Below are 144,179 nucleotides of genomic sequence, written 5' to 3'. Positions count from 1 at the left end.
CAAATATCTTAAATTTTTTTTTTTACTCCTTTTGAATGATTTTCTCTCATTCATTCTTAAAACTCTTATTTTCCTTGGCTTTTTAGAAAGTACTTTTCATTTCTTCTCTGTCTCTCTCCCCCCCCCCAATGACTTCTTTAGCTATTCTTGGACCTTAACTGTTATCTAGGTCTCTGAAGCAATCCCTTTTGGGAATTTTGCATGTCTAGTATCCTTCAAGTGTTACCTTTATTCAGATAAATCTCAGGTGTCTATACAATACATAAATGCAGACCTTTAAGAAATACCCACTGTTAACGAGGCTCTTTTTTAGGAGATACAATGGTGAATAGGATATAGTTTCTGCTTTCAAAGACCATCCATTCTAGAAGAAGATATAAGGCATTCAAGTTCACTTGCAATGGACTAATACGGGTTCTGTACAAAGAAGACACACAGGAGAGGCTTATTGATTCTACTTTATGAGGGAAGATAAAAAAAGTTTACATAGATAAGATCATTTTTTTAGTTCAGTTTTGAAATAGGGGTAGTTGTTCAGCAGTTAGAAGGGGTAGAAACTATGAATAGGGGAGATTTGGAGAGAAAGGTATTCCAAGAAGAGAGAGTTATCCAATCAAAGATACTGATGTAAACTGGATAGAAATATTTAGATAATTCCATACATTTCCATTGCTTGGAGCTCTAGAAAATAAGAATAAAATTGTGAGGGTCTCAAACTCTATATAGACTATAAGAATAGTAATTAAAGAATTATAAGTACAGGAGTAATATGATGGTCTAATTTGCATTTTAGAAGACAATTCTATTAATTTTATGAAGGAAGGCTAAAATGGAATCCAGGAAACCAGTTAGGAGACTGTTACCATAAACCAGGCATGAGATGACAGGGGTCTAAACCAAGATGGCAATAATAAGAATGAACAGATAGAAAGGAGGAAAAACCAACTAGGATTTGGTCACTGACTAGCGGAGTCAATGAGGTAAAAGAAGGAGATGAAGATGAATCCCATGTTTGTGACTTCAGTGACAATAAATATTTGTCCAGTGAATTAACAGCATGGATAATGGTACTAATGCAGGTAGAGAATTAATATAATTAATTCAGTTTTGGCCAATTTAAATTGGAGGTGCCAGTCTCAGATGAGTGGTTGGATGCCGAGAACCAATTCCAGGATGTAATAATTACAAGAGTTCCGTCAAAAGGTTGATGGGATTTTGGAGGCTCAACAAGAGTGAGCCACACATATAGTTTACCTGTTGGAAACGGCTACACGGCACTTCCCCCAAACCTGAATAGGATTGTTTGCTGCCAGACAGCTCAGGGCATTTTATTGCCTCCTGTTGGCCAAACACCTGAACAGCTGTAGGTTATTCCCCAAACTGACAATGTTTCTATATATCCTTTGATACTGTACCCTTTGAAGTGTGTATTTCCACCTTGCCTTGGGACAAATTGTGTATAATAAAAGCACGGGTCCTTGGTCAAGGGAAGTCTTCTAGTTCCTTCAGCTGAAGCTCCTCTGACCCCCAATGCCCTTCAAAACTATCTTTCGTCTGTGGACTGCTTCTTAATCATCTACACGCAGCCCCTTTCTCCAGAATGCTGAACCCTTTGTAATGCTGGGAAAAGAACCCCGGCAGTTGGATATATGATGAAACTAGATGTCTGGGGAGAGCTCTAGGCAGCAACTGTAGAACTGTGCTGCCAGCTCCCAGTTGTTCCTCCATTTGGTCGATTTGCATATTACCCTTTTATTATATAGGATTACCAAACTTGCTTATTACTAAGTCCTGCAATTTCTTCAAAATTTTTCTAGAAACCTAGGTTTTAGACCTGATTCTGCTACTAACTGGAAAGATGATTGACTTGTACAAGCCATACAATCTTCCAAAGTCTCAGTTTTCACATCTGAACAAAGGAGGGCTTTGAATTAGATAGCCAGTGAATTCTCTTTCAGGTATTTAGTCCTGTATATTTTCTCTCTGATTCTGATACTACCATTTAGATTATAAGTGACTGGTGATTGGTGTCATAGCTTTTGTGTCATTCCCATTCAATCCCATGCATATAATTGTCACTTGAAGCTTCCTTAAACACTAATCTTCCATGTTATATCCTTGTTCAGAACTAGCCTAATGGCTCCCTGTTGCCTATTGCATTAAGTCTGACTTCTTTGTCAAGTTATCAAGATTCTACAAAATGATTTCTACTTAGTCAAGCTTATCTTTCATTACCTTATAACATCACCCCTTATCTCCCATCAGTTTAGACTTCTGACTGATTTCGTTAAAGAATTTGATCATGATCCTTTCCCCACTTGAAAATCCAGTACCTTTCCCTCTGAATCCTACACTATCTTTTTACTTTATTTCATTTTCCCCATTAATGTTTATCCTCTCCATGCACTCTTTCACCCTGCCCCTCCCTCTGCAATCACCACACTGTTGTCCATGGCCATCAGTTCTCTTTCTTTTTTGCTAATTTTTTTACACTACCTTTTAAAAATCAACTCAAATCCTCTGCTCCCGGGAGATTATACTTAACTATTTCATTCCTTAGTGTTCTCCTTTCCTTAGATTTCCAAGGGCATTTGTATTCTGTATCACAATTTAGCTATCTATAGACTTGATTTTCAACTGATCTTGTGTGGGGTCCATCTTCTACCACAGCCTAACCGAGTACAAAGCCTAACACACCATAAATACATGTTGGTATTTTAGCTTTCAGTAGCATACACATTTCTCAAGGTAAGGAATAGACTATAACCTCGATGTTTGACATAGCCAAACAAAATAACCAAGGTAGAGCTCTGTTGGAAGTAAAACCTGTTAGATGATTTAAAAAAATCATACACCAGCATGGACATGGGTAATTGAAGAACCTAAATAGTCTATTAAATAAAAAATTAACTCTTGAATTATTTTTGGTATTTACATGCAATACTAATTTGGGCATTATGGGTTTAGGTATCATCATTTAAAATTGTGCAATTAGGAATTGAATTATCTACGTTATCATAAAAACATTTTGGTTTTAAGGATACCACTTTTAATTCCTGGAGAAATTTAGTGCAATTTCAAGTTATATATTGTTTTAAAAGTTCAGAGTTAAAATAGATTAAATGAATTTTGTAAAGAAAGCAGCCACATAATAAGCCATCAAGTACTTGGTTATGTCTTGGTAATATTTAGCTGAGTTTTAGAATTTATATGCTTCTTTGGGATCCATAATTTATTTCTATTACATTAGGTTTTAAAATAAAAGAGAACTTATCTGTGACACTTCATCTTTTCTTCATATCTGTCATCAAACACCCAGTTTTGCAATTATTATTTAGTACTTTCATATATTGCAAGGCACCTTGAAGTAATTTTAATTATTATGACAAGTGTGTTCTAGAAATACTGTGTGATTCTATAGTAATTTCCATACGACTTTTCCTGATCTCTCTGGGTTTTTTACTATCTCCTGTATATAAGAAAGTTTTGCCACGCCACTGCCTTCAAAAAAGTTTCAAGTCTCCCAGATTAACAATGTACCACAGGGCAAACACAGGCGAACCTGCAGTTAGAATTTAAATGTAAACCCTCATGGGCCTAACACAGGACACTAAAGAGAATCATGATTCATATTCTATGTTTTCTAAGATTGCACAAGTGTCTAGACTCCTGAGAGCTGGATGTCAGCAGACTTTAACACAGTGATTCTCAGTGTAGCAAAAGTGGTTGAAAACCATATCAAGGATTGAAAAGTGGAAGGGCCAAAGCTGTCTCCTAAAACACAGGAGACCCAGAGAATATGAAGTATGGCAGAGACCTTGTGGTTTCCATCCATCCAAGAACAAGTTGGGTAAACATTTCAGTTGGTTTTTATTCCCTGCCCTCATCCTGCTGGTGTTTGGTTACTTTTCACTGCATGTGTATTATGTATATATTTTTAACCGAGTGCAGTCTGCTTTTCTGTGATTTGAATCTGATTGTACAGCTACTTGTCATATAAAGTAGCCACTCTCACCCACCCCCCTGCCCCCATATCCACAGAGTTTATGTTACAAGACCCCCTAATGGATGCTTGAAACTGCAGATAATTCTAAACTCTAATATATATATACTGGTTTTTTTTTAACCAGGCATTCATACCTATGCTAAAGTTTAGTTTGTAAGTTAGGCACAGTAAGAGAATAACAACAATAACTAATAATAAAATTGAACCATTATAAATACATACTGTAATAAAGGTTATCTTTCTCAAAATATCTTATTGTACTGAGATGGAATTTTTGGATTTGAACCTGGATTCTTTGTCCACCAGAATTGAAGAATGAATCCAGGGATAGAAAGTGGTATTGTTATAGAGAACCAGAATAAATCAAGCAATGCTCGGAGAGTTTGGAGTTACATTTATTACATGCGGGTCCAGAGGAAAATGTCTCTCAAATTCTGGGCCCCAACATGGAGGAATTTTCCCTATTTATATGTTTTTACCTTCTTTGTCTCCCAAATATGGGGTGTTTCTGGCACTCTTGCAAGTTCTTAAAGAGCCCCTATATGCTGGGGCTTTGAGACCTCAACCAAAGGCTTGGCCTAGTGTCTGCACTGATAATTTTGTCTGGGGAAGGTTTAATGGCCTCTCTGAAGTGGGAGTAGTCTTATTTTTCTTACTATTTAAGCAAGCAAGAAAGCATTTACAGAAGCCAAATAGCAGGGTTAAAATTTCAAACAGCAGTTTTTATATAAGATGGATGCTTCAGTATAGCAAAGGTGGAGATTTATTGAAGAATAAGTACAGATTCCCACGTGGGGAGAGGGAAAGAGTCCCACAGAATGGACTCCCAAGTAGGGAAGGGGGAAAAGGGTCCCACTGAGTTCTTTTTCCCTATGGCTTATAAAGGCTGCAGATCCTGGTGCCTAGATATCCCCTCTGATTGGTCACTCTTCCCTTAGCCTGGTCACTATAGTAACTCCTGGGCTCAAAGGTTGAACTTCACATGGGCCATGTGAGGTTCTCCCCCCTCCTTCCTTATTGTTTTTCTATTCCCTTTGGGCTTTCTTTGTCTCCTCTGGATGAAGGGCTTCCTTCTCTTTATTTTGTAAATATGGACCTTTTGCTGTTTCCAGCTTCCCCTATTCTATGGAAATATACCTTCTGTTGCTCTGCAGCCCTGTGCTTCCTCCATGGTCCCCTTAATTTCTAAAATTTCCTAAACCTGTCCTATTTTACCCCTAAAATTCCTGTTTCAGTACTATAGTCACCTTACTTCTTGTGATGATGTTAGATGATACAATGCGTATGTGATGAGATAAAGTGAATACTATGATGGGCAATTTAAAATGTACGAATAGTTAATTTATAGAATTTTCCTTTTAATATTTTGATGTTGTGGTTGACTATGGGTAACTAAAACTGTGGAAAGTGAAATCAAGGATAATGGGGGAACTACTGTAATGGTACCATATTTTCTGGCATATAAGACGACTTTTTAACCCAGGAAAATCTTCTCAAAAGTTGGGGGTCTTATACACCGGAAAATATGGTAACCCACCCATCATTTGGCAATAACTCACTTTAATTCTAAATTGTAAATACCGTATTTTCTGGCGTATAAGACCCCCGACTTTTGAGAAGATTTTCCTGGGTTAAAAAGTCATCTTATACGCCGGAAAATACGGTAATGACACCATCAAATGATTTATGTTTTAGAGTTTGCAAAACACTTTCATAGACATTGTTACATGCAATCCTTATGACAAGCCTGTGATGTAGGTAGGGCAGGAGTTATTTTACTCATGAATAATTTGAAACTCAGAGCAGTTAATTGATTTTTTAATGGTTTAAATGGTAAGTTTTATGTTATGTATATTTTACAATTAATAAAAATAAAGGAATTGGTACTGAGACATGCTATCACATAGATAAACCTTGAAAACGTTATCTACATGAAAGAAGCCAGATACAAATACCATATATTATGATTCTGCTCATATGAAAATGTTCTGAAATTGTGATGATAGTTATAAATCTCTGTAAATATACTAAAGCTATTAAAATATATGCTTTAAATGGGTGAATTGTGTGGCATGTGAATTATCCTATCTAATAAAAGAGCAATATGCAAATTAACCATCACTCCCCTACACCCACAAGCCACGCCCACCAGCCAATCAGGAGCGACTATGCAAATTAACCCAACCAAGATGGTTGCGGCCACCGAGAGAGCAGGAGGGAGGCTTGGGTTTCCCCGGAGATGGTGGAAGCCAAGCTTTCCGCACACCCTGGCTGGCCCAGGCCTCTGCTTAAGGCTACAAAGTTTCAATTATAGATGATAAATAAATCCCAACAAAAATGGCAGCAGCCATGGAGCTGGAGAGAGCAGGAGGCTAGGGTTGCCCCCAGTGATGGAGGAAGCCAAGTTTCTACAGCCCTGGCCTGCTTTGGCCTCTGCTTAAGGCTACAAAGTTTCAATTATAGAAGATAAATAAATCCCAGATACCAGGGCCTCCGCTTGGGTCACTGGGGGGCGTGGCTGGCCTGCAAACCACCACAGGTCCCTTGCCCAGGCTGCCCCATGCCCCAAGGGAACCCCCACCCTGATCCAGGACACCCTTCAGGGCAAACCAGCTGGCCCCCACCCATGTACCAGGCCTCTATCCTATCTAATAAAAGAGTAATATGCAGATTGACCATCACTCCAACACACAAGATGGCTGCCCCCATATGGTCAAAGATCCTGCCCCCATGTGGATACAAGATGGCCAGCAGGGGAGGGCAGTTGGGAGGGACCAGGCCTGCAAGGGAGGGCAGTTGTGGGTGATCAAGCCTGCAGGGGAGGGCAGTTAGGGGTGACCAGGCCAGCAGAGGAGGGAAGTTGGGTGCAAACAGGCTGGCAGGGGAGCAGTTAGGCATCAATCAGGCTGGCAAGGGAGTGGTTAGGGGGTGATCAGGCTGGCAGGCAGAAGCGGTTAGGGGCAATCAGGAAGGCTGGTAGGTGAGCAGTTGGGAGCCAGCAGTCCTGGATTGTGAGAGGGATGTCCGACTGCCTCCCGGGATCGGGCCTAAACGGGCAGTCGGACATCCCTCGAGGGGTCCCAGATTGGAGAGGGTGCAGGCTGGGCTGAGGGACACCCCCTCCCATGCACAAATTTTGTGCACCCAGCCTCTAGTATCTCAATAAAGCTGTTAAATTTTTTAGTTAGTTTTAAATCTAGGATCACATTTATTTGAACTTATGAAGACTTTAAATGGTACCCAGTAAATCCTGGAACCAGATTATGGTGACACATTGGAAAAGTAAGAACAGGTAAATGAAAAGACTGAGATGTAGAACACTGGCAGGGCCGTTCAGGAAGGTCTGTGACTGGGTGTGGCAGCTCTCCAGTCATGGTGGTGAGAACAAAGGAAGATTATTAAGCACACTAGCTTGACATCCATTACACCTTTTCTGGTCCTTCTCATTCATTAAGCATCATACACAACTCATTTTCTTTGTCTCTACCTCCAGGCTGGAAATGGAATTGTGGGATTTGATAATCAATATAGCAATGAACAGATGCAATCCTTTTGGTTTTTTTTTTGTTATTATGGGATCTTTGAGAAAAACACATCTTGTTTTTAAATAGTTTCAGAGAGAGGGGCTCTAGTCCTTATCTATATGACCCTTTCTGATATCTTAACTTCCCTCATCACAGAATATTTCTTTCTAACCTAAATCCTGACTGCTGTCATTTAGCCTAAATCCTTTTGTTCAGTAGGTGCTAGTGTAAAATTTTTATTTATAGTTTTGAAAGGGTGCAGTAAATATATTTGAATGATTTTGACTGCTGACAAGCCCTAATAACTGATAGTCCCAGGCATCGAACTGAATGTCCTTTAGCAAAGAATGGCTATTTTGAGGGGACAATACAGAAACTGGAAAAAACTTTTTTTCATGCAGGTGTGATTTTATGATGGAAATCTATGATTGAAACCAATCAAGTGTCCTATATATGGTTTATGATGTTATCGGCTTCTAGGCTGAAATTTCTTTCTCATTATTCATGTTTATTTGGCTTAAAGGAAATTAAAAATCAGACAAGAATATTGTGATGTAATTTTAATTTTGCAGATGTAATCTAATACCTGAGCAACTTCAGAGAAGCCGCCTTTTATTTGTGCTATTTACAGTATTGTTCTGAAAAATGCTTCTGCTTTTTCAGAGGTAGATATTGTGCTTATCTGTATGGCTTGTGCAATTTGGAGCACTCTAGCAGCACTTGATATTAATGGCAAACAAGAAAAGCTCTGCGCATTAGAGTTATTTTCTAACTTCTTAGATTTTAAAGATGGGATTTTAAAACTTTGTCCACTCTGAAGAAGAAATTGTACTGGGAGTTCTTCGACCATGGTACCTATTGTTGTATTTTTTTTTTTTTCAGAGAGAGATAGCTCATCTGAAAGTGTCTTTATGGAGAAGGTAGCAGCTAAACTAGGCCTTGACCTATTAGTATTGGGTATGTTGCTGTAAGGCTGTGGGGTGTGGGCTGAGGTGAGTGTGCTTGTGCAAGACAGCACCAGGTGTTAGACCAGTGGAGTCAGACCTGACCTTGGTTCAGCAACCTCTATACTTGAGTTACAGCTAAGAAAGAATTTAGAGCCAAGACTCAAACTATAAGAGAAAGTTTATTTAAAAGTCACAGAGGTAGAAGTGAGCCATAGAAGAAATGGGCTTAATAAACAAGTTACAGAGGCAAAAGAAGGGCCCTTGAAGCTGAGGAGAAAGAGAGAGGCAAGGAAAACACACCTTGAGAAAGGAGGTGGGGAAAGGTGAGAGAGTGTTTCCTAGAGAGAGCTGAACTCGATGTATATTTTTAAAAAATATTTTTTCTTCAATTTGTACAGTAAATGGGGTAAAGTTCATGAAAGAAGTTTGTGTTATTCCCTTCTGAAGTCCCAATTTGTTATCATGCATGTTAAGTGCCAGAAACAGGTGTCCCTTTTAGAGAGATGTTAGAGCACCTGTCACCTGCACAGCTTTCTTGCGAGCAGTCACCTTTCCACAGCAATATGTGGACCTGGCTCTGATCCAGTTTGATTGGCCCAGTTGTGAGCATTAGAACAAAACAGCATTTATATGCTGGCCAGTTTATCCCTTTTATATGTTGACCTCCCAAATCCCCTGGCCTTATGCTTTATAATCAGCATGCTCACACACATGTGTTCCCCTCTGCCCATTTTCTTTCTTTTTCTACATCTCCAGGCCTTCCTTATTATCTGTTTATACCACCATTCCATCTACTTACTACCCAGTACCTGATTTTCTACCTTTCTTTGCACGTTTAGTTCCTACTGTATGTCTCCAGCCTCTTCTTTTCTTAAGCTCCTTCTTTCTCCATTACAAACATACTCAAGTTTCAAATAAATAATTAGCAATCAGTATCTATGAATGGTATATCAAATTTTAATATTGTAAATGTATAGCAGTTGTGAATGGATAACATCTCTGCTTGGCATATATGATAAGACTCCAACTTGAGTCATGGACATACGAAAAATGAATTCAAATTCAAATTCCTTCCCTACCTTCCCAAATTCATATGTTGAAGCTCTGACCCCCAATGTGATCATATTTGGAGAGAGGAACTTTAAAAAGGTCGTAGGGTGGGGCCCTAATCCAATATGATTGGTGGTGTCCTTATAAGGAGAGGAAGAGACACCAAGCATATTTGCTCACAGAGAAACCGTCTTGTGAGGACACACCGAGAAGGCAAAGACACTGCAAGCCAAGGAGAGAGAATTCAACAGAAACCAACCCTGCTAGCATCTTGCTTTTGGACTACTAGCTTTCCGAACTGAGGAAATAAATTTCTGTTGTTTAAGCCATCCAGTCTGTGGTACTTTGTTATGGCAGACCTAACAGACTAATGCACTTATATATGGTAGAGTTTCAAGATGTAATTTTAGTGGATTTAGATTTGAACAACTCAAAATGATATGCTTAATTCTAGTCAGCATCAGTGTCAATACCTGACTTATTCAACTCTGTAATCATGACACCTGGAGACCACATAATCAACATTAGTTTTAGTGGAGGTATGACCAGACCTCAATGGCCTGTGTTTCTCAGTTATGCAATATAAATAGTTTCTAGAGATCTGCTGAATAACATTGCGCCTATAGATAACAACACTGTACTGCACAATTAAAAATCTGTTAAGAGGGTAGATCTCGTGTTAAGTGTACAAAACAAAACAATCCTTTCTCCCACTTATTCATCCTCCTTCCCCTGTGACAACTTGTTTGAAATCTCATGTAGGACACACATTGATGTCTGCATTTGTCTTGAGTGCTCTGTGTCCTGAGATCTAGAACATTTAAACCTCTGACTTAGGACTAATATTGATCAGAAACTATAAATATTCATGACCTAGTACCCTTAAGAGGATATATGGTATAACATGACCTATTTAGCTTGGGGTTTCAAGATGTTTGTTGATGATCACTTCATTGGTAATTTGTTTTTTGAAACTTGAATTTGTATATATCATTAATTTAGCTGATACATCGAGAGTTCATGTTGAAAATCAGTCTCAGTTTTCAAAATTATACTTTTAAAAAATGAATTGTAAATTACATCTATCACAACACAAATCAGAGGCTCAGACAGATAGTGTAGGTTTATGTTTGATTATGGTACCTGGTAACGGGTTATCACTTATGACTGTGCATGATGCACATGTGCACAGCCTTTTGTTGTGTAGGACGTGGCCTCTGCAGGGAATTGTATCAGTCCAGGCTTAGTCAGGAAGCAGTACCACGAGTATTTTGGGCATGGGAGATTTCTTATAGGAAATGTGTGAGGAACTGGGGAAGAAATGTAGTGAAGAGGAGTTGGAGGATCTGAAAAGGAGTAACTAACTAGTATTCCTGAAGTACTGGCCAAGATGGACAAGTCAGAGCTTGCAAGAGAAGTCTGTATTCCTGATCTGAGAAGCCAAGCTCTTCCAGTTCCAAACTGGGACCATGGAAAAGTCTTTGGGAAGGTGTTGTTTCTGTGTGGCTGCTACCTCTTCACAGGGCTCTGTAGGACAGTAGAGTTATTGTTTGCGGTTTAGAACCAGCACCATATTAGGACTACTATTTGAGGATTGTTGAAAGGCGTACCTGCTGAGAAATATCCACCAATCTGTCTTCAGTGGTGCCCAGAGTTCTCACCATTTATCTCTCTTTGCATTACAGTATTATGTCTATAAAAATTCCCAGTTAAAATGCATAATCTTACTGGGAGAGTTAATACCTTAAATTTTGTTAGTTCATCATTTATATCAACCATACTTTATTACTTTGTTAGCCTGACATCTAAAAAGGTTTGGGTAGAGAAGATGGAGAAAGCTCCAGTGTTACCCTAGAGGGTAAGGATGAGTTGAGTATTTGGGAGGAAACACCTAAAGATATAGGAGGTATATAACTGGAGAAGAAAGTGTGCAAAAGTGGAATTGGCCTACTTAACTGTATTTCCTAGTAATAATTCTACCTCTCCACTATACTGCTGAAGAAAAAAAAAACTATAAATGGTACATGTGAGATGTTAATATTCATGTTCATAAAGTTAACAGAATCATCTTCAGTTTAACTGTGCAATGATTTGTTCTTTAGTACCTGAAAAATCAACTGATTTTCAGCTTGCCTGGTCTTTACACATACTATTTTAATTTAGCATTGGCTAATTCCATTATAAATCTTGGGATGGAACTTTTAGACCAGGGTATTTATTAAGCTTCTCCCCTCCCCTCCCTTCTCTTCCCCTCCCCTTTTTTCTTTTCTGATATAGGTCTTTAAACAAAATGCACTGGCAATTTCTGTCTCTGACCTCTGGCAAACTGATCTTCTACAAATTGGCTTGGGTGCTTTCCTTTCAATGGTCAAGATTGCAGGCAGAGACAGGAGTACCTGGAGGCAGCTACTCATCATGTTCTAGTTACTTAGAGATGTTACGTGCAAGAGCAAAACGTGATAGGTTGACATCGAGGACATTTGACGTGGGCAAGTTGTTCTAGTTTATACAGGAGACAGCAAGATAAATTAATGAGAGAAATTGACAGTCATTTATACCGCTGGTATCAGCAGGCCTCTCAGCTAGGCTGCTGACAAAAGGTTACAGCTCACTGCCATGGAGACAGCCAACAGTGAGGCTAAAGATGATTCATTCTCAAACATTGTTTAGATACTTTATGCTCCGTGGTGACAGAGGAGTATTCTTTTCTGCTCCCTCCCCTCTCCCACCCCTTGCCCCTTTAGCTCACTTGTGAGCATGCATGTGCTTTCTCTCTCTAAAAACATGCAGAAGCAATAAATCAGCCAGTTTAAGAAGACCCAGCCAGCCCAACACTGATCGATTTCAGAGGGAAGTCGATGGGCTGCTAATAGAATTACAACTACCTGTCAAAACAGGGAAAACATATCTGTGACAGTGACAAAGGGCAAATCAATTTAAGAAAAAGGTTTTTTTTTTTTTCCTCCAGAGACATAGATGTGGAGTACATGGGTGCCTCTGAGAGTCTTTAATTGTGAACAGAAATCATATACTTGGACTGTTAAAGCTAATGCTATGTCAATGATTCTGGGAGAGCATGCTCTTCCCTTCAAGGTGCCTTGAATTGCCAAGGACATCTGCCTGGCAAATCTTTATTTTCTAACTCAACTTGATCATTTTCAGCGGCCTCATAGAACTGTTGGCAATGTGACTTTTACTAACAGCAAATTCCATGTTCTGACTTAGTTTCTTGCAAAGGGAATCTTAATCATGAGCACAATTCTCAGCCTAATACCATTGTGTATTAACATAAGGCTCTTTTAGGTCAAGGATTTGATTATTAAACACAATTTAATATGCATTAACTTAACCCAGCACTACAGATTTTCTGCAAAACAAATAAAGAAACTGTAACATAATATTTATTTGGTCTCTTCCCCCATTTCCTGGCCTATAGCTCCTAAAACTCTGGGGATCTCTGAAGTACCTTAAAGAAACTTATAAAAAGGCGCTATGGTGCGTCTATGTGGATAAAAACGAAAATGCAAGTTTCCCTTATTATTGATAGGAAAATGTCTGATTCATCTCAAATTATAATTAGGATAATTATGTGATGAACCATATTTACATAATTTACATATCATTACCCTGGAATGGCATCTTTCTCATAATAGTGGAACTATTTCATTCTCTTAGGGGTGAGGAGGACAATGGCCTGTGGGCTCAGTGTGGGATATTTTAAGTCTGATGGAGCTGGAGGAGGAGGAGTGCTGAGTGACTGAAGATCTCTGTGTTAGTCCTGGGTTGAAGTTTTTTTGTGTGTAAGTCTACACTCTCTGCCTTAAATTCCTCTTGTGTGTTTTTTGTTGGGGGGTAGTGGTGGTGACTAATGAGGAGAGGAGACCTAAAAATGCTGCTTGAGAAGGTTGCCAAGATCTTTGTGTTGGAGAAACTATCTGCTAATCTCATTGCCTGAAACCAGAGTCAAGGAAGGTGTTCTGAAATGAAGGCTCAGAAGAACAAACATTTCCAGGCTGCTGTCCAGCAAAGTGTTTGGCTCTCTCCCTGGTTACTGAGGAGATGAGGTGGGCGAGAAAGCTCTTGTGGCTCAGAGCCAGGCGATAGGCGTTCACCTCCCACCTCTGTGTCCCAGTAGTCTGTGTGATGTTTGCTGTGTAACTTAAACCAGATCTGCCTTACATTTGCAATACATGGAGTGGAGCTAAGCAGTTTCTCTGTTGCAAAGATAGAAAGTATTTTTTTAAATTTAATAAATGTATGGTATGATTATTACTTTTTAGATCCATAGGCAAGAAGCCTATGAGGCATCATTGTTGTACAGCCAGTGTGGTCATTGCCTCCTCAGCAGGTTCCCTCCCCTCGTCCGTCCTCCACCCCAGGGACCTGTTGTGGCTATCTCCTCTAGTGCAGAGTTAAGGCTGTCTGGGGAATACTAGTTAATTGCTGAGCAGCTAATCAGAATTGTAAAGGTCAGTGATAACAGGCAAGGACTTACTCCCATTCACAAACAGCAGGATGTGACAAAAGCAACTTATCTTGATAAATGCACTTCAGAAATCTATTGAGCTTATTTTGTCTCCCTCAATCTCTGTCTGTCCCTCTTCATCTGTGTCTTTCAGTTTCTGCTTCTGTCTCCTCTGGGTTTTGTTTCTTGGTATTCTATGTCATTGTATGTTCCACTTTTAAGGGGTTCTGCACCCAAAACCAATAAATGGGAGTTCCGCCACACCACCAGCAATTGTCTGACACCAGCTGGGTATCCTGCCATTCAACTCAATTCTGACGCTGTCTCTACCCAGAGATAGCATCAGATTCCACAGGTTAAGGGCTCAGTCCCCCAAAGACGACCCTCCCATTCAGGTGCCCATTTCAAACCCAGGTTGTTTCCTGTGCTTTATTACTTAGGCATGGTTGATTAAATTATTGGCTATGGGTGACTGATTCAACCTCCTGCTGTTCTCTGTTCTCCAGAAATCAGGGGGTGGGATTGAAAGTTCCAATCTTCCATGCATGGTGAGTCCCTCTGGCAACCAGCTCTCTGTCAGGTTACCTATGGACTTTTCAAATGTCAACTCATTGACAACAAAAGGTACCTTTATTGTTCTCATCCCTTAAAAAAATTCCAAGAGTGTTAGGATCTCTGTGCTAGGAATGGGAATAAATATATTTATTGATTTCAGAGAGGAAGGGAGAGTGAGATAGAAACTTCAATGATGAGAGAGAATCATTGATCAGCTGCTTCCTGCATGCCCCCTACTGGGGATTGAGCCTGTGCCTTGACCTGGAATCGATCCATGATCTCCTGGTTCATAGGTTGATGCTCAACCACGGAGCACCACTGGCTGGGCCTAATATATACTTCTTATTGTGAATCACAATATCACACCTTTGGTACTCTCCCTTCTTAGTAACACTCAAGCAAAGAGGAGCACGGTATTCCTCTCCTTTGTGTCTCTCTAATCCTTTTCCCTTTCTCTTATCTTTTTTCTTTGCTTCTCTTTTTTCATCCTCTTTTTCTGTCCCTTAATCCCAACGTTTATTTGTCTTTTCTTATTAATAGAACTGAAGTGCTGTGGCACTGTGAACCAGTTTCATGCCTTGCATTTCACCTGCTTCCATAAGACCCTTTGCTCCCCCCTAGTATGATTATTGTTCGTGTGGACCTAGCCAATTAGCTCTGTAAACACCTGATTTGGAGAGGGCAGGTAGTGCCTCACGTGAGAGGATGTCCAGCACCAGGTGCTCCTTGAGCTGAGCCTCCCTTGAGCTCCACTGCTTTCTTCTGAAGTCTTGTGGGGCAGAATGCCACCACCATTTCGTCCCTGCCATTAGTGGCCACATTGACCCCTGTGCCGGTAAAATTTTGTGGGAGGTGAGGTGTGATTGTTTAATATCCATCTCCTCCACGTTATGCTTGTTTTTTTTTGTATACTGGTGCTTCTCTTAACCTAGAACGTAATACACTAAGAACCCACTGTATGCCAGGTGCTTTATGTTGTGTGGGTTACTTCAATCTTTAGGCTTCTCATGCTCTGTGAGCCCTCGCTATGCCTGAGTAATGATGCTCTGTCCCAGTGTTTGCCTCCAAGTTGTGTCCTACTCAGAAGTAGGGAGGATGTCCCACACTCAACTGGGCCACACATTTCACACTAGGGCTGAGGCAGCTGTCTTAGTGGTTTGTTCCAAAAGGAAAGAGATGTGTAATCAGAAGGGGTTTTGAGGAGAGTTTGAAGGAGAGACTCTTTTCAAAGATGTTGTTAGTTCATGAAATACTTTGAAACAGGAATTTTTAGGGGTGAAAAAGACAGGTTTAGGAACTTTCAGACATTTTAGAAATTAAGGGGACCATGGAGGAAGCACAGGGCTGCAGAGCAGCAGAAGGTATATTTCCATAGAATAGGGAAGCTGAAAGCTGCAACAGGTACATTTCCATAGAACGAGGGAACTGGAAACAACAAAAGGTCTATATTTACAAAATAAAGGGAAGAAGGGGAGGAAACCTCACATGTCCCATGTGAGGTTCTACCTTTGAGCTCAGGAATTACTATAGTAACCAGTCTAAGGGAATAGTGACCTATCAGAAGGGATACCAAGTCACAAAGATCTGCAGCCTTTATAAACTGTGAAAACAGGGACTCTGCGGAACCCTTTCCTCCTCCCCACATGGGAGTCTGTGCTGTGAAATTCTTTCCTCTTCCCCACATTGGAGTCTGTACTTGTTCTTCAATAAGTTTCCACATTTACGATACCACCTCCATCCGTGGATTCATTCTTTGACTCCGAAGAACAAAGAATCCAGGGAACCTTCCTGCCCAGGGGAACACCGCACGTTCCAGTCCAAAAATCCCGCTTCAACTTTTTGCTGCTTTATTAATAACGAGAGGCCCAGTGCACAAATTCGTGCACTGGTGGGGTCTGGCTGGCCCACCCAGATTGGGGCCAATCGGGCCGGGGACATGGGAGATTGACCGGCTGGCCTGCCCCCAATCGGGGTGGGAGGGGGAGATCTGGTGTGGGACTGGCTGGGGGGAGGGGCCACAGGCAGTTGGTGGGCCCTGCCCCCTGGTCGAACTCTGGTCAAACTCCCGGTTGAGAGGACAATTTGCATATTAGCCTTTTATTATCTCTCTCTCTCTATATATATAAAGAGGTAATATCGATGCAAATTGTCTGGGATGCTGTAACGTCACAACCGCTCAGGAGGAGGCTGCATGTGCAGGTGGGCAGGAGGGGACTGCGTGCGCAGTGAGGCAAGCCATGGATGGCGCAGGGCCTGCCAGCCGCTGCGGCTGCGAGGAGGCCTGGAGAGAAGAGGGCTTGCCAGCCGCGGTGTGCCGGCAGTCCCGCCTCTGTGCGTGAGCTGCAGAGGAAACACCTTTTCTGACCGCTCATTGGCTAAGCTCCTGGTATGCCACTCACAGTGTTCTTGGTAACTTGGGTAATAAGAATCCAAGAAGGTGATCTAGAGTTTTTCCACCTCACTCCTGGAGGAAAAAATGAAGGTCCGCTGCTGGAGGAGCTAAGAAATACCATATCCTGCCCTAGCTGGTTTGGCTCAGTGGATAGAGCCTTGGCCTGCGGACCACAGGGTCTGGGTTTGTCAAGGGCATACTCCTAGGTTGCAGGCTCCTCCCTGGCCAGAGCCCAGGTCACACTGATGTTTCTCTCTGTCTTTCCCTCTCTCTTCCACGCTCTCTAAAAATCAATGGAAAAATATCCTCAGGTGAGGATAAAAAAGAAAGAAAGAAAGAAAGAAAGAAAGAAAGAAAGAAAGAAAGAAAGAAAGGTCATATCCTACGAAAGAGACATCTTGAAAATGCCTAAAGAAAGTTGTCATTTTTTTGTGGTGAAGGGACTGGAGTCCATGTTGATGAAAACACCTTGGCAGCTGTGGCAGCTGGAAGTGGCAGCAGCAGCAGGGTGATGGGGGCGGAGCCTTCCCCTAATCAGTCTGGTTGCCTCCTGCAGAGGAAGGCCAGACAGCAGCTTAGGCCCGCTCCCTGAGGGGAGCGGGCCTAAGCTGTCAGTAGGACATCCTCTGAGGGCTCCTGGGCTGTGAGAGGGGGCAGGCTGGGCTGAGGGACCCCCGTCCCCCCAGTGCACCAATTTTTGTGCACTAGGCCTCTAGTATAGGATAATTACATAAAACAATAATCACTAACTTTTATATGTTGGGTATGAGATCACTGAAGAGCATTTAAGGCTTCCTTTTGGGTCTTAGAATCAAATCTCAAATCTTTTATATGTCCTATGAGGCCTCCTTACCACGCCTACCTATCCAGCCCGATCTTCAGACTCTTCCAACCCCCAAACTCTGCTTTCCTCTTGTTTTGCAAAGTGGGCCCAATTGTTTTCCTTCTCAAGGCCTTTGCACATGTTGATCTTTACCTGGGACACACTTTTCTCTCTCTTTCCTTTCTTCACATGGTTAACTCATTTCTCAGGTTGCAATGTAATTTCCATAGAGCATTGCTATGCACTCTCATAACACCATCTATATTTTCTTCATAGAACTGTTACCAGTGAGATGAGGAGACCTCAGTTCTTATCTTCTTGAAGGAAAGATTTCCATCAAGAGACATAGTGTAGCAAAGTAAGAATTTATTGGCCACAGCAAAAATATGCGTAGTGAAATAAGGAAGGGTATAAAAGAAGCAACAGGAGAGCCTAGGTTTTGGCTCACTGAGAATTCAGAGAAAAGGGGGCCTTGAAGACAGGTTCAGGGGGTTAGCCTGGGATGATCTGCTGCTGCCAATTGTTGCCCTGGTTGCAAGTCTCGTGAGTCCCTTAGAGGGAAGAAGGGAAGGGAATGGCTTAGGTGTGCTCCCCTGGGGGAGAGCTTATGCAGTGTCCTTTGTGTTGAGGATATTCATCTATTTTTTATCTTAGGGGAGATCAGGGGGTTGTTCCAGCTGGTCCTGAGGCAGCCACAGCATCACTTGTCTGGTTTTGCTATCTTTTTGGGCCTGGGGCTGAAATATAACTGATGCTTAGATGTTATCTTTAGGGAGGAAAAGGTCAGGGGGCTAAACCACATGACCAGGATATGCTAGGGGAGGAAAGGTTGCCCTGAGGGTAAGGTTCTTATTTTCCCAGTTTTTTCCCTTGGTAGGCATCTGGGGCTTTCTGTCCTGGTGAGTTTCTGTACCTGGCCCATCACCTTTGCTCTGCTCGTACATTTTCCCTAATGCCTATAACAGGACCATGGTAAATAAAATAAGGCAATAGAAGTGGTTTTCATGGACCTGTGATGACCGTGATCAATTCCACTCTTAGTAGTAAAGTTTGGTGGGAGATGGGATGTGATTGTTTAATATCCTTCTCCTCCACTTTATGCTTATTTTTTGTATACTGATGCTTCTCTTGACCTAGAACATAGAACCCACTGTATGCCAGGTATTTTATGTTGTGTGGGTTACTTCAGTCTTCATTACAAACTATGATCCATGGGTCAAATCCACCCTATTAATTATTATTTTTTAAAATTTATTTTATTTTTTTATATGTATATTTTATTGATTTTTTACAGAGAGGAAGGGAGAGGGATAGAGAATTAGAAACATTGATGGGAGAGAAACATCGATCAGCTGCCTCCTGCACACCTCCTCCTGGGGATGTGCTCGCAACCAAGGTACATGCCCTTGACTGGAATCGAACCTGGGACCTTTCAGTCCGCAGGCCGATGCTCTATCCACTGAGCCAAACCAGTTAGGGCCCATTAATTATTTTTATCAAGATTTTATTAGAACACAGCCATACCAATCTGTTTATGTATTATCTATTGCAACTTTGTGTTATAAAGGCAGAACAGAGAATAGTTACAAGAGAGACCCTTGTGCCTGCAAAGCCAACTATCTGGACCTTTACAGAAAGTCTGCCAACCTTTGTTATAAGTTAATGCAGAATCTCCACTTCACAGAGGAGGAAACTGAAAATCAACAAGTTTCAACAACTTCCTCATATTTAGATTGGAAGTAGCAAAAATGAAATTCAAAATCATCACACCTCCTTCTATCAACTTTTCCCACAAACAGATCTCCTTGGTGACATGCTTTGAGGAGTGGAGCAAATTTCCATAGTGGAGGTGACATTTGGTCTAAGTCTTAAAGGAAAAGTTGGGCAAGAGAGGACAGAACATTCTAGACTGAGGCACAGAGGTATGAGAGAGTGTGGAGTGTTTAGGACAGTGATGGCGAACCTATGACACGCGTGTCAGCACTGACACGCGTAGCCATTTCTGATGACACGCGGCCGCATGCCGAGGATGAAACATTTGCTGCTCCTGAGGATGAAACATTTGCGAAATAATGTTTTTTCCTCAAAGTGACACACTACCCGATTTATGCTCAGTTTTTTGGCGAAGTTTGACACACCAAGCTCAAAAGGTTGCCCATCACTGGTTTAGGAGATAGCTTGTCAGACTGACCAAAACATGGTGTCTGTGGTCATGGGGGCAGTGGAGGGAAACTGACAGGAAAGGAGGGTGCTAGAATGAAAGGAACCTGTGCCAAACCAGGAGGCCTGAACTTGAACTTCCAAGCCCGTGGTCTGTGCTTTGCTTGTACATCTTTCTCAGTAAAATAATTTGAGCATTGATCCCAAATATATTTATTTCTCATAACTTACCTACACGTAACATTATATTAGTACTATATTGAATCCTATATAATGAAACCTAGGTGGCGTCACGCGACGCCCTCGTGTGACGTTGTCACAAGATGGACGCGATGTCATCACAAGATGGTGCCACAAGATGGCTGCATGCACAGCAGAGGCTGGGCCTGGAGGCCACTCTGCGCAGTGAAGCCTGGGGGTCCCGTGGCTCCGCACGGTGAGGAGGAGGCCAGTCCCGGCATCTCCACCACCTCGCGTGGAGGAGGCGGGTCGTGGCAGGGGAGGGCAGTTGTGGGTGATTGGGCCAGCAGGGGAGGGCAATTGGAGGCGATCAGGCCGGCAGAGGAGGGCAGTTGGGGCAATCAGGCTGGCAGGCAGAAGCAGTTAGGGGCAATCAGGCAGGCAGACAGGTGAGCAGTTAGGAGCCAGTGGTCCTGAGGGGCCCAGATTGGAGAGGGTGCAGGCCGGGTTGAGGGACACCCCTCCTCCCCGTGCACGAATTTTGTGCACCGGGCCTCTAGTATATTATAAAAGGTATAATTATAGAAATTTGAAACAGATAAACTGAAGGTAAAATGCATATTTAAAATAATTTTTATTTTAGTTATTATTGGTTCATAGCACCTTTTGGCTGCCTTCTAATAATGATGATATTTAATGAGAGTAATGTTAATTCATGTGCTTTTTATTTTTGAAAACTTAGGCTTAACACTGATATATGGCTATTTGAAGGTATTATTCTAAAATTCATTCTCTTTGATATGCATTTTTAATGGTATCACAGTGGAAAATAACTCACTAAGATACATGGATTCAAGTAAAAGAAGTACGTTGTTGGTTTCACTTACAATTTATTATTATTTTTCAAAACTACCAATTATGACAAGTTTTTAATTTATCTGGTATATTTACATTTTCCCTAATATCAATTGCTTGCCAATATGCAAATGAATTGAAAGTGCTTTGTTATTGTATTTTACACAATTCATTGTTCACAATGTGTTCCAGCCACTAAAACTGTTCACTTGGAAATTTTTAAACAGGTAAGGAAATTGTAAGTTTGAGTATCTGGATTTGGTTCTTAAATGATACATACAGTTAGTTTCCAGCAACAAAAATCATATAAGAGGGAAAATGTTTCTAAACACTCGTTTTTTAAACACTCTCTTCAAAAATAGGCTTTTCCTGAAAAGAAGTTATTTCCTCTTTCTCTCTAACACTGTCACCTTTACCTAGAAGGAACGGATTTTGTGCTTACTTATTTTTTTTAAGTAAATGCATCTCATTGAGAAGTCTGATTATCTCATTGTTGCGTTCACCTCCTCCAAGTTCAAACTGGGAAGGCAGGAATGTTTGTCCTGCTATTTTCTTCTTATTTATAGGCATCATTAGTATTTTCTTTAATCCACAGCCTCTTTGAAAGATCTCTTTAAGCCACTTGTCCATTTTGTGATGATTGGTCTAGTGAAAAGTATCCCGCATAACCTGTAAATCTGTTTCACCGTGAGCATATAAACTGCACTGTGTTGTAATATGCTTAAGAAAGAATGAAGGACTGAGGGCTCCACTGTCAAATCCTTGAAGTCAATGCCTATTTTAAATATTAGAAATCCTTAACTACTTTCCTATATTTTAGATATCTAAAAAGAGAAGTTGTATCTCTTTACTCCCACACTCCAGTGGCTTATCTTGTTCATCCCTTGGGTGCACATACCTCATTTCAGAGACCCCAGCTCTGAATACTGGAAAGCAAATCATAAGTTATTAAATGGGAGGCAGGTGACATGATCAGATTCAATTTGTCTTCGGGATTATATTTTGTGGCTTTGTGTCTAGACACGTGAAGTGTTCCCCTAAGGTTTTAAATAAATAAGTTGGCTGGTTTTAAATAATACTATCTAAACATCTCCAAAACAGGCAGCCACTGTGAGGATGGCGAAGGCTTGTCTATCTCATTAGTATCTTGAAACCCTCTGAAGTTCTCTGGTAACTCCAGGGCTTTGCCCTTTTGGTTGGAGAATAATGTGCTTTGGGTACAAGGAGATGACTTAAGCACCTCAGTGTGGAAAGAAGAATAGTTGTGTTCTGCAAGAGTCAGGGCAAAGGTTTTTTTGTGACCCTTTTAAAACTGAGGATTTAAGAGAAAGAATTATTAGCTCTGACTGCATATTTTTAAAAAGGAAGAAGAATTTAAAAAATGAGAAATGACTTTAGGTTAAAAGTTGCTTGAGGAGTTATGCTCTTTTTATGCCTTAATGAAAAATTCTTGTTTTTTTTTTTAATATAAGCATATGAAGATTAAGAACCAACCACTGACCTTGAAACAGAAAGAGAAAAAAATTGATCCCTGAGAAATAGAAGTTGTCAAAACAATACCCATGTAGGTGAAATTTAATAGCCATTTTGGATAAAAGTGCTGTGCTAGTCTATTTTGCAGCCTCTGTACCCAGTACATGAGGGACTTCATCCCTTGTTAAGCCTGCAGGTTTACTTTGAAGACACAAATTTTCATTATCTCTTTCAAAATAATTATGTAAAAGTTTATTGCCTCATTTCATAATTTTTTCCCAATTACTGTAGTGTGTGAGTTTAGAAGACAAAATAAATTAAAAAATCTAAAGACAACTATGTATATAACTGCAAATGGCTTACAGTAAATGACGTTCACATAGAACCACTACTTCCAAATTTTTGACTGGTTATAAACTGCAAATTATGTCTTGGGAAAATGTTAAATTCGAATCTTAACCAAGGTACCAAGACATGATCGATATCAGACACCAGAATGAGTTGTGAGACAGAGCATCTGTTTGGAATTTCAAAGTAGGTGCTAATCCTTGACTCACTTTGAATATAGAAACAGGTGGGGAGGGTGAATATTTGTGGACAGGGAATTTCTGTCAAGGATTTCTTTGGAGAAAGGTGCTGGATACCTCGTAAATTTTACCTCCTCTACAAGGAAGATCTGGAGGGTGCCTGCCCTTTTTCTTCTGGCCTTCAACAAGACTACTTGGAGGTCTTGAGATGTGCCCCTTCTGCCCGGGCGACCTAGCATATGAAGGATGGGCTGTCCAGCTGCCTTGTTACTGGAGGAATGGATTGTTTCTGATACATTGGGATTAATCTGTAGTCTCTTAATTTGTTCAGATAAGAATTTGTGGTTATTTCCCATGGCAGATGTGAGTCAGGCATGAGAGAGTTGATGTGGTGGTTGTCTTTGATCCTGTTTAGCAGCACTGATTAAAGGGGTGATGGCACCGCAGCAGAAAGGGAGAGATTTAGGTTGCTGATGGAGTCCCAGCAGCTCACAAGGAATTGGGTGACCAGTCAGACTGGAGATGTGTTGCCTGAGTCTAAGAAGTGGCAACAGAGGATCTCGGTACTTGAGAATCTCCAAGGAGCTCTCAGTGTGCCTCAAAAATAAGGGCTTTAAATACTTGACAGGCCCAGTGAGCATGAAGCTGTCTGCAATGCCAATCAAATGAAACCTTTCTTCCTCCCTTCCCTCTCTTACCTTCCCCCACGATAGCCATGGCAGACAGTAAGATGGGAACAGGGTGTGGAAGTAGGGGAAAGAGAGGACAAGATGCTCTAATTACCAAATTGAGCCTGTGTTTGTGACCTAATGTGACTGGGAGCATTTTGTACTCTGACAGTGAACTAAAAGGTATGGTATTGCTCTAGGTTGCACCTGGGGGAGTGCCAGCACTTTCCTACACTAAATACATTTTAGAAGTATATTGGGAGACAAAAGTAAAGATACTTGCTGATTATATCTCATGAATCCTGCCGCATCAATATCCTAGTCACAGGGCTTGCAGAACAAAGTGAGCACTGTCCTCAGGGACCCAGGTACCTAGAGGAAAGGCTATGAGCAGTATTTCAGCCCCTTCCCCTTTCCCCTGGCTGCAGTGGCAGGGCTGGGGCAGAGGGAGACATTGTTGTGGGGTAAGCAGCGGGTCCTTTCTGCTTTCTTTTATTCTGCAAGGAGGGCTGTTTGGCAGCATCTGGTCTCCTCATCAATGAACTATTAAAGAGCTGATGGTGTTGGCATCTGAGGTTTAGAAAGCAATGCAATGTATATTTCTTCTCTGCTTTTATAAATGTCTAGTGCAAAGATAATATTATGTTATCTTGTTATTTGTTTGTTTATTTATTTTGGTCTAAGGAGGTGAGGAAACAAGGTAACAAGCACTGAGGGATTCAGGCATGGGTTGCTTGTGAGTCAGGGAAAAATCACAACATCTTTCCAGTTCAGAGTGGGAAAACTAGTGAGACTTTGTGAAGGGCAGAGATTAAGACTCCTGGTTCGGAGTCAGGCTATGAGAAATTGAATCCTGGGACCTCAGATAAGTCTAAGTCTCTGTTTGCTTATCTGTAGAAGGGGAAGCTACTGGTCTCATGAGATTATTATAGAAATTAAAGAAGGGATCCCTGCTGCAGTTCCTGGTACTTGATAAATATTCAGTAATTGTCAGCTAAGATTATCATTGTTTTCCTAATCTGTAGAGTTAGTTTATTTACACCATTCAAGTTAGTTGTATAAAGTCACCATTAACATTGGATTAGTGAATACTGAATCATTACTCCCAGGGGACATAAAGGTTAAGCCTCTGGTCACAGTATTTGATCAACTGATCAATACATAACTTTGTTTTATATGTGTTTCTATTTAGAGACACCTTCTTTTATATATAATTGATTCATTAACATTGAACTCATAACAGCATTAAAACTAATGCCTGAATGAAGATTACCTAACACACATATTTTCTCTGTAAAGGCACATTCTTGTGCTTAGGAACACAAGAAAGCACTTTCACACTATGTGTACACTTGGGAGCTATTTTAAGCAGTGAAATCACCAACAAAAAAGCATAAACATGAGGAAACTGAGACACTAGATAGACTGCAAAAAGGATGCTTGTTTACACTATGAGAGTTGAAACAAGATGTCAGCTGTTTGACCTCTGGTGGGAACATGCATGTTGGGCAAATTTTTGCTGCTCTGCTCATGCCTGAAAATGACCAAGAAAGTACCAGGGTATTAGTTTGGGGGTTCAAAGAAATTTTAATGAGTAAGCAAATACAGAATTCATGATTAATGAGAATCAACTGATTTGGGTGAATAGCAACCGGTGATCCATGGTCTGTTTGACTATCTCCAGTAAAGGGAGTATGACATTCAGAGGCAGTTCATTCTGTCCTTGGCCAATCTCCTTTTTATAAAGCTTGCCAAATTCTACCCTATGTGGCCTTGAAGAACAACTTTAACATTTCTTTCAAATGACAGTCATTCATATGCTGGAAGACAGCAACTATGTCTCCTGGGACTCATCAGTAGATTAAGCATCTCCATTTACTGTAGCTATTCCCCATATGATGGTACTTTAATTGCCCTCTCTGTTCCTTTTGCCCTCCCCAGAACATTTCAGTGTTTCAACATCTTTTTTAAGAGTGTGAGACCCATGTACTAATGCTGACTATCTGAGTTGCAGGTGAGGTCTGATTAGCACCCCAGAGAAAAGTGGCAATTGCCTTATTTATTCTTAGCTAGAGACCTGGTGCATGACATTCGTACACGGGTGGGGTCCGTAGGCCTTGCCAGTGATCAGGGCCGATTGGAGCCAGGCTGATCAGGGCCGGGCCAGAGAGGAGGGATCGCAGGAGGTTGGCCGGCCGGGGGAGGTCGGCTGTGGGACCATACTGACCACCAGGGGGCAGTTCCTGCATTGAGCATCTGCCCCCTGGTGGTCAGTGTGCATCATAAGGACCAGTCATTCTTGTCCTTCTGGTCATTCTTGTCACTTAGGCTTATATATATATATATATATATATATATATATATATATATATATATATATATTAGAGGCCCGGTGTATGAAATTCGAGCATGGGGGTGGGGGGTGTCCCTCATCCCAGTCTGCACCCTCTGGATCAGGCCTAAATGGGTGGTCAGACATCCCTATCAAAATCTAGGACTGCTGGCTCCCAACTGCTTGCCTGCCTGCCTTCCTGATTACCCAAAACTGCTTCTGCCTGCCAGCCTGATCACCCCCTAACTACTCCCCTGCCAGCCTGATCGACACCTAACTGCTCCCTGGCTGGCCCTATTGCCCCTAACTGACCTCCCCTGCCATCCTGGTCACCTCTAACTGTCCTCCCCTGCAGGCCTGGTTGCCCCAACTGCTCTCCCCTGCAGGCCTGCCCCCCCCCCCCCAACTGCCTCCCCTGTAGGCCTGGTCTCCCCCAACTGCCCTCCTCTGCTGGCCTGGTCACCCCTAACTGCCCTCCATGCTTGCATGATCACCCACAAGTGCTCTTCTCTGCAGGCCTGGTCCCCCCCAACTGCCCTCCCCTGCTGACCTGGTCCCTCCAACTGCCCTCCTTTGCTGGCCTGGTCACCCCTAACTGCCCACAACTGCCCTCCCCTGCAGGCCATCTTGTGGTGGCCATCTTTGACCACATGGGGGTGGCCATCTTGTGTCTTGGAGTGATGGTCAATTTGCATATTACTCTTTTATTAGATAGAAGGATAGATGCTATATTTTGCTAAATATTTTTAGAGTTTATGTGGCAGAGATTGTTAGTACTCATGCAATAAATATATTTTTATCAACATTTCCTTGTCCAGTACATTTCAGAGGGGTCATGTGACTAATTCTTGCCAATGGAATATGTATGGAGATGATGCCACCTGCAGGTCTCATCCACATCCCAAGGAATGACCACCCTGTGGATCCTGTGCCCCAGAGGACATAGCTACAAGGTGGAAGCAACTCTGAGTCCTAAGTTACCACATGGTGGACAGGTGTTGCAAACTAGCTGTTCAGCTCATCACTATACTTGGCATGATTGCAAAACAGCATTTTATTATTTTAAATGCCATGATTTTGAGCAGCTTACAGTGTTAATTACTATGCCAAATGTAATCTCTAGTAGCTTTTTTGTAGCCATATTATGCTGTTGAGTCACACAGAGTGTGCTGTAAGATAAAATCATTGTTCTTTTCAATGGAGGCTGATACTTAGATATATATCCCCATCATGAATTTGCTGATTATTTTGGACATAAGTCCAATATATATTACATTTTTTCCTGGTAGGTTTTATTTTTTAGATCTAGTAATCCTTTTCCAACTTCTTGAGAACTTCTTAGGTTGGTCGTGATTCTGTCAAGCAACCATCCTTTCAAATTTTGTCTTCCACAAATGTGTGAGCCTTTAAACTGCTCACTGATAAACACTTTATTATCCGGTACCCTGGCCCTTGCTGTTCAGACAAAGAAGTTATAAATCTTGTCTCCAGCCCATTTATATGTTGTTTTCCCATGTAAATTCCTGGTCAATTCTGGCATTGTTCCCTTTTCTTCCCCTCCCTTTTTTATGCTTTCTGTCCTTCAACATGACTATTTATTATTTTATATGGAATTTGTTTTTATTTTTAGTCTTAATCTTTCAGTCTCTGGAAAATATATTCTTTCTTCTTCTAGAGAAAATACCTGTCCATAGCCAAGACTATGTCATTCTGGAATCTGATGCCAGGACCCAGGCATAAAACCCCTACACTTTACCACCGTCTGCAAAGCAAAATACCCTCCTATTATTTCCCCTCCTCCATCCTGTCCATTTTCTCCACACAGTAACCTGGTTAAAACTGAAGCCTATGAAGTTTATTTCTAGGATGCTCACTCAAACAGTTATAGTCCCTGATGTCTGTTTCCTGTTCCCTCAAATTTACAGTGCCATCAGTTTATGTTCTTTCCTCTGATAAAAATTCTCTCTCAACACACACACACACACACACACACACACACACACACACACACACACACAAAACACCTTTAAACTCATTACCCTTGATAACAGCTTATCATATTGCTAAGGTCTATTACTACAACTCAAGTTTCTTTAAAATAGGATCATGCTTTGCTTTGAATCAATGGAGGCTCTAAATCTTAGATATCATCCACTCTGAATAGGGACCTCTGAAAATAAGCAGCAGGTATGATTGTCTGCTTTGCTTGTATGAAAGCCCAGAGCCACTGTCCTTGAAATCCTAATCTTAAAAACTCTGTCTCTCCTCTTTGATTCCTAGGTTTCCTTTCTCTAATTGATTAATCTACCAACTTCTCATAGCTGTCATTCTCCGTCATTGTGCCCATCATTGCCTACTGCACCAAGTTTTTGACATTCCTTTTGGACTATTCTCTCTGACTACCTTTCCAATGTTATTCCTGATTACTCTAAAAATTCTCTCAGTGGGCAAGTGGGCCTTTTACTCTTGCCCTTCTTTGTACTCTGCATTTGCTGTTCTATTTACCCTTCTCTTCATCTATTGAAATCACAGCCCTCAAGGACAACATCAATCCTACTTTCTCTGTAAAGGTATTCTTTCACTTTATTCAACACCAATTTCTCTTTCTAGAATTGCTACTGTAATTATAGTCAGAACCACTGAAATCAGCATATATTGTTTTCTAAGTTTTCCATTAGTCTTTATTTAGCCACTCTAACTTGGGGCTAGGGTGATAGCTCACACTCCTTTAACATTTATATATTATAAACATTAGACAAATATTTGTGGATTGGCAGCTTGTTCCTCTATGTTTATTATAAGTTGACCCAAGTTGATAACTATTCGAATATATTGCTAAGGTTATTCCTTGATTCAGTTAAAAATAGGTTTATTTTTTCCACCTGAAGAGGTAAAACATATGCCTGTCATATTCACAATATTTGTATGAATTACACTGATGTTACTACAAATACTTGGCTTACAATAAAAGTCTTGAAATTCAGTTCTAAATCATAGGGTAGGGTTTAAGGAAGTTCAATAATGAAGGCTTTAAAATAAAAATGTAAATGAATGTGTGAATATGCCTCAGACTGAGTCACACAACCTTCCCAAATGAATAGCAAAAATAAGGATTAAAATAATTTCTCAGGCTCTTGCTGTTATATTATAGTGAAATGAAAGCATTTAGATGAGGGTTATAGGCATTGCATCATTAATTACAGTGGTTGCATTTGCTTTTGTTCCGGTGCATTGTAATTAATAAAGATCTACAGCTCTGTGCTTTGTCTTAGAAAACATACACAGTTTTCATAGGCATCAATAGAGCTGTGATAGTCTTCATTTATTTCTCAAGAATGATTATTTTTAACACAGGGGATTCCATTGTTGAGGCAGCAACATGAAAATCACAGCAAGATTTGAGCTTGGACAGATCAGAGAGCAATTGATTCTATTCACATATACCTAACCTTGTATCAACACCCCATAAATATGGGCTATAATGACATGTGAGGCATTGTCTCGACCAACTGAGTAATGATAGTATAATCATGCCTTTAAATTTTTTTCAAACCCTAAGAATGACTTTAGGGCACCAGTGAGGAAAAGTTAGCAATGGCATAAATTAAAATGTATATTCTTGACTTGATTCTTTATTCAGCCTGTGTGATGATATGTGTTTGCTATCTTGAATTGGAGGATGTTACTAACTTTTTTTTTGGGGGGGGGGAGGGAGATGAAGCATAGGTAACTAAGAGGACTTTCAACCTTAATGATATCAATGTCTTATAAGCACTAAATATGAAAAGTGCATAGTTGATTTCTGTCTTCTGTTAGAAGCGTCACATCAATGTAGAATTAATGATAAAGCAAATAACTTCCATCTTTCCTCTGTCTGGTCCCATTTGCTGTAATCCTTCTGCAAAGGGCACTAGTCTGAAAGGAAAGGCGATGGATTGGGCTTGGCACAGGGCCCAGCAGAAACAAGACAGTTACCTTCCCACAGCCTCCATGAACATTTGAGGACTTCGCACTGCTGTTATTTTGAAGTAATTGGTTTGCACACAAGAGTGAACATACAAATTGTGGCACTTGATCCTTCCTCCCTGCTCTGCAGGGACCAACAGGGCACCCTGTGGAGTGTGGATGTCAGAAAAATCCTTCTCTAACTTCCTCCCAAATTCTCTGTTTGAGCCGGGCGTGCAGCCTAGTTGCGAAGCACTGACTGATCGCCAGCACCTTTCTGTGAGGCCACTAGCTTGGATGTGACTCTCTCTACCTCTCCCCTGGTTGGTGTTTGAAACCTCTGAGAATTCTCAGGGATGCAGATGATGGGCCAGAAGGTGACAGCGAGATGGGAAACTCATTTCGTGCGGAGGAGCTAAAGGTCCTCTGTGGATGAAGGGGAGAGTGCTTGCACTCTCTCACCTAAATCCATAGAGGGTTGTGAGCTATGAGTTGACAAAACCTCCAGTTCCTCTCTGGGTGTTGAAAAAGTAGGCTGATTTTGATATTTTGAAAAGGAGTTTTAGAATCTTGTTTTAAGAGCTACTTAAGGTTTCTCAAAAACGCACTTCCCTGTTTATAGAGGAAAACACTCCGTACGTAATATGAAGAAGAAAATCTCTCAAATGTGGAAAAAACTAATTGACATTAGATTGTCTTAACAAAATATGAACTGATATCCTAGGACTCTATCAGATTTATCCACTACAGATCTTTGACTTTAATTTATTGGTTACTTTACAGAATTGCCAACCGCATTGCAGTCCCATGTGTAGTGGGAAGAGCATTGTCATATAACTCTTGAGCAGATGTGCTACAAGAGTCTTTTCATTTCCTTTCTTACACCCAAAGAATAATGACACTGCAATATCATGTGGTGAAAAGAGCAATAATTTGATAAACATTGTCTTTCCATTAGATTAGAGCAATTAATCTGATTCTAATTTGGCTGAAACATTATCATACTGGAGTCCCCAGAGCCCTGTGAATAATCTCTAAACACATTGGCACACTCAGTAGACAAACATTATCTCCACTCTCACTGTTCTTCCATATGGTCTCCTCCCATGGTGATGGAGGGCACCCTGCTGTTTCAATCAAATAAATGTCAATTATCTGAGATAGATTTTTAGTTCTCAAGCCTGGGCTTGCAGTGCAGCCAAAGTGACTGGGTAGAATGGTCTGCGACTCTTTCCTGCTCATGCTGCTTGCATTTTATAAGGAACTCACACCTTTCCACATCATTCAGCATTCCAAGCACTCCATAAATAAAGTGAGTGATTTCAGAGGCTGTGTGTGTGTTTGTGTGTGTGTGTGTGTGTGTGTGTGTGTGTGTGTGTGTGTGTGAGAGAGAGAGAGAGAGAGAGAAGAGAGAGAGAGAGAGAGAGAGAGAGAGAGAGAGAGAGAGAGAAGAGAGAGAGATTCTTGACTTTCATTTAGCTTTACATTGCTTATTCTGGAAGGAAAAGAGCATTTTTTAAATTCAAGGAGGGGTACTCTTCACCCTCCAGGGTCTGAAATAGGGTTACTATGCAGATGCAAGTCCTATTCAGCCATTTCCTTTTTCTTAGCAGCCCTCTCTGTTCCTGAATGGAAATCTGGATACAGAGATCCCAGAAAAAAGCCCAAATCTGTCTGCTGGTTGCTTTTGCAGGCCTTTTCCTAGGCAGGCTTTGAGTGTGGTGGGCTTCGTGGTGAGAGCTTCAGGATTGTCCCACCAACCTTGTGGGGGTTCCTGATGAGATCAGCTGCAGCTCTGGACTCTAAAGGGCAGTGGAGGGAAGGAGGAAGGGAGTGCACTTTCTTTATGTTTGAGGGAGGGCCCTGGGGAGGCACTTCTGGAGCTGAAGAGGAGGAACTAGTCTTAGAAAGAGGGCTCTGGATATGAAGCTGACATTGGCAAAACAAGCAAAAGTGGACATGCCTAAATAGCATGACATGCTGAGAAGACTGTCAGTTCTACATTTCTTTGCAGAACTCTCTATCTTTAGGGTGTCAATTACCAGGTGTTGGTTTTGTTATCAGACAAGCTCTTCTCTCAAAAGCTTGTAAATTTGCCCTGAGACTCGAAGGCCTCTGATGACTATATGTCTAGACTAAAAGCACTAGGTCACCCTCCTGGCTGCTGCTATTGTGGCAAACTGGCACAAAAAGAAAGGCAGTCCACAGGGATCTGGACTAATTCACTGTGGCAATTCAGCAAACGCTGTCAGAAAGAATTTCAGTTTCCACGTTGGCTGTGATCCCAAAGCAAAGAAGAAAGCCACCGTGTGTGTCAGTGAAAAAATAGAGTAGCATCAAACTCTTCCTGCCTCTGGGATGGTTTAATCAGAGGCTGTCAGTCATTGACATCAAATGTCAAGCCCCAGGTCTCCCCCTGCCCCCTTGCATTTAGAGGGCAGGAAGTTCCTGGCTCCACAGGTGGGCCACGTGCACCTGCTCTGCAAAGCGGGAGATGTGGAGGATGGATATTTTAGCAACAGCTGGAGCGTTTGCTGAAGAGAGCAATCATTATGCCAGGCTGACATGTGGAGGAGGTTCCTGAAGAGAAGACAGATGAATGTGAGGTGATAAAGGTGCAGTGGTTAAATATGCAGGCTCTGGAAGGAGGTGGCTAGGGTTCAAAGTCTGAAGTCACCACTTACTATATGATCATGGGAAAGTTATTTAGCCAGTAGAATTCTCAGTTTCCTTATATACAAAATGATGATTGACGGTAGAACCTAGCCCATGTGTTTGTTGTGGGACCTAACTAAGGTAATAAATGTAAAGCACATAGCATAGGGCTGGCACACAGTATGGATTCTAAACATTCACCGATATTCTTGGAGAGTGAAGGGTCCAGAAGACTTTGCTTCAAACTGTGTGGCTCCACCACTTAACCAGTTCTGTGTCTTTGAGTAGGTCACTAAATTAGTCTAAACCTAAGTCACTTACTGATGTTACATGGTTATTTTGAGATTCAAGTGACAAACATGCAGTGTTGTAATAAGAACATAATCAAAGTGTCTATAATTTCAAGGCAGCAGTAGCTATAGGCCTCTAAGTGCAAACCAGGTGAAATGCCTTCTTAACTGCTCTAGACAGGCTACTGAATAAAATAGATTAAGCTTGCATTACAGAGGAAAGGGCTCAGAGTTTGTATGGGTTTGCTAGGACTGATATAACAAAGAACCATGGACTAAGTGTTTTAAAACAGACATTTATTTTTTTTCACAGTTCTGGAAGCTAGAAGTCCAAGATCAAGGTGTTTTTCTTCTAAGGACCCCCCCTCTTTTATTTATGATGCAAATTGATGTGGATACTCAAAATTAATTATAGAGGTCAGACTTCTGCCTTATAGTTCAAATTTCAGTTTTCCTTAAGGGGCAAAACACTTCTCAATGAGAGTATGAACAAACTTGTACACATGAAAAACAAACAAACACTCCCTTGAGTTTGTTGGCTCCAGGATACAGCATCATCATCAATCATCTACTTATTTATTTTTAAAAGATTTATCATGATTGCCTGGAAATTGCTGTGTGTGTATGCATGTGTGTGTGTGTGTGTGTGTGTGTGTGTGTGTGTGTGTTCTTGTTCAGAGAGGCAATGTGTATGTGACAAAAATATCCCCCCCCTCAGTTTATTGAGATATAATTGACATATAACGTTGTATTAGTTTCAGGTGTACAGCATAGATATTCGATATTTGCATATATGGTGAAGTGATCACCATAAGAAGTCTAGTTAACATTCATCACCAAACACAGGTACAATTTTTTCTTGTGATAAAACTTTTAAGATTTACTCTCTTAGCAAAATTCAAATATAAAATATAGTAATGTAAATTGTAGCCACCATGCTATATATTACATCCCCAGAACTTACTTATTTTATAATTGGAAGTTTGTACCCTTTTCACCATCTTCCCCCATTACACCCAGCCCCCATCTGAAGACCTCTCTTGTTGGCTTGTCGGTGTCATCACATGGTCTTCCCTCCATATGTGTCTGTGTCCTAATTTTCTTTTCTTATAAGGACATCAATCATATTGCATTAAGGTCAATCCTAGTGACATCCTTTTAACTTAATTACCTCTTTAAAGGCCCTATCTTCAAGTAAACTTACATTCTAAGCGATGGGGGGGTTAGGATTTTAACATACAAACTTTGTGGGGTCACAACTCAGCACAGATTTTAATAAAAAGAAGGCAGTAGGGAGAATATTGAACTAGATATCATGGCTGATGTGCTCTAGTCAGCATTCACACAAATTAGCTGAGTGACCTAGAGAAATTTCCTTACTATTTTAGAGCCTTAGCTTCCTCTTCTCTAATGTTTACTCTAGCAGGAACATCTTATACCAATTTAACCCTTTGCACTCACTTGCTTTTTTCTCAATTCCTTTATTCTACTCGGGATTTAATTTTTTAAATACCCCAGATTTTACAAAGCATGGCAGTAGAATAAAAAACTGGAGTTTCTTTTCATACAAACTTATTTATTTGGATTTTTTTATATTTCAAATTATTGATACATTCAATACAATTTGACATACGAGCTGCTACCGATGCTAACCGTGTCGAGTCACACTCGACATCCGAATGCAAAAGGTTAAACAGTATCTATCCACCTGTTACTCTTTCCAACCCATCAACCATTCAATTCACTGCATCATCCATCCACCCATCTCATCCAATCAACAAATACTTATTGAGTATCTATTGTCTTCCCAGAACCAAGATAATTTCTGGGAATACAGAGAAGGATAAAGCTCATTCTCTTCCCTCAAGGCATTTGCTAGTCTAATGGGGGAGACAAAGAAGTAAAAGGTACATATACCCTGGTCCCTCTTCTGCATGACAATCCTTCAAATATTGAGAAAGGCTGACATTTCCCACATTTTCTCTTCTGGCTTTTTGTTTCTAGATTAAATATGCTCTAGTTTCTTTATTCCTCATATAACACAGTCTCCAGAGTCTACATTTGTTTGAATTAATGTTTTTTGGAATTTTCTATTTTTTTAAACTTATCAGAAATAAATAACAGGTATATGAAGATACTTTAATGACACTTGATTAGGAAGCAGACAACAACCAAACTTTAGCCATGCTGGGACCTCACACTGATTTAATCTAGATCAAGATGGTATATTACAAATTAGACTGGCGTCTCAGATTACGTTTTGCTCCCATTTTCTCCATTTACTGAGCTCTCATTTATCACAGAGTGCTGTATTGGGCAAGGTTAGCATATATCTTTTAGTTAAATGCAGAAGTCATAATATTGACACAGGGCCACAATATTAAAAAAGCAAAACAAAACCTATTAATCATATGATAGGCACTTTTTGAACTTTCTTTTACATTTAATCATTATAACAACTTGGTAATATTTACCATTTCATAATTGGAGCTACAGGATCTTGGAGGTTAAATGACTTGCTCAAGGTCACACAATTGGGAGAAGGAGTCAGGATTTATCCTCTGATCTCTTTGGTTCTAAAGACTTGGCTCATAACCCTTCTGCTTAGCACCTCTTTAGGAGCCCTCTGATCAATTAAAAGTCAGGGAACTGGGTAGTGGGTTTTCTGTTGGGCTGCTCAGATGTCAGGGTGACATTATCTGGCAGATTTAGGCCATACCTCATGGGGATTACACCTTGATGGAGACATTATGGTTTTGTGTCTGAGTCTCAGCCTTTTCCTTTTGCTATTTCATTTGTATTATTTTGTCAGGGTGATCAGTTTTTGCAGGATAGAATCTCTCTAACAAAATACAGGAGAATGATTTATAAGCCACCAGTACCCATTTACCATGGGAAACAGAACTGATTTTTAAAATCAGGAACACTTCTTTAACAAGGTACTCCCTTTCTGTGGGGTTAGTCTCTCAGAAGGACAAATAATCACTCAGAAGGTTGCTTGGTGAGCATAGGATTTACAGCAAAGAGATTAGGTTTTGCCCAAGGGAAGCCTCCTCAGGCTAATATAACTTGGAGTTAATCCTTCTCTGCCCTACGGTTATTTCTGCCTAAATTGCTGGAATCCATCTTCTAGAATCGCAGCATAATTTTCTTTGGTCACTGCTAGACTCAGACACACTGACAGTCTAACCTCCCAAATCTCCTTAGGCAATATTTCTCTTTCGGAAATGTCTATTATCAAAAACATGTCTTGTTACATCCTTCATGTTATAACATTCTAAATTATTGCTGATCTTTATTAGTTTACACTGTAGGTTGTCTACTCCTTAATGAGGTTTGGTTTGGACCTTGTATTGGACATAGGGGTTGAGTCATCTATTTCACAGCAGGCAGGAGGTTTGAGGCATTGACCTCAGCTAGAAGGAAGAGCCCCAATTAGTCTAAGAAAATCGCAGTAAAGCTTTACTCCCAAGTCAGCATCAGTGTCTGTTTTAGCAGGCCAGGCTGACACTGGCATACCATTTCCTTAGCTGGAGAGATTTCTCCGAGAATTTGTGCATGTTTTATTTTGGGCAAATGGGACATGAAGGGAGATTTGAGGGAGAGGTGCTTCTGGGAAAAACTTCCCTGCTTTATAGAGGGAGCCACGGAAAGAGTAAAGGTGTGAGACCAGAGTAGCAGGGGTTATTGTTCTGCCCCAGTGGAAGAGGGAAAAACCTAGAGCAATGCAGGGGAATGGGTTGGAGTCATTGTATTGGTCAAGGGCAAAACCCAGCTTACCTCTGAGCAAATAAATTGGCTCTTTGTGGGATCCAGTTTGATTTAGGTTTTCAGATATATGCAGCTGGAGGTATACTAATTGAATGATGAATTTCTCAAATCCATTTTTATATTCACAAGCCACCAGGAAAAGTTTTGTAGATGGCAAAACCTATTAATTACATGTGATTTTTTTAGACTCTCAGTTCAGTGAGTGAGACCTTTTAAACAGCCATTAGATTATGGGTCTAATTTGCTTTTTGTGCATTTACTGTAGTTATCAATCCAGCCATGGCTTATAGACAAATCAGTCATAGCCATTTCTCCGAGCTCCAGGCAGCAACTGTTCTGCAATCATTCCTATACTGTATATCAGTCAAATGAATTATTCCTCAGAACCATCAGTTAGTTACCAGCTCCTAAAGTCTGCTCTTGATCTCACCGTGGCACCAGGGCTTCTTTGTTTAGCACTGATGCCACATACATTGTCAGAAGACTTTACCATTTCTGGATCCCCAGATGCATCAAATTTATTGGTCTGTTTTTTAGGATCCAACCAGAATCATAAATACTATTAAAGTTTTTAATGAAATTAAGAGGTTATAACAAAATGTGAATCAGTGTTCTGTTTTCTTCATAGAAACAATAAAAATGTCTGCTGAACTTAACAGTGTGCTTCATGACCTGTGACCTAATTATCTTACCTTCTGGAATGAGCTCCTTATCTTGTTATGAATCAGTAACAATAATTAGCATATGGTTATTTTGAGGACTCAATGAAATAATTCCTATAAAATGGTTTTACAGTATATGGGATATAATTGTCAATAACTGCTACCTATTATTATGTTAAAAGTCAGATATTGGCCCTAGCCGGTTTGGCTCAGTGGATAGAGCGTCGGCCTGCGGACTGAAAGGTCTCGGGTTCGATTCTGGTCAAGGGCACATGCCCGGGTTGTGGCCTCAATCCCCAGTGGGAAGCATGTAGGAGGCAGTCAATCAATGATTTTCTCTCATCATTGATATTTCTCTCTCTCCCTTTCCCTTCCTCTCTGCAATCAATAAAAATATATTTTAAAAAAGTCAGATATTGAACACATAGACTTATAGACTTTATACATAAAGAACTCTAATAAATCAATGAGAAAATTATAAAAACCCCAGAGTTTATGGACAAAGAACATGTTAGGCATTTCTGATTTTAAGAAATGATGACATTAAGTAATTAGGAACTTTCTGAAGAATAAATTAAAGAGAGTCTCAGAGAAATCCAAGAAAAGAAAAAATTAGCACAAGATTAGAAATAGATCTAAGGTAGTTCTAGGGATTTTCACAGAATCTCCATTTATCTCCTCTTGTTTAATGTGTGTCTCATTTATTCTCAGCTAATAAATCTGTGCCCCATTCTGTTTTATCATAGCGCTTGCTTACTCTTGGTTTGTGCTTCCTTAGATCTTTGATTTCTTTATGACTTCAGTTTGCTCTTGGCCCCTCTTGGATCTTATTCAGAGCTTCAGTTCTCACTGCTAAAAGCCTGATTTTTCTCTATCAAATCAAATTATTTTAGAAATGGAATCTGATTGGAATTTTCCTCCCCTCCCCCCCCCCCCCCCCCCCGAATCTTATTGGGTGTTTCTTTGTTTCTAGCAAATCTTTTTATACCAGGTTGTCTTGAAGCTCACTGCTCAGCTGACTTTTGGCTGCATTTATATCATGTGACCAGCCCTAGTCCAATCAGCTCTGGTCTGGGTGGCAGATTTCTGTGGGAACAAAACTGATCATCTAAGGCTGCCTCTAGTGAAAGGGCCATTTGTTTTTCTAAACTTTCTATTTACTGATCACTTTTGTTGTAATTTTCTAGTTGAAGATAGACACCTCCTTTAGTTTTTATGTCTGCTTTTAATAGTTCATCTTTAACTATTTTTCATAAGCTTTTAATCTATTTTCAAACTTCTGTCTATAAATCAGGATACAAATGCAGTGGGAACATAAGATGGCCAACTTTGTAAGTTTGATTTACAGAAGAGAATAAGTCAATGAACTCTGCTTTGAGGGTTGTTATTATTATTATTATTGGAATAAATACATGAGTTTTGGTGCAGAGGCTTTTTGGATCACTTCAGGTTTGTTGTGGCTTCTGGGAAGGTGAGGTGGTTAAAGTCTCTCAGGTTCAGTATACATTTCTTGGATATTTGAGCAGATGTGACACTTTCATTCACAGTATGTCACATTCTTTTATGTACTTGTGTTACTTTTTCTTCACAGTGCCTTTGCTATGAAATGTTTCCTTTTCAGTCAAATTTTCTTGTTATCTTTCGGTTAAAGGAGGGGGTTCCCTTTTCAGGGAAAACAATTAAAAGTAATGTAAAAATTTACAGTCAAAGTAAGATGATCTTTTTATGCAAATACTACCTTGTAGTTTTTAGCCATCTGTTCTTAATTGTGTTTGCGGGAAATTATCCTTATATTCTCAGAGACATACTGTGAATGTTTAGGTACATGTGGGAGAGCCCAAGGAAGTAGGGATCCACATCATGTATGTCAAAAGAAATTAATCAAAGGAGAAATTTTACCTATGTGCATGAAAGATGGAACTGAATTGAAAAGAAGGAGATAAATTTTCTATTTGAGTGTTGGAAACAGTCAAAGGTAAACCATGGTGATTCTGTCTGGGGAACCACATATATGTATATCACAAAGTAAGACACAGTTGTTCCCATAGCAATAAACTATTTCTATTTCTTCTTGTTTGTTGTGAATTAGACTCTTTTTTATTTCCAAGGCCCCAGAGATTTTGAAGGAAGATAATACAAAAGTGGACAAAGCATATCATCTTTCCCTGGGGAAGTCAATAGATTTTTAATGTAAAAAAATGGTTGTGGGTTAGTGATGAAGACACTGTAGCTTGCAAAGTAAGATGCCCCCCTGATAAAGCACAGATGTCTTGAATCTTGGAGTGCTGGTACAAGATGGTTAGGACACTGGCACAACAAGATGGTTAGTCCTGTGGTCGGCAAACTGTGGCTTGCAAGCCATATGTGGCTCTTTGGCCCCTTGAGTGTGGCTCTTCCACAAAATACCATGGCCTGGGTGAGTCTATTTTGATGAAGTGGTATTAGAAGAAGTTTAAGTTTAAAAAATTTGACTCTCAAAAGAAATTTCAATAGTTGTACTGTTGATATTTGGCTCTGTTGACTAATGAGTTTGCTGACCACTGAGTTAGTCAAACAGAATTTCTGTAAAGGATATAGAACTAGTCTCAATTTGGGGGCATATGACTTATGTCTAGTATGACAGATTTATAGAATGAAAGAGAAATATCATTAGGATTATTGGTTTGACTGTGGAGAAATGAGTAAACCTGTGTCCAAGTGGGAATTTGTTCTTTCTCTCTTCTAACTTAGTTAAATCATGATGGTTATTTTCATACATAGACAAAGAGTCATGACCGAGTCTTCTTTCTGTATGTTTTATAAGGTGATTGGAGGTTAGTAACAGACATATTGTGGGGCTACTGCTTGCTTTGTGTCAGGGTGAGAGGATGAAATGAGGTTGTGTAATTTCTGTGTGGTGGTAATGACACCAGGCTCTGAGTTAAAATAACTGGATTATGGTCCCATTTCTACATTAACTAACTAAAACTGTGTTATGGATGTTAATTTCCTTAATCTGACCAAAGAAGTCTTCAGTTAAATTATCTCTAAGGGCCCCACAAGCCAAAATATCACAATATTCTAGATTAGGAAAAAGTTAGAGAAACTTTAGTCTATACTTATTACAAGGCAGCTATGGGCTAAAGATTTGAAAAAGTCTAAGTCTACTTTGTCACAATTCACTAAACACTTACCCAACTCTTAATTTCACACTGGCTTTTGGATTTCTTACTCATAAAATTATTGTCTAATTTGAATTTTCACGTGGTAAGAAGTGAGTACATCTACTTTTATATGCAATCACACTGAATTCTTGCTTCCACTAACAACAGTGCTGGAACTCTCATGCTTGTCTGCCTTTGCATGTGTCGTTTTTCCTGCCTATCATCCCTACACCCTATATTGGCCGTGGCCGAGGAAACTCTTATTCATCCTTTGAGATGCAACTCAAATATCATCTCCTCAAGAAGCCTTCCATAACTATCTAGGTTGTTAGTCAAACCAATATTTATTACTCACCTACTATGTACAAAGCACCTGTCAGTAGCTGAGGATGGTACAGCTCCAACTCTTATAACATCAAGTAAATAATTAAAAATAAATAATAATTACAAGAACACCAAATGAATTGAGGGAAAAGCACTCTTGGAGGGTTTACTGGGGGAAATCTTAACTCAGGCAGAATTAGTGGCTCTTTTCTGGGTTCCCACAGCACTTTATTGTATGTCTCTACCATGGCACTAACTATGTTGCATTCCTACAGTATTATAGGTTCATATATCTGTCTCCACTTCTAGACCTGTGTTGTCCAATATGGTAGCCACTAGTCTTTTAAATTTAAAATAATTAAAATAAAATAAAAGAAAAATTCAGTTCCTCAGTCACACTAACCACATTTCAAGTGCTCAGTAACCACATGTCGCTAGTGGTTGCCATACTGGACAGCGCAGAGAACATTACCATTATCACAGAACGTTCTATTGAACGGTACTGCTCTACACTATGAATTCCTCAATGTCAAAAATTGTGTTTCATTCATCTTTGTATCCTTTGGACCTGGGACGGTTATTTATGTAGCACGGGCTCAATAGTGATTGATTTATTTATTAATTTACTTAATTTAAATATGGTTGTGTATGTGCCTATTATATACCAGGTGCAATTCTAGGTGCTAGGTTTAAAGCAGTGAACAAAAAATAGTTTCTGCTTTCATGGAGCTTATGTTTTAGTGCAGTTGAGGGGGGTTGGACAATCAACAAATCAACAAGTAAATATATCATATGTCAGATGGCAATGAGTACTATGGAAAGAATAAAGCAGGTTAAATTAGGTAGAAAACAGCAAGAGAAGGTATAAGGGGGAGACAGGTTTCTTTTTTATGTAAGGTGGGCAGGAAAGGCCTCACTGAGGGAGAATCATGCAGAGGGAGCAGAAAGCACAATATAGTTAGTCTGGAGCCAGGAGTGTATTTGGTTTGTTCTAGGAACAACAAGGAGGCTATTCCTGGAGCCCAGTGAGTACCACAGAGAGTCATAGAGATGAGGGCAGTGGACAGCAGAGGAAAGAGCTGGGCCTTCAGCTTTTACTCCGAGTGAGAAAGATGGGAATTGTTGAGCAGAGGAGTGAAGGTGTTGGACTTATGTTCTAAATGTGATCAGTCTGGCTGTTGCATTGAGAATAGACAGAAGGAAGCAAAGCCAAAGATTAGTTAAAGGCTCTTAGGCAACAGAATATAGTGGCTTGAATGGGGTGGTGACCATGAAGTTAGTGAGAAGTGTTCATATTTTGAATGCAGAACAGACAGGATATGCTGATGGATTGAATGGGAAGTGTGGGAGAGGAGAGGAGTCAAGGATGACTGTAAGCATTTTGACCTGACCCAGTAGAAGAATGGACTTTGCATCAACTGAAGTGAAGAAGACTCTGGAAGTTGCAGATGGGGTAGGAAAATCAGGACTTTGGTTTTGGACATATTAAGTTGAAATATATGTTGGGCATGAGTTAGATATTTATGCCTGAGGTCCAGGGGAGAGGTCTTGCTAGAGGTATAAAAGCTTGTTGACTCAATGACTAATTGAATGAGTGACTGAGACATTTTCTTAAAATAGCAATTCTGAATGTGAAGCTATAGGACTTTGTCCTGGGAGTGGAGGGGGATGGCAATTTGGATATGGACAAGAGAAAAAAAAAGAGGCCTTAGGTTCTGAGCAGGCAATAGATGTGAAGCCCAACAAGTAAGAGTACTTCATTCACTCTTACAATTACTATTTGAACAGATATTTTAGAATTTTAAATCCAAAATTTCCTCCTGTTCAGATGATAGGGCAGGATGTATTAGTTTCCTATGGTTGATATAACAAATTGTTACAAAGTTAGTGGCTTACAACAACACATATTTATTATTTTATTATTCTGAAGGTCAGAAGTCTTAAATGAGTCTCAGGCTAAAATTAAGATGTAGACAAGGCTGTGTTCCTTCTCAGAGGCTCCCCGGGAGAATTTATCTTTCTCATATCGCATCACTTTGACTCTCTTGCCTCTCTCTTTTACTTACAAGGATCCTGATAATTACATTGAACCCCACCCAGATAATCCAGGATAATCTCCCCATCTCAAGGTAGTTGATTAGCAACCTTAATTCCATCTGGAACCTTAATTCCCCCTTGCCATGTAACATAACATATTCACAAATTCTGAAATTAGGATGTGGATACCTTTTGGGAAGTGAAGCCTTGACTTTGATGATTAAGCATAGTTAAATGTCACTGTTCAATGGTCAAGACCCTTTAGAATGTACTTTCTGCATTGGTTGCAGAAAGCATGATCTTTAGGGAAGATTTGTGTTGGGTTGTTTTAGAGTATGCTAGCCCTTCTAATTCTCCCATCCTTATTCCCCAAAAGCAGCAACAGAAGGAAGGAGGGGGACAAGAGGGATCTGTCCCTTCTCAGAGGCAATGCTATGGTTCTTGATCATCTGACGAGTCTAGTTAAAGCAGTCGCCCAGCATTCCCTATATATTAAAACTGGAATCATGGTTGCTGAACATGTTTAGAGAAGGAAATTCTATTGTACTCAGATTTCATGAAAGGGAACTCATAGTTGCGGAGAACTCTAAACATATCTGACCAGATTACACCATAGAAATAGAGAATCCTGTTATTAAAGCTGGAAGAAACCTTAGAAGTTTTCTAGTTTAACCTTTTCATTTTTCATCTATTATAGGGGTATTTAAAGCTGTGTCTAAAGGCACAATTGGCTCAACTCTTTACTAATTTATCTTGACAGTCATAACAATCAAACCAATTGTGTGTAGAAAGAGACATAGAGACAATTTCAAGTGGGGTATTAACCTCCTGATACATTATTTTAAATATCATTCATAAAAAAGCCTCAGTTTAGAAGCCCAGCTTATGGCTTATGTCACCTTGCATATTATAAATGCACCATAGTTGAAATTCAAATGCCAAATAGATATCACATACTGCCAAATATGTGGAAAATAGACAAGGGCTATGCTATTTATAACCTACAGAACACCACGAAACCCTCGTTTTCCTAAGTGTAAAGTATGGAAGCTAGGATGAAAGAGAGTGTTTCACTTGATTTATAAGCTTTAAAATATTAAAAGTAAGGCACCCAAACCAAGACCTGGCTTCCAACATTTGATGAGAATTTATTTGACTGCATGAACTGTCTCTGCATAAACTGCCTCATTGTGGTTAGAGTGCTTTTTTAAAGAGTTCTCAAAAATGGTCTTCCAAATAGGTGTGAGTAGTTCACAAGGTAGGTAAATTCACCAAGGAGAATTTTTAATAGTCCATGCAGGTTTTCTGGAGAAAAAAATGGAGAGAAACCTTGCATATATATGGTAAGGTGAGGCTTGCAAGAAACAAAGAAATCTTTCAGACGTCTAGGTCATTTGCACACTCTTTTCTGGCAGGGAGCAAGACAATTGAATGTGCTAGGGTTTTATTAGGGGAGATGCCTATGAAAGGAAATAGAGAGGGATTGAGAAAGGCTGGGAGAATTGTCAGACCCTGAGGCAAGCCTGACTGTGAGTGAAGGAGGGATAAAAGGTTGGGTGGAAGCATCCTAGAATGCCCTGTGGTCTGTGGAAGGTTCCCCAAGGCCTTGAGTCCAAGTTGGACAAAAAAGGAGTCTCTTATCTCCTAGGAACCAGGAACCCATCCCCTGAGTAGCCCCCAGCTGCACAAGGTCTCTGGCAGGCAGCTGCCTGTGGAAGGTACAGCCTTGAGGCAAAGGCTCAGAAGGATTTCATAGAACAGCAGCTGGAGCCCTGGATCAATTTCACTCCCTGTCATAGGATGTCTGCAGTGTGGGTTCTCATGGCTGCTACATGGAACCATGGGCAAAACTATGAAACAGGCAGTTTCTTCTGCATTGTCTGCACCACATACATCTCTTTCACCTTTTCTCTCCACCATAACTCCTTTCTTTAAAGAGTGCTGCTTCTTCTCTACTCCTCTTAGACATTCAGTCAGAGCCTTTGAATACTTTCCACTCCTGGAAAAGGGTTTGCTCCCAGGAAAGACCTGATATTCACAGTACAGTGGAATTCCATGTTCTTCAAGTATTTTGCTTTTGGATTATTCCTTAAAATGATGTATGCATTCACAAACTCTTGGTTTAGAGTGTCTTTTAAAAAAATATTTTAAAGCTTATAATCAAGTGAAACACTCTCTTTCATACTAGCTTCCACACTTTATGGCTTAGAAGTTTTTCCTGGTTTCTGTAGATTATAAATTGCACAGTCCTTTTCTACTTAAGGCATATTTGGCACTATGTAATAGCTAGACAATTTGGCATTTATTTAAACTATGGTGCATTTAAAATATGCAAGGTAACATAATGATAAGAACATGATGTATATATTCACAAATTTTGATGTAGACATCTACAATTTTTTTTCCCATAAGGCCTCTGTGTATCATGGTGGTGACACTTTTTCCTAAGGTTCTGTAATGAACCACGCTTTCTTTGCTCACTATATTGTACCAGAGACCTAGGGAGGCTGTACCAACTGAGGGAGGATCCAGATAGCAGGCTGCAGTGGGTCAAGATCCAAGATAAGTTGGGAGAAACCTTTTAGTGGAAGTCTGTTATCCCACTTACCCCACATCTCAAAGGAGACTCACTGAAGACAGTGACATTGAGGGCACTTAAGGCTTAATTTAATTGACTTTGGGGACTTGGCAGTTGCTTCCTAGCTAGCCCCAACTCAACTGTTAGGACACACTGTGGCACAATAAAGGCTTGTTAAGTATTGATTAGCTCAGAACTTAATCAATTGCTCTTCCTCTTAGATCATATCCCTTCTCAATTCTTAAACTTTACTGGTATCTCAAGAAGTTTATTTGCTGCAAATTTGCTGCCCTTTTAAATTTAGGATCATTCCTCTGTCCCCCACCCCCAGGCAGACTGTTGCACTTTGCACTAGCTGATATTGTCTGTCCTTAACTGTGACCCAGAAAAAAAAAATGGACTGTTTCTAATGTGCTCAAAGCATCTCTAACTTCCTCAAGGTGAGTGTCCACATGCAACTTCCTAATGTATGGGGAGATACATTAATGACCATGGTGGAAATCGGAAATTTGTAGCAAATCATGGACTTAAACGGAGAAAAGCCAAGCAGAGAAGATGCAGTGTTTCTCCTCAGACCCCTTTTTTAAAACTTTCATTCAGGCTGTTCCTTCATGCTCTCCCACACTAGTTGTGCTTCATACAGAATTCGGTGATTTTGTTTACATTTGTGGCTCAAGGACATCTTGGCATTTCCTCCTATTTTTGACGAATGCAGCATATTGCTATTACTATTTATGGACTATGCTTTTGTTTGGAAAAATGATCTGATCTTTCAATAGCGTAGGATTCGGTGCCACTAATATACTTCAAAATAACATTTTAAAATTGCCTTTCCCCTTCCCCCTACATAGACATTTAGTTGCCTTTCCAACATGCAATTTTTTATGGATGAGATTGCCATTTAACATCACTATTTATATTAAATTACTTTCTTAAAATCATATCACTCCCATAGTCTACTTAGGTTTCTAATTCCCACATGCTCTACTATTGCCAAAGCAACTTCATCTCTATGATGTGGCTGAAGAGGCAGCCTTCATTCACAACACAGCACAGTCTGTTGAAGTGGTAAATATTACCCATTTCTATTATTAGAGCTGAAATGGAATTTTCTCTCGCTGCATTTTCAAGATGTGACATAATTAGATAGCAAGCGTGGAAAAGTCAGAAATAGTGGAAGCTAATGGTCGTCTTCAGTACCAGGGAAGCTTGAATTTGGTCTCGCCTTGCTCCTGACTCCCTGGCAGAATGTCCTCAGGCCATCTCATTCTCTGTTTGAGTTATAGGGTACTATGTGAGCTTTGCAGGCGCTGGGGTAAGGAAGCGTGAAGCAAGGTTTCCAGTTCTATATTAGTTTTCACACTGATAGAGAACAGACAAATTCTTGTTTGATGTTTTAATTCTCTTCAGCCTCCTACACACACACCTTCCCAGCTCTGAGAAGGAGCTGAGTAGCTTTTCACTGTACTGAGAAAGGCTCTGACTTCTCCTTTCTTTACCACAAATCAGAAATCAAACAAACAAACAAACAAACAAACAAACAAACAAAAACAGCTGTCCTTGTTGAAGAAGTGTTATTGAAATTAGTGCAGTGTGCAATTCCTGGCAGAAACAAGGGAGAGATGGGGAAGTGTGTGTGTGTGCACGTGTGCGTGTGTGTGTGTGTGTGTGTGTGTGTGTGTGTGTGTGTAGATCTCACAAAAGTCATTGAGGAAGGAACTGGGCTAACTGGAGAAAACCTGAAAAAGTAATTTTTTTTAACAAAAATTTTATCATAAGAACTTTATAATTACAAATCGGATTCAAGTTGTGCATTTCTGCATGGTCTGGCTTGTCTCATTGCTTAAATAGGTTTCTAATCTTTTATGTTATTATTAGGCCATAGTATACCGAGGATACTAGGCGAAGTTAACAGGGTAGCATGACTTGATTTGTTTTAATAAACATTGGATAAAATTACTGGTTTCAATAGAGTGGTCTGATTTGCAACTCCCCATGGAAATCTGCCTTTTGACTCATGCACGTTGGGATCAGAAGAGAAGCAGCTCTTTTTCGTGGTGCCTCCAAGGCTTTCAGCTGCTTCAGGATGAAGTTAAACATCTCTTTCCCAGCCACTGGCTGCCAGAAACTGATTGAAGTGGATGATGAACACACACTCTGTACGTTTTATAAGAAGTGTATGGCCATAGAACTTGCTGCCGAAGCTCTGGGTGAAGAATGGGAGGGTTGTGTGATTTGAAACTAGGTTTCCCCATGAAGCAGGGTGCCTTGACCCATGGTTGTGACTGCCTGCTATTGAATAAGGACATTTCTGTTATAGACCAAGAAGGACTGGAGAAAGAAAATGCAAATCTGTTTGGGGTTGCATTGTGAATGCCAGTTGGAGTGTTTTTAACTTGGTCACTGTGAAAAAAGGGGAGAAAGATATTCCTGGTCTCACGGATACTTCTGTGCCTTGTTGCCAAGGTCCCAAAAGAGCTAGCAGAGTCCACAACTTCAATCTCTCTAAAGATGATGTCCTCCAAAATGGTGTGAGAAAGCCCCCAAATAAAGAAGGTAAGAAACCTAGGACCGGAGCACCCAAGATTCAGCATCTTATTACTCCATGCATCCTGCAACACAAACATCGGCATATTGCTCTGAAGAAACAGTATGTTAAAAAAAAATAAGGAAGATGCCACAGGATATGCTAAACTTTTGGCCAAGAGAATGAAGGAGGCCAAAGATAAATGTCAGGAACAGATTTCCAAGAGACATAGGCTGTCCTCTCTGAGGGCTTCTATCTTTGAGTTCAGTCAAAAAATGAGATTTTCTAAGAGTAACAAATAAATAAGATCTAGCATTAAAAAAAAAGATGCAAATGTCTCTTCTTTTTTAAAGTCATATATGTGGAGAGTGGAAAGAGGCCTGGTAGACTATCAGGGACCATGCCTTCTAAATAGTTTTGCCCATAGCCTTCTGACTTCAGGTGAATTCCTTAACCTCTTTGGGGCATGTTTCTTTATATATACAACTAGTAGCCCTGCACACGAATCCATGAGACAGTAGGTTGCTGCCGCCCTCCTGTAGCTCCCCCCGCCCCCCATAGCTTGCTGCCCTGCCCCTCCTGTAGCTCTCTGCCTCCTGCTTGCTTGCTGCCCTGCCCCATCCTGTAGCTTTCCACCGCCTGCTTGTAGTTCGATGCCCCACCCTCCTGCAGATCGGTGATCTGGTCGTTACATGGTTGGTCGTTACGCCTCAGGGTGTAACAGATAATTAGCATATTCCTCTCTTATTGTATAGGATTATAGGGAATGGACTTTATGATTTTTTTCTTAATGATTTAGACATTCTCAAAAATCTATAAGATCTGAACAAGAAACACCAGCTGAGGGCTGTTTGTTTGGCATTGTTCTTGGACTTACTTAGCGAGTGAATAACAGGGACACCAAAGATTATTCGTCTTTGTCCGTGCTCAACAAACCGTGTTGAGATTATGTCTCTTTGACGGATGGAAAATGGTTTTGGTGAGAAGAGGAATGACTGAATCAGTGATTTTCTTGTTTGTTAAGATGTTCACAGTGCGCTAGCTGGAAATCAGGAGTTTAGCCACACATGACAGTAACCTTTTCAGGTTATCTCTGTCTCTCTTGGTGACAAACTGATTTCAGTTCACAGGTAGTTCACAGGTATCTCGGACACCTCTGAAGCAACCATTAGTAAAGAGACTTGATGACTCCTGTCTAGATGCTATGCTTAAGGGTGCATATCCCTAGCTCTTTCCCAGAGCTTGGAGAAATGACTGATTCAAATATTTTATGTGCAACTACAAGAACTCACTTATGAAAGTTACACTAGCACCTGAGAATGCTTGTATTGTTTCTAATTGTAAATAATACCCTGCCTTAAATTACCTCATTGCACAAAAATTTTTTGACCAAAAATGTCCATATCAAGGGCTTGATAGAGATGTAGCCTAAGATTAAAATGTCCAGGATGAATAATGATGTGACAGGTTATTGTCATTTATTGGATACTTATTGCGTGACAGGTATTATGCATTATATGTGCATTGCCATTTATAGTCATTACCTTATTTTAATGTTTAACAACAATCTTATAAAAAAGAGACTATTATTATACCAATTTTGCAGATACTGGAACTGAGGCTCAGATGAATTAAGGGAATTGTCCAGTTTCAATGTAGAAACTGTTAGAACTAGAAATCATGTCTAAGTCAGTTTGTCCAGAAAAGTTTGTCTTCACAAACACTACACAATTCTATCTCAGCAGGTCATCTTCCTCCTGCCCAGGAACAAACTTTCTCACCTCCAGCAGGTCATGCCGTAAGTGCAAAGATGCTTTCTTGAACACATGTGTACTCTAAAGGATACTGTGTTACTGCCTTATTGAGAATTCTGATTTTTTTCCCCCAGTGAACAGCCAATGGAAAATACCTAAAGTCACACATTTTCATTTATACAGAGATAACACTATTTCCTAAATTTAGGAGATTCCTCCAAATTTAAGCAAAAATTTTTCTTCCTGTTGAAAACAAAAGTGCCTCTCAGCCAACAAATGAGCCAACTATCTCCCCAACAGGTCTTATAATTTGCAGATGCTTGAAAGTGAATGAAGATCAAAAGCTTTCTTGTAGACCACTTTTCCCTCTGGGAGACATTTGAGCATGTTGAGAATAAGTATCACTTAAAAATTAATAAAACAAGATGGATTTAAATATGTTTGAAAAATAGGTTGCACAAACATTATGCCATCTTATGCTATTCATTCTGTGCTTTTAGGCACCCAGTGCATAGTTCTTTCCTGCATCTAATCCAGGCTTTTTGTGCACATAGGCTTTTGTAGTACAGAACATCTCAATTTAACCACAAAGATCATTACCACACAACACATTTGTACATTGTGGAAAGCTCCACAAAAAGGTATATGTCCTTGCAGATAAGGATGGTCCCATTTAGATGAACTGAAAGAAAAATCAAGCCTAACAATGGATGTTGCCTTTAAAAAATAAATAAACTGATTTTCAAATAACATCCCAAAGCCACTGTGGGAATAGCTGTCATTCTGTCAGACAGAGTTGGCCTAGTTTGCAGTGAATCATCTTAAATGGCAAGGGCCAAGTGTGTGCTTCAAGTTCCTAGCTGAGTTTTCTTCTGCAGGCATATGGACTTTTGGACCATCTTTTTTGTTAGGATTAGGGTTAGTATTTTCTGTCCTGTTTATTGGATTTACTTAGACCCAACTAGGACCAGCTCTAGATAAAACTACAATGGATTTAATAAGGCTTATTTAAAGTATCCCCTAATCTTCCTTTTAAAGCACCCTCCTCCAGGAAGCATGTTGTGTACCCCAGTTCTGAGAGGGTGAGTATTGGTGTATTGCCTGTCACTCTAGCTGCCCACCCCAGTAAACTCTGTTTAACCACCACCACTCACATCTCTGGTCCCTACACATGTTCTGGAACATCCCTTTCACCTTGTCTTTCATTAGTGCTTACCCAACCAAGTTCCGTTTTCCCCGGGTGACTGAGGCTAATGTGATAAACTAATGACTGATATTGGGTGAGCAAAACATTAGCATTTAAATAGGGACCTTTTGGAGGAGATGCACTTAACAAGGAGGAGGTCTTCAGAGGGGGCAATTTCAGACATCATGACAAGAGCAGGTCAAAGATAATTTTGTCAGATGGGGCCTTGAGGTTATGATCAGGGGCAGCCCTAGTTTCTAGCCTTTCTCTCAGTTAGGATTTCAAACATTTATGGCAGGTTCCCAGCAGCTTTCACAGGACTGTTGACATAAGTGCTTTGACCCAAGAACTTTTCTTCCAGCTCCTTGAAGGCTCCCCCTTTCCTCCTTCAGAGGAGTATTCTGTTCTTGAAACAATTGAATATAGAACCTGTCTTGAGGTTGGAAAGGGAACATGATTCACAATGTGGCAAGTGGACATTTCCAAAGGGCCTTAAATCCAGGGCCTCTGCATTGCATAGCTCTGGGGTGCCATCCACATAGAATCACAATGATTGCTGTCTCCTGGAAGTTGGAACACAAAAAGGCTGCAGAAATCTGGATTTGTGTGTGTGGGGCTCCTGAACAAAAGTGGGCTCCCTTTAACCTAACTAGACCTAAATGAGTTTTTACACACCTGTTTTCTACAGGTACAACAAAGGTATCCTGATTTAGGGCTCAGTGCTCAGCATCATCATTTTATCCCTGAAATACTGAGAAAATAAGAGTTTGCTACATGAAGCAAAAACTGCGAGGGGTGCTTCGGGACCATTTAACAAGTCTGCCTGAGGAATACCTCTATGGGAAAGTGGTACTGACCTAAGGCTATTTGCTTTATTATCTTTATTAATATATTTAATGTCCCCTCCCGGGTCCTTGGGATAAAGATGATGGGAGAGACATCTGTTCCAAAGCTGTTTCACTGAATGGCGATTTTGATGACTTAATGCTTTTTCAGACTTCTGCTCCCACTGCTGTTCTTTGGTTTTGATTTTAAGCAGCTAAATGGGATCTCTAAGCCTTCCATTATGTCTGCTTTTTTATTTTTTTAAAATTCTTAAGAAATAATTCAGAACACGTCAAGGACAAATGCTTGAGTTATAGTAACTTTTAAAATTATGATTATTATTACAAAGCAACCCAAAGGATCTTTTAATTTCTTTGATTGTTTAAAGTAGTGCTGTAGAAACATGACATCTTAGATGTGGAGAGAGTTTATAATTGAGCACAAAAGTCTGAGTGCTGGGACAACGCAGTTGATTGCTCAGATTCCCAGGGACTCCGGAAAGTGAAAGGGGTCAATAAAAGTTTATCGGAATTTGATAGCAGCCGCCATACAAACATTCAGATAAAACTATAGCCAATTACTATGTGCAGCTTAATATGCCCTCCCTCCCCCAAACTCCCCAAGTTCTGTGGAGATTTAAATCTTTCATCTGGAATAAAGATTTGGAGCGTAATGACCTGATTTAGCTACAAAGAAGAAATAAATCTGACAGCTGGGACCAGAAGGGGTATTAATCTCTAGAGTTCACGTGAGCCTTTGTTTCCCCCTTTCAGTTTTTATGCAACAGGAACAAAAAAAGAAAAGGGGAAAAAAAAAGTGAGCAGCTCTGTATTTCAGCTTGAATTACATTGCTTGGGAGAAAAAGGGCAGGGAAGCGGGAGTGGGTGTTAGAGTTGAAAGGAAGGTTTTCCATTCTTTAGAGACAGTGGGGAGATGGAGCTGGGCTAGTCCATTGCATGGTCTGCCCAGGGCTTCAGAAAAGGCAGGCGGACAGGGAAGGCGTTCAGCAGGAGGAGCACCAGGGGCACCTGGACATGGTTTCTGATCACCTAGGCATAATTTGGAGGGAAGTTTCATGATGTGGAGTCAGGTATTGAATGGGTAATTATTCTACTTTCAGTGTCAGGTTTGACCCCTGGCACACACTGACCCCAGGTGAAGACAGAGCCCACTCTGTAGTCGACCAAAGGATGGACTCTGAGCTAAGCCCTCTGAAGCAGCCTTAGCTTCTGGATAGATGACCTCTTTAGTTAGGCTTCTTACGGTTTCATACGGACGGAGAGCTTTTGGCTCATTTCCCCACTCCTGCCTTTGCTCAATGTGAAAACACATTATAAAATATAATTGTTTGAGGGTGATTCTAACAGTTCTAACTGACTTGCTATTCTGAAAGAGGAAAATAATATGGTTTTAAAGAACTTCAACTTTTGAAAGTGAAGTGACTACTGCCCTCTGCAAAGGGGTATATTGATTTAATGGTCACACATAATCCTGTAAAATTAGTCATGAAACAGACACTAATTTTAAAGAATAGGGCTGCTATTAAAATATGTCTCTGCACAGTAGGACAAACAGATATGATTCCCCCTGGGGGAGTAGATCTGTGCAGTCTTTGCCAGTCTATGAACTTGCTGTGTGTGTTAGTGACAGGTTGAGTACTTCAGGCCAAAGGACTTAGATTCCTAAGCAAATTCTCTAGGCTCCCACAGAAATAAGCAATAAAAATTGCCCTTCTGCGTTTCTAGTTAACTTCCTTTAGATTTCATTGAGCCAAGAGTCAAATCCACCATGAGTAAATGTGTTGAGCATTGTCAGAGAGCTGTATTAATGGACAATAGCCCACTTTGAAGGTCATGAAGTGTTTTTCTTACATGGGTGATGAATAGCAGTTTGGAATTTCCTTGGCTGTGTTATTCCGTGTGCTGAGGTGGTGGCAGCTTCTTCAGGGACAGCCTGCCTTGACTCATTGGATTACATGAGAGTCTAATAATTTAACTCTCTGCCATGGCAGGATCTTATAGATAAGTCATGAGATTTTCTCTAATGAGGTTTGCAAAGGATCAGTTTTAACATTAGAAGAATGAGAACAATTAGGAGCTACAGCTACTAGTTATAACTAGTGTTCCAAATGAGCTGGGCTTGAGCCCAGTGAAACTCTTACAGTTTCATCCAAGACCTGTATGTATGACTGGAATAGAAAATCTAACCCACAGGGCTAGCAGATGTCCATAGGAAAATGGGCAGCACTCTGAGGGTATAGGATTAGGATGTAAAATCTCATTCGTAAAGTGTAGAAGTAGAATAAAGCAGAAGAGGTCTGGTAAAGACAAGATTATAGCATGTGGAGAAAACAAGCTGTACAGAGATCAGATAGGAAATAACAGCTGGTATACATTACCAGCAGAAAACATAATTTGTGCACTTGTCTAACTATTTTCTGTTCTGTTGTTCCATCATTTCACAATTCATCATCCTGTCTTGTGAGTCTTCTTCCGATGGAATTAAAGCCAGCGGAAAGCCCAAACTTATAAGAAGTTTGGTTTTTCCCCCACTTCTACCTTAGAAACAAAGGGGGTTTTGAGGTTGAGTGAGAGACTCCACATACTAAAAATGACAGTTCATAGTGAAAGGTAGAGAAGTCTGAGGCTGTAGAATCCTCCATTATAAAGCAGCCTGGGGCCATTTAGTGTAGGGGCAAACATCTGATAGCCATGAGGTTACTACTGTATTAAAGCATAGTGCAATAGTTAATTATTTTTACAGTGCTAACAGTCATCATGAAAATATGAAATGATGTTCAGTAAAAATTTATGCTCTTAAATATATCTGTGTGGCACTTATTCTCTAATAACCCTGGATAAATTTACTGACTGCAATCTATTATTACTGTTATTTTTTCACAGATAGTCCTAAAGTAAAAACCTGCAGGCTAGCTCTTGCACAAATACTCATATAGTTTGAAGTAATAGGGACTAAATTGATAGGTTTTCAAGGATATAACAATGTGAGCAAAAGCAGTTTGATGGCTCTAGATATGGTAACTGTTTCTTACCTTTATTTACTCCCATCTTTACATTGCCTGTGTCTATTGGTTATGCTTATATGTGTGCATACAAGTCCTTTGGTTGATCTCTTATAAAAATTTAAAGCATACACATAAAATGAGAGAGAAAATATCTTCTTGTATATTATCTATAATAATAAAAGCATAATATGCAACACTTATTACGAACGGCCGAACAGCAGAACAACCATCCGGACAACCTTCCAGAAGAAGCCAGGGCTGCGAGGGCCGAGGCAGCTGGGGCTGTGAAGGCCTACTCTTGCACGAATTTCATGCATCAGGCTTCTAGTACTTACATATTGCTTCCAAAACTGATTCGACAAACTGGTTAAATGCTTTCCAGCTTGTGTCATCTTCTTCAAATGTAACATTTTCCATGGCTTTTGAGGCTAGGATAAATAATCATGGAACCTCATTTTAAAACAAAGATTCCAAGAAAAACAAAAGGAAAAAAAACCCACCCTCTCATAGCTGCTTTAAAGATCCTGGCCTATATAATTTGCTGCTAAAAACAGTTCCTCACTGCAGGGAAAACCAATCAGTCATACATACCCATGGATAAGCAGTAGCACCATGGTGTCATGTTGAATATTGAAAATGTCAGTGAGTATTCACAGTGGCAGACCCAGATATTCTTAGCAACTCTATCCATACAAACAGTTTGTTAGATTAGGACAAAGAATGTTGGCAACATGGATCAAGGAAAATCGGTTGTGCATTGAACACAAAGGAGCCCCCTCTAGGCTGTTGTGAAGGGAGAACACTGTTTTTTCTTGCCTTCAACACAACTTTTTTTTTTATTGTTTAAAGTATTACATATAGTATTACATATGTCTCCTTCCACCCCCTGCCATTGACCTCCTCCCGCCCACCCCCACCCTCAGCACATGCCCTCACCCCCCTAGTGTCTGTGTCTATTGGTTATGCTTATATGTGTGCATACAAGTCCTTTGGTTGATCTCTTACAGCCCCGCCCCCACCTTCCCATTAAAGTTTTACAGTTTGACAAACTTTTTGAAAAAATAAACAAATGAACATCAAATCCCAACTATGTCAAAACCAAAGAAATAACACCTCACAACTGCCCCTTTATTTAGGCTGTTTTCTTAGTCCATCTTCAAAGCATAGACTCTAGTAATCAGATTTTAATGAAGGCCTTCGCTTTGTTCTGAATTAAGGACTTCTTGAAATTGTGTACCAGGTCAAAAATGTAAGCCAATTCCATCTGCTCTATTTCATCCTGTTGAAAAATTACTAATGAATTTTCTCTAAATATTGAATGATCTTTTTCTAGTCAAGTGCAGAATGGGTTTTCAAAATGGTAGGCTGTGAAATACTGCTAATGGGGTCCTTATAAAATAAACCCTGGAGTAACAGAGCTAGTCGTTTTTGCTTTATGTTCTCTTCAGGAACCAGTTCTTTATGAGTTTTCAATAAATATTAAATAATTAGGGCTATAGCTATGGAAGCACAGCCAAAGGCTAAGTGGCGTTTTCAAGGTTGTAAAACGTGTTAGCAAGGAAACCTGGGATTGAAATTAAGAGTTCTTAACCTCTTCCTGGGGCTTGAATCACGACATGCCTCTATTTCCTTAATCTTTAGCAATTCCTAATCCAGTGCTCAGTTAGGTAAAATTTGGAAACCTCCCGGCAATGACCTGTTTTTCAATGGGAGAACATATTTACTTCCAGCTGGAACACATCAAGACAGGCCATTTCTCTTATAGCCCCCTTCTTGCCAAAAGACTGGAAAATAACTTATTAGTGAGTCTAACATCTCAAGAGTCACAACAACAGCTGCACTGAATATAGAATGCACAAAATGACTGGACGCTGTGAAACTGGGATGACTGAAACCAATGCAATGATAATTCCAGGCGTCACTTTGATCTTTTCAACTAGAGGGCAAGTCAGAAGAAAACTTGAATGCTTACATGCTCAGATTGACTTAGATTGTCAGTTCATTTGTACATTATCCTTGTAGCCTTTGTGTATGTGCTACTTGAGATCATAAATTAATAATAGAAGTTATGACTGTATCTTATTTTTAGAACCTCTCTATAGTTCATATTTTAAGACTCTTAATTAGGCCAAACAGCACATTGGAAATGTAAACTCAGTTAAAAAATATATGGGTAATAGTCATAAAATTCAAATACTCTATAAGATCAAAGGAAATTAGGTTCAAATAATATATTATTTGTAATATGCATTCCAATCACACTACTGAATGTTTAGTAATTTAAGGAATTGAGTAACTTAGCAATTATATTATTTACCAAATATATAAATTTAATGGTTTCAGTTTTCATATAATGGTATTTGCATTTTAGCCAGTTGGCAATAACATTTATAGAAAGACTCCTGTGTTCTGGGCATGTATAAAGAATGAAAAGGGAAAAAATTTCAGTCCTCTAGTATTTCATTTCTTTTAAAATTTTTATTCTAGTTAGCTTAACAAAAAGATTTAACATGTGAAGGCAAATGCTATCACCCAGTCATTTAATTGCTGCTGAGATACTGACAGTTCAGATTTGATAGTTTAAAATAGGAAAAATCTATAATCTCTTTAAAAATTTGAATTTATTTCTAAGTTGGTTCAATTATGGCAACTGGTGTACATCTATTAAACAGTGTTTCAGTGGTATATACACAATCTGAATGTTGAAGAGACATTTAAAAATACTTATTGAAATATAATGATTTATATTTGTGTGGTATGTAAGCACTAGTTCTAGATGTATTATATAACCAAATTAATTACAATATCCTATATAATAAAAGGGTAATATGCAATAGACTGAATGGCAGAACAACTGAACAACCAACGCTGGATCCCTGCAGGCCACCCAGAGAGATCCCACCTGTGCACAAATTCGTGCACTGGGCCTCTAGTCTATATACTAAAAGCCTAAGCGACTGTTACAGTGGAACGACCAGAACGACTGGTCGCTATGATGCTCACTGACCTCCAGGGGGCAGATGGTCAATGCAGGAGCTGCCCCCTGGTGGTCAGTGCACTCCCACAAGGGGAGCACTGCTCAGCCAGAAGCTGGGCTCATGGCTGGTGAGCGCAGTGGTGGTGGCAGGAGCCTCTCCCGCCTCTGTGGCAATGCTAAGGAGCAGCAAGCCAAGCGGTAAGGAGCAGTGAACAGGCCAGGGATCCTGGATTGTGAGAGGAATGTCCAACTGCTGGCTTAGGCCTGATCCCTGGGCCTAAGCCGGCAGTCAGATATCCCCTGAGGGGTCCTGGACTGCGAGAGAGCGCAGGCCAAGCTGAGGGACGCCCCCTCCCCATCTCCAGTGCAGGAATTTCATGCACTGGGCCTCTAGTAAATAAAAAAAAAAAAGAAATTAAAATTCTAAAATAATTCTTATGGCCTTGTTTTAAAAAATAACTTTTTGTATTTCAATTATAATTGATATACAACATTATATTAGTTTCAGGTGTACAGCATAGTGATTAGACATTTATATAACTTATGAAGTGATCACCCTGATAAGTCCAGTATCCATCTGACACCATTCATAGTTCTTACAATATGATAAACTATTGTGCTCAAAAGTGCTCTCTATGAGTTTGCTTCTGTTTTGTTTCTTTATTTTGTTTTTCAGGTACTACATTTAAGTAAGACCATATGGTATTTGTTTTCCTCTGTACAATACCCTTTAGCTCTCTCCATGTTGCAGCAAATGTCAAGATTTTATTCTTTTCATGGTTGAGTAATATTCCATTGTATATATGTACCACATTTCCTTTATCCATTTGTTTACTGATAAACATTTAGGTTGCTTCCATATCTATTCCTGGTCACCATCCCTCCTACAATCTTGATGTGGCTTATTCTGTATTTCCTTAGTTATAGGACTTCAGTTCAGTTAGTCTGCAGGTGGTTCTTAAGGATGGTTGTTCTGCAGTTTAGTTGTAATTTAATGTAGTCATGGTATGAGGCTAGCAAAACTTTTACCTACTCTTCACCATCTTGATTGGAAGTGGCTGATAGCCATTTAATGTAAGTAGGTTTTTATTTCAATTGTTATAAGAAAACAAAACAAAAATAGTGCAGTAATAACATAAAATAAGTGAATGCTATTATTGATTGTACATTGTTCTTTGTGCACATTGTCTCATTGTGGTAACCCAGTGAGTCAGAGACTAATGGTTTTTTAGCTGAAGAGACGGAGTCCCAGGCAGAATAATATCACATGGCTAGAAACAGACTGGGCCAGGCTTTGAACTCAATTCAGTATGATGATAAAACTTTTTTATGCTCTCCTTTGTTAAATGTTAAAAGATGTGACAGAGGTATATTCCAGTCTGGAGTGCTATAGATATGTCAAAATGAAAGCCTTCACTTTTATTATTAAGTGCACTTAATAAGATTGGAGTAGATGTTATTTGCCCACTTATTTGGTTGAAAGATGGGTAGAACAAAAGGGGATTACAGAAATAATATATATGTGAGCCTGCATGTAGTTTATTCTTAAAAGTACATAGATGCTGGGGGCAGGGTACTTATTTTGTAAATGCGTTTTATGAATCACGTACTGTGGAATTCTATTACTACTTTCATTAAGAAATAATTTACTGCTGTATGTATATTTCTTATAGAGATACCCGTAGTTTAAAGGGCATCTCCAAAAAGTGTTGTGATTTTAAGATTGATAATAAATAACTAATCTTCAGATACAATATTGAGAGGACCTTGAAGAAAAAATGTAAAACCATGCATAGAAACTCTTAATAATTACATTTATCTTACTAGTCAAGATCACAATATGCTCTGGAAATTGGAGCTTTCTTTTTAAGCATGTCTATTAAAGTGAAAATACCCGAGAAACTCTTTGGCACGATAGAGGAATACAAGGGTAGCAAATGGCTTTCCGTTCTATTGCCAGCTCCAGTTCGTTAACAGTTGTTGTCTGGAAAAGCATTGTGTTGAGAAGGACTCTGAGATGATGTCTGAGCTCAGGAAAGAAGGCTGACTGAATTATTAGTAATGTCTACCACAGATGAAACATTTGGGCACAGTTACACATGTGCCATGCATTACTTTGTCTGGCTAGTGTTCCCTTCCCCCACCAAATTATCATATTTTCATTAGATATGAAATCACTGAAGACAGAGACAATGGGTAGAGTCCTGAACAGTCCCATCACCCTATTTAAAACACACACACACACACACACACACACACGTTTAATTTTGCAATACTTATAGACTCATAGGAAGTTGTAAAATAATAGTGCAGAGTCCTATGCACCTTTTCCCCAGCTTCTTTCACTGGTGACATCTAAATATATATATATATATACTAGAGGCCCGGTGCATGAAAATTTATGCACTGGAGGGGGGTTCGCTCAGCCCAGCCTGTCCCCTCTCACAGTCCGGGAGCCCTCAGGGGCAAGAGATGACCCGGTGATCAGGGGCGAAGGCGACTCTCCATCACACCTTTGCTGCTGCCACTGCTGGCAGCGCAAGCCTCCGCTGGCCCTGGTTACCTGAGCCTCGGGCAGCCCTGGGTGGCGGGGCAGCCACCATCTGAGGCTTGCTTGTGCCTCGGGCTGGCCCTGGACAGCTGGGTAGCTGCCATTTGAGGGTTGCCTGCTTCTCGGACCAGTCCCTGGGTGGCTGGGGGGCTGAGGGGACTGGGGGACTCCAGAGGCAGGCGCGCAGCAAGGCCGGGCCCACCTGGGGGCAGCCCGGCCTTGCTGCGCACCTGCTGCCTTGGCGGGGCTAAGGGGACTGGGTGCTACCATCTATGGCTGTGGGCGCCACCATCTTTCAGGGTGTGACAGTCAATTAGCATATTCCCTCCTTATTGGCTGTGGGTGCCGCCATCTTTGAGGGCGGGACAGTCAATTAGCATATTCTCTCATTGGCTGTGGGCGTTGCCATCTTTGAGGGCGGGGCAGTCAATTAGCATATTCCCTCTTTATTAGATAGGATATCCTACCTAATAAAATAGTAATATGTAAATTGACCGCACCTTCGCCCAAGCCACGCCCACCAGCCAAAGCCACGCCCACCAGTCAATCAGGGCGAGTATGTAAATTACCCAACAAAGATGGCGGTTAATTTGCATATGCTGAGGGAGGAAGGAGTGAAGACTGAAGACAACTTAGAAGGAAGAGGGAGGAAAAGTGGAAAGCAAGGTGGCTGCCAGAGGGAAAGCCCGGGCGGGGCGGAGCGGGGCAGGGCGGGGCGGAGAGGGTTGGGTGGCTGCAACAGCGGTGGCAGCGGCAGCGGCAGCGCACCTGGCTGCAGCGGCCGTTTGCAGGATTCTTCTTGCAAATGGGCTACTATATATATTCTCTATTTTTGTGTCTCCATCAGTGTTAAGTGCCCAATTAGACACTCCACAGAGATGTGTTGAGTGAATAAAAACATGGTTGAATGAATACTGATGTCAGGTGAGATGCACTCTATCTGTATTTTTTGAGATAATTTTTACCCCCTTCATAAAGAAACAGGGTTGAGTGTTCCCAAAGCTTAAAAATTAGGCAAAGACAGTATGAGAGGCACTTCATTTAAACTTCATAGGAAGAGTAGGAAAAGCATAAAGCCCTCTTTAAACTGTACACAGAGGAAGTTGGAATTATAAAAGGAACAGGGAATTGTGAACTTTAAAAGAAGGGCAGTGGCTCAAATCTCAGTTCAATATTGTCAACCTGTGGATTTCTTCAGTTTCTTGGCAGTTGAAAATATAAATTCTAGTAGATTTGGGTGTATATTCAGAATGCTCTTGCCAGCTTCTTTCTTACAGGGAAAGAGAAGCTGGGTGCTGTGAGTTAGCTGGTGAATCATGGAGGTTCAGTGTGGGATGGAGAAGCAAAGTGGAGTGTTCTTATCTCGGGAGGAGACAACTAGGCTGCAAGTGATCTGGGATGTTTGTTTGTTGTGAGTGCAGTCATAGGTTTGTTTGGGTCTTTAGAAAATACTATTTGGAAATTATTCATGTAGCAATAGCATGAATTGGTGACTTAAACTTATGGAAACAATCAGAGTTTTAGCTCTCTGGAACTATGATGTAAGTGTGAGTGTGCATGCAAACACACACACATTAAACATTCAGTAAACATAAATACCATATGCAAGGTTTACTTAAAATTTAGAGCATCTAAAATAGTAATCTGAGAAAGTTGATCCTTTTTCTTTTTTTCTGTTGGTAGGGAGGAGCCATGCAAATCATTTTATTTTAAGCCTTTCTGTTCATTGTGTGATTAAACTCCCTTGGAAGTTTGTGAAATTGGACGCTAATTTCCGGAAGGTCATCTGGTCTAATTAGCATATTACGCTTTTATTATTACATATCTTTCCATATCTCTTTCTTGGAGCAGGGTGGAGGGTGGAAGAAGACAAATGAGGGGCATCACACCTCCTCACCAGTTCTGTTGCCCTGGTCACTACTGGTCCGGGGTGCCTTGCTCCAGAGGAGCAGGAAGTCACAGCAGCTCCCCCATCTGGGACAAATCTCCAGCGAGGGAACAAAGTCGCACGAAAGGGGAACTGTATGTTTGTTCACATGGTGTCCACACAGGCACCAGTGTGATTGAAGTTAATTAAAAGCAACACCAAATGGAGAAAGACATGCTTTGATGCCAAACAACTGGTTTTCACTAATGTTTTTACTTCTGTGATTCCATTCTCTGTTCTAGCTGGTTGTGCTGCAGAAGTTCAGGCAGTTTTTTGACCTCCCAAAACCCTGTTGGCACAACTGTCCTTAGTGATTATGGGACTCCATGCCCTGCATGAGGCTCACCTTAGGGGGTTCCTGGGTCAGGGCACACGCAAATACCTCGTCTGGCTCTACATTCCTGGGAGAGTCGGGGTTCCCAACTTCCTTTGTGCAAAGTGAAAGAATAGAGCTGATTTACAGGGTAAATAAAATATCAGAGGAAGTAGAGGTTAGCTGTTACTTATGACTAAGAGAGATTTATGAGATTACATAGTAACTGAACCTACACTTTAAGCTGTAATCATTATGGTCTACACAGTTCCATACCTCATTAGAGGAAAAAAATGTGGAGAATAGAGAACACTAAGCCCTTCTTCTTGTTAAAAAAATTGTTTCTGGTCTTGGTGCAGATGTGATCCAAGAACACACTACATTTTTTATAGCATCTTTCCACAGCAGGTTTCACTAGAGACTGTAAATCCTAACAGAGTTGAGTGGAAAATCCTCTATTTTATGTTTGGAGAAACTGAGGCTCAGAGGCATTCAACACTTTATGGTGCACACAAAAAGCCAATGGCTGAGGCAAGAGCACCTGGACATTTTAATTTATTTTAGTCTGTTTTCATCCCTCTCTTTCTCTCTCAAATAAATAAATAAATAAATAAATAAATAAATAAATAAATAAATATCAGTGAATAACAAAGGAGGGAAAAGAGCCCTTACTGAATTCCAGGCAGCACTCCATGTTCAAATCCATTTCAAAAGCTTTTTTGCCCCTACAGCACTGATAGATTCCACAAGCCTTGGAGCAAGTTAAGGGACGGAAGTGTGCTTGTGGGTAGGCAAGCTATTTTGGGTATGCGTTTTGAAAACTGAAATTACTGGAACAAAATCTGTAAAGGCATAATATTATACTTGTTATATAAGGTGAATAATTCATGTAGACTCAGTGGTATATGGCTTAAGAAGTGGACACACTTAGAGACAGTATGGTCTACACGCCAACATCTTAGATGCTAAGTCATTGCTACTCCAAGTGTGGCCCCTGGACCAGCAGCATCCACATCACCTGGGTGCTGGTTAGCAATGCACCTTAGGCTCCATTTTAGACATGGCGTCGGAATATGCCTTTTAACAAGATCTTAGGGATTTGTATACACATTAAAATCTGAGAAGCATTGTGCAAATGGACATGAAAGAGGGGCCAGATCTGAGTTGGGACAGGTAAGACTGCAGTGCTGAGCCACTAATGTGAAGGTAGTTTGGGATGGTGTAGTGAAGGGAACTCATGTGAAGCAGGATGATCAAGGTGAGTGCTGGTGAGTGATCATAGAATCAAGACAGGGAAGGGGAAGGTAGGCAGGGTCAGCCAGCAAGGCACAGCGATGTGGAGATGGACACGTTTGAGAGCACTTTCATGGAGCAAGCCAGCAAGCAGTGGAGTGGGGGAAGAGACAGGTGAGGTGAGGGCCAGAGCAGGTGGATGGGAAATGCAACTTGTAAAAGACAAAAAAGAGAAAGGAATAATTGTGTTGTCTGAAAGAAACCCATGATTGGAAACTAGGAAAGCTGAAGAGGCTGAGGAGTGGTGCATAGTTGCAATCCCTTTTTGGGGCAGGGGATGTTGATAAGGCCTACAGACTGATGCAGTAGAACAGGCAGCACATGTCCTTCTGGTAGGGTGGGTGAGGGTAGAGTGGGTGAGGGTAGGATGGGGGCGGGTGTCCCATCTGTTTTTAGAAGGAATTGGCCTTAAGGCAGATAGATCCTTGATTTGTCCTCCAAAACTGACATTTTTTAAGTCACATCAACTTCATTTCCATCCATTTAACCCATAAATGAAGTTAATAGTATTTTTCTTGTACATGTTATTACAAGGTCTGAAGAGAATTAACATTTTAAATGATTACTGGGAAATGCATGAATAAATAGAAAGCTTTTTAAAAAAATATAGCATTATAGGCCAAATTACAGTCTAGCTCCTGACATTATGCCTATCAAAATTATAAATGTTAATGTGGTAATAAGGAAGATTTTGTTTCAGAAGCAATTAAAAAATTTGGTCCTAAGCTTTCTGAACTCCCCACCTCTTTGCCCCCAGAATAGAATTCATCATATTTGAAATTAGTAACTGAAAATTTAATCTTAACACTATATCTGGCACTTCATTTCATAAGATTGCACTCAGTTTCAGAGAGAGGAATGCATGCATTGAGCCTGATCTCATTTTACACACTATTTTGCAAGTTTTCTTTAACTGGAAATAAAAGAGCAATTTAGTCCTTGGGCAGTGTTAATTATAAACCAGACTGAGACACCATGCCTGTCTTTGCAGGATGAGGAAACACAAAGTTTCTTTGGAGGTTGGATTCTTTTAATGAGATAAGTACAGGACCACGTTTCTATTTGTAGCTAAGTTGTTTAAGGAGAAAAAAAGGCTTTGAATTCTGCAGATGAGCTCCAGGCTAGAAAGCACAGAAACAGCATTGTCTCCTGTACGCCCTGAACTCCAATTAGCAGTCTTTTTAGATAGCAGTCTTTTTAGACGAAGAAGGGCTGGAAGCTTTGTTAGAGTGACCATGATTAATACATATAATGCAGATCTCCGAAGGGCTTTCGTAGTACTCCACTTCATTTGCTAAAAGGAACTTCCAAATGATGGACTGAGCGGAGCCTGTAGAGCCATGTGGCTGCTGCTGAAGATTGATGGCACCTCTGCAAGTTGTTCAAACACATAGGAGAACAGTTCTTAGTCAATGTAAGTGCTAATTAAGCATCACCTCCTCCACTAAAAAGGATGGGTGTATTTTGGAGGAGATGAGGTAGAGTGGGAAAGGAGCAGTAAATTCCTATTAAGATGAAGCACTTAATCTATTCTTAAATGATCCTTTCTGGATTCAGCACTGAATTTTTTTTAATGTTTGTATAGCACATTATAAATTTATAGAACTTAGTATTCAAGAATGATAGTAGAAATATAGTTTTTTTTTTAAATGGCATAATTTTTTGAATGTCAGAGACACACATAGCCACTGATAGAGTTAGATTATTTCAGATCTTCAAAATGAATGTTAGGGAGGCCAACACGGTGTTTCATAATGATGAAATCCTGGAACAGACGGAGTATCTGACTGTTGATACCCTAAGGTCAAGACATCATCACCACTGACTTTTGATATGAGAAGAGTCAACTACTCCATAGGTCATTGCTTCTTGCTCTTCAGTGGTAGAGTCAGCTTAGTGGTAGAGTTAGTAGAGCTTGTATATGTGTGCATCCAGAGTTGGTCATAAATAGACATCTTATAATCATTTAATTAATTTAACTACTTCACCACTTTTTATTTTCATTTTCATAAAGAGGAAAGAGAGTTGCCAAAGGTGTAGGGAGAACAGATGAACCTCAAAAAAGAGGATCTCTATACTGACCTGGCTGTAACCAGTCATTCTTTCCCAAGGCCCCTTTAAAAAAGACGACATTGTCAAACCCTTTGTATTTGCTATGTAACAATTGCTACCATTTATTGAGCACTTAATATGCACCAGGAGCTATATGTAATCCTCACAGTGCATGCACGTAATCCTCAAAGTAATCCTAAGGCATTGGCTTCATTACAGTATTAGATGAGAACACAGATGAGTTTTACAGATGAGAAAACTAAATCTTAAAGACATGTAACTTTTCTGAGGCCAAAAACTTGTTAGTGGTAGTTAGAACTCAAACCCTGATTGGTTTGGAACCAGAGTCCATGTTCCAAATCTGTACCTGTGCTAGTCTGTGTACCATAGAACAAAGACTGAGCTTTTCAGTTGAAACATATCATATAAAATAAGAATGATTACACTTTCCAATATAATGAAATTGTTCCCCATTGTCCTCCATCTACAAATTAAAGTACTTCTGGTCCTATGGTGGGTTTTCCAGCACAACAGCTCTATTTATGTCCCCCCATGACCTCTAAATTCTCTTCCCCATGTACTCCAGTAAAGCAAACTTCTGCTGGGTCCCTTAAGTTTTTCTTTTCTTTTCTTTCTTTTTTTTTTTTACTCTTGCCTCTCTTCATTTTCCCACATCAAACTAGACACTAAATAAGAGGATAGATGTGAAAGTATTTTGAAAAGTTAGATGGAAATCAAATGTAAAGTATTATGATTATGTCTGAAACAGTTTACTACATCTGTGCAATGAAACTACCCCTCTTTTTCCAGTCAAGACACTCAGCAAAATTCTTTCTGAAAATTCCAGAAGGCAGCAGGACTACAAATTAGGCACGTGAGCTGCCAAGTGAGTCAAATGTGTCAAACCAGGTTATGTGTGTACTTATGCCTTCAACCTAATAAAGGCCAGTTTCTAGGTAAAGGTCATAAAGAAATGTTGGAGGAGAGTTAAGTATTGTATTGCCTGAAAGCTGTTCCACGACCAAGAGGTTAAATAGCCTTCTTTTGCCAAGAAAAATGAGTAGACTAAGCATGACACCATGTAGCCTGACTAAAATGAGGTGAATGAGAAACTAAAAAAGTGACACACAAAAAAACGAGAAAACGGGTCAAAAATTCTGTTTTAGAAGAAGCAATACAGTTTTTAAAGAAAAATTGATTCCTAAAACCAAGGCTTTCTTTTAGTTTGTATACCCGATACCACAACTAGTTTGGGAATAATACAGAATTATAAATGAGTGAAGATTAACTAAATGGTTACAGTGAGTGGCTGTGAAATCTCAAATTGGATACAATTTTTGATTTATCTTTTCTAAATGTTATGCCCACATGGGTGCTTTGTGAGTCATGCCAAGTGAATCACCATCTACATGTTCTCAGATTTCTACCATGGTCCCCAGTCATAACCCTGTTATTATTTATGGGGCTTAAAATTTGGTTCTAGTCATATGATGATTTATAGACTGTACAGCAGCAAAAGTATTTAGTGACTGTTCATAATACCAAGGTCTCCTCCAGTAGGTTCTCTCTCTCTCTCTCTGCTCTAGAAATGCTCTGCAGTCCTCTGTTCTGCCCTGCATTTCCAGGTGGAGACAAGGTGTTGGCCCGTGAAATATTCCTAATGGTAATGAGGATACATTGAAGATATTCATTTTTATAAATCTCTATTTATTTGTAATGAACTTTAAAAAATAGTTTATAGAAGTCTCTCAAATAAACTAATGATTGAGAATGAAGAAATGAAACTTATTGTTTTATAAATATATGTCTTGTTCCTAGATAAAATTGGAAGCATGTGTTATTGCCTCTCATTCATTCATCCCATCTTTTGCATCCCTTTCCTGTTTCCAAAGGCCTCATTTTCTAGATCCTTATGTTGGATATAGAAGAACTTTACCCAGGCATATATACTGTCTTTGCTGTCTGCAATGTAATAATTAGATCAATTTTATCAATCAGGTAATTTAATCTATATGAACTATGATGAATAATGTAATGTTTTACCTCTTTAAGGATATTTAAAATTTTAAAGAGAAAAACAATAAATGCTTATACAAAGGAATGAATCTAAAAGTGATGGCTAGTAGATATATTTTTGCTTAAATTAATTGTGAATGAAATTTTTACTTCACAATTCATTTTTGGATTGGGAATACCCACAGAGACTCTGAAGAAAGAGATGTTGACAAACAAACATGTTTTGGATGTACTAATGTTTTGGGAAAATATTTTTTGAGAAGAGATACTGATCCAGAGATGACTACCTCCACAGAACTTAGGAGAAGTATGTAGCCTAGATTTCTTAGAAAACAGAGTATCTGAGGCGAAACTGCTAATGCTTTATTGGGGAGGAAGGTGCCATACCAAGGCAGCAAGAGTGAGGTGGCAAGAGAATGAGGCAGGGAAGAGGTGGAGTATTGCTGAGCTTCATGAGAAAGATAACTTGCTAATATGTGTCTCTGAAGGGGACTTATGGAACCATTGCAGCTCAAGACAGTCTTAGTGGAAGGAAAGGTGTAGTATTTATTTGCTGAGCCTTTCTATCTCCTACTTTCACTGGGTTGAATTTATTGCAGGAGTTGGGGGGAGGGGCATTAACTCCTTTGCATTTCTGGCTTGTGTTAACAGGGAGGCTGAGATAGGTGGTTAGGTTCTCCCTTCAGTGAGAGGCTGAGGTCATCTGGCAAGCGGAGAGAGAAAGGGAGGTCGTGTATGGCTCAGTGAACCTGGGGGTCCTGTTGCTGATCCCAGAGGGTAACTACATGCTGACAGCCACAGATAGAAATGGTGGTGGTGATGATGAGAAAATAATGAAACCACTGAAACAGTCCCAAACAAGATGAAAATTACAAAAAATGTAATTTGAATAGTCATGCAGAACATTTGTAGGAGAGGTAGCTGGTGCTGGATACCCAGAAGAGAGCAGAGGAGAGGTTCAGGAGCAGAGATGCCGTGTCCTTGTAGATCTAGTAGTGACGACGGCCTACGTGTCCCGGGTAAGCTGTAGGTATTCTAATAAGCATTTGTTGAATTAGCACTTACTGCTTTAAGTTGAACCAAGTTCATCTCTCTTTATTAAAAATATATTTTATTGATTTCAGAGAGGAAGGGAGAGGAAGAGAGAGATAGAAACATCAATGATGAGAGGGAATCATTGATTGACTGCCTCCTGCACACTCCACACTGGGGATGTGCCCTTGACCGGAATCGAACCTGGGCCCCTTCGGTCAGCAGGCCAACGCTCTGTCCATTGAGCCAAACTGGCTAGGGTCAAGTTCATCTCTTTGTTTATAAGTAAGTTTGCCTTGGTAAATGCACTTAAGTCTTTTGTGTGTGGCAGCCAGGACTATGTAAGAATGTGATCTTCCTTAGGGCCAGGGGAGCCTCTGTATTGCTTTGGAGATCCCACAGTGTAAGAGTTAGAGTCCAACAAATGTGGGGTGAATCCTGGCTCTGTTACTTACTTATAATGTGATGGTTGGCAAGTCAATTAATATCTCAAAGCCTTACTTTTCCTCATCTGTAAAATGTGTATAATAATATTACTTATTAATGGGATTGTTGGTACAGGCTAAGGGGTACATACTAAATGGACAATTACTATTAGCTGTTATTACCATTGTTATTGTATGTTCTTTGTGTTGAGGGTACTTACAAAAGGTAAATTAAACCTGGTCTGATAGGTAGGGGAGGGTGGGGGTAAGGGAGAGAGATCAACCAAAGGACTTGTATTCATGCATATAAGCTTAACCAATGGACACAGACAACAGGGGGGTGAGGGCATGAGTGGGGGGGGTGGGGGCAATGGGGGATAAGGACACATGTGTAATACCTTAATAAAGAAATTTATATAAAAAAAGAAATTTTTAAAAATGTATCTTATGTCAATATTTACACACCTCTTTATAGGAAAGTGAAATGGTAAAGAGCATTTGGTTGGTAAGTCCTATACAATTATTTTTAAAGCTGTTTCAAGCTTTAATACTATGTAAAATAAGAAATTCTAATGAGTCAGGTAGTTTCTTTTTAGAAGATAACTATGCTGTATGTATGACTTATTCAAGTTAAATTGAAAGGAGTCTTAAGTAGCTTTAGTGTCTCATGCTGTGAATATGCACATAATTTGAATGGAAACTTCCTATTTTCTACCTTCCCTGTTATTACTGTCCTCCATTAATAAACAGAAAAATATTGTCCATAAGTAGTGACTACCTAAACCTGTCCTGGATGGATTTTGTAATCATCTATTTGACATACAAATGATAAAAGTTACTTTCTTATTAGCAGTAGTCTTTGCTGTAATTTAACAAGTAAAAATGTCACACAATAATCATTCCAAATCAAAGAAGGTATGTGAGCCTCTACACCATGCATGTCAAACTCAAAGGCTAACACAGGCCAAAAAAATGAGGCATGCGGCCCATGGGTTACGAGTTTCACATGCTTGCTCTACACAGTTTGAATGTTGTTAAAAATTCAGAGCCAACTAACATCTATGTGAAATAGAAAAGTAAGAAAATTATTAATTTGCTTTGCTGTCCACATTTACTCTTGAAGAAAAGTATTTATTTTTACTTAATTAAGATTTGTGACCTTATCAGAAATGTAACCATAAAGAAAAACTTCCCAGCTCTAGTTTCTTATAGCAAAGTAGAAATCTCATGAAAGTACAAATTTGAGAGGAGGGAACAACAAAAAGCAAAATAAAACAAAATCTTTCCAAAACCAAACAACTACACAGCAATTTAAATTTATTAGGGGATTTATTATCAAGGTATAAGCTCTTACTTAAATCAATGACCACTTAGTTTTGGAAATAAAATTATAAAGAGAAGCAGAGTTTGTAAATGTGTCCATGAAGTAGTGGTTTCAAACACTGGCTGCAGTGCTTACCAGCTATATGAACTAGGGTTAGTTAATATACTTTTAAAAATAAACGTATATTTTTATTGATTTCAGAGAAAAAGGGAGAGGGAGAGAGAGATAGAAACATCAACGATGAGAGAGAATAATTGATCAGCTGCCTCCTGCATGCTCCCTACTGGGGATTGAGCTTGGAACCCAGGCATGTGCCCTGACTGGGAATCAAACCATGACCTCCTGGTTTATAGGTCCATGCTCAACCATTGAGCCACAACAGTCAGGCTAGCACACTTTTTGAATTAAAATAATGTTAATAAATATGCAAGTTCTAATAACCACTTTACATGCTGTTCTGGGGTTTATGAATTAATGAACAAAGTACAGTGTGAAGCATCTGTCAGACAATAGGAATGTAATAAATATAAGCTATTATGTTCTTACCTGCAGCGAATATTGTTATCACACAAACCACCTCATTTGTGAGAAACCCCTGCCATCATTGTGTTTATTCACTGAGACAGACTGCACACATTTTATCAGACATAGTGTTCATTATTAATTGCATTTTGATTGAGGGGAGCAGGGAAAGATCTAGATAATCCCTCATCTCGACACTCTCATCTATTATCCCAAATATTGCCTGGGGACTTGTTTCTGATGTAAATGTCTAGGAAAAATGTAGCATTACGAAACATCTTGTTCAGACTACTAAATCCAGCATACAGCCAGAGATGCTAATGTAGAAAGATTATACAACTGGGATTTTTTTCTATTGATTAGTAATTTGTACTTTGCAGTTAGGTAAAGGAAAAGTGATCTAGTTTGAGGCCGCAACTCTGGGGATTTAGTAGCAGAGGAAAACTCTCAGCTCCATAATGTTACCAGCGTTCTGAAATTAAGAAATAAAGAAGTTATGGGATTTGAAATACATAGCGAAGATTGCATTATAATAGCCTGATTAACTATGAAAAGTTTATTAGCCCACTTATTAAAAAACTTCCTTCCTTCCACCAAGTATATTATACTCATGATAAAAACGAACAAAATCAGCATCCATTTTTAGTACTTTGAATAAATTGTTTCTCACCTTGGATGAAAACGTGAGTGGTTATTTCTACTGCTGTCTTACAATGTAGTTATTTTATGTTTCCCAGGCTTTTGGAATTCCAATCACCACAAATTTTTATCAGGCTGCAACTTCATAATATAAACATACCAAAAACTAAAAAACAAAACAAAACACCCCAAAACCGAACTACCTAACTATCGATTGGTTGTAACCTATTTACTTGAAAATGAATTCATCTAGCACCAGAAAATATATACTTTATATCTCTCAGCTTTCAAATTGTATATTCAAATTCTGTTGTAGCCTAAATTCTCTGGTAGTTATTGACTTGTTGAAGAAAGGAAAATGAATCGGCAAACATCAAGGATTATTAACTAGAGCACAGGGACCATCCCCACCTGCTCCTATGTGACAATTGGGAGCATAGCAGAATCACTTGAGGTATTTTTTTAAATAAAGCTCCAGCTCCTTAGCTATTCCAATAATGCCTACCCCCTTCCTGGCAGGAAATGCTGGTGGTGGTATTTATCTACCCTTTGGAAATTACACTCTCATAATGATGTATGCAGTTTATCCACTGCTTTGGGGTGGAAAAGTTTTTGAAAATCCTTGGTCCTGATAGAATTTTATAAAATCATAGAATTTTGGGAAGCATATAAACAGAGTCTCTGTTGCCTGAAAAATAAAAAACAAAAATTCTCAATCCAATAAATCCAATAAAAAACAAAATGTTCTTCAAATCAATACATTTTCTCCTTGATAATTTAGAGAGTAAGGTCTTGAGGTCAAATGATCTGTCATCATTTTATATCAAGCTGGCTGGTACTTCCAAGGCAAATTTTGGAGGTATGAATAAGTCCTGGGGAGGGTTTTTGACTGTATTTTCTAGACTGGTGTCCTAGAGAACACTGCTCATACAAGACATACTGGGCGGGAGTGGGGGCGGGGGGAAGGGAAACATTTGAATGGGTTTCATGGCCACATTGGGAGATCCTGTATCATCATCCAAAGGTATTGGAGGGTCTTGCAATTATAATATCCATCCCACTCAAAACTTGAATGGAAATGGATGCTGCTCTCTTTCTCAGCTTACCCTTTGAACCAATCTGACTACTCAAAATATGGGGAGGGAAGAGGGGGCATTTGAAACCTATTGTTGACTTAGTGGCAAGCAACCAAAATTGTTAGTGGAGTTCTGTGGAAATTTTAATGATTCTAAACACGGTGCATATGTGCTTTTGATCTAGCCTTATATCTTTGCACCACAGATGAATATGTTGATGGACATTAGAAGAGCACACAGTAAACATTTTAAGCAATAAAATTAGCTAAAAAGGGAAGCTGCTTTACCTTTTGATGTTTTACTACTTCCCTGTGTGGATTTTTTTTTTTAAGGCAGCTCAGAGACAACTTTAAAAACCATAAATCCTAAAAAGTGATCCTTGCATTTCCAGGCATAATTCAACCAGGGCAAGATTTGAAAATCTATGGGTATCTGATTGGAGGCCCCTGATCTCTGTTCTAGATAAAAACTTGGTTTTCCAAGACCTCCCATGATCAGCGGCCAATGACAAGTAAAGAGCAAACAACTTGTGCACAAAATATATGGTCCAGTGATGCCATTCTTCAGGATTTTGTGTCTGTTTATGCACTGAGTCCTACTTACTTGCTTGTTTCCATTGCAGAATGTCAGCCCACATACTTTCCCTTGGAACTGAGACCTCAAAGATGTACCAGTCCTCAAGGATATATGCTATTAATGATTTGGGGTAAAATATAAATGTTCTTCTATAACATTAAAAAAGTAATACACTTTCTAGTTATAAAATAAACATAAGTGAGCTGTCCTATGTACTTTATATGTTTAGCATTTAATCTTTCGTCTATGTCATAGGAATGCTATTTTAACCACTTTAAATATGAAAAAGCGAAATCAGATATCACACAGCTAATAAAGGAAGGCAGTACTGAATCTGGCCGTCTGGCTCTGGAAACTTCTTTTCTCCTCGTTGAGTGACTGCCTTCATACAGTTGAGAGAGATGAGTCAATGTGAAAAGTTAAATGAACTCGGCTTCAAATAGCTATTGGAAATAGTAGAACATATATCAAAAGGCAATATATAATTAATTACCAAATAAGTTATACAGGCCACACAAATTACTGGAGTATAAAAAGATTAGGTTGGGGATGCATCACCAGGCCATGCTTCTTTGAGAGTGATTTGATAGGAGAGTGCGGTCTTAGTTTAGGCTTGACAGAGGGTGATGTTTACAGCATCAGAGAGCACAGTGTCTTGGGAATGAAGTGGGTCCTGGTTAGTGTCCTTAAAATTTGCAGGCTAGTCCAGGAGAGGGGGTCCTAGGGCTGGAATTAGATCTCCTTACTAGTGTAGGACAGGAATTGGGGAGCTGACCCAGGTGGTGCTGACTCTGGTTCACTCTGACAACCACAGACCTAATTTCAGGGGACAGAATTATTATTGGCTTTAGACAATACATGATGGAAGTAGCAAGATGTCTCAGCATAGAGACAAGACATGACCATATGGGGAGAGGCAGACTTTGTAACAGAACTGCATATGCAGGGAGGTGGGGGAGGAGTGTGGGTGGGTGGAAGCTGGAGAGTCACTGAGAGGACAGAAACTTGGACCAGAAATAAACCAAACAAACCCAAAAGATAGTAAGTGAAATAAGTCAGAGAAAGACAAATATTATATGATTTCACTTATATGTGGAATCTACAGAATAAAATAAATGAACAAAAAACCAGAAACAGACTTATAGATACAGAAAACAAACTGAGGGTTATCACATGGGAGGGGAGTTGGGGGAAAGTGATGAAGGGATTGAGAAAAAATGGGCAGTTACAAAATAGTCACGGGGGATATAAAATATAGCACAGGGAATATAGTCAATGATATTGTAGTAACTATGCATGGTGTCAGAAGAGTACATTGGGGGATCACTTCCTAAGTTATATAAATGTCTTAACACTATGCTACCTACTTAAGACTAATATAATATTGAATGTCAACTGTAATTGAAAAATAATAATGAAATAAAAAATTAAAACAAATAAAAGTTATATTTAAAAACCTGGGCATAAGAGTTGAGATTACATTTAGGAATGATGTGGGGGGCCCAGGTTTTAAAGTGTGTGGTTGGGTATTTTTCTGTTGGGAAAAGCAGCAATCAAGGCTTGAGGTGGGATCCAGAATATGGGGGAGAGAGGTTTGGTAAAATTGCTACATGCAGTCATAGCAGACCAGGTAATTGGGATTATAATTGAGCGTGCAGGTGGGAATTAATTGGCTCCAGTAGTGTGGTAGAAGTGGTGGGGAGATAATGGATTAGTATGTTTGAGAGGAAGGAAGGGGTAGAGTATTACAAGTTGAAAGGACAGTGTGAGCAGAATCATGAAGATGTATGCAGAAAAGTTAGGAAACCACTGTGTTTGAAGAGGAATGTCTATACAGGTCAACAGCAGGAAACAAGATTAAAAAGTAGCATTGAAGTTAGATTATCAAGAACTTTGATATCCAGGCTAAAGCTATTACCTTTCATCTTGTTGGAAATTGAAAGACTTTGAACACTTTTGAGCAGAGTGGTTGATATCATCAAAGCAATTGTGAAGAAATATAATTTAACAACAGTGTGCAGAGTAGATTGGCACAGGACGGAGCAGGAGGTCAGTGGGGAGGATTCTACTGCAATAGCTTAGTGTAAAGCTATGAGAACCTGAAATAGGTTGGTGGCAGTGAGGCTTGGAATTGAGGGAAAGATGCAAGAGAGATTACAAAATGAAACTTGACATGACTGGGCAACTGCTGGGAGAGTGGAGTCCAAGATGGTACCACAACCTGGGTGATTCCAAATTTTTAAGAAGAAATGTACAAGTAAAAAAATGGGATATGGTGTTGGAAAATGAAATGCTTGATTTTATTAATGTTTAATCTGAAGCAACAGGGAGATATTTAAGAGGATATGTCTAACAGACCACTGGAGACACAATACCTGGGGAGAGAAGTAAGGGTTAGTGATACATATTTATAAATCGTCCACCTAGAGATGCCATTTGAGATCATGAAAGTCAGTGAGGGACAGATAGAACATACGTAATAGGGAATACAGACCACAGTAACAAAGATAAAGAGACTTTCATGTAAGAAATGGGTAAGTAGTCAAAAGTTTCAAATTCTACAGGGAAGTCAAGGAGAATAAGTACAAACACGGGACCATTTTTAGATGGCCTTTAATTATATTTAAGAATTATTTTTAGCATAATGATTAGTATATGGAAGTTATATATTTTTGTGGATTAAAAAAGCAAATATGTTGGAGCCATCTTCTCAGAAATATAGTTCAAATCTGGCTGAACAATGTGTGCACTTGTCTTAAATATTGTCTGGTGTTTGAGAAACCTTCCTCTTTTCCCACTCAGGCCCTTAAATTGATTGGTCACCGAGTCTTCTAGGTATGCTTATATTTCCTGCCTGCTTCATCTTATATTTCCATTTCCTTTGGTACAATCAATCAGAAATATTTTATCTCAGTTACTCTTTATAGGTCAGGGTATCAGTCTTGGCACCATTGACATTTTGGGCTGGCCTGCGATTGCAGAATGTTTCTCAGCATCCCTGACCTCTACCCTTAGATGCCAGTAGCACCCTATCTAGTCATGACAACCAAAAATGTCTTCAGATGTTGACTGCTGTCAGGGATATCTGCAATTTTGGCCTTCCAAGACTTAGTTGCTGCACTGCCATTCTGGTAACGACACTTCAATTTTCTTGCGTAAGAAAGAATTACCTTGGAGTCAACCGTGTACACTTTAGTTATGTGAATCACTAAAATGTACTTTGTTTGCTTAAGTCATACTTTCTCTTACTTGCAACAGAAAACCCTTCTGATTTAAAAAAAATGAGTTCTGAAATTTGGTGTTAATGATCCTACAATAGGGAATGGGCTGATTTAGAGTTGGTGAAGGAGAGTGAAGACACTTTAATCACATTTTGAAATAAGTTGCATTTTTAAATATTATATCAGGTGGTGGACGTGGAAAGCTGTGTTATGTAACAGTGAAGCAGATGGTTACTGTCCCATTTGGTATCGTGGTGCTTAGGCCATGTGCTTACTGAAGCTGGGGTATAAATTAGGGGCTTGCTAGCAAAGTCACAGGATGTTGGTTTTTATGGACTATATCTTGAAACCTCAATAATGTCCTACCAAAAAGAGACAGGCTTAGATAGAAGCTGTCCTGTCTGAAGGCAGAGAGAAAATGGGTTCTTGCTAAGAGAGGCCCTTTTTGCCCACAGCCCAGAATCCAAAACCGTTTAAGAGTCTAGTTTTAGCCCTGGCCAGTGTGGCTCAGTTGGTTGGAGTGTCATCCTGTACACCAAAAGGTGGCAGGTCAGGGTACAAACCCAAGTTCTAGGTTCTATCCCTGATTGGGGCACATGCAATAGGCAGCCGATTGATGTCTCTCTCTCTCTCAAACAAAATCTTTAGAAAAAAAAGATATTCACACAAAGTCAGGATGGGGTGTTTATACAGGAAGTTGGGAAACAATAAGAGGCAGGATTGAGGCTTGGGGAAAGTCTGATTCCCTAGTCCTCTTTAGGCTACTTCTGTTATGCCTTCCTGCCCCAGAGAGTGACCAGTTGTCCCTATAATAGCTGGGATGCAGTTTAGAGCAAAGGGCAATTAGCCTCCTAGTGACAAATTGCTCCCAGACAGAAGCCAAGATAGGTGTTATTAGATTGAGCCCAGAGAGGATGGGCTGAACACCTAGACCTGTTGCTAAAGGACAAAATTCCCAGGCTTAGTTCCAGATTTGAAAACTATGACTTAACCAGATCCATGGGTTTTGAATATTAAGTCATTAAATTGATTTGGAATCACAAAACCCAGACCTACCAGGTATTTAAAAGCATTTCAATGCCAGAGAGATGCCAGGTCTGGCACACTGGCTCAACATCAGTTACCTCAGACCCCCGAACCTCCACCAAGAAATACATTTAAAGGAAATATTCTGAATCAATATTTATTCATTCAGCCAAGAACATTTAATGTGTGCCAATGGTCAGGCACTGTGCTCCAAGTGATCATATGATTTCAAATGAAATACATCCCCCCTCTCCCAACCTCAACTGAAATTCCAATGAAGGGAGCCAGACAATAAAGAAGTAAATTAATAGATGAAAAGATGAAGTCAGATTGTATAAGTGCTCTGAGAAAAAGGAGAGAGCTATAATAGAAGTTGACTGAGAAAGGGGAGTGATAATATGAAAATTTGGAAGCTCTCCCTTTTCTTCTATAAAGTATTAACAGCCTATTTTGGCCCTTCTAAAAAGCACTGAAGTGGTAAATTAGCTTTGGCTTTGATACTGTACTTATCCCTTCAAAAGGTCCAGATCTTTAGTATTTGTCAGTTTTCAGTGCAAAGGTAGGCAGTTGCGGGTAGACTTAATCATTGTTATTTTTGAGCAGATTTGTCGAGGGCCACCTTCCTTGTGCAGAGGCTATAACCTGAAATGCAGACTGGATGGCATATTACAACCACATAATGAATCGGCTCCCTCCCAATTGGGATCTCTGGCGCATTTACTCATCTTCAACTAGTATAATTAAAGATGAAAAGTATAACACTGGTGTGTACTTCTCTGGGGAGGGAGTTGTTTTAATTGTAGGCCCATCAGTGGAAAATGAACTATGCTAGAGAAAGATCAGGCTTAATTACACACCTGTTGGTGGTATCCAGCAAAGCTGTTGCACTCTGCTGTAATAGGGGAACTACTTGGAAAAACCCTGCGTTTTGGCAAAGCTCAAAGTATCACCTCATTAGAGCTTACAATTTCTGCCTTTTAAATCATTGAATCATCAAATTTTAGGTGAAAGGACCTTGAGGTTGTTTAGTCTAATTCACATAGTTTACAGATGAGACAAGGAAAGTCTGGAGCAACTAACTGACTTGTCCAAATTCACGCAAATAATTTGAGAAGCATTTATTCAGCCTCTTTGCTATTTGCTTATGCCTTCTAAATCCTCTCTGCTTAGGTTTAAAAGTGAAATGTAGAGCCAGAACTTCCATCCAGAACCTCAGAAAAAGGCTTAAAATTAAAACCAGACAAGTTTCCTTTTGTGACCAGCTTTTCTCAAAATGTGAGGTGCAGACCATTATTTGGAGAGAAATGACTATGATCCTATATCCTTAGGCAGCCACCCACCTACTAGAGCGATAACCAATTCTTATAAATTCCTGAAGGATGTATAGAATAGAGAACTCCCTGAGAAAAATCATATTTTAAAAATGTCATCTCGTGATTTAACATGAAATTTCTTTTTTTTTCTCTTGGTGACTGTTCTAACATGTGTGATCCTGAAAGTCTTCTCCTACCACTTTGCTTAATCCTAGACTGCATGTGGGTCTGAGTGATTGGCCCCATGCCTTGTTTTCCCTGGGCCACCCCCTTGGAATCTGCTTGGCTTTCTTAAAGCAAGATCTTCCAAAGCAAGCAGTACACTTAGGCACAATTGAGAGAGAACTCTAAGATACAAGACAAAAGCTGTGTGCATTCCCTGACAGATGGGTGGATAGAGATTCATTTATTAATTCAACAACTTTTTATTGAGAACCTATTGTACATTTGAAGAGTTTGTACAAGCACTCTGATGGTTCTATAGGTATAGAGATGTAAACCAAAGAGCTATGATTATTCTCCTTGTGGAATTTACAGTTTTTGAGGAATTGGAGCATGAAATGGATATCTTCAGCTAGAAAACTCTTTGTTGTGGGGGGTTATTTGGTGGAATTCCTTGCTTCTACCCACTAGATGCCAGTAGCACAACCCCAGTTGTGGCAATCAGAATTAACTCCAAATGTCCTCTGGATTGTCCCTGGCTGAGAACCACTGAGCTAGAGAATAAGCAAATGTTCACACATAATTAAATAATCATAATGGTATCTAATTCCATGTTGTTATATTTTCTGGTTGGTTACATTAGAAAATCAGTATAGAAGAGAAATATTATTTATTGGAGGTAAACTTTATATTGAAATAGAATATACATACAAGAAAATGCATGAATCTTAAGTGTACATTTGAAGAGTTTTTACAAAGTGAACACACCATGTAATTACCCATTTAAGGCAATAAAATATGACCAGTTCCATTGAAGTCTCCCTTATGCTCCATCCCAGTCACTATTATAATTCCTAACACCATGGTATGTATTCTTTTATGATGGACTTCTTTTGCTCATTGTACCTTTTATGAGAGTCATTTCTGTTGATGCATGTGGAATAATATTTTTTCTTATTGCAGTATAATATCCTATTTATGTATTACATTTTGGTGGACATTCTTATTCTTGCCCAACTGTCCTGGCTAGAACACCCTACACGATGTTGAAAAGAAGTGGTGAGAGCAGATATCTTTGTCTTGTTACTAATTTTAGGGGGAAATCATCCAGTTTTTCATGATTAAGTATGATGCTAGCTGTGGATTTTTTGTAGGTGCCTTTTATCAAGTCGAGGATGTTCCCTCCTATTCTTTATTTGTTGATTTTTTTTTTTTTTGTCATGAAAAGGTGTGGGGTTTTGTCAAATGCTTTTTCTGTGTCTATAGAGATGATCATGTATTTTTTTCATTTATTCTCTTAAAAATTTTAAATTCTAATGTTTTTATTGATTTCAGAGAGAGGAAGGGAGAGGGAGAGAGGGATTGAAACATCAATGATGAGAGAGAATTATTTATTGGCTGCCTCCTGCACAGCCCCTACTGGGGATTGAGCCCCCAACCTGGGCATGTGCCCTGACCATGAATCCAACAGTGACCTCCTGGTTCATGGGTCAACACTCAACCACTGAGCCACACTGGCCTGGCTCATTTATTCTATTAATAGGGTGTATTACATTAAGTGATTTTTGGATGTTAAATCAAGCTTGCTTTCTAGGACAAATCTCACTCTTTCATAGTGTCTAATCATTTTTCTATGTTATTAGATTTCTTTCCTTTTTATTTTGTTGATTTATTTTCTTTTTAATTCTCACCTGAGGAGTGAGTATATTTTATCTATTGAATTTTTAGAGAGTGGAAGGTGGGAGGTAGAGAAAGAGGGGACACACACACACACACACACACACACACACACACACACACATCCATTGGTTGCCTCCCATACCTGCCTGGACCAGTTTCTTAAACAATTTTCAAAACGGAATTAGATTTATACTTTTTTTAGTCTCAAAAGAAACATATGCTTATTGTAAAATATTTTAGGCTATATATGGAAACAAAGTATGAATAAAAAATGTACTATTTCTGTCATATTTTTTTAAATGTAAACTCATACATTTCTTTTTAATGGGATAAAAAATACAGATGTAGTGATTATGACATTTTCTAAGCCCTGTGTAGCAAACATGCCTTTAATTCCATTCAAAGCCCTCACTGTTCCTAATATTGAAACCTATGGAGTCACTTCCAGGTAGATACAACTTTTAGAAGTGATTCAACCCTTCCCTACTGTCCTTGTGATAACATGTCAGGGTATTGTCTCCATTTCTGCTTTGGGTAATATTTGAGTGTCAGCTGGTCTTATGCTGTGTAAATTTAGGCAATGATGGGAAAGGGCATTCGTTAAGGTGTAACTCGTCCACTGTCTTTGATCATTGGTCTCTCCTTTGCTGCATCTGGTGATATGTCAGTAAAATATTTTGAACATTGATTCCAAACATATTTATTTCTCATAAATTACCTACACATAACATTATATTAGTACTATATTATACTATACATTATAAAATCTACAACTATAGGAAATTGAAACAGATAAACTGAAGTTAAATGATTATTTAAAATAATTTTTATTTTAGCTATGTCCATGAAGATCACTTCATGTTTTACTGGACCTAACTGGAAGGCTATTTTCTACCCCTTTTGGGGATACAGGGAAAATTTGAGTTCTTTCAAGTATAGTCAGGCTCTTGATCAACTACTGTTACCATCTATTATTAATTGCATAAATTTTAAGCACAGCTCGCTTCAGTGAGTTCTAAAATACTCGGTTCTGGAAAATCAATAGCCTTTGCCTTCAAACCTTTTTCTCTGTTAGGGGCGCCTACCTCTTGTTTTGAAACTCAAAGCCAAGAATTTTTCCTCTCTCTCTCTCTCTCTCTCTCTCTCTCTCTCTCTCTCTTTTTGGAATGACCTCTGAGACAATAAATGATATTGAATTGATGGGGCTATTGGGGAAGGGATAAGAAGGAAATGCAGGAGAAAACTCCAGAAGTGAAATATATCCAAATTCAATCCCACTATGTGGATCTACCTTAGTCTTTACTCTAAAATAGGTTTGTAATTTTTTCTGCTATATGAAAATTGTACATAATCATACAGAAGATTCAATTTTTCTTTTTAATGAGATCAAAAATGAAATACGTCATCCTATACTGTTTTCCTAGACCACTGAGAACTGATTCACTCTGTCTACTATTTACGTTACCATTTACACTAATATGCCCTTACTTTATATGGATGGTATATAATATATTTGTTATTTTGCGACCAGCTTCTTTTTAAAAAATAATTTTATTAAACATTGAATGATACAAATGATATTTATAAAATATGTGTGGAATGTAAAGATAATACAGTCAGTACTCTATGCTAACCACCTACTTAAAGAAATGAAAATTCTCCCTTACCTGTAAAGTCCCTGTGCCCTTCTTTCACTATTCTTTTCTTTACTCTCCCTGAAGAGAATTATTCTGAATAGTGTGCTTATCTTTTCCTTATTTTTAATTATAGCTTTCATACACGAGTATGTCCCTAACCAATAAGTTAGCCAATAATTAACAGTAAATTTAATTGTGCATTAAAACTTCTATAAATGAAATCATACTTCATATACTTTTCTGTACTTAGTTTATCCACTTAACATTTTAATCCTAGATTTCTCTGCGCTGTGTGAACAGTGTATTTTATTCATTTCTACTACTGTTTGGTATTGCGTTGTGGAATGTACCATAATTTATTTAACTGTTTTACTGTTGATAGACAGCTGTCAGAGGAGAGAGAGGAGTGGGGAACTGGATGAAAGAAGGTGAAGGCATTAGCCAAAAATATATATACATATCACATAGATACAGATAGCAGTGTGGTTATCACTAGAGGGAAAGGGGGTGGTGGCTAGGAGGAGATGGGCAAAGGGCAGGGGTAGGGAAAGGGAAGGCAGAATGTGACATCTGTAATAGTGTCAACAATAGAAATAAAGTTAAAAAATCAATTTTCCACAAAAAAGCAACAACAAAACACCCCAAAAAGTGCTCTTATGAAGCGTAATTCCAAGTTCTCTAGGCTAGATCTGAAAAGAACAATTTCTGGATCATGTCATGGGAAATCAACATTTGGTTGCCACTTTTTCATTTTTGCTAATTAAATAGTGTAAATGATAGCTTATTTTGTTGTAATTGCATTTTCCTAAATATTAATGAACTTGACCATTTTTTCACCTTTGAAATGAAAAATTCCATTTCAATGAGCCTGTCCAAATATTTTTCTGCTGGAGTCTTTGTCTTATAGAATTTTTAAAAACCTGTTTTCAATACAAATTCTTTATTGGTTATGTGGTTTAAAAATATCTTATCCCAACTTATGTTCATGTATATTAAGACACATTTGAGCAGTTAGATGGTTTTCTGTGTTTAGCTATCATAACACACCATTGAATATTTTGTAACATTTTGCTCCACTTAAAAAACTTGTATTGAGTAGGATAAATCCCAAAAATCCAATTATTGGGCCAAAAGGTATGAATATCTTCATGGCTTCTATATAAATATTGCTGAATTAGTTTCAAAAAAGGTCATACCATTTTGCAATGCCAGTGTAACAGTTTCACTCTAATCAACCTTAGGTTTTGTCATTAAATATTTTTCACTAGTTTGATGTGCAAAATGTTTTTCAATATTGCTTTAGTTTGCATTTCTTGATTGCTAGCATGGATGAACATTTTCCACAATGTTTGTTTAATAATAGTATTTTCACTTATGTAAATTGTGTGTTTACCTTCCAGGTCTTTATTTTATGTTAGGCTAAGAATAATAAATACAGCTCTTGCAAATGAGAAGTAGAAAGTGATGTTCTGGTTTCAAAATGATTATAAAAGAGTTTAAAAGCCTGAGTGTCTTACATATAACTACTTATGGTAATGTTAACAGATATTTTTAAAAATCATCTACGTGTCAGCATTGGGAATACAAAGCTGAAAGAGTTGGTTCTTGCTTTCAAGGAATTTAGTCTTTTAGGTTAAAGCAGACAACTATGACAGAGAGGTGCTCCAGTGTTATGGTGGCCCTAAGGAGGGTCTCTAGCTCAGAGGAGGGGGGTGTGGATGGAGGAGGAAGAGGGTATGGGGGTATAAATGGTTATGGGAACAATTTTTTTAAAGCACAATAAGAGGAATAAGAACATGAATATGTTGTTAAAAAACAAAATAAAAGGCTTTTCTAGGTGGTGACCCTTGCATTAGACCTGGCAGATGAGTGTTAAGTAAGTACAGCGAGTGCTGCAGACCGAGCTGACTGCATGTGCAAAGGAACAGAGGTGGGGAAGAGCTTGGCCCTTCCCTGTGACGAGCTGGAGCTGGCACTGGAGCAGCAGACTGGAGACCCATTTGTCCACTCTAAGGAGTTTAAAGTCTATTCATAAAATGCTGGAGAGCCTCCAAGGATTTTTAAGCAAATCTGGAAAACTTCTCACAATAGCAGAGTAGGGTAGAGGATAGGTGGGTCATGAAGAGATCAGTGTAGCGACATTTAGAAGTAATCTGGGGAGAAGAGATGGGACAGTAGTGATGGCAATACAGAAGAGGTGACGAACTCAAGAACTATTTGGAAGCATATCAACAGCTTTACGACAACCAAAGACTTAAGTCAAATTTGCTACGATAAGAGAAGACGATGAAAAGCCACTATACCACCAGGGACAGGAGTGACAATTTCAGGACAGAGTCAGACAGGGGCAAATGGAGGCCTGAATCCTTTCTCTTCCCCGCAGCAACAACATCCTTTACTATGAAAAGCCCCTGCAGTGAACACCTCATACAATTATGTCCTAGTCTCCCTGTACTAAACAGCTGCCTCTTTGCCTGAGGGTTTGCATTGTGCCTCCATATGCCCTTGGGAAGACAGAGGCCTAGGAAATCCTTTAAAGCAGGTACAAGGCTATTGGGACAGGGCTCTCCAGGTTCCTGCAGGCCCAGAATGTGCGCTAGGAGGGGCAGAATTGGGCTGCAGTTAGCCATGTACTGAGGCCTCAGAGTCGTCTTGCTCTATGAAGCAGACTAGAGAATAGAGGCCCCTTTGCGAGGACTGAGGGCAGTAAGGTGAAAGGTCCTGCCTCTGCAGAGGGGGTGTCCCAGAAGGCACGTGCCTTTGAGACTAGGAGCTGAGCCCGTGTCATGTGGATTCTGGGGCAGCTTTAGTGAGTACTCAGTTCTCACTAAATGTCTGGAACAACTTAACAGGAACAGGGAAGCTAAGGCACCTTTGCAAACTTGACAACAACCCCATTTTTGGAGATACAGGAGATGACATTTATCCACTTTATCCAACTCCACTTTCAAGGTGGGTTGTCTGAGGAACTATGTTATAGAAAATTAATATTTATGCTAATAAAAGTCTCCTTTTCAAATTATTAATACTTCCTTTGGTTCTAAATGGTCATCCATGGTTTTCCTATACTTGTTGAATATCAGTTTTCTCATTCTCAGTAATGAAAACCTATTTACATATCAGTAAATTTAAAATACCCAACAATACTCAAAAAATACGTATTGAGTAACTACTATTTATGTGGTTGGGGGAACCGTGGTAAAACCAGGCAGAAAAAATGGGCCTTTCTGGAGTTTTAGATTGTTTTCTGGAGTTTAATTTTCTGGGGACAGAAAATGAAAATGTAAAAAGTAAGCATGTAAGATAATTTGAAAAAATGATAGATGCTACATGAAACAATAAAACTGGTAATGTGCTAGAGGGTGACAGCAGAGTGGGGTGAAGACTTTTCTAAGGACTGAACTTTTAGCTCGGGTCTCACTTAGTTCTGTTGAGATACTGAAATGTCTACTTTTAGCCATAATAGCCATTTTCTCCAAAAAATAATCCCTGACTTTACTAAATCTTTTGTTCTAAAAGTTCCATCATGTTTGAATTTCACATTTTTAGGTGTTTATTTGATTAATGCCCCTCTCCCCCAGAGACTATGTTCTATGAGAAGGACCACATCCAGGTACCAGCTTATTGTAGGTGCTCAGTATATATATGAGCGAAGGAACATCTAGCAGTTTGTGAATGCTTAACAAGTCTGGAATTGTGCATATTTTTCTGTTATTTTTCAATGTCACAGTGTGCTTGACAAAGTGAGCACATGATAAATGTCTCATTGGCTATTTTTGGTTGGAACTTAGGAAAAAGAGGAAACTAGTATGGAATAAGCAGTATAAAAAAAGTGTAAATTATATAACTTACCTTTGTCAAATTAAGGAGTATTGTTAGGATTCAAAGGCTGATTTATGAGTCTTTTCCTTTTAGAAGCTATTCAAACTAAGAGGGAAAAAGAAATAAGGGATTATTCAGCTTGACACCCCACTCCTCACCCCCCAAAAAAGAATGGATGAAACAAAGAGGAAAAAAGTGAGCAGACTAACTGCTTAGAAAGAAGGTCAGCCCTGGCCAGATTCTCCTTACACAACACAAGCAAGTTCAAGGCTCTAATGGATATTTGTTAACTTTTCTGATTAACTCTGCTTTGTAATAAAATAGATACGAAATGAAGGATCAGGTAGAAAGATGGGCCCACCTGTGACTTCTTCTTTTTAGGCCTGGAAGATTCTCACTGATGGGGAATTCACTGCTTCCCAAGTAGCTCATATTACCCCTAGTCACTACTATTAGAAAGTTCTTGTGCAGGTTGAGCCTAAGTCCATCTTTTTTAAAAAAATACATTTTTATTGATTTCAGAGAGGAAGGGAGAGATAGAAACATCAATGATGACAGAGAATCATTTACTGGCTGCCTCCTGCTCACCCCACACTGGGGATCGAGCCTGTATCCCGGTCATGTGCCCTGACCAGGAATCAAACTGTGGTCTTCTGATTCATAGGTTGATGCTCAACCACTGAGCCATGCCGGCCGAGCCTAAGTCCATCTTTTTATAGCTTCTTAGTGTCTTCAGAATAAACCTAATTTGTGTTCGACATAACAACCCTCAAACATTTATAGTTATGTCTCTGCCCTTTCTCTTGTCCCTATTTTTTCCTCCATAGGCTACCTTTTTGCTCCCCTCTGCAAATGCCTGGTCTTATCATCTGTGTCCTTTATCTGTGATGCCTTTGAGTTCTGTGTGGAGTAGGGCGACCACCTCTGTCATGATAAATATTATACTGTCATGAATGGAAAACAATATTCATGGAACCCACATCATCCTGTAGAGAACTATTGAGCTCAATACCAGAAAGAACACTTAAGTCTTTTCCAAATTACTCTGCTGTTGAGCTATGTTACCCTATTTTGCCTTTGTGTAGTCACTTGTTTAGTACCATTGTTGTCCCATGCTTCCAGGATGGTAAATGTTTTAGATTCTAATTCTGTCATCCAAACTATATTTTCATAGTTTTAGGCAATAGAAAAAACTGTTAAGCATGCTTTTTTACTTCCATCTGGTCACTGGAAAATCTTGATCATGAAAAGACTGAGCTCAAAGCCTATGGTTATCATTAGAAGGAACTTTCTCACAGGTTGGCATCAGTGCTAACTGGCATCCTCTTTGGCACGGTTTTTCAATCTATTACAAATCTATCTTGTTATGGTATCATCAGGCCCAGTGGTTTTCAACTTTTTCTAGCTATTAGAGTCAACTGAAGAGCTTTGAGAAATCCTGACATCCAGTGCCCACCCCATACCAATTAAGTCAGAACCCCTGGGGGGATATTGAGGTATTAGTAATTTTTAAAGCTCTCCAGATGATCTTACTGTGCAGCCAGGGTATGTCACAACTGATCTAACCCAGTGTTTACCAAACTTTACTGATGACAAGAATTATCTGAGGGAATATTTTATAAGTACAAATCCCTGGTCCCATTCCCTACTCATGGAGTCAGAATCTCCTGGGAAGCTTCAGAAACTTGGGATGCTGATAGCTCAAACTTAGGACTTTTTTTCCTGCAAAAGGATATGACCAGAGACACAGTCAAATCCCTGTTGAAGTCCAGTTTTACTATTTCACCACATATCTCTGTAAAAGAAGAAGGGCCAATATGACTCATACAGATATAATAATTTGTACTTTATATGGTAAAATATCTTACTTATGGTAGCCCCTCTGATAAAGTCCAATATATATATATATATATATATATATATATATATATATATATATATATATATATAGTGTGTGTGTGTGTGTGTGTGTGTGTGTGTGTGAATCTCCAAGAGCATTTACTTATTCAACAAAATGTAGTGATTGCCTCTTCTGGGCCAGACTTGATGCCAGGCAGCGAGATAGTGAGAAGGAAGGCATGGTCCTTGACCTCATTATCTGTTCACAGCCTGGGGGCAGGGGATAGAGGAGACATGGGCATAAAACAAGTGCCCTACATAAGTACAAATTGTGGTAATTGGAGTGAAGGGAAGAGAATTCTGAGATAGGGATAATGGGGATGGTAGTAATAAGGGGTTGATTTGAAGAAATGACGTTTCAGTGATACATGAATCCAGAGGAGGCAGCCCCAAAAGAAGAGAGAGATGCTGCTAGTAGATGGGAGAAGCTTTGGAGGAAGAAAGAGACTGGAATGCTTGAGGCACAGAAAGAAAACCAAGCAGGGTGTGTGTGGAGAATGAGGTCTGAGAAAATGTAAGGGTAGATTTTGCATTGTGGGAATGGGTTTGGGTCTTATTCTAAGTGAAATGAGAAAATAAATATTTTTAAGTTGAAGATGGGATGGGTGAAGTGCTTGTGAGGAGAAATGACTGAGCAGGGTCGGAGGGAAAATGGAAGAAGGGAAACAGGTTGGGATTTTTGCAGTGGTCCAGATGAAAGATGATAATGGCCTGGGCTGGGATGAAGGAAGTAGAGGGAGTGAAAAGCAGGTGGACCTTGGAGATAAAGAAAACACTTGGATATGGAGTTTAAGGGAAAAGGAGGAATCAAGGATGAATGTTTGCTCTAAAATATTACTGGTTTGGTAAAAATTTTGTCTACATGAGTCATATATATGAATAACACTTTATTTGGACAAAAAAGTTGGGAAAGTAAATAAATTATAACAAAAGAATGAGTGAATAAATGCCTGCTGTGTACAGCCTCTGAGCTGGCTGCTATAGGATATACTCACCTGATTAATAGGGACTTGGGTTCCAAGGAGGAGTCAGGTTAACTGGCTTCCAGCTCTTTCATAAGTTATTTCATTGCCAGGTTTTGGCTAGTGACAAGATAAAAATAGACATAATAAATATAGAATTAATTAGAGTACTTGGAGTAGTAAAATCAAATAGTAACTGAATGAACATCATAAGTAGCAAATCTGTCCACTGTTCAACGACTTTTCTTTTCTTTCTTTGTTTTTTTAAATATATTTTATTGATTTTTTACAAAGAGGCAGGGAGAGGGATAGAGAGTTAGAAACATCGATGAGAGAGAAACATCGATCAGCTGCCTCCTGCATACCCCCTACTGGGGATGTGCCCGCAACCAAGGTACAAGCCCTTGACCAGAATGGAACCTGGGACCTTTCAGTCTGCAGGCCGACGTTCTATCCATTGAGCCAAACTGGTTAGGGCCAATGACTTTTCTTTAGCTTTGGACCAGATAACCTCTCAGTTGTCTTCTAGCTATGACATTCTGTGTATCTTCCATCAGCCTATAGATACCTGTCATACTTGTCACATAAAGTATAATTCAGAGAATTCTAAAGTACAATTGACCCTTGAACAGCATGAGGGTTAGGGGCACTAACTATCTAACTGCCTATAACTTAAATCGCTTTCCACATAAACAGATTCCCAAACTTGGATCAAAAATACATAAATGCCAAATGAGTGGATCATATGGGAATTTCTTGGAAAACTCTGCTGAAGGAGAGGCTGGTCTGAAGTGGGTTGGTCAAGTGAAAGTTTGCTGTGGGGAGAGTGAGCAGATCAGTTTGGCAGAACTGGAAGTTGCAGTCAGTTAGGGAACAGTGGCAAGTAAGCTTGCAAAGATGCATTCAGGTGGTATTGTGGAGAATCTTAGATACCGGTTGAGATGTTTCATACTTTATCCTATGGTGAGTTATGAGCAATAAAACACTAACTTTACAGCTTTGTCTTTACAAAACAGTTTATGTGTACACAGCATAGTGGGATCTGGGAGTAAGTCGAGGCAGCAGTAACATCAGTGGTCCACCTGGGAAGTGCTGGCTTGTAACTCTGGGATTCCCATTTGTTTCCTCTTTACCTTAGAAGTAGAAGCAGTCTTTGGGATATGGTCTGATAGATAGACATTTGGACTCCTTACTTGGTCACTTCCTAGTTCCAAGATCTTGGGCAGACTCTGAACTTCTCTGCACCTTACTTTTTGATCTTTTAATTGGGGCTAATAGCACCTTCCTTATGGGGTCGTTGCAAAGATTAAATGAGAATTTTAAGGCCTTTTGAACACTGATGTTTGCATCTGTCCCACTATACTAGTATGTGTGTACATGTACATGTGTACATATGGAGAGATGGTAGTGATGGGGATGCTCAAACTGAGTAAACCGCTGGAGGATTAGAGGCAAGATAGGCACACTCTGGCCCGAAAGATGGACAGGGATTCGCCATGGCTCACACTCTCAATAGAGTTGTCTGAGGCTCTCTTTTAGCAGGCGTTGTTCCATTTCATTGAGCCTTACAGGCTTACAATAAAAGCCTGACGAGTCAGGACATTTTACTGCAAAGCTCTAGAGCAGTGCTCATCAATAGATGCTCATGTTGGGGGAATAGAAACAAATGCTGAAGGGGAAAGCAAACTGAGATTTTGATATTCCTTTGGTCTGCATGCTCCCACTTCCCATATGCAAAAACCATTGATGAGATGACACCATTTTTATTTTTTGGTTGTAGTGTTGCGTTGCTTTGGTGGACTGGGGAAGCAGGAAAGCTGAAAACAACTCCTGTGGAGAATAAATGGTGGTATCCTATAAACTGCCAGCAAGATTCATAAGGTAACCTAAGACCCACAGCTTCTTGGTGGTTTTCTACTATTTCGGAAAGTGTGAGCTCATGGCTAAGAGTCATTGTGGATTAAGAAATGCGCAGATGGCCAAGGTTACGACTACCAAAAGTCAAATGGGTTGTTTCAGTTGAGGGACTGGGACAGGTCTTGGCCCTGTCTCCAAATTCTTCCATCTACTGTTTCATTCTTAGTCTTTGAGCTACTGCATTCAAGTCTTAGCCTCTGGTCTTTCATCATGATTTTGGTCAGATACAGTGACAGTTTCTAGTGATTACAGATTTATTTTAAAAAGACAACCCACTGACCTTTTTATGAATAGCAGCTTTAAAAAGAAGACTAGAAAAAGTCTCTAAGTCAAGCATATATGCTTGGTATTAGTTTTAAATTTGAGAGTGATGCAATGAGTAAGGCTAACCCCACTTTCCATGTGTTTTTAGTTATTATACTGTTTAGTACAGTGTAATTTATATAAGCTTAATCAAATTTATTGTCTTTGACAAAAAGGCAAATGCTTAGAATATTAAATTGTTTTTTTTTAAAGATGAAGAACATAATTAATTTTTCCAAACTTGTCTAAAAACGCTTAGTGGTCAGTTCTGCCATTTAGATTTATTTAAACATATGTAAATTTGGCATTTTGAGCAGCAATTAATAAAGTTGCTGTAATTTTAATCTTGTATTTTCTCTTCCTCTCTGGCTTTTTGAAAAGGTATGAGGCTAAGCATTTAAATTACTGTTCCAGCTTTCAAAGATTTTGGCTAGTGCTTTCTGGGGTAATAAAATAGATGATATAAAAACAATTCATAAAGAATTTTTTAAAGGTACAAGGTTTCATTATAAATAAATAGCATTTACTTGTACTGATTTTAAAGTATAAATGTGTTAGTCTAAACAGTATGGGTATTACTTAACTTTTTTTCTAATTATAAATGAAATTGCAATTTTAATGATCTAATTTTCAAATATTCATTATCTAAGTGCTCCTTAAACTTCTGCATACATTTCTTTTCTTTTTTTTTCCATTTGTTTTCCTTGCAGAGTTCATTTATAGCAAATACATTTCAATCTTTGAGCAATTACCTAACTGATTTTGGATAGGTTATTTTGAACCTTTTCGGGTCTCATTTTCTTCATCTGTAAAATAAAGATGTTGATCCCTAAAATATATAAGGTCCTTTCCAGCTTCAAAATTGTTACTTAAAGATCTCTCGCCTTTGAACACCCATGACAATTCTCTTGACCTCTTTTGGGATATTTATCTATTAAGCACCCCACTTGATTGATTTATGTAGACATCTTATCTTGCCTATTTTAAAGCTCTGTGGGGGTAGATTCTTGATTTCTTAATTTATTTTTTGAATTGCTCATAGCATTTAACGGAAAGTCCCATACAAACAAAACTCAATAAATATTTGTGAAATGATTAAATGAATTTTATCCTCAAAGCAATTCATCCTATCTAATAAAAGACTAATATGCAAGTTAAGCATCACTCCGCTACACCCCCAAGCCACGCCCACCATCCAATCAGGAGTGAGTATGCAAATTAACCCAACCAAGATGGCTGCAGCCACTGAGCAAGCAGGAGGCTTGGGTTTCCCTGGCGATGGAGGAAGCCAAGCTTTTCACACACCCTGGCCAGCCCAGGCCTCCACTCAAGGCTACAAAGTTTCAGTTATAGAAGATAAATAAATCCCAACATAAATGGCGGCAGCCTCGGAGCTGGAGAGAGCAGGAGGCTTGAGTTGCCCCCAGTGATGGAGGAAGCCAGGCTTCCGCAGCCTTGGCCTGCCTTGGCCTCTGCTCAAGGCTACAAAGTTTCAGTTATAGAAGATAAATAAATCCCAGATACCAGGGCCTCTGCTTGGGTCGCCAGGGGGCGTGGCTGGCCTGCAAACCACCACAGGATCCTCGCCCAGGCCACCCCATGCCCCAAGGGAACCCCCACCCTGATCTGGGACACCCTTCAGGGCAAACCAGCTGACCCCCATCCATGCACCAGGCCTCTATCCTATATAATAAAAGAGTAACATGCAAATTGACCATCACTCCAACACACAAGATGGCTGCCCCCATGTGGACACAAGATGGCCGGCACAAGATGGCCAGCAGGGGAGGGCAGTTGGGAGGGACCAGGCCTTCAAGGGAGGGCAGTTGGGGGCGAACAAGCCTGCAGCGGAGGGCAGTTAGGGGTGGCCAGGCCTGCAGGGGACGGCAGTTAGGGGCAAACAGGCTGGCAGGGGAGCAGTTAGGCATCAATCAGGCTGGCAGGGGAGTGGTTAGGGGGTGATCAGGCTGGCAGGCAGAAGTGGTTAGGGGCAATCAGGAAGGCAGGCAGGCAAGCAGTTGGGAACCAGCAGTCCTGGATTGTGAGAGGGATGTCCGACTGCCCATTTAGGCCCGATCCTACTGGGATTGGGCCTGAAAGGGCAGTCGGACATTCCTCGAGGGATCCCAGATTGGAGAGGGTGCAGGCTTGGCTGAGGAACCCCCCACCGCCTCAACGAATTTCGTGCACCGGGCCTCTAGTTTCCATATAAAAGATTATAAAATTACTAAGCTTTTGCTTTTATTTTGTTTGTACAGTAAGTTTAAAAATGGAAATGTCTGAATTTATTTACCTTTAGACCTATAAATTAATGTAACATAATAAGTACTTTTAAAAACTTGATGAAAATAAAAATGTCAGGAAGGTATCACTTGTGCACTCCAAGATTCCCATTGTCTCCTTCAGGCATCTGCTGCATTGACATTAGGAATGGCCATGGCACTTGTTTTAATAATTGAGTGCCATTCCTCAGTGGACATATACAACCTATGTGTGATTCCTTATGCTTATTTCCCTCTCTTGGTGAACCTGGAACCTTAGTTGAGATGATGGAATCATAAAATGTGTAATCTTTATCCGTGAATCCTTGGGTGACAAAAATGAGTAGAATTCCCCCTAGTCCCAACTATCAAAGGGACTGGTGTAGATATAGTTAGGCAGGTAGCATAAGGCAGAAATAAAGCTTTATTTTTGTCATTGCTTTTTTGTTGTTGTTGTTACCACAGCATATCATTAGTCCATTCTGACTATTTGAAGTTGTGAATAGAATGAAAATAATTTCATACTTTATTAAAGTTTTAGAAAAATGCTGCAAATTGAAATGTTTCATATTTTACTATGGGCCTCCAATATGCTTTGTGAAAAGTTTAATTCAAATACCTGAGTAATATTTAGCTCAACTTTCACATACTGTTTTCATAGAGTGAAAAGTAGTATGCTTTTGATATAGCTTCAAAGCAAATTATAAAAGAAACATTTTTAGAATTGTGTTATAATAGAGATAATGGAAATTCTCTGGTGAATGCTTGTTGGATATGTTCTTATTCAAACTCACTTTTCCTTGGTAAGAACCAGGATCAATCACATACTCAACTTATTATCATATTTATTTACTACTAGTGATTTTCAGGTCAGTTATTATTAATATTTTATAGAAAATAGATTTCAGCATGTGTAAAGAGGCTGCATTCGAACCTTCTCTAGTTTTAAGACTTTTTTCACTGTTCTTCCCCCCAAAGGAATATATATTATAGAAACCAAAACTTAAAAAAAAACCCATCCATCTAAAAGCCCTTTGCATGCCTCTATTACTTTATGTAGAAGTACCGTAAGACATAATAGTTACCAGCACAGACCTCAGGGCTGGATGCCTGGGTTTAAATCCCAGCTCTACTAGTCATGAGCCTTATTATCTTGGGCAAGTTACTTCTTTTCTTTGCGTCTTAGTTTTCTCATCTGATAAATAGTGATAATAATCCTAAATCATAGGACTTATGTGAGTATTCCCATATGTAAAACACTTAAAACAGTGTCTGCTATGCAGTGAGTACTCAGTAATTGTTGCTTACTCTGTCTCTTAGGAGGATTCTTCTATTATTGAAAAAGTTTATCAACAAATTTTCATTTATTTTACAGAATACTATTTGCATTTTTATTTTTAGTATAGAGTTTATTCTTTTGCTCCTTTTCACTTTGTCACATTTTATTATCATGCCAGGAGTTAATCATACATGCATATTGTAAATTATATTTTCAATTTACTTTTGTTGATATCCAGTGGTCTATGAGGTTAGTTACTGCTAAATGATTATTACTATGACTAAGTCCTTTAATAATACCACAAACCTGTAAAACATAAACATGTTTCTAGAATCATAAAATTTATTTCTAATCCAAATTATATAATTTAGATGAAACATTAGTCAAGATATAAAGCTCTACTAGTCATGATAGACGTAGAAAATTGCACTATGGATCACATTGATAATGTAATTTGGAGTACAGTGATTGTGCATTAAACCCTAAAGTGGCATTTTAATGTAGAAATATGGGGGTCTTTTACATATGTTTAAAAATATGTATTAATATTTGAGAAATAAATTATGGTAGTCTTCTATGAGTAGCTAGTGAATTCTGGTTGAGTGACTACCATGGCCAGTAATGAGGCATAAAGATTTGTGCTCTGCATGCATTAATTGAACAATATTTTCAAAAGGATCATGAGGGAGAGAGAGAGAGAGAATAGTGTCAAGGAGAAGAGGCATCCAGGCAGCTGGTGATGCAGGGGTGGAGCAAGGGGCTAGTGTATGCATATAATGTGTGCATAGAGAGGGTTTGGTAAATCAAATTCATTACAAATGGCGAATCAGCAAAGCTATTTTTGTCAAACATTTCTAATTCTCTGCTTACTTCAATGAGAAAAACTTGTGTTTTCTGAAAATAAGGTTTGGAAAGGAGAATGGCATTTGAATTAGGCATGTAATAGGCTTAACTGGGGAAGGAGTGGGGCAGAAGACCAAAGGAAAACAAAAAAGTGAAAGAAAAAGAACTTAACCTTCCCTGTTTCGCAGGTGGGAGGTCTCTTAAGAGCCAACCCAGGATGACTCATGCCACCACCTCTGGCTCTTCCATATCCTAACTGCAAAACTCATTGGACTTTTAAAAAGAGGATCCCAGTAGAGTCACCATTGCAACAAACTGAGAGCAGATGTGAAATTTCTTCTTTGTCTGACATAAGAAAGAGTATTTTGAGCATATTTCCCAATCAGGAATGCTTGAGCAAAAGTAAAAATGACTTCACAGATTAGTAGGATGTTTATAGGACAGTCTCTTTTTTTAAAGTTCTTGCCATCTAACAAATCAGGATGATCAGGATGATATTCATACATACACTACCTGTTCAAATATGTCAAATAAAGTGACCAACTGTCAGTTTTTCTTGATCTTTATTTCCCACTAATTGTAGGTATAAAAAAATAAGGAAAAACTGCTTTCTTTCCTAGTTTTCCATAGACCCATGGCCCTTGGCATGGAGTCAAATTGTAGATTTCAAGACTGAATTACCCTATCAGTATGAGCTCTGATTTTTGCTGTACTCTGCATGAGAAAGTGCTAAGTGGAGGCTGATGGGAGGCTGGGTGATTTGTAACTTTTTAAATAGGCTCATTAAGCACAACATCAACTCAAGTCTGCACATTCTGTTCCTGTGTGGCAGGGTTGCTAATTATTCCCTGCTGACTGAATCAGGTATAAGAGAGCAATACAGCAAGTCAAAAGTTGGAAAGTTTCTAGAAAAAGCTGTTGATGAATATCAAGTCATACCTGTTAACAGTTCACAGTTAACTTTCTCACTAGCCAGTTCTAAGTTTGCAACATTACATCCCCTTGATCAAAAGTGGTCAAGTGTCCTCATGATAGGACATTTGGCTCCAATGAATGAGAGCAAAGCTACCGAGGCACCCAGATACAGTTTGATGTGAATAAAGGTGGGTCCCAAGACAACTAATTCTATTTCCTGGCCCAGCCTAGTTCACTTTCACCTCCAGCCACTGTATGCACTCAGGAACTCCTCCACTTTGTTTTCCAAGTCAGATCCCTCCCTGTCCACTTAGTACCATTGTGACTTGAGTTTGAGCTACAAAAATCCTATCTTGTCTGTTTGTTGAAGGGGGAGACCTTTATAGTGAATTTATTCATTCAGTATGTCTTGATCCTTCCCTGATCAGGTGCTTTGAATAAAAAAAATGAGAAAACTCACATTTGAGTGGGTGGACTTAGTTGGTGCTAACAATGATAAGGATCTATTGATCCTTTACCCGATACCATGCACTGTGGTAGAATTTATCTTTCATTCTCTTTTATTTTTTTATTTATTTTTATTTTTTAATTTCTTTATTGATTAAGGTGTCACATATTTGTCCTCATCCCCCCATTCCCATTATCTTTCATTCTCTTTTAATCTCCATAATAACCCTTTAGAATAGGTATTATTATTTTTCTCAACTCACACTGATGATTATAGAACTCACATAGGTATTAATTGGTGGTGCTGGAATTAGTACTCTCTCCCTCTGAAGCTAATCTTGTGCGCTTACTGTAGCATGGGGTTAGTCTGAAACAAGAATTCTGAAACTTCTGCTGGGGGTGGAGTTTCTCCAGGGTTTTAAACTGTCACTTTCAATCAGCTTTACTTCAGTCTCTGAAAAGTCTGGAACTTAGACAAAGCAAGATAAATTCATTGAGGAATAAACTGGCTGGTGGGTTTATTCCCAAGGATGGGCAGTATTTGGGTATGCTCCTTCCCCACCTCCAGAGGGCAGCCACGTGTGACCCGGGTTTGCCTTGTATTAGGGGATTAAAATAATAGGTTTTTGTTTTTTAAGTCTGGGCTTAGCACAGGAGGAGCTAGGTTAATAGGGAGGTGACTTCTAGGATTGAGGGGGCAGAAAAATAACCCAACAATAGAAATAGTGGGAGCGTGAGTGCCTTGTGTGTGTTTGGCAGATATGTGGAAGGGGCAGGAGGAGAGGGAGAAACTCTGCTCTGGCTCCCTAAAAAGTCCCTGGAGGGGGCAGGGCCAAGACTGCCTCAGAGGCAACCATGATGGACTGAAAGCCAGGGTCCCTCTGCCACCTCCCAGCACAGTCCCAGTCCTCATGTGCATGTGCCCCTGAATGACTAAGGCTGGATTTTTCTGCCAAATGCTTTCATTGGATTGCTAGGCTGGAGTTAAATTGAATCAGAAAAATGAATGGGACATCTCCTACATCTAGTGTCTCAGAACGAAATTGAACTTATATCTCTAAAGGGTACATCCTCCACAGGGATGATATTGTCATCCCCAAGGGGACACAAATGAGTTCTTTGGGAGGAGGGGATAAGATGAGCCCTATTCATTTTAAGTATAAACCACAGCTATACACATAATATGTAAGCACCTATATGGTATGTTTGTGGAATATCACAGGAAGATGACAAAAATGTTTTAAAATGCCTCTTTAAAAAGGTGTGAAAATGAAAATAAGGTGACAAACACTACTCTAAAATCTCAGATTCTTAAATAAATATTCAAAGTTCCAAGGGTCAGAGAGGAAGGTAAGAATAGCCTTGGAAAGAAGATACACGTGCGATACTTTGCAGAAACAGAAGGAAGTGGGGAGAAGGACAATAACACAAGCATTATAAAAAGATTTTTTTTTTCTGTTTAGATGGGCAAAAACTCACATAAATAAAACAATAAATTAGTTAAGTTCATCCCTTTAACCTAGATGATATTGTTATAAGCTCTTTAAACTGTTTCTGCAAGTGTCAGGAAACTGAAGTTCCCCATTTACTCATGTTTAATATATTCTCTCTCATGTGCAGGATTTGCCTATTGCTGGGCACGAAATCTTCTAAGCATCTTGGGCATTGTGGCTTCAGGTGTCATCTCTTTCCTACAGTTCTACACTCTGTTTGCTCCCTCCATAAATATTTACTGTCAGAACCCCTAGAAAGTGAAATTAGTTACCTTTAAATTTCTTCCAAATTGCAAAAGGACCAGATAAGGATGAAATCCTTTGGTTCTTTTTGGCTAGGGCTTAATCGATCAATAATTCTCAAAACTTTAGCTGCATCCGAGTCACCTGGAGGTCTTGCTAAAGCTCAGGTGGCTTGTTGGGCCCTATCCCCAGAATTTCTGATTTGTGGGCTGGTGGTGGGGCCCAGTAATTTGCGTTTCTAATGCTGCTGCTGATGGTTGGGGATTACACGTTGAGAACCACTGTTCCAATGGCAGGTCATCAGAATCACGGAGCAGCTATTACAAACTCTGTATTCCTGAGCCACACTTTTGAGAATCTGGGTCAGTAGGTCTGGAGAAGCACTCAGGTTTTATACATTTTTGTAGTCCCCAGATAATTTTGATAACCTCTTGAGCTGTGAATTCCTCCGTCATGTGGCTTTCATCAGGACTATCCTCTGGTACTTGAGACTGACTGCCCTTTGGTTCTTCATTTGTGAAATAACTTTGCTGGGCAATGCACTGCTCCCAGTGGGTGTTGCAGTTTTGTGGTTTCATTTATTAATATTCTCATTCTTATCAAGTGGATGTTGATTTCATTCTTGAGATTCCAGGGAAAACAGCAGATCTCTCTCTTTGGGGGTTGGTTTATGAAATTGTACTATCCAGAGACAGGAAATTAATTAGATCACTTATGAGGAAAATATAAAAAGCAAAACTCTGGATTCCGTGTTCAACTGCTCAAATAAACAGTGGGCCTCTGAGAAATGTATAACATTTGGGAATTGCATTCATGAAAACCTCCTCTTTGAGTTGGGGCAGGAGAATGTAAAGCACAGGCAAAATTCTTCTGATATTTGGGAAATTGGTTTGCCTGGGAAGGCAGTATTGGTATTTGTGCTTGAAGAAAATACAATTTTTTGAAACTGATGTGATTTTCTTGAATTTATTTTGAAAGTGATTTCCAAGACTGGATTGGATGATTAAAGCTGAGATCTCTTTACCCTGAAGAAAGGGCAAGAACAACATCAGTCAGACAGTTAATCAATCTATCAATTGATCTGCCTATCTAATCTTCATCCCTTTCCATTGAAAATTTGTAGTAGCTCCTAGATAGACCTTTACAAATAACTTTCTAGGAAATAGTCTGATTTGTCTGCATTGAGGAGATTTTAGCAAACTCAATCTAGGGAGAAGCACAGTGATGTGTGCTGTGTAAGGACAAGGGGATTCTGAGAAATTGTTAGGCAAGGATGGTTACTGGGTTAGCTAAGCCTTTCTAATTAGAAACTTGAGGAGTGGAGAGTGCCTGTGACTCAGGGACCACACACTAATGGTTCTGGAATTAGTTATAGATCCTGAAGGAACTGGACCAGCAGCTGGAAAGGATGTTTGTCAGAGAATCTTGGATATATAATCACTTAATTATTACATTTCTGGATATGAGGAATATGTGCTATCAGTTACCTTCAAGTTTCACTTGTGAGTTAAAGATTTAAGCACCTCCCTTCATTTCTATGGGTAAACAATCCTTTGGCACAGTTTGAGTCATGGGGGCCTGTGAAGAATCTTTGGCATCTTAACAAGTGGTACTGTCCATATAACTTCTATTATATATTATTGCTGATATTTTTCTTCATTATCCTGTCCATTCACTCTCCCTAATATTTGGGAAGTAGAAATATTTACTCATAAATATCTTTTGACTTAACCTAGCCACTAATATATGACCCCTTTAACCTTCACCAAAATGACACTTTGGATGCAACAATGCATGAAACTCTACTCACAAATATACAGATACACATTTCTTTCATGTCATTGAGACATTTATTTTACTTATTTATTTTTGTTTGCTGTCTATATGTAACTTTTTTATTTTAAATCTTTATTGTTCAAAGTATTACATATGTGTCCCCTTTTTCCCATTGACCCCCTTCTGGTCTGCCCCTATTCCCTGCCCCAGGCCTTCACCACACTATTGTTTGTGTCCATGGGTTATGCATATAGGTATACAAGTTCGTTGGTTGATCTCTTCTCACTCACCCACCTACCTCTGCCTTCCCTCAATGGTTAAAAGCAGCGACTCATAAAAATTTCCATCCACTTTTTTAGATTCCAAGATGCCTGATGTCTCACTGCTGAGCTGTGACAACTCTGTCAGTCCCCTGTTCTGGGGTTCTAAGTGGGATATGGTCTCCTTTACTTTTAACCCTCTAGGAGAAAGGGGTCAGAGGATGTGGAAGTAGAGGATAAGGGGGAATAAACAGAAATGCCCTGACTATGAAGAGAACTGATTTGCAGGAGGAAAGTTGGGTTCAGATGAGACAGAGAGGTGTGGGTATCAACCAAATGCTATTTTCTCTAAAAAAATAATGGTAAAAGCTTTTTTCTTTGCTTGAAAATAGTGCAACTCTGAAGAGCTGGGGAGATTCTAATCTTGAACAGCTTGAACGGTAAAACACCAACCCTGAAAAGTTTGGCAATCAAATTGACCTCAATCTCATCATGCTGAATGAATGCATTTTCTTTCTAGGGTATGAAAACTAGATAAACACTGCTGAGGAGTGAGAGTTTGGAGTTTGGAGCTTAGCTATGTCTTTTCATGTATGTTGGTGTTAATGCTGGCCATCTGACAGCAGAGAATGTCAGGGACCCAGACAAGTATCCCAGACAGATATCATTTGATTGCACACGTGTCCCAGTGCTTTCTCATGAGTGAGTGCTCCTGGGTGGTGTTTTCATCACAAGTGGTTCTTTCTTTAAAAAAAAAAATTTTTTTAATTGACTTCAGAGAGAGAGGGAGAAGAAAAGGGAGAGGGAGAGGGAGAGGGAGAGGGTGAGGGAGAGGGAGAGGGATAGGGAGAGGGTGGGGGAGAGGGAGAGGGAGAGGGAGGGGGAGAGGGAGAGGGAGAGGGAGAGAGAGGTAGAAACATCAATGATGAGAGGGAATCATCAATTTGCTGCCTCCTGCACATCCCCTACTGCAGATCTAGCCTGCAACCTGGGCATGTGCCCTGACCGGGAACTGAACTGTGACCTCCTGGTTCATGAGTCGGTGCCCAACCACTGAGCAATACTGGCCAGGTACAAATGGTTATTTCAAAGAGATGTAATAGAAATGGGCATTGGTTTCAAGCAGGGAACTATTTGCAGTAATTATATCTTCTTATTAAATTTGTGATAGGCATCAGAGGCACAAAGTTTCTGTGTGTAATAACTACAAAGGATCTTTGATAATAAGTCCCAGCCTTTACTTTCAAACGTTTCTATTTTAGTGGGAAAAAGGGAACACAGTCAAATCACTATCTTGAGAGACTTAAAAAATGGCTGAGTTGACTCATTGTTTAAATGGGACAGGATCTTAGATCTTTTATAAGATGGAGGATTTGAGAAAAGCATGGAAAACGAATATGTAATTTTCTTGACGAGGTTATACCAATAACAACACTATTTTTACCAATAGTGAAAGTCAGAAATGTTAACCCAAGTGGACATAAGGAGAGCCAGTGTATTTTTTTTAAAAGTACCCATAGGTTCTTTCTTCCACACTCTCTTTGGAGTTAATGAAACACTCATTTAACTGTACCATGAGTCATATATGTTTCGCAAACATGAGAAGGCATGACTGAATAGATAGTTAGATAGCTACGCAGAGTAAGGGGATATCTCGGAATTGAGTTGCAATTGTAAATATTGTTTGGTGTGATCAAAACTTCCATATAACAGCGATTAATTTAAGATGATTACTACTTGGAAACTACATAATTGCATGTTTCCCTCTAGAGTCACCTTGCCTTTGTGCAGAGTATTTAATTGGTCATGCAGTTAAGCTGAAAAGAAAGGGCACTTATAGTAGAATTAAGAACTGTAGCCATATGACATTCTAAATTGCAATATGTGAGGCCACTGAAATATCCAATCATATTAGTTATTATATCTTTGGAATTAAATCCAGTACAAAAAAAAAGTTTTAGTTCTGGGGTTAGTTACATATGAGACTCCCTTCTCAGAATATAAAAGAGATGCATATATGTAAATTAGAGGACCATTCTTGGAGGGGGCAGGGAGTGAACCCGAAACTGAGGTACATGCCCTTGACCAGAAATCAAACCCTCGACCCTTCAGTCCTGAGGCAGAAACTCTAACCACTGAGCAACTGTCTAGGGCTCCTCTCATTTTTTAAAAGGCAATATTCTACATCCCTTAAACTACATATTTTATTGGACACTTTAATCGAAATTTAATCACAATTTCTTCTTGAAATAATTTTTGGTTTTCTCAAGTCTATATTTTATTTGGGGGACAAACAGGTTTAGGATAATCAACTGACTGTCACTGTTAAATACTTTATTGCCTCACACTCTCACCAACATTGTGCATTATCAATTTTTTCTTAATTTTGCCAATTTGATTAGTGAAAAATGATAGCCTGCTGATGTTTTGATTTGTATTCTAAAACTCTGAGTCAAATTGAGCATTTTAAAATGTGTTTATTGGCTATTTGTGTTTCTTTTAACCTGACAGATGAATTCATTGTCCAGTGTTCTATTGGATTTTCAGTGTTTTTCTTATTGATTTTAAAATCAATGTATTTTGGTTTCTGTTGCAAAATTTGTTTCCTAGTTTGTTGTTTAGAGGGAGGTCAGTCACTTAATGATTATTTGATTATTTGAAGCAACATACTATCATAGAAAGTGTGCTAGACTATATGGTGAGATTACATGAGTTTTAGCTCTAACTCCATCTCTTATTTGTTCCATTATTTTGGTTTTCTCATCTGAAAAATGGAAATACTAACACTTGACCATGAGAATTCCCCAAAGAATAAGTCTGATAATGTACATTAAAACATTTAATGGATTCTAAAATGCTTTACAGGTATAGTATGTTATTTTTATGATATCTATAGAATGATTCTTGTGAGGAAAAGAAAACTTTTTTCTTCTATCCTTAAACTCTGGTTTCTTTCTTCATAGGTCCAAAGCCTACCCCTTTACACATGGCAAATTTAAAAGTATTGATTTCAGGTTAAAGAGAAGATTTATTAAGTCTTTTCTACTCTGCACTGGCCAAGCTTCATTTGGAGAATTGAACTCTTTTCTGGGGACTGTGCTTTAATGAGAGTGTTATTGTCTGGAGAGACTGGGTGAGAAGGAAGAAATGGGCCTGGAAATCATGTTATAAAGATTAGAAAAAACTTATGTTTGAAAAAAGGCAAGTTACAATGGTTTTATATTTTTCTTCAATATTTGAAAGGCAGTTTATGGGACAGGGAATAAACTTGCTTTTCATTCTCCTACAGAGATGATCTATTACTTAAAGTCAACAACTTGGGATCTCTATAAGGAAGACCATTCTAATAATTTTATCTGTTTGACAATGAAACCAACTATCTCAAAATAGTGATTTTTTTCATTACTGGCTGTATTAAAGCAGAAGTACAATGTCAGAGTGTTGTAGAAGGGAATTCTGAGTTGGAAGACAGTGATTTATTTCTTTAAAATTTAATGTGTGTTTATTGAGTTCAGAGAGAAGAAGGGAGATGGAGAGAGAGATAGAAACATCAATGATGAGAGAGAATCATTGATCAGGTGCCTCTTGTACACCTCCTATTGGGGATTGAGCCCACAACCCAGGCATGTGCCCTGATTAGGAATTGAATTGTGACCTCCTGGTTCATAGGTTGATGCTCAACCACTGAGCTACACCCATTGGGCAGAAGACAGTGATTTGTGAGGCCCATCTGCATTGTCTAGCCTTTTGGTGTCTTTTCCACTCAATTTTATTCATTTTCCTTATAATTTTGAGGATATACCACTTGCCTAGTCTTGAGTTGGGTGTAGTAAACAATATAAAAATATGGAAGATTTGATCAAGGGGCTATTTGCTTATAGAAAACCAATTATGGAAGGATAGAGAGTGGACTGAACTTGGAAATAGAAGATTCTAAGAGCTGGAGATATGCTTCGGTGACATCCATTTTCATCTTCACTCTTTTCCTGGAACCTTCTTTGCTGGATTTCTCTTCTTGCTTTATTTCTCCATTCCTTTCTTTTCCTCTCCTCTCCTCTCCTCTCCTCTCCTCTCCTCTCCTCTCCTCTCCTCTCCTCTCCTCTCCTCTCCTCTCCTTTCCTTTCCTTTCCTTTTGTTTCGTTTCTTTTCCCTTTTTATGTGGTTAATTCTGAGTGTTCTTTCTTTCTGTATTTATTTATTAATAAAATAATGAACACTCACTAAACCACCACTTAACTCAAGGAATAGATCATTGAAAGTAACTTGCATCATATATCTGTGTTATCTTATCCCAAACTTCTGTCTCCCCATCAGATATGAAAACTGTCTCTGTTTCTTCAGCAGATATGACTGTTGAACTGAATTTTTAATTTATCTTCCTTTTTTTAAAATAGTTTTTTCATATATGTATATATATGTATATATATGTGTGTGTATACACACACACATATATGTATTTTATTTGTTCAAGGCTTTTATAAAATGCTAATGTTATATGAAGGCTTTTGGATTTGCTTTAACTCCATGTTACCAGAATTCATCTATTTTGTTGAGTGTAGCTTCAGTTCATTCATTTTTTACTGCTGTGTAATACTTCATTATGTGAATACACTACAATTTATTTTTTCATTCCACTGAAAAGCATTTGATTCTATTTTAAGCATGTTGCTATTGTAAACAGATAGTGCTATATACCTACTGATACTCATGCACAAGGGCTTCTCTAGGATTTATGCTATTGGTGGAAATGCTGAATTATAGAGTATGTGAATGTTTACCTTTACAGGGCAATGTCAAATTGTTTTACAAACTGATTGCATATTTGGTTACATTCAAAATAGCCCCCTCTTATAATAGTTTACCTTGCTAAAATGTATTTTCTTAAATTACATAATTCACATGCCCTGGAATACATAATGTCTTTCTAATCAAATGGTTCTCAATTCAATAGGGCATTCGTAATTCTCCAGTGACTGGCTACTTCATGGTCATTCAGAATCATTACTTACTCATTTTACTACAACCAACCTTGTGACCTCATAGTCTCACCTTACTTTCCCTGCTTTAACTGACTCATCTTACCTTTACCTCCTCCTTATCAACCTAGTTTACTTATAGCAGAGGGTTCAAACACAGACTCTGGAGTTCAAATCTCTGCTTCACCAACCCTAGCTGAGAGTCTTTACTCAGCACTATGTCTTAGTTCCTCATCTTTGAAATGAGGATAATTGCAAAACTTATTTTATATACTTAACTTTATATACATAAAATGCTTAGAACAGCAAACAGTATGTAAGTCTTTGATATTTTTATCATTCTTCTGGCACAGGCTCTTATTTTATTCTAAAAGTATTTTTTGACTAAAATAATTTTATATTGTGTTGCATTCCATAAATTATGCATCATTAGTATATTGCCTGAGCACAGAAACCATACAGATACAACCTTCTTTCCAAATATTTAGTTCAAGTTGGATTTGTTGATTAATGGAAAAAATAAAGTCCATGGAAATTAGTTTTCTAAATTTTCTTGATTTCTAAATACTCTTGATACTGGCTACAGAAGAGCAGCCTTCTCATACATAAAACTCCACTTGGCTACTAATTTCAGTTCCATGACTCGAATTTAGTGACCCAGATCTTAGCACTTAGCCTAAATAACTTACCTTGAAAACTAAATCCTGAAGGTATAACTTGGGTCATTGGTTAGGAAGAGTCTCCAAAATACAGAAGTCTGGGATTTGCCTGTCTTCCTAACCCTGCACAGGGTTTCATCTTCTGCAGACTGATTGGATAGCAGAAGACCGCGTTTTTCTAAAAAATTACTCTGGTGAAAAGGTGAAACAACACAGGATTCAGAAGACCTGAACAAGACACCTTGCTGTACTCCCAAAAGCAGACACTGCCCCATAGATGCCCACTCCCCAACATCATGCTCCAGCTGGGTGCCCCATTCATTTGATGGGCTATGCTCCCAAAGGCACTGCCATTTCTCAGTGTGTTGACCATGAGGAGCTGTCATGGCTGCAGGTTGCTGGACAGCTCAGTTAATCTTTAAAACATATCTTCTTTGATTGCATGCTATAACATTATTCTTGTAAGTGCCATTTTCTGAAGGACTTCTGGGGCAATGGAAAAAGCCATAAATTGCTTTTCATCACTGAAAAAAATGTGTCTGCTTAGGTATACAGCATCTTCAGAGGGCTATTTGTGATTGCAGCATTCTTAGACTTAATAGAGCCACATAATAAAGCAAACTCTCTAAGCATTTAAGTCCTCTCTCTATAGTTTGAAGCACACAGATAAAGATAAGGATACATTGGAGAGGAAAACATATTTCTCCCAGAGAAGCAGAATAGGCAGTGTGATTGAAGGACCCAGAAAAGGGATAATGATTAGCATTTCAGGTATTCTTGAGCTATTGGATCAATTCAAAATGCATGAGTTTTTCAATTTTTAGAGAAAACTATAAATGAAAAAATTGTCATGCTAGTCAAATACTGCTGACTTGGAGGTTTAACAAAGCAATTTATATTGCCATGGATTGGAGATGGCCAAGATCTGCATTATCACTGAATCTGTCCATCTGTTGAGTTCTTAAATTCAGTTTTCTTGAATTTCTGATCTTAAAATAGTAACAAAACTATTACGTTTCTGTTGATAGACATGTAATAAGAAAAACATTGCTGTATTTATGTACAGTATTTTTTTAAAGCTAAGGAGAAAGAGAAAACACCTTGAGAATAAAGGTAATATTTATAAATAAGTATTTTAAAATTGTGCCTAACCTGCTTCTCTAGAATTAGGTAGTGAACTGAGATGTTACAAACCTGGGAAAGGCAGAAGAAAATTATTTCTCCCCATAAAAGTGATAGTTGTAATTTTCTTTGTTTTTTATTAGAAAGAAAGAAGAATTAAACCTAAGAAATTTGATGTCATCTTTTATCTTTTTTGCTAAGCTTTTGGCCCACTTAAGAATTAAAATAATGTGTAGTCATCTCAAGGCAGTATGAGGATTCTCAAATAACATGCTCTGTTAGAATGAACAGATCAAAATGACCATTCTTTAATCTGAACAAGTAGTTTATATGATTATTAAAAAATCCAGGTTCTTGACTACCCTCACTTCAGAGCAATATATAATTAAATTAACAAGAGAAAAAAAAGAACCATGAATCTGCTATATCCTGTAATCACCCAGTAAGTTTCAATGATTACTGAAAGCAGGTTAGTGCAAAACTGCTATTTGTCTTTGATATACATGAGAATTCTTTGGATATTTCATCTAAATCACTTTGAGACATTCAGAAGCTTGCAACTATAATACAAACAGATCCATTTTTTTTATAAATCAGGTGGTGGTACCAATTCTTTAAATGGTACACCACATAACTATAGGCCACAGGCTCTTTCATTTTATTATATAACCACCACAGCAACTCAATTTAAGTCTATAATGGTCCAAGCCAGCCATCCATAGCAGCAAAAATTTAATAGCAACCTTATCTGGAATGCTGACGAGGAGCACTTCCCAAGAAATTATTATAGCCTCTTCAGTTTACAAAACAATTGGCTTTAATCTTTAATACTGTTAGGCAGTAAGGAGCAGATAGGCACATTAGCATAGCTTTACTTTTTATAAATAGCATTTAATATACCATAGTCAGATACTGTTGGCCTAAGCATCTATGTCAAATGGTTGTAGACTTGAGCAAACAGCGCAAGAATTTCTTTTTTCTTGAAAAGCAAAACACAATGCTTGCCTTCCCACAGTGGGACTTGAGAGGGCTTGTATATCGATGAAGTTTGAAGGCAAAAAACTTGAACATGTTTCCTTAGGGAAATGTAAGGCTTCTTGACATAAATTTAAGTTACAATAAGAAGAAAACCATTAAGAAGAAATTTTCTCAATTCAATGTGGAAACATTAGCTTCATTACGTTAATGTACTCTGCTCAGAGCGTGAAGTCACACTATAGCCTCGCCACAATGGCTCTTTATCTGCTCTATGGTTTCTCATATTAAAATAAGTTATTTTATTATTGCATGAAACTCATGTGTGAATTTACAATATTCTCTTTCTCAAGGAAGCTATTTTTTTAAATTGTTGTAATCTTTGGATAACATGAAAGGGCTTAATGAGATTGCTAAAATTGAAGTTTGGGCTCCGATCCTCACTAGAATGCTCACATTCAGCACATGCAGATGGTACTGCAAGGCATACCATGGACACATGGCACACCTTCCTTGATGATAAGAAATATATTTATTAATTTTATATTAAAACAGATGCAAATGTATTATGAATACATTGGACAACTTCCTGCATTTGAAGATAGTAAAATACAAAACTTGAAGGAAATTTCATATTTGTGCTGAACTGCTTCAGAGATGGGTTCTCAGGTTCCAGGAATAAGCACACTTGCCTTTCAGTTAGGGCGTTTTGGAAGAAAGGTTTGAGGAGGACTGGCTCACATAATAGGGAGCACGACTACTGTCTGTAGAAAGCCTGTGCTAGATTATAACTTAAGCCAAAGAAATTCAAATAGAGTTTTGCCTGCATACAGTCTGATGGCACTCTTTCTCTAACTGCAAATACAAGGCGAATCCAAAAATGTATACACACTTGGAATAATTATTAATTCCAGTGGGTTAAATCTGAAAAGAAAGAAACATCAGTTGAACTGTCAACTGGTAATTGTGAATACATTTTTTTGGGGGACACCCTGTAGAATTGGGAAAAATACAGTTTTTTAATTCTTGGTCTCATATTTAAAATGTAGTAAAGCTATTATGAAATTAACTTAGGTATTATTTGTTTGGAGAGAGTACATTTATCAACATGCATCGTATTTTCTACTTCTGACCTCTTTTGATTTGCCCCTTGGGTTCGCTGGGTATATTTCTTTTTGATAATCAACTCTCTCAGTCATAAAGCTTTCCTACCTTCAGTGCTGTATTGACAGGTTAGATGGTTTGACCATTTTGACTAATATTATGGATGTAAATATCCTAACAGAAGCAGTTTATAGTTATTAGTCTTCCATCTTCTGATTTTGAGTATGTACATCTGCATCAATGAACATGCTGTCTATGGGAGAACTACTATATTGATGATCTTTTCTTTTTGAATATTATACCATCAGTCTCTTAATCAAGGGAAATATTAGGCCCCAGCTCTGCCTACAAAGAGTTCTTGGTCTGTTATTGGAAATGAGATAAGAACACAGAAAACAATTTAAGAGAAAAAATGCACTGTAATGTGTTAAAATAGTTAAACAAAGAGGCCATCAGATTGAGGTGACTGTAATGCCATGGTGGTCTACCTAAGAGCAAACCAAAATCTGAGTCTATACATGTGTAAAGGTTATGAATAAAAACACTAAGGACAACCAATCCACAGCCAACTAGGCTTTAAGCTATAGCCAACCAAGTAATTTCTTTTCTTTGCATCTGCACTTTATAGAAGTCTTTCTCGTGGCTCCTGTTGGCTGAATGCTCTTAAGTGCTTCTGCCCATTTCAAACAGATTGTTGCTCAGATAAATTCTTAAAACTAGAGGCCCGATGCATGAAATTTGTGCACTGGGGAGCGGGGGGGGGGGGATCCCTCAGCCCAGCCTGCACCCTCTCTCAGTCCAGGACCCCTTGGGGGATGTCTGCCTGCCGGCTTAGGCCTGATCCCCCTGCTGTGCTCACCAGCTATGAACCTGGCTTCTGGCTGAGCAGCGCTCCCCCTGTAGGAGCACACTGACCACCAGGGGGCAGCTCCTGCGTTGAGCGTCTGCTCCCTGGTGGTCAGTGCATGTCATAGTGACCAGTTGTTCCACAGGTGGTTCAGCAGTTCACTTGATTTGCACATTAGGGCTTTATTATATAGGATGTTTAATATACCTTAGTTTATCTTTTACCAAAGGTACAGAGATAGAAATTCAGAAAGAAAGCTGCTGACAAAGACACAGAGTCTTTCTTTATAGCTTGTTTGAAACAACTGACAAAGAGCACTCATTCTAGGGTTGAAGCAGGCACACGTCACCATTGTAGTAGCTCCCAGACGTTTTTATGCAGTCTCTATTTCCTGAAGAGCTTTCAGTTTACCCTCATGGAAGTCCTGTGATCTAGGCAAGACTTGTGCTTCCATTTTACAGGGAAAGAAACTAAGATCCACAAGGTTATAAACCTAAAGTGTTAGCACAGCACTTGAACCTACACCAGTGATTTTAAGTTCAGAGATATTTTCTCAAATACTATGCTGCAAAGTTTCATGCCATCTAAGTACTTTATAATTATGACTTTGTATTTATAAGTAAGACCTTGATAGTCACATTAAAAGGAATCAACTCTGGAACTCAACTCTGGGTGTTAAGAAACATACAAAATAATTATTTCTGAAAATGAGTTCTATGGAACTCAGAGAAGAGGAAATATTAGAATATAAATTTGGGGAACACCATGTGCTGCAGGCCTCTCTGGGAGACTCATAGTGTATATGGCATAGAAAAATCCCAGGAAAATAATATAAACAATAAATTTGCTTACTGGTTTCCCAAACTAATTTGGACGTGGATCTTCCTTTTTATATCACTTATTCACAGTTCCCATAGTTCAGCCCTGGCTGGTAGCTCAGTTGGTTAGAGTGTCTTCCCTATACGTCAAGGTTGTGGGTTCAGTCTTTGGTCAGGGCACATACAAGAAGCAACCAATGAATACATAAATAAGTGGAACAACAAATCGATGTTTCTCTCTCTTTTTCTCTTCTTCTCTCTCTAAAAGTAATTTAAAAAAGAGAAATTCCCAATGCCAAATTGGGTGGTAAATGCCTGGAAGATGAATCTCATTCCCCTTTAACTTTGAAGGTCCCTATAAAGAAAGAAGAGGATCTTTCAGTTTCTTTTTTCCTCTGCTTCCATCCCTTGGCTGTTCCAGAGCTGTTAACCACCACGCTGTGATGGCCTGAAATAAACCAGCCACACTACGAAAAACTTTGATAGATTCAACGTCTCTTTATTTTCCTCCCTGTAGTGATCATTGCAGCACAAAATGATTTTTGAGGTTATGGGATAAGAAAAAAGTCCTATGAAAGCAGGTCTTATTGATCCTATTGCAGGAGGTCTTATCATCGAGGATGGAAGATGTGGCTACTGAACTGCTTTTTACCAGCCCATGGAAGAGTCCATGCATTAAGTTGAAAAGAATAAGCTTAGATCACAAATCTCTTATTTGGGGAAATTAAGGATTCAAGCTCTTTGAAGATATTTATTTATTGAAAGTTGTTAATTTTGTTTATTCATTTCCCCTAGTTGATTTCAGGCACAAAGATAAGAAGGAAAACTTAATTCTTAATTGTGGCTATTCCCGATCAGTGATTAGTATGAAAATGCTTTCTAAGTTTCCCAAAATTGTTTTAAAATAATCATATTTTGCTGCTTTCATTGACATGCCTCTGTGTGTCTGATAATAGTTTATATCTTGTTATTTTGTGAATATTATAAAATAAAATCCCGAAGAAAAAAAAGCTGAAAGAAAATGTGCCAAGGTATTAACAATGATGGTTTTCTTAGGAAAGTGTAATGGTGAGTGATTATATTAATTTTCCTAATATCTTATGTTTTTCATATTTTCTACAATATTACCATAACATCACTTAATATTACTATAAAAATTAGAAAAAGATGTACTAATATTACATAAAATTTAAAATTAAGGTCCTATTTCTCCTAAAAATCCAGACACGATATAAGCTTTTTGTTTTCCCTTCATCACCACCTTTAAAAAAGGGGAGGGGGGAAAGTTAATGTATAATATTTCCAATAGTGATACTTTGCTAAAATTAAATGATCACATAATGAAGATTAAACATCTGGGTCTGCCTCCAATAAAGAAATGAGGAATGGCCTAATTACTGTAGTTTGCTAGTAACAACCTATTCATTTATCATTTCACTGAACATCACAACCAGACTTTTAGAAAAAGAACATTTTTCAATCTGTAATTTCCCTCCTCACAAACTGAGGTTTCAGTTGAGCAGACTGAGGTATTTAACTAATATTCGATAAGGAGAGCCCTCTAGCCTTCACCCTACTGTGCCTGGGAGACTAATACCAATTTATATGCCTCGGGTCTTAGGAACTATTCCCCCCAAAAATCTGAGACCAGGCATCTATCAATCTTTCCCAACTTGTGTTTCTTATGTAGATTTATTTCCCATATAAATTTGCTTTGCTATTGGTTTTGACATCAGTAAGACCAGAAAGACTTTACAGGAAAGATTTAGATAGTCAATTGAGATTATTTCCTCCCCCTCCTGAGAGATCAGAAAGAAGTTTATATGAAGAAGTAAGATTTTTCTTTGACAACACAGGAGGAAATATTGTATGTATATAATATGTCCCTGGGATTATTCCCTAAACTCCATACGCAGGTGCTTAATTTAGCCATTCCAGTTTGACATGTTTTAGTGATGTTTCCTTAACTTATCTGTGTCTGACTATTCATAAGGCTAATAAACTTGATGAAAAAAAGTTTCCCAATAGTCAATGTTGAATTATCCGAAAACTAATTATGTATTTTTATGCACTCTCCAGACCCCTAGTTTCTCCTCTGTACCTTTTATGCCACCTTAATTGATGTTATTTCCTGTGCTGCCATAGAAAATGAGGAAATTGTGAAGTCTGCATCACTTACCATACCCACCCAAAGAGTAAGATATTTCTCTGAATATGTATTAGTTGTAGAAAATAAAAAAAACATAAAAGGAAAGCATATTACTAATGACTTGGCAGTGATTAAATCGTTGTATTATCTAGTTCAACCTACTTTTCTAATCTTTTATTTTAAAATATATTTTATTGATCTTTTATAGAGAGGAAGGGGGAGGGATAGAGAGTTAGAAACATCAGATGGGAGAGAAACATCAAGCAGCTGCCTCCTGCACACCCACTACTGGGGATGTGCCCACAACCAAGGTACATGTCCTTGACTGGAATCAAACCTGGGACCCTTCAGCTCGTAGGCCGATGCTCTGTCCACTGAGTCAAACCGGTTAGGGCAACTCTTCTTATCTTTCTTTTCAGTTTACCTCTCCTGCATCCTGGATTCTGGCTGTGCTTTTTGATGGGGCATGTAGTTTGTTATAGGTGATTTGATACTACCGTCTCTTCCTGCTCCCTGCTGGTAGAAAATCATTGCTCTAGCCATGCTTCATGTTTTTTTTTAAATACTTCAAACATTGGCCTCCTTATGCATCTGTGTCTGACCCTGCTGTTTCTTCACTTAGAATGTCTCTCCCACCACTTCTCTGCTCCACTCCCTCCTAGATGCCACTCATTTTTCAGGAAACAGCTCAAGCGCTGTCACTTTTTGAAGATGTCACCGCCTTCCTCTATACTCCCACTGTACCTTGAAGTGTCTTTCTTTCAGCACATGGGATATGTTATGTTATGATTATTTATTTACAGGCCCGCCTCTTCCTTTAGATGTGAGTGCCTCAGTATCAGAGAGTGGCTTACTCATCTTTGTAATCCTATCACCTAGAAGAGCCCAGGAAGACCTAGGCTCACAATAAATGTTGGCTTAATCATTCTTTGCTGAATGAATTGTGGATCTGAAGGCTGTATATAAAAATTCTGACAGTGTGATTGGAGAGAAAAGTATTATAAAGGATTATGTGCATGAGCTGTATGTTCTCGAGGGAGGGCGGCTGCACATGGTGCATTCTGGCAGCAGAGGGAAGTGGAGAACAAAGGGAGGAGTAGGTTTTCTGATAACAAATATCACTTATCATTTTTTTTTCCTTAGAGCCATCCTGAAAATGTCTGCTATCCTTTTCTTTTTAAAAAATATATTTTTTTATTGATTTCAGAGAGGAAAGGCAAGGGAGAGAGATTGAAATATCAATGATGAGAGAGAATCATTGACTGGCTGCCTCCTGAACGCCCCCTCCTGGGGATGGAGCCCTCAACTTGGGCATGTGCCATAACCGGGAAATGAACCATGACTTCCTGGTTCATAGGTCAACACTCAACCACCAAGCCACACCCACCAGGCCTCTATCCCTTTCTTAGGCATTTTTCTACTAGATAAATGAATTAATATAAAATGAGGTCTCTGGTTCTAACCACCAGGTGTCTTTGTTTGCTTAGTGCTATCTCACATAGAATGATGAAATTCCAGAAATTTAATATTTTCCTGCTTCTTTCTAACCAGTATTTTTACATTGAGCTCCTAAAAACAATCCAAATGCCCTGAGGAGAGAGCTTCCTTGCTGGCCTCCGTGTACCTTCAATGATAAGGTTGTTATGGTGGGAAAATGACTTTGGAAGCTATTGAGTTAGAACCACAGATGGTTCATTGAATGGGGCAAAACACAACTTAAGTCAGAATTTGTGCCTTTTAGAATTTCACTGGGGAACTGTTTGTTGAGGGCAGAAGGTCAGGTGCGGTATGACTTGGTTACCTATACACTGGTTGCATCTCAGATATTTGGGATTTAAACTCTCCAAAGATCCAAGTCACCACAATATTTCTTTAAACTTTCTTTTTTTTTCTGTGTGCAGAATTGAGTACTCTGCTGGATGCTGCACTTAACAATCCTGATTTCCTTCCTAATTGCACAAGTGGCTGAGCTCTTACAATGCCATATTTCTGTTCATTTGCATTTGCACAATATACTTCACTGTGTGCTTTAAATACACCATTTGAATGTTGAGTCCTGACTCCATCTTTTGGTTCTTATAATGGCCAGGCCCACGAACAGGGAAAGTGTGAGGAGAGCTGCTATCATCTCAATATGAGGCTGTCTTCTTGCAATTGGCCAATATTCAGCCTGCTTCTGAGGTGATGCTGAGCAGTAATTCAAATGGAAGAACACAGCAATAAGTAGAGGGAAAGAACACCCAAGCCGATCATTTAGAAATCATTTTCAGGTCAGAATAAAATAACATGGGATTTGTTTTATTTTATTCCAAACACCATATAATCAAAAGGGTCTCAGACTCCCAGGGAATTCACTACATGGGGTTTCTTTATAGAACCGTTAAAACAAAGTTTGAAAGAATTCTTGCCTTGTATTTCCTTCCCAACTCACATACTTGTTTTCAAATAAAATGAAGGGGTCTCTCCGGTCAGTTAATATAATTTCACCAAATGTTATAACTTTAGTTTCTACAGAAGGCCTGTTGAGCAAATATAGAGTGCATTTGAGGTAGCAAAGCATATTCATAATGTGATCTACATTATGAATTTTGAATATATTCACCTTTCAAATGAATTATACAGGAAAAAAGCTCCTGAGTTGTCCTGAATGGCAAAATCAGCAGAACCTGAGACGGAGGGGTCCTGATTCAGTCATCCTGTACTGGCTCGTGCTAAATATTTTTCTATGATAGGTTTTTCTCAACCATGACACCACTGACATTTTGACCAGACACTTCCTTGTTATGGGTGGCTATTCAGTGCATTGTATGATGTTTAGCATCATCCCTGGCCTCTACCCACTAGATGCTAGTAGCACTCCCCTGTTACGACAACCAAAATTGTCTTCATATATTACCAAATATTCCCTGGGTAGGGGGCAAAATTACCTTGGTTGAGAATCATTGCTTTATAATAACAATCTTGGCAGCTATGATCAGCCCACTTGGCAATATTTTTACTCAGGAAGTAGACCATCTAATGAGATCCTCTAGACATGATGTTGAGGTTTGGGTTGTATTGTGGAGCAGGAACATTTGTTAAATATCTTCAGTTCACCGCCAAAGTGACCTGGAGTTTCCGAATTAATGTAGTGATTTTCTCACCAGGCTCTGCCCAGTTATGGTCTCAGACTTCCTAGGCTCTTACCACAGGCCAAGGAGAAGCACAGACCACTTTACCTGCCGGTTTCCCAGCAATATATCAAAATTTTTTTATATATCAAATCTCAATCTCAATAGATGATTACCATTTAGGGTATCAACAGTGATGCCATTCTCTAATACTTCAAATTAGAATAAAAATCTTGAACTTTTTTTTTTTTTTTTGGTGATTCACAAGTTGGATTTATAAATCTGTACTCACCTGAAGTTATAGACCCAGGATTCAATTTATGGAACCTGCCAGCAAATCTTAGCAGCCTGCCTTTGATTTATGTCTCTCTTCTTCCTCATAGTAATTGTAGCCAAACCGTTTTTAGTGTTTTGTAAGTCCAAAATTAATTTCCATATCTTTAAATAGGTTTACAAATCCTAATATAGATTTACAAGTCCCGAAACAGATTTTCAAATAATGCCAATAAATCCTAAATAAAATAGACTTGATTTATAAACCTGGATTTTGCACCTGGTTTTCCAGGAAGCGATTATAAATCAGGAGTTGAGAGCACCCCTGGCAGAGTGGGCCTGTGCTCTCTCTGAGAAGTCCGGTTCTCCACACTGAATCGCACAGGCCTGATTTATAAGCAGCAGCCCTGAGCTGGCCAAGCTCCTCCGGTTCTGACATGCCAGTGCTGGTGAGGGAAAAGGGGCCACATCCCACAGGCTGGCTAAAATGCCACTAATCAGACTCAGGACAGCAAGCCGTTCATTTCTTTTTCAGAATAGGGAAGTGGTATCCAGATGTGAAGACTCCCACTTCTACCTCAGTGAAACAGCAGAATTACTTGCAAGGCGTCTGGCATGATTTTAGTCAACATTAGTACTGCCACTGCCACACAGCCCAGAGCCAAGGCCAGGATGAAGTGTTTCCTTTCTCAGATGGGGCTGAGGGCAGGCATCTGTGCCTTGCCCCTTGCCATCACCACACTGCTAAGATGTCTGGCCTGTGTAAGGGACTATACATCAAACTGGGGACAAAGGTCATTCTGGAAAATGGGCTGGAGGTGAGCGGGAGAAGGGGGAAATTGCATTTCCATTTTATTCACTTCTGAGCTATTTGAATGACTTTCACAGTGAGCATATATTATTTATTTTATTAAAGAAAGATTTCTGAAGGGGATTTTATCAGGAATATACAGGGAATGAGGGGTTTTTGTCTTTAATTCTCTTTAGTTAGTAGACTGCCCTCACACAGGCTCCTTCATTAACTAGCATAGATGCCCCCTCAACACTTATAAATCAGATTAGGATCCTTCCATAAAATGCTTTTTTATGTACTCAGCCAGCTTCCTGTGAACCAGGCAAGGCAGCTGTCATGTTCTGACATGGAAAATGAAGCTCCTAGACAATAAATGACTTGCCTAACACCCCCGCCTCCCCAAATATATTTAAGTGCAAGACACAATTTTTGGAGCAGCTTCTACTTCTGGCTTTGAAACCAATGATCTTTCCACAAAACCATATGCCATGGTACACACAGACCTGCTCACTGCAGAGGCCTAAAGTGCATCTTGTCTCCTCAAGCCTAGCGATCCTGGCTGCTGTTTATCACTGTGTGATGCTGCAACCTGTAAGCCCATTGAAGCTTTGTCAGTGATGGTTTTCTTTGAAAAATTATGAGCTATTGAAATGCCATTTTATGGTGCTCTCCTTTAGCAGAAAGAACTCTGGGAAATAGCAAAAATAATCCCGAGTAAACTAAGCAGGAACAGCTAAGCAGGCTTCCTTTCAAATTCTTCAGAGTTGTCACATACTTAGTCAAGGATAATGGGAAAAAATTAATAAGGTTGTGGGGACATGTCTGTATAATAAACATCACTGTAACCTGCCCCTGGACTACAATGAGTATAGCGGAATTCACTTTGAGAGTGAAAGCCTCTATTTAAATTTATTCCTATGAGGAAATTAGTCTTGGATTTTGCAAGTTTTGAAATATCTCCTTAGGGATACCTCTCTTGAATAAAATCTGATTTCTCTGCAATGAATGTGGTGAAGATATGGCTGCTAGAAATTGACAGCTGGATACAGGAAACAATATAGGTGAGATGTCTCCAATTTCCAAGATCTTTCTCTTTCTAAATCTAGATTGCAACTTCTTGAAAGCAGAAAATAGTCTATTTCATATTTTTTGGACTTCCTCAACATCTAGTAAAATATCAATATTTGGAATAATTGATTGAAAATATATACCTCTGTTGTGCACAGACTATTTTATAGTGTAATAAGAATTTCACCACAGGGATGATTTAAAAAGATTATTTCAATAAATGGGATGCTTTGTTCATAACAAGTCCACTGATTTGTACCTGGGCTTAGAGCTAAGATGTGATTTGAGGAGGCCTGCTGATTACTAAATGATTGTTTAAATCTTTGCTTGTTGTCAGAAGCCCTTTACTGAACACCACAGCATGCTAAAGAGATGCTCTCCAGTCTAAACAAATAAATCAGATAATCCTAACGTTATATAAGAATGTATGGACTTAATGAAAACCTTAACAGGGAAGATGTGCAATAAAAAATATTTATGTGCATTGCTTAATCTTATGAACAGAAAAAAAGAGCTACAGACCTGCATACAAGCAACAACCCCATCCTGACCCTCCCTTCTTAATTGCTGAGTTAGAGCCATTGAGTTGCCAAACACATGCTGAATATTGACTCAAGATGGGTATAAATTTTCTAACAATATTGGGGATTTAAAATAACCAACAGAACTAATTAAATAGATATGCATCTTTTCTCTATGAGAATAAAATTCAAAGGGTTGTGAACTTTGACAGTAAAAACCTTACATCTGTAATTTCACTAATCTTTAACTAAATTTTCACATTTCTATTTGTTATGAATGTAGGCAATGAACTACCGTATTTTTCTGGTGTATAAGATGACTGGGTGTATAAGACGACCCCCAACTTTTCCAGTTAAAATATAGAGTTTGGGATATACCCTCCCTATAGATGACACCCGGCGTATAAGATGACCCCTGACTTTCGAGAAAATTTTCCTGGGTTAAAAAGTTGTCTTATATGCGGGAAAATACGGTACTATAGTAATGAGTAGTATGTGTGACCTCAACACAAGTATTTGCACATATTATTGCTGATGTATATTAAATATCATGTATGCTCCTCTCTACTTTGATATTATGGTAGTTACTAGACAAATCCACTAGATCTTTCCATTAAATGCATTAATAAATAAGCACATAGGTCACTGTACTGCAAATTTCAAAATATCGTTATGATATAACTCATTTCCCTTTTAAGACCATTTATTTTATGTTTTGCATTTAAGAACATTTCTGGGAAGGAATGCAGAAGACTCATAAGGCTCCCAAAATGGCCAGGGCCAGGAAAGATTAAGAAACCCTGTTCCAATGGCAGTCAAACCATAGTTGGATTGTCTTTGTTTGGGAATTAACTGTTCATAATCTTTGAAGTCCAGGAGCCTAACTCACAGTTGACACAGAAATAGTCTGTTACTGACCAGATCTATTTTGATGGAGACTAGATAGGCAGCATTTTGTACTACTGTGTCAGAAATGTCTGCATGAGAAAAGAGGTTATCACCATTTGCTCTTTGTGGTTTCCCACCCCCCTATACATAGGTGAACTATATATCTTTGGACCTTCTTAGCACTAGGTAATTTATCTTGTAAAAAGCCACATAAGCCCTGGCTAGTGTGGCTCAGTTGGTTGGGTGTCTTCCCATGCACCAAAAGGTTGCCAGTTGGATTCCTTGTCAGGGCACATGCCTGGGGTGTGCAGGAGGCAGCAGATTGATGGTTCTGTCTCACATAGATGTTTATCTCTTTCTCTCCCTCTCCCTTCCTCTCTCTCTAAAAAACTAAAAATATTTGAGAAAAAATTAAAAGCCACATAAAACGTAACTGTGAGCTTAATTTTTTGTGCCTTATGTATAGGCATGAGATTTGCATGTAGCAATATTATATGCAGTGATTATGTTCTACAAAAGAGTAATGGCAATGACAATAATGCCCAAAGCTGCTCTCCTTCATTGAAATGAGTAGTATTTGTTGCTTTAAAAAATATTTCCTCATTAGATATGGCTATTTCCTTGCTAAGTGCTGACCAGAACTGTCCTTCCTTTTCCAAGTTGACAGAAGATTTCAGGTTGAAAGTAATTTGGTCTTGAAACTGAATTTCTAATCTGACCAGCTCCTCAAATGGGGCTCCTGTTCTGGGCAAAAATGCTCTCTGAATATTTCCAGAAAGTCATCAGTTATTCAGAGGGATCTTTCAAATGCCATCAGCTTAAATAAGATGTGCCATGACAGAAGGAAGCAAAAAATGGAGCGTATAAGTGAGTGGATCCTGCTGAAAGGAAACTCCATGTACCAGAGCTTCAGCCCCAGGAAGGCTGCCAGCCCACGACTCAGAGCAGCTGGGTCAAGAGGGGTCCTGAGCGTTGAGAAGATTTTGTCCCATTTGCCCTGAGGTGGGTGTTCTGCAATACTGACTCTTTTTGTGTCTCACACTGTAGTCCCTGAGAAGCACTAATGAATATCACTTACTTCTTTATTGAAATTGGGTTCCTTCAATTGCATACTTGATGCTTTAATTTTGATACAATTCTTTCAAAGTTTTAGTAAAAAGCTGGACATAAAAATTTGATTCCTCCCATTTCATTTTAATAGATATTGAGTGTCTACCATGTGCTTGGCATTATCCCAGCTGTTGTAGCAGATACAATGTTTGCTCCAAGAAAATTCAATCTAGAATAATTGATTGGACAAGGACACAATGATTGTAGGTGTTGGAGTTAAGGGGTTCATGCCTTAAGTAGAACAGAGAGGGGAGAGATGGTTGGGAATGATTTCTGGCAGAGGGAATACTATAAAGGGAAATAGAGAGTTGGGTAACTATGGTGAGTAGTTTAGTTTGTGTGGAACGTGATGCTTGCATTACGGGGTAGTGAGGAGATAGTTACAAGAGAGTTGACTAGGCCATATTGTGGAAGTTCCTCATTCAGTTGGAAGTCAGGGGAGAAAATGAAGTGTGCTTGAACTGGGTCAGAGCTGTGCTTAGGAAAATTAGTTTGGCAATAGCATGGAGAATGAAATAGAGTGTAAGTATCATTCAAGAAAAAAGAGAGACTGCAGTAATCCAGCTGGGAAATACCATAAAAAGTCAGCAGCTAGTGCAGGGCCTGGCTCAGTAGAGTCAGTGAAGTTATGATGACATAAAGTTGGTCTGTCGCAGTGGAAAAGGGAGGCATTCAAGAGGCACAATTTATCAACCTAGCACCAGCTTTATCGGAAATAGGAGAAGATGTCAAGATGATTTGGAAGTTTAAGGCCTAGGTGACTAGAAGGAAGAGAGAAATAATAGAAATGAAGAATGTGAGAGAAGCTGCCCTCTGGGGTTAGAAAGATGGAGCCACTTAGGAGATCAACTTGGGGTATACAGAATTTAAGTTGTAAGTGAAGCTTCTGAGTGGAGGTGACCATCAGGCTGTTAGCTTTGTGTGTAAGGAGCTAAAAAAGAGATAAGGTTCAAGTATACATTTAGGCATCATTTCAAAGGAAGTAATTTTGAAACTATGGAAAGTAATAGGATTCCTAAAAAGATAATGAAAGGAAAGCTGAAGTTAGAACACAGCAAATATCAACTGTTGTTGTGAGGGTGTTAATGAAGGTACCTTAGGAGAAGGGTTTGGAAGAGCCTACAAGGGCCAGGCAGGTAAAGAGTTGGAGGAAGCCTGGGGTCAGAGTATACTTGCCCACTGCGTGTGAGGTGGGGCATGTAAGGCACCAAGGAGGTGGGCCTGCCTTAAGGAGACCACTGGGAGTCACCTTTAATGAGTGGGTCAGGTGCTGCCAGATCCTCTGAGTTTTCAAGAGAAGTCATAACTCGAGATTATAATGAGAATCATGGGATTGTAACACATGAAGTCAGGCTTTTCAAAAACACTGTGCAGAACAAATAGAATATATTTGTAGTCCTTGATTAGACCAAGGGTCACAGACCTCTTTTTCTGAAGTGGATAAAGATAGAACAGTCAGAGAAATGGATTGGAGCCAAATTCCCATAATTCATAGGATTTACCAATCTCTATGATGCAATGGGAAGTGAGAATTTTAAATTGAGCAGATTATATTACTTTGGGAAGCCACGGAGGATAAGATATATGAATGGTGCATTGAGTCTGATCATTAGGAGGCAGTTGGTGACTCTGTAGAGAGCAGTTTCAGCAGCAAGGTGAAGTTAGAGGTCAAATGAAGAGAGAGACATATCCAAGAAGGGGAGAATTCTCATAAGTTTTTCTGGGTAAATGATCTTACATCCATTGCTATTGGTGGGCTGGCAGATGGGAAATCTTTAGTAGCTAGGACCACTGATTAAGAACATTTCATAGGAAAATAAAAAAAGACTTTACAAATTGCTACATTATTATGAGTGAATTAGGAGAGCAATTTGATCACTTGGAAACTGCTCCTCTTTCAATAAATGTAAAATATGGATTCTTGCTGAGATTTCTAAGCTGCTTCATCTAAATTATATGCTAAAGTAGAGAAACAGATGTTAAATATGATTAGGAACAATTACAAATTCCACAGTACAATGCTGTGTTTTACTTACATCTGTCTCTCTGCTAGCTTAGGTGCCATCCGTTTTGCCTTTATTTCCTGTTCATAACTTCAGGGTAAGCAACATGGGGGATTTAAACAGTGCAGAGCGGAGCCTGACAGCGATATACAGATTCATATAGAATTTCCTCAGCAATTCTAAACTTCTAACATACGGTAAGGCTGGTTGGAGAGGGGGTGGGGGGTGTCCTTATTTTGCATGTAAAATGGATTATCAAGTTACTAGCCTGACATATCAGTGCTTGTATCAAAACAGAATTTTGACTCAAAACTGGGGTGAGATTTTCTGGATTTTTGTTTGTTTGTTTGTTTCTAATCTTTTCAATGGGTTATTGATACCTTGAGCACAGGACTGCCTGGAGCCTACATTTTGTCACCCAGGGTCTGGGAACAGAGACTCACCCAAATACTTTGAGAAAAGAGGGTTTTAGTATCAAAATTTTGATAGCCTGGGATGAGAAATGATCAGGAATGAGGCACCTCATGGGATTTGCTACTCTCAAGGCATCCTGGTCTCGATCGTGTGTCTCTGCTGGGTCGTGCCCATGCTCCTCTTTTCTCCCTCTCCGAATGGATTCCTCTGTTGACTCACAGCACAATCTCCTCAGCTTCATCTTTTATATGGCACTTTAGCTATTCTGATGCCCCTTACTTTGTGGACTTTAGCTCTCATATCAACTACTTCAGTCTCCTACAATTTGCTCCATAAATGTCCTGGGAGGAAAATCTCATCGTTTCTGCTTAGCTTTTTTTGGGGGGTCAGACTGATTACTAGCCACCTTTAGGATTGGCTGGCCTTGTGTCAGGTGAGAATCAAGCACTTTGGATGGGAGTTTGTGAGACATCTGATAAAATATGTCTGCCGCTTGAGCAAGAACTGTAGTCCTGGAAGATTAACTTGAATCAGTCTGTAAACATTGTACCTAATATGAAATTTATCTTGTTATTCTCACTGTGTAACACAGGTGAGGCCCTCAATAAATATCTGTTGAATAAGTGACTGACTGACTGACTGAATGAATGAATGAATGTACTAGCTTTGTCTTATGTTTAGATGTGTGCGCACGCGTTTCTATGTGTGAAAAAAATGTTCTCACATTTGAGAGTAAGGCACAGCCAATTATATATTCTTTAATTATTGTAATTGGAAAACTGAATGAGGACAAAGCTCTTGTGCTGGAGCAGCATCTGATTTAAAAATAGCTATATTTCTTATCAGGGTTTTAATGGTAAAACCATCCTAAATTCTTCTTAATCTCCAATCAGTCACAGGTTGTATGCTCGATAGCTCACTCCCTCATCCTATCTTCTTTTGGTGTAAAATAGGGCCAATAGAGAAATCCAAGTTGATTTAAGTATATATCTTTCTGCAAAATGAGTCAATTAATAGTTTAAGACTCTTGATTTCCTGGGACTCAAGTCTTATAATAATCTGATTACCATAATTCATTTTCAGAGTCAATTCTCTCAATTCTAATTAGAATTAGAAGTTTCTGAGGAATCATGAGTACTTATAATTTATATATATTATGAGCTATGCTTGAGTTATTCATTGGCTTATGTGGGAGCAGGCTTTCTTTAATGACCTCGCCTCAATTTCTGAATGGATGGACACATCAGCCTCCGTTTTTCTTACCTTCCTCCACCTTCGTTCCATTTCACATTATTATCCATTCCAAGGTGGTCACAGTGATAAAAGTCTTGTTTCTTTTATTATTCTAAAACATTAGTAGTAAATTATTTAGCATATTACATTATAGAGGATAAATGTTGTACACATTTATTTGGAATAGGATGCATCCTGGAGTAACAAAAAATATTGTCATCCTTTTCTTTGATACCATTTTCCCCTCTCCCTTTAAAAGGTAGTTTGTAGATATTGAGAAACCACAATGCAGAAAAGAAATGCTGCTGTACATCTTTAAGCTATGCTTAGTGATAGTCAATGATTTTTATTTCACAGAGATAGGCTGATAGGCTCCCGTGGTAACACATGTACTGAAGATTGCATGCTGACCCTTTAATATCAAAGCAGAGGGTAATATTCAGGTTAAAAACACAGACAGACAGCTGACAAGTTGCAGGAAGCCAGGAGAGGGCAGCAGAATTGGAGAGTGGCAGGTCTTGGGCCAGGCTAACTTTGACTTATGGAGTTTGAGTCTTGAATGGAGTGTTTAGTAAATTAATGACAAACTGATAAATAATTAAAAGTATCAAAATGAGGGGTTATAAGAAGACATGGGATAAACCAGCTAGCCAGTGGAGATCATGTTCTTCTTGCCAGAGTTGCCAAACATGACATGCAGCAGAGTTGGGCATTGATGGGCTTTGAGGAACAGGGGCTGAAATGAAGAGTAAGGCTGACCACTCAAGAGTGAGGTATAGGGAACAAGTTAGTCAAATGCTTCATGGCAAAGTGTTTGTTTCCATGACAGTCACTCTGTCCCCTTTAAATACTGGGACCCAGTTCTGCCTCAGTAGGTGCTATAAGGCTCCTACACTTCAGATTAGTTGTTTTCAATGTGGGGTGATATTGCTTTTCAGGGGCATTTGGCAGTATTTAAAGACAGCTGGCAGGTGTCACTGGCATGTAATGGAGAGAGGCCAAGCATGCTGTGAAACATTGTATAATACATAGGATAGCCCTGCATAACAAAGAATGATCTGATCCAACATGTCAACAGTCTGGAGTTTGAGAAAGTTAATGAAAGAAGTTATTCTTGAGGATATATCTTCTGCTTGTTGGCTTCATATTTCATGTTGACCATGCTGATTGCTACCTCTTCACAAGCTTCACCACCACCACATCACATCATCTCTTTCCTTTACTTCCCAAGCTCCCATTCATACTTTGGTTGATATTTGAAAATTTCACCTAAAAGGAATCATTCTGGAGTTTATGAATGTTTTGAAAATTCTTTTATTATTAATTCAACTCAATTTAGTTCAGCAAACATTTGTTGAGTTTTGCTTTTAAGTATTTTGCTCTATTTCCTCTACAAGAGAATTCTGAGGTGTCCTATAAGTTATCATAATTTAGTGTGGGATTCAGAAATATGCATGATTATAATAAAGACAGAATGCAGCCCTATGGGCATAGTGACTGAAGAATTCATAAGTGTGGGACTCAAACTTAGATCTTATGACTCTAAATTATATTCTCTAGGGTAGAGCCCATAACTGAAGAGTAATTTAGTTGTCAGCTTGTGTCTTCTTGGCTCTAGAGACATAGATAGCATTGCCTCATATCTATGGCTTGAGTATATGTGAACCTTCTAAAAATGTTTTTTTGTGTGTGTTTGTTTTTTTTTTGTTTTTTTCCAAATCTACCGGGCTTAAATGACTATGCTCTGGTTCCTGTATTGATGCCTACTTTTTCCACTTGCTTCCTCCAGGACACAAGGATTTGGCCTATATTGGTTTCCAAGTGTAAATCCCCATTCCAAGATTTTTGCATTTTTATAGAATGTACCAATAATTCTAGATTACTCGTGGAAGGATTTCATGAGTGTTACTTAATCTGCTCTTTTAGTGTCCCCCACTCTGCATCCCTTTCTCTCACCTCCTTATCCTTCTGCAGAACAGCATATTTCTTCCATTGTCTCATGCCTAGCAGTTCTCCATTTATCCAGACCATTTGTGATCTTACCTTCTACCCTGGTCATTTTCGGGATATATTTTTTCTTAAAGAAATACAATTCCCTTCCTAAGAGAATTTCTGGTGCCAGAAATTAGATTTTCTCCACATCATTATAAAAATACTAGAGGCCCGGTGCATGAAAAGTCATGCACTGGAGGGGGGGGTGTCCCTCAGCCAGGCCTGCCCCCTCACAGTCCAGGAGCCCTCAGGGGCAAGAGGCGACCCAGCGATCAGGGGAAGGCAACGCTCCCATCACACCTCTGCTGCTGTCACTGCCGGCAACGCAAGCCTCCGCTGGCCCTCGTTACCTGAGCCTTGGGTGGCCCTGGGCAGCTGGGCAGCTGCAATTTGAGGCTTGCCTGCATCTCGGGCCAGCCCTGGGTGGCTGAGGGGACTGGAGGGACTCCAGAGGCAGGCGCGTGGGGCAGGCCCGGCCATGCCACATGCCTGCTGCCCCAGCGGGGCTGAGGGGACTGGGCGCTGCCATCTTGTGGCTGTGGGCGCCGCCATCTTTAAGGGCATGACAGTCAATTAGCATATTCCCTTTTTGTTAGATAGGATAATCACATTACTTATGTAGAAGAAATAAACTGGGAGACAGGGTCAGGAAAGGCTATCTAGGGGATGTGAGCCCAGTGATCTTCAGTCACTATGCCCACAGGGCTGCTATTTTGAGCAGGAATTAGCAGACAGAAGAACAGAGTGTGCAGGTATCCCAGGCAAAGCAAACAGTACCAACATGGCACAAAGGCTAGAAGTGCTGTGTTTGAGAAACCAGTATGGCAAAGGTACAAGGAATATTCAATGCAAAGGAATTTAGGCTTTTATATGTATTTAGTGTGAAAACACTTAAGCATCTTAAGTGTGTGTGTTTGTGTGTATGTGTGTGTGTGTGTGTAGAGAGGATGGGGTTGCCCTGATCAGATCCATATTTTAGAAAGAAATCACTCAAGATACAGTGTGGCAGATGGATCAGAGCAAAGAGGAGTAGGGGGTAGGTGACCCATCAATGGGCAAAACAGTTGTCCAAACAAGAAATGACATGGTGCCATACACTGAATGTTGATTCCCCACCCCCAACTCATTTGTTATAGCAGTCTGATCAGAATAAAACACATGAGAGTGGAAAAGGAAAATAGAAAATAGTTTATTTAATTTTTCTTTGTGATACTTTCTAATACCATGTGTATGCATTTTCTCTTCTATGATATAGAGAGGAAGAGAATATAATTTAGTGTCATAAGATCTAAGTTTGAGTCCCACACTTATGAATTCTTCAGTCACTATGCCCATAGGGCTGCTGTTTTGAGGTGTCTCAAGTTGCCATTTGGGTGGAATATATTATTATTAATCGAAGAGAGGCCTCCTCTTTGTAGGTCAGGCAAACAGTGTGGAGGTTTTGTGAAATAGTTCCCTTGGTTGGATTTCCCTCTGTTCTATAAGATTATCTTTGCTTTCTTGAGATATCTCTGGTTCACTCATTTGGTTTTCCCTTGCAGAGTTCAAGGTTTGTTAAGGCAAAAACCCTGAATGTTTCAGCCCTAATATCCCCTTCAACTTTCCCCTCAAAAAGTTGCTGCATAGTATTAACTTTTGGAAATTCAAATATGCAATACTTATTTGCTTGGCCATGGAAAGGAGCTCTTTTGTAGGTATTTGGAATATTCTCCCTGAATATTTTTCTGGTAGTTTCAATCTCTAAATGTCTGCACCTTGTCCTCCTTCCTCTGCATGGTAACTTTATTCCTGTGTACATGTCCTTTCACATTTCTTCAGTGGTTGCCATTCCAGGCTCCTGGTGACTTTGTGTTCCTGTAGTTTCTCCAAATAACTTCTAAAGCATTTCCTGGGTGGATCCAAACACTCTCACTTCTTCCAGGAACATCATCTCTGTCCTCTGAGTCAGGGTAACTCTTTTTTCCTAGGAAGAGAAAATCCAGTGGATACACAGAGCTTGTCAGTTCAAATCTTAATTGGATCAGGACATCCTTAAACAAACATGTAAGAAATAAAATGTTGTTCAGAATAAAAAATGCTTGGCTTCCTGATAGTTGTGCAAACTTGGGAAAGTTACAGTGCTTCTCTAAACCTTAAAGTCCTTGTCTTTTAAGTTAATATAACTCTTACAGGGTTATTGGGAGAGCCAAATGGGATTATGCATTTGAAAGCACTTTCTGAATGTTGCAATAGTATATAATCTTGGTGTTATAGTTATCTCACCTCACTTATTGCACATTGCATAATACTTCATTAATAGTGAACAGACAGAAAGCCCAATAAGTGATATAAGTGTAAATACCTATCTAATAGCTGTTGTTATGAGCTGAATGGAAGTAAGAAAGGAGAAAGCACCAACTTGTTGGAGATGTAATTATGTTGTGTTTAACAATAGGCAAGAAGGGCCTCCTTAACATTTTAGCCACGAGCCTATAACTTAAATTGATGCCACCAATATGAAACCCTATTTTAGTCCAGGGTGTAACAAAAAACATACATATCACTCTATGACTACATATCACTAATGACACAAGTAAAACCACACAAGTAGAATTTTTAGATTACAAGTTTTGAATTCTGACCAAATATTGCAAGAAACTACTACTTAGAGATTTTAATTATAAGGACTCAGGAGAGAAGCATCTCAACTTTTAGAAGATTAAATATATCCTGAAGTTCATCCACTTCAATTAAACCTGCCATTCCAGTCCTTCACTTGGAACAGTTGGACCAGAGGCAATGACACCTCATCTGCAATGATTTTCTCTATAATTAAGAAAGAGCAAACATTAGCATTTGAAAACAAAGAAACTATTCTGTGTTTTTTAGATAATTTGCAATTGTTTGGACAAATAGCTTCCTCCATAGTCCAAAGATTTCTCCAAAAATACTATAAAAGTTGTAGTATCTCATGCTATTTAAGTTGATTTTATGTTTTCCCCCTGGCGGTTTTTCACCTTCTTTTAAACTACTTCTAGATTATACATTTGAGAAGTAGGCTTTAAGGTAACTTTATTTTAGAGAAATCACCATAATCTCACATTGAAAGCCATTATATGACTGACATCGTGGTGTTTTGTAAATGAGGGGTTTACTGAACTCAAGTGGTCAAATAATGGGAAGAAGAAATGGGAGAAAAGCCTCAGGAAAGCATGTTGGAAATATGTGGATACAGACTTGGGTGTTTGGCAACTATCCAACTGAATTTATAACTTGGGGGGAGTGAGAGAAGAGATGAATAGAAAGAATTCTTAGTTGCCAAGAAAAAATTTAAGAAGTTAAAAAAACCTGGTAGACAAAGATTAAACTAACTAAATGAGTCAGTGAACATGTAAAAAGAATAAGATTTATGTCCCTATACCTAAAATATTTTGAAGCAATTATTTACTTAAAATTTTGATTGAAAAAATTTTGTTTTTGTTTTTGTATCATTTCTCCAAATGTTTGGAGGCTTTCTTATTTAAAGGCTTAGGGAGATCACATTCTCTACTGTTTTATTGATGGTAAAGAACTCACTTCTACCAAGGTGACTTATTAAAGCATCCTAAAGCCTTTGGCTTCCAATCTCTCCTCCTGAGAAACTATTCTAATTTTGCCAAGTGAGTTGGGAAGGTGAATCTGTATGAAACTTATTCCAGGTTTGCCTTGCTGCAAATTATGTTCCTTCTTTGTTAGAAATGTCTAAAGATAAAAATACTATCCCATTGCCATCTGTTAAGTATATTCTATACATTTAGAAAATATACTAGAACAATACCTTGTGTATTGAATTTATCTTCCAGAGATGGGGTGGCCTCATCAGTCTTCAGTGTCACAGCACAGCCAGGAAGCCCATGAATAATGAAGCCACCCTTATCGTATGCAGGTGAATTCAATTTCCTCTCTATTGTAATGTCATATTTAATTCACTTTACTTTTATTTTTATTTTTAAAGGTTGCCTACTGCTCCAAGCCTCTTTTTTCCCCCACCACTAACATGAACCATTTCTCAGAATTATCCAGTTCTGGGTCTGTTTGCCTTATGAGGCTTGGATAACAGCTCAAACACTGAACTCAGGAGTGCATTGACTAGAAATATTTTCAGTCTATGAATGCTAGGCAACTACATGATGACATCTGTAGTTCAACTGGTAAAGTTATCATCACAGAATTTGTCTACTTGATTTGATTTTTGTTTTTGTTTATATTACAAATGCTATAATACACAATATCTTGTGCCATGTAGGCAGTATCCTATATCCTGAATGAGGGATGGACAGGTCACCACACAACCTGAATTTGAATCAAATTAGAATAGCAAGAGATTCTGTGAGAATGAATTTGCCGTCTTTGTTGGTTTCCTCTTCAGAGAAACAAGACAATATGTCTACATTATATTTACCTAATGGATGAGACTCAGTCTATTAGAAGAGTTATAAAGTAAATTAAATTCTATGGCAGGTGAACACCCAGAGGGCACTGTGGTTTTTAACACTATGTTAATATTCTTCAAGACCACTGCTTGAGCTGAGCAGAGCTATCTTCAAAATTAGCTTTACAGGCCACCTGCAGATTTCTCTTTTGCTTCCCTAATCAAAACTTCAATCCTCGGTAATTTAGCAAAATATTAAGTAAATAATTGCTTCAAAATATTTTAGGTATAGGGACATAAATCTTATTCTTTTTACATGCCTACTGAGGCTAAGAAGCAGGGAAGTTCCAACCTTGCAATTTCAGTTTCAGGTGAGCTCTGTTACTTTCCATTCTGAAAATTAATTTTTTTCTTCAGACAGATGTAACACAGAATCTTAGTTAAATTATAGTGGGAAGGGGATCTGACTTCAGGGATCTATACAGTGCATACTAAGAATCAAGATAATAAAAAAAGTGTGTAACAAGCGCTAGAGTTTTGGAGTGTACCCATGTGTACTTATGAATGTGAGCTCCTTTTTGGGGAGGGTTTTTGTTTTGCTCCTCCAAATGGTTGCTTTCTAAAACTGAGCACTAACAGGGATAATGAGGACCTGTGGTGGGTGAGCCTCATAACTGCAGTTGTGGATGGAGGGGGTTTCCTAATTAGATTCTGGCAACTTAAATCTGTTGGTCTCCGTAACAAAAAGTGGTGGTGAGAATAATGACAGCAATAGAGTGTGCTGTGTGTGAACAGAAAACCATTTGCATGTTGAAACAAGCAACCTGCTTTTGAATGTAGCTCTTTCGTAGTGTCCAAGTTAGGTTTAGATTCTGCTTTGGGTCTGTTGGTAGTTTTCCTTATCCTTCTTTTATCTCCTCTATCTATAATAATAAAAGCGTAATATGCTAATTAGACTGGCCATCCTTCTGGACATCCTTCTGGACGACTTTCCAGATGAAGCCAAGGCTGCAAGGGAAGCCTGGGTCCCGGGTGCCAGCAGCCAGGGGAAGGAAGGCCTACTCTTGCATGAATTTCATGCATCGGGCCTCTAGTTTTCAATAAGATGATGGGATTTTGCTTATTCCCTCCCACTTTGGAGGGAATAAGCAAAATCTGGTTGGAATGTTATTTCCTTTTTCACTCCTTAATGATTACTTCATACACACATTTATTTTTAAACATGTTTCTGACATTAATAAAGCCAAAGATTAGCCAATGTTCTGCTCTCCTCCCAAATGATATATAGACCTTAGAACTTAGTAGTTCTCATCACCTCTATAATAGCTTGGATGTTATTGTCCCATATTTTAGTTTCACATAATTTTTAAAAACTCAATATTAGTCACTATTATTAACTTTCCAAGGTGATGCTTAGAGTTACCCCCATGCTTCCAATTCTTTGCTCACCATTTCCCCTTGCACATCCCTTTCCTTTTTATTCACTCTTTCATTCTAAGGCTAACTTTGTACCCCTGAAGTGCATCTTTTGAAAGATATTTTGTTGGGATCTGTTAATGGTATTTATACTCAGTTTTGTAGTCTGAGAATGTCTGTATTTTGTCCTCACTTTTCAATAATAGTGAGACTGGGCATAAAACAGTAAGTTGACAGTTATTTTCTTTCAGCATTTTGTATTATTTTCTTTTTTTTTCCGGGTTCTAGTATTTTTATTAGGAAGTCCTTTATGAACTGTCTTTGCTTTCCAGATTATCTATTTATTTTAAAACACTGTTTCATCTTTATTGTACTCCAGTTTCACTATGCACCAGGTAGAATTCATTTTTGTTTATCATGCTCAGTAACAGGAAAAAGAATTGCCTGAGGCCTTAGAAAGAAATTCTGTGCTGCCTTTCCCAAATTTCCATCTTTCATCAATTACTTTCACAATATTTGCTCTGCCTGCTTACCACTAGTACTGTCATTTACTTAATATCTTTCTTTAAATTGACGTAGTCCTTAAGTATAGTATAAATAAGTATAGAAGAATAAGTCTGTAAAATCATGGATTTGTTATGCCAATTATACACTTTTTCTAATGAAAATACAACGATATAATATTTTACTTAAATAATTATATGTACATTATAATAGAAAAGTTCACCTGTGGACCACCTAAAACATCTGTAAACCAGCAGTGCATACATCCGATGGAATGAGAAATGCTACTTTAGAGTGTCATTGTTTAACTTCCTCCTCAGACTTATGAGTATTCATAAGTATTCCATGATGATTTTTGGAAGGTTCTGCATTTGGATAGAGGGTTGATTATCTGATTCGGGGAATCTTGCTCCTGGCCATGCTGGTTAATAGAAGTGGCTAGAAGTAGTAAAGGCAGAGGTTATGAATGGGGAGTCCTCTAGAATCAATATTCAACCCCTGCTTCACAAGATGGCCATATCAGTTTGCATTTCAATGCTATGTTTGGGTCAGTCTCTTCTACCAAGGGAACTGAATAAAGCAAAACTTAAGTTGGCACTTCATAGGAAGTTAGCAAAAGCAACAAAACACTGTACCAACTTAAAACCACTCTAGTGAGTTGAGGGTGAAAGAAATTTATGGGCAGATTTAAAATGCTTTGCTTGATCAGACTATTCAAGTATGCTAATTGAGGAAGAGACGATTCTTCAGTCATATTCCCTCTCCAACTGGGATATTATCACTGTTTGAAACACTGAAGAGACTATGAAATGCTAATAGCCTTAAATTGGTTCGCATTCAGATTTCTAGGTGTTTGGGGAAACTAAACATGCTTTATAGTAATTGGCCTCTTCTGTAAATGTGGCCTTAGGTACCACTTCTGGTGTTGAACAACCACTTTTACGTTCAGGAGTGATGGGTTCCAGGCTTACTTATCTCAGTCTTCCTTAAGTAGATGTGGCTTTCTACCATCTCACTGGGGGTGGGGGGACTTCCCCAGTGTGATACCTAACTGCTTAGCTGGTTATAATTTGGTCCTTTGTGGAAAGTTTTATTTAAAAACAATTATGAAATGGACCATTAATGCCCAAGCAAGTAAAAATTGGGCCAAGATAAAAAGGATGCAAGATGCCAGTAAACTATGAATACTTAAAGAGAAACTCTAGAGAAGAAATGAAATCAACAAGTCTGATTCTACCACAATGAGCTGTGCTTAGTTTTAGAAAAATGTACACATGTATATTTCATGTAGGGGATTAAAGAATAGCAGACAGATTTAGAATAGTTTCTACTCCATTTATTAAGAAATGCATGGACTCAATGGTGATTCAAGAGGGCACAAGTAAATACAAAATAAATGTCTTTGAGGAACAATAATCTTTGTTCCCAAACAAGAAAAACTGGAAAGAAATAACAAATTTAAAATAAGGGAGAAAAACAAATGACTAAAAGCCATACCATTGATGTTTTAAGTTGAAAAAAAGAGAAGGCAGCTAAGAATCCCTTGCTTTTCTCCACTGCCTGGAAATACACAGATGGACAGTGAGCTGCTTCCACATGAGGAGACAAGGCAGCCAAAGGGGCTTGCATTTTGAAATAGTGTTAAGTGATAGGGAACTTGTGGATGAAATAGACAGGCCCCAAGGTTCCTGATGGAATCGCGTCAGCAGAGAGTCTCCAGATGTCTGATGGCAATCTAGTAACCACAATGGTGCATAGCTGGAAACTAGTAAGTAGACTTAGGGCGCCAAACTACCCCTCTGTTGAAAAGTTGTTAACTCTTCAAGGTCGTTGAGAGGAAGGGGTGTGCATTAGTTTTCTAGATCTGCCAAGTACCACAGATTGGGTGGCTTAAACGATAGAAAGTTATTTCCTTATAGTTCTGGAGGGGAGGCTAGAAGTCCAAGATCAAGGTATCTACAGAGTTGGTTTCATTCTGAGGCCTCTCTCCTTGGCTTGTAGATGGCTGCCTACTCTCTTTTTCTTCACATGGTCTTCCCTCTGTGTAGTCCTAATCTCTTCTTTTGATAAGGACACTAGTCATGTTGGATTAGGGTCCACCCTAATGAACCCATTTTACCTTAATTACCTCTTTAAAGACCCTATCTCCAAATATAGTCATATTCAGAGATACTGAGGGTTAGGATCTCAACATATAAATTTGGGGTTGGGGGTGGGGGGCAATTCAACTCCCTCAAAGAGGGTGATTTGATAAAATATCCATGAGTATCTGAGTAGAAATGAGTACCCTCTAAAAGTCCTTGACTGCCTATAAATATTATTTAAGCCAAACCTGCTTTATGTGGTTTTTCTAAAATTAATAATTGAATAGTAAGGTATTATAAGAATGCTATAGTTTTGAAATACTCTTGTATTCTCAGCACCCTCCAAATAGAATTCAGGAATCCTGATTGACTATCAAGTGCTGAGAATATTCAATAATGACGGTATTAGTTAATAAATACAAAAACAATTCTGAACAAAATAAAAAAAAAACACAAAAAAACCACCTACAATAATGTAAGATCCTTTGTGACCTAGAATAAAAATTTTGTTGAAATGGGATAATCCAGTTTCAAACAACTTGAGTATTTCTGGTTGTGGAACTACAACTGCCTTGAGAAATATTTCCCACAATTTCCTCCAACTCTAAGCTGTGTATCTGGTATTTTGGGAAAGGGTTCTGTTTCTAGTTGGCCAAGTATGGATGATAAATAAATCATAAATAATGTCAGTCTGATGTCCAAAAGTTTGAGATTTTAGAAAATTTTAAATGAGATTTAAAATGACATTTATACCTGTACCTGTATTTTTTTTTTAACATGTTATCTTCGTTGGTTTCTTTAGGGTAAAAGTTTGGGTCTAAAAGTTTGGTAGTGTTGGACATGTTTGCCTCTCATATGGCCTATTGGGCACTTTAATCTGCATCTAAATACTTATACATTTCTTTATACAATGTGTCCTGTTAGAGGCTTGTTTCAGGCTTAGAGCCTCAAAGAGAAGGTAAAGAGGAAATATATATGTTCACTAGGCTGTACCTCTGAAGACTGCAAAAGACAAAAGGAGACTACTTCCTAACGGCCAATGTTTACATTCTCTCTGGGCTACAGAGGACTAGGAAAAGCTTCAGTTAACAGAGAATTAGGTTCACCAGTGATGAGATACTGTTCTCATTTTATCTTTTATAAGAAATAGAAAGTAAAAACAAAACAAAATATATGGTTAATATTGGAGGCATGATTCTAATATATTCAAGAAAATACAATGTGCTAGACCAATTTTATCTCAATAAAAATTGCTGACATAAAAACCATAAAAGTAAGATATTTTTTGGAACCCTTTGAATATAGATACATAATTCTTAATTTCATCTCTAAGTGTTGTTGGGACTCCCCCTCCCACCCAACTAACATTGACTTTATTTTGTTTGTTTCTTATTAAATTGATTTTACAAGTAGATACACTTAAAAACATCTCCCAAGAAGTAGTAATTATAATTTGGTACAGCAATTCATGACAATGCTTGACATCAACTAAAAATTTGCCTTTAAAATGATATGCATATATCTCCCGAACACCTCACTTCTTGTTTTTATGAATATCATGGAGGAATTCATCTGTGGTGAAGGTATTTACAAAACTGATAGCTATGCTATTATTTCTGATTTTTTATGTAGAGCTTTTTATCTAGTGATCTCAAAATGCATTCCAAATGTAGCTTCATCTGTTTACCCTGTGCTAGCCACTCCCAACGTTCTTGCTCACAAATGGAGAAAGGGAAGCAAGGAGGTTAGGCATGATTTTATTCAAATGTCCCTGATATTTGGAAAGACTGCTCAGGAGAGAGGATTTGTTTTCTGCCCCTGAGTTGCTATTCTAGCACCCACAACAGGCTTTTTCCCACAGGAAAAAATGAACTATCTCACACAACATGTTTACAGTACAATATGTAAGACAAAATAGCAAAACAGTTATGTCAATAGGAGCAACAAGTTAAAAAAAGGTCTCTTTCATAAAATCAATAGCATGGGAGAGAAAATCAAGATGAATGGGCGAGGGAGAGAAAGTAACCAGGATAACAAATGGGTGGAATCTTCGCACATGCCTGCCTGAGTGAGCAGAGGTAAACAATTATTCCCTGAATGTGTGCTTTCACTGAGTCAGTTGGGTCAACAGAGTCTGATAAAAGGAAGAGAGGATAAATTGTTGAGGCATAAAATAAAAATGTTTATCTGAGCATTTATCACCCGTTGATCTAATGTGGAATTCATGGATAGAGCTCAGCAAGAGGCAGGCTCAGCTCTTGGTTTATACATAGCCTCAAATCGTTCAGCAAACCATAAAACGTGCTTTCTCACTTTTCTGCTTGGATGATTTCAGAGCTGCTCTCTAGGGACCAATTTCTCTAATGGCAAGACCTAATTCAATTGTGTGCTCACTCAGTTCAGAGGGAAGGCCAGGGAAGAAAAGGCGCTGCAGAACAGCGTGTTTGGGGGCTGGAGGGTTGGAGATTCTGTTCTGGACAGTGAGGGGAGCAAGTGTATTGCAACTGAAGAAGTTGGCCGTGCACCTCTCCAAATCTTTCTGGCTCATCTAATTAAGGCAAAAACGGCACTGTGCACAGATTACATACATGTTGACTGATTTTGAAATGATACTGGTAGTTTCCCTTTTACCTGAATTCTACTTTTAATCCCTGTTATTTAGCACTTTAGGGAATAGACTACAATCAGGTCACTGAGTTTTTCAACTTGTTGTAGCTAGTTGCCATGCAATTGATTGGATGGCTTATACCCATTCTGAAATTGTCATTAAGGTCCTCAAATACCACATTAATTTCATGTTGTCATTTGGAAAGACCTACAGTATAAACTCTCACAGGCCAAGGTTAAGCTATAGCTGCTCATTTGGTATTGTTCATATTTAGTACTGGGCTCATGATATTTTGGCAAGTTATTAATACTCCCTTGTGATAATGAACTTATATGAGCACCACATTAGCCTACAAATTCCCAACTTTCAGTGGTGTCTGTGCTTTGAGTTATTTGTATGTAAGAATGATAGGTGTGATCCTCATTCAAATATCCTTTTCTAGCCATTTCCCCAGGAAATGCTAATTTCCTTTGTGCACTGAACAACAGGGCAAGGTGAACAGGTTATCTTGTACATGAGGCATTCTTCATCAGTTAAGACTTCCAACTTTTATGCTTAGCAGGCTTAGATTTAAAAGAACAGTAACCTAGGAACTTTTCATTTTCTCCTAAGTATCTGGTTTTCAATGGGAACAATATAATTACAGAATTTTGGAAACTAAAGAGAGCTTAGAGACTCTCTAACACCCAACTTTACAGAAGGCAAAGTGAGGTTTAGAGAGGTGGAGTTACAAGGTTATTTAATGGCAAAATCAGTACTTGAGAACTTGACTCTGTCCCTTTTATTTATTATAATACTAGAGGCCCGATGCACGAAAATTCGTGCAAGAGTTGGCCTTCCTTCCTCTGGCTGCCGGCACCAGCTTCCCTCCAGCACCCAGAACCCGGGCTGGCTTCCCTCTGGCCCCAGCTTCATCAGGAAGGACGTCTGGAAGATGTCTGGTCTAATTAGCATATTACCCTTTTATTATTATAGATGGGCTTTCTATGTGGTAGGCACTATACTACTGCTGTGGATATAGAAGTGGATAAAACTGATGTAGACCCTCAAATGACAGCTGACTGGGCCTGTCTCCTTTTTACTGGACTCTGGGCTAGATCAGCTGGATGTTGACTTCCTGGTGAGGCACAGTCATGATTTAAAGCAAGGGTGGAGCCCGGCTGGTATGGCTCAATGGTTGACTGTGGACCTATGAACCAGGAGGTCAAAGTTCCATTCCCAGGCAGGGTACATGCCAGGGTTGCAGGCTCGAGTGCAGTAGGCAGCCAATTAATGATTCTCTCTCATCATTGATGTTTCTGTCACTCTTTCTCCCTCTCCCTTTCTCTCTAAAATAAATAAAAATATATTTAAAAAAATAAAATAAAGCATGGGTGGGGAACGTCCAGCCTGTGGGCCATATAAGACCTAAGAAATCATTTGGTCTGGCCTTGCCAAGGCATTAATGTTGAACAAATTCCTATGTAACTGTTTAATGCTAGTCTGTTCTTCTACGTTTAATGTTATGGTTTTCTAGGAAAGTTGTCTTAAGCTAGCATCACTAACATATCCTCTTCCCACCCTTTTAGTTTGTTTGAAGTTCTTTGACATTAGAAGTTCTGTTCCAGTAACTTTCTTCGTGCTGGTGGTTTCTTCTCTCTCCACTGCTCTCCAGTGCTGGCAGTATGAAAGGAAACCCTGAGTTATGTAATATAATGTAATGTAAAGAGAAGGCTGAGCTTTCTCCAGCACCCCACAGACTGCTCATCTTAAGGATCATTCCCATGACGCTTCCTCCACAGCCAGTTTCTAAAGACATTTCTCAGAAATAATTTATTCTGTCCTCTCCATGCTTCTTTTTCTTCCTATATTGGCAGATGCTAGAACAAAGACCTACAGCTTACATCTGTTAACATAAAGCCTTGTTATTGGCTTTTATCTTATTAGCAAGAAATCATGGTCCATTTTCTTAATCTTTTCATTTTGTCTTTAATGAGAACTTACGTTTACAGGAAGCTTTGCTGTTTACACGGTGCTTTCACTGTGCTACCTCCTTGAGCCTCAAAGCAAATAGACAAGGTTGGCAGACTTTGCCTTGTCATCAGTGTGAAACCAGAGGCTGTGTCTCAGTTTCATAATCTATTAAATGAGCATAAAAATAGGCCCTGGCTCATAAGCTTGTTGTGAAGATAGAAAAGCATGTGTGCTGCACATGTGGGCACACATACACCCACACCGCATATACACACAACACACAGACCACACACACATAACCACACACCACACACCCCTCACAACACACAGACCACACACACACACATATCCACATCACACACATACACTACACACCTACACATAACCATACCCCTCACCCCACACCCCCCCCACACACATACCACACACACACACACACCACACACATATAGGATAGCACAAAGCCTGCACAGAGCACAGTGGAAAGGCACGAGTGTGTGTGGTAGAGATGGTGTTGGTGGCACCATGGAGTCAGCAAGATCTTGGAAGCCCTGAGAGAGCCAGGATGTCCTTGTACAGGTGGCAGGCTGCTTTTCCTGCGGCGCTATGTGTGAGGGTGCAAATTTAGCCTCAGTGGAAGCTTGCAGGGAACAATACTGGGACCCTCCTGAGCTGAGTCTTTATTTCCAGGAAAGTGATCAGAATAAGGACTTTGGGGTAAGGCTCTGTGAAAGCTCCCAACCAAGGGAGATGAGCCACACAGTGACAAACTTGGCCTCCACCCCCTGCAATGAGAGTTCCCCAATGAGAGTGACATCACAGAGAGGACCAGTGCTCTCCCATCAGCAGTTGTCAGTTGGGTTCATGTGGTTCTGGCTGCCAGAGGAGGAGTCTTGGGAGGTCGCTTAGCTCTGCTTTCAGGGTCTTTGCTCCTACATGGCCTGGTCTGGGGTTAGGAGTGGGCAGAGGGGAAAGGCCAAAGCTGCTGCAGATTTGCTCCTTTAAATCAGGCTTGCTCTGTGAACCAGGTTCAGGGCTGTCCGTGATTGGACGTTCCCCTTCCTATTTTCACTTTTAAATGCAGGATCTTTGAGGGCAAGAACTGAGCACGTGCCCTGTTACTCCCTAGCACCTATATGGCATCTGACATTATTACAGGTGATCGATGAATAATTGGGGAATGAATTGGGAGGTGACATAAGAGCTGACCTAGCTAGAGGCTGAAAAGAAATTAGGCCCCAGGCCCGATGCCTGGTCAATTGAGGTGCCCACCAGATCAGCAACTTTTCAAATTCTGGTAAGCTCTATAGAATTCCGGTGATGCTTGGATGCAATGGAGCAGAAGGAAAGGAAAATTGGTCCCAATTTTTGTGGGAGAAACTCATACAGAGACATTTAAGGAACTGAGAGAGCCAATGAATACAGTTTTAAAAATTCACACTAGTGTCCTTTATAAACTGACATCAATAGGGATTATTGTAATTTGCTAGAAAGGGAAACTGAGGCAAAGAAAAGCAATGGCCCAAGCCCCTATGGGAGAAGGCAGTTGTAGAAGGCAGTAATCAATCTGTTTTTACATGTTCTGTTTTGTCTTTCCACTTTAAAATTAAAAAATCCAAACAGCAAATGAAACCGCATTTAATTCTGGAGAGGAGACCTTAAATGATTTAGTTCCTGACAGGTGCAGTCTCCTTAGGGCGAGGAGGGAGATCCAGGGCCTCCTTTGGAGCAGGGGGCCAGAAGAGATGTGAGAAGCCATCTTCTAAATGGCCGGGTGGATTTCAAAATCAATATGGGAAGCTTCAGGCCATGGCCTAATCCCTCCAGAAAGAAAGCCATTCTGGTCTCACTTTGAGCTAAATCCTCAAGCAGGCAGCCTGAGGTGGAGGGTGTTTGAAACAAGGCATGACTTTCATTCCAGCAGAATCAGCTCAAGCAGAATGAAAAGCCAGCTTCAAGTTGTCCTCCCAGGACGAGCATCTTCCCTGCTCCTCAGTTTCAAACCATTTCAGGTACTTTCCACCTGCAGCCTGCAAATGGCTTCTGAAGAGTCTGTATAGTGACACAGTCTTGGTTTGCAAAGAGCGATACTCCTGCAAGGCTGGGGCGTAGGCTCACGGATTTTAGTGATTTCACTCAAGTTGGGCCTGGCCGGATGGATGGTCAGACTTCTGTGCTGGTTTCAAACACCTGCATTGTCTGAGCTGCTAATATAACAAACCTTTGCTATCGATGGAAAATTTTTGAAGTCAACTTTCACACTGGTTTTAGAATATCAAAGGGAGCATAAACCTATAAAGGTAGTATTGTAATCCTAACTCAATGCTAAGAAAAATGTTTTAGTAAAGCTGCCATAAGCCTCAGGCCCTTGGAGATGGGAGCAGTGGGTGGTGGGAAACAGGAAGGCAATGCTTGGACTTGGAAAAAAAGTCAGTGAAGAGACTTTTCTTTGTTGCCTTTCTTCCCCTTCCCTTTTTAAAGCCTAGGATATATTTTGTCAATGTTGTTCTAGCACTGGACATGTATTATAAGAAAAGATAAAAGAAAAAGAGAGAGAAGCTCAGGGTACCATAAAATCAAGTTCCCCAATGAGAGTGACATCACAGAGAGGACCAGTGCTCTCCCATCACACATATGGAGATTTTACGGTACCCTGAGCGTCTCTCTCTTTTTCTTTTATCTTTTCGTTTTTGTCTCTTTCTTGTTGGTCTCTTGAGCATCTTAAAATAACTTTTCTTTCTCTCTATCTCCACTTCTTGGCACAAAGTAGAACCTCAATAAATATACATTGCATGAAAAAATAAATTCCAAGTATGTGGACTGACCAAAAGATAATGAAAAGGTTAATTATTTAATTTTTAGTTTTGTTTTGGGTTGCATTTTGACTCATACCTTACACTGGACTGTACCAGAGTAGGTCAGTGAAAACTATGGACTACAGATTTTCTGAGTTTGACTCTTAGCTCTCCTGCTCACTGTCTGTGTACCCATGGACAAATTACTTAACCTTTCTGTGCTTCAGTTTCCCCATTTGTAAAATGAGAATATTAGTAGAATATATATCATAGAGTTATGAGAAAATGTGATTTAACATATGTAAAGCCTTGGAACAACTCCTGGTACATAGTGAGTGCTCTGTCAGTGTGAGTTATTATTTTATTATGCCTTGGGAGTGATCCTCAGAAACCCAGGCTACTAAAAGGGTTCTATCTTATTATTAAAAAAAACTCAAATGAGTTTTCCAGTCTCTTTATATTGTTTTAATAAGTCTTCAAAGTGACATGTGGTTTCCTCTCAGTTATTTTTTGGGATTTATTTTTAGCAATTGGGGAAGTTGATATCTTAAATGATCACAGCTCCCAATGCCCATGGACTTGGCTAAGACTAGCCTTCTAAGAAATGCAATTTGAGGATTCTTTGGTCAGAGATGGGATCCAAGGAAAATGTTTTATGTGGAGTGAGGGGGTCACATTCTCATTATAAACCCATAATGCCAAAATAATATACTCCTCCAATAGTCTTCGTCTTTAAAGTTTGAGTCTTGGTAGGGAGTACTTCTGATTCATAGGACTTGTGGTAGGCCAGTGGAAACCCGGATGAATTGAATAGTGAATGTCTAAACTCATTGAAAACTATTACTCTCTGGATGGCTGCAGTTCTCAGAGATGGGACGTTATGCAAAAGCAGTCCACTGGCCCACTACAGGATGCTGGATACAATTTTATGGCATGTTTAAATCTCCACAATCTAAGACACACTACTCTGTTTTACCCCCAAAGGGCTCTTAGTAATTATGCTTTGATTGCTTTTCCTTGCTGTTTGGTTTACTGTGTGTGTGTGTGTGTGTGTGTGTGTGTGTGTGTGTGTGTGAGAGAGAGAGAGAGAGAGAGAGAGAGAGAGAGAGAGAGAGAGAGAGAGAGTATAGCTTCTCAAAGCCTTAACTATGTATTGAGTGGCACTAGTAGCAGAGTTGAATACCAATAAACATGGAATGGCTCATTATAGGGCAGGAATAAGGAAATGGAAAGTGCTAGTAGTTAAATAGGAGTTTATATATCTACTAAAAAGATTCTGTTTTTCAAGTTACCTTTTGTGGCATATTAGATGTGCTTTCTTGTGTTGAAAATCTTGGCAACTCTTTCACATTAAATATTTCAAGATCATTTAGTTATTTATCCTTCAGATGCAATGAGTTAAAGCTATCCCAAAAGGAGGGACGTGGCAAATTACTGAAATTACAACTGTTTTTACATTTCTCTAATGGAAGTAGTTTTAAAATCTACGGGGGAAAAAAATCCAATTTGAAGG

General features: G+C 39.2%; 1 pseudogene across 1 annotated transcript; it reads left to right on the top strand.

Annotated features, from left to right (window-relative positions):
* The first annotated feature begins 47,448 nt into the window (after positions 1-47,448).
* LOC307104828 (small ribosomal subunit protein eS6-like) lies at positions 47,449-48,151 on the top strand (annotated as a pseudogene). Its single transcript has one exon. The product of its transcript is annotated as a small ribosomal subunit protein eS6-like (transcript).
* The last annotated feature ends 96,028 nt before the right edge of the window (positions 48,152-144,179 follow it).

The sequence above is a fragment of the Cnephaeus nilssonii genome (assembly GCF_951640355.1).
Source record: "Cnephaeus nilssonii genome assembly, chromosome: 9".
NCBI classification, from domain to species: Eukaryota; Metazoa; Chordata; class Mammalia; order Chiroptera; family Vespertilionidae; genus Cnephaeus; species Cnephaeus nilssonii.
Note: the sequence above shows the minus strand (reverse complement) of the source record. Positions and strands in the feature narration are given on the sequence as shown.